The sequence below is a fragment of the Triticum aestivum genome, chromosome 5A (genome assembly GCF_018294505.1).
Source record: "Triticum aestivum cultivar Chinese Spring chromosome 5A, IWGSC CS RefSeq v2.1, whole genome shotgun sequence".
NCBI classification, from domain to species: domain Eukaryota; kingdom Viridiplantae; phylum Streptophyta; class Magnoliopsida; order Poales; family Poaceae; genus Triticum; species Triticum aestivum.
In genome coordinates this window covers 621,479,288-621,623,466 of record NC_057806.1, presented here as the reverse complement: position 1 = coordinate 621,623,466, position 144,179 = coordinate 621,479,288, and the positions used below count along the sequence as shown (strand labels likewise).

The 144,179-nt window shown below is 44.4% G+C and overlaps 7 protein-coding genes, 1 non-coding gene and 1 pseudogene across 8 annotated transcripts; 5 read left to right on the top strand and 4 right to left on the bottom strand.

Moving 5' to 3' along the window:
* Positions 1 to 7,288: 7,288 nt before the first annotated feature.
* On the top strand, positions 7,289 to 8,382 carry LOC123108026 (sigma intracellular receptor 2). The gene is made up of 2 exons (XM_044529892.1): positions 7,289 to 7,656; positions 7,974 to 8,382. Exons 1-2 carry the CDS (start codon positions 7,333 to 7,335, stop codon positions 8,136 to 8,138), a joined length of 489 nt encoding a protein of 162 aa, XP_044385827.1. The 5' UTR covers positions 7,289 to 7,332; the 3' UTR covers positions 8,139 to 8,382.
* Positions 8,383 to 36,337: 27,955 nt separating this feature from the next.
* On the bottom strand, positions 36,338 to 37,792 carry LOC123108025 (uncharacterized; annotated as a pseudogene).
* A 5,555-nt stretch (positions 37,793 to 43,347) lies between these two features.
* On the bottom strand, positions 43,348 to 47,330 carry LOC123105394 (uncharacterized). Its single transcript, XM_044527452.1, has 7 exons — positions 46,216 to 47,330; positions 45,829 to 46,021; positions 45,150 to 45,295; positions 44,805 to 44,924; positions 44,634 to 44,724; positions 43,993 to 44,218; positions 43,348 to 43,875 (listed from the first exon to the last, which is right to left on the bottom strand). Exons 1-7 carry the CDS (start codon positions 46,514 to 46,516, stop codon positions 43,600 to 43,602), a joined length of 1,353 nt encoding a protein of 450 aa, XP_044383387.1. The 5' UTR covers positions 46,517 to 47,330; the 3' UTR covers positions 43,348 to 43,599.
* A 19,863-nt stretch (positions 47,331 to 67,193) lies between these two features.
* Positions 67,194 to 68,411, top strand: LOC123105393 (sigma intracellular receptor 2). The gene is made up of 2 exons (XM_044527451.1): positions 67,194 to 67,656; positions 68,054 to 68,411. The coding sequence occupies exons 1-2, from the start codon at positions 67,333 to 67,335 to the stop codon at positions 68,216 to 68,218; spliced, it is 489 nt and encodes a 162-aa protein (XP_044383386.1). The 5' UTR covers positions 67,194 to 67,332; the 3' UTR covers positions 68,219 to 68,411.
* A 354-nt stretch (positions 68,412 to 68,765) lies between these two features.
* LOC123105389 (heat stress transcription factor A-2e) lies at positions 68,766 to 72,583 on the bottom strand. The gene is made up of 2 exons (XM_044527447.1): positions 72,028 to 72,583; positions 68,766 to 70,087 (listed from the first exon to the last, which is right to left on the bottom strand). The coding sequence occupies exons 1-2, from the start codon at positions 72,313 to 72,315 to the stop codon at positions 69,335 to 69,337; spliced, it is 1,041 nt and encodes a 346-aa protein (XP_044383382.1). The 5' UTR covers positions 72,316 to 72,583; the 3' UTR covers positions 68,766 to 69,334.
* Positions 72,584 to 72,925: 342 nt separating this feature from the next.
* Positions 72,926 to 76,751, top strand: LOC123105390 (protein LIFEGUARD 2). The gene is made up of 4 exons (XM_044527448.1): positions 72,926 to 73,333; positions 73,439 to 73,552; positions 76,040 to 76,197; positions 76,320 to 76,751. The coding sequence occupies exons 1-4, from the start codon at positions 73,078 to 73,080 to the stop codon at positions 76,524 to 76,526; spliced, it is 735 nt and encodes a 244-aa protein (XP_044383383.1). The 5' UTR covers positions 72,926 to 73,077; the 3' UTR covers positions 76,527 to 76,751.
* Positions 76,752 to 76,870: 119 nt separating this feature from the next.
* On the top strand, positions 76,871 to 78,959 carry LOC123105391 (protein LIFEGUARD 2-like). Its single transcript, XM_044527449.1, has 2 exons — positions 76,871 to 78,200; positions 78,280 to 78,959. Exons 1-2 carry the CDS (start codon positions 77,945 to 77,947, stop codon positions 78,753 to 78,755), a joined length of 732 nt encoding a protein of 243 aa, XP_044383384.1. The 5' UTR covers positions 76,871 to 77,944; the 3' UTR covers positions 78,756 to 78,959.
* Positions 78,960 to 78,984: 25 nt separating this feature from the next.
* On the bottom strand, positions 78,985 to 82,305 carry LOC123105392 (PITH domain-containing protein At3g04780). The gene is made up of 7 exons (XM_044527450.1): positions 81,992 to 82,305; positions 81,669 to 81,792; positions 80,144 to 80,192; positions 79,980 to 80,040; positions 79,796 to 79,842; positions 79,633 to 79,710; positions 78,985 to 79,244 (listed from the first exon to the last, which is right to left on the bottom strand). The coding sequence occupies exons 1-7, from the start codon at positions 82,166 to 82,168 to the stop codon at positions 79,196 to 79,198; spliced, it is 585 nt and encodes a 194-aa protein (XP_044383385.1). The 5' UTR covers positions 82,169 to 82,305; the 3' UTR covers positions 78,985 to 79,195.
* Positions 82,306 to 82,537: 232 nt separating this feature from the next.
* LOC123109111 (U2 spliceosomal RNA) lies at positions 82,538 to 82,734 on the top strand. The gene has a single exon (XR_006452405.1). It is a non-coding gene; the product is annotated as a U2 spliceosomal RNA (small nuclear RNA).
* The last annotated feature ends 61,445 nt before the right edge of the window (positions 82,735 to 144,179 follow it).

Sequence of the window (144,179 nt, the reverse complement as noted above, 5' to 3'; positions counted from 1 at the left end):
TCATAGTTGCTTGTGCCATGCTTGATTAGCTATGAGTTATAATGATTTACCTTGCGTGCCAACATGCTATTGAGATGGTTGTGATGTGGTATAGTGGGGTGGTATCCTCCTTTGAATAATTTAAGTGACTTGACTTGGCACATGTTCATGCATGTAGTTGAAATAAATCAACATAGCCTTCATGATATTTATGTTCATGGTGGATTATATCCTACTCATGCTTGCATCCAATGTTTATTAATTTTAATGCATGTACATGGCTATTATCGCTCTCTAGTTGGTCGCTTCCCAGTCTTTTGCTAGCCTTCACCTGTACTAAGTGGGAATACTGCTTGTGCATCCAATCCCTTAAACCCCAAAGTTATTCCCGATGAGTCCACTATACCTTCCTATATGCGGTATCTACCTGCCATTCCAAGTAAATTTGTATGTGCCAAACACTAAACCTTCAAATAAACATTCTGTTTTGTATGCTGGAATAGCTCATGTATCAACTAGCTCTGCCCTTATCTTCCATGTTAGGTGGGTTATTCTCAAGAGGAGTGGACTCCGCTCCTCATTCACGAGAAAATGGCTGGTCACCGGGATGCCTAGTCCCATGCTTTATGCAAACTAAATCAAAATTAATTGCAAACAAAACTCCCCCTGGGACCTGATGTTAGTTGGAGGCACTCGTTGTTTCGAGCAAGCCATGGATTGATGCTTGTTGGTGGAGGGGGAGTATAAACTTTACCATTCTGTTGGGGAACCGCCTATAATGTGTGTGACATGGAAGATATCGCCATCTCTTAGTTGCTATGTTGACAATGAAAGTATACCGCTCAAAATATTATTTATCTCTATTTCAAAACCGAGCTCTGGCACCTCTACAAATCCTTGCTTCCCTCTGCGAAGGGCCTATCTATTTACTTTTATGTTGAGTCATCACCCTCTTATTAAAAGCACTAGCTGGAGAGCACAGCTGTCATTTGCATTCATCACTGTTAATTTATATTGGGTGTGACTATGTTTGGATCTCTTTTACCATGAATTACAATGTCTAGTCAGTCCTTGATCTTTAAAGGTGCTCTGCATTTATGTTTTGCGGTCTAGAAAAGGGCTAGCGAGATACCATCTTGTTATATCATATTATGATTGTTTTGAGAAAGTGTTATCATCCGAGATTTATTATTATGGCTCACTGGTTGATTATGCTATTGATATGAGTAATTATGAGACCTGAGAATTACTGCAAATGTGGTTAGTTATAATCTTTGCTGAAAACTTGAATGCTGGCTTGACATATTTACAACAACAAGAGCAAACAGAGTTTGTAAAAGTCTTTCTTTTTCTCTTTCAGTTTGTCAACTGAATTGCTTGAGGACAAGCAAGGGTTTAAGCTTGGGGGAGTTGATACGTCTCCATCGTATCTACTTTTCCAAACACTTTTGCCCTTGTTTTGGACTCTAACTTGTATGATTTGAATGGAACTAACCCGCACTGACGCTGTTTTCAGCAGAATTGCCATGATGTTGTTTTATGTGCAGAAAACAAAAGTTCTCGGAATGACCTGAAACTCCACGGAATATCTTATAATAAATAATAATAAAATCCTCTCCAAAGATGAAGACCAGGGGGCCCACACCCTGTCCACAAGGGTGGGGGCGCGCCCCCTACCTCGTGGGCCCCTGGAGACCTTCCAACGCCAACTCCAACTCTATATATTTGCTTTCGGGGAGAAAAAAAATAGAGAAGAAGAAATCATCCCGTTTTACGATACGGAGCCGCCGCCAAGCCCTAAAACCTCTCGGGAGGGCTGATCTGGAGTCCGTTCGGGGCTCCCGAGAGGGGGATTCGTCGCCGTCGTCATCATCAACCATCCTCCATCACCAATTTCATGATGCTCACCGCCGTGCGTGAGTAATTCCATCATAGGCTTGCTGGACGGTGATGGGTTGGATGAGATTTATCATGTAATCGAGTTAGTTTTGTTAGGGTTTGATCCCTAGTATCCACTATGTTCTGAGATTGATGTTGCTATGACTTTGCTATGCTTAATGCTTGTCAGTAGGGCCCGAGTGCCATGATTTCAGATCTGAACCTATTATGTTTTCATGAATATATGTGAGTTCTTGATCCTATCTTGCAAGTCTATAGTCACCTACTATATGTTATGATCCGGCAACCCCGAAGTGACAATAATCGGGACCACTCCCGGTGATGACCATAGTTTGAGGAGTTCATGTATTCACTATGTGCTAATGCTTTGTTCCGGTTCTCTATTAAAAGGAGGCCTTAATATCCCTTAGTTTCCAATAGGACCCCGCTGCCATGGGAGGGTAGGACAAAATATGTCATGCAAGTTCTTTTCCATAAGCACGTATGACTATATTCGGAATACATGCCTACATTACATTGATGAATTAGAGCTAGTTCTGGGTCACCCTATGTTATGACTGTTACATGATGAACCGCATCCGGCATAATTATCCATCACTGATCCGATGCCTACGAGCTTTCCATATATTGGTTTACGCTTATTTACTTTCCCGTTTCTATTGTGACAATCACTACAAAATACCAAAAATATTACTTTGCTTTCATTACTCTTTTGTTACCGTTACCACCACTATCATATTACTGTGCTACTAAACACCTTGCTGCAGATACTAAGTTTCCAGATGTGGTTGAATTGACAACTCAGCTGCTAATACTTGAGAATATTCTTTGGCTCCCCTTGTGTCGAATCAATAAATTTGGGTTGAATACTCTACCCTCGAAAGCTGTTGCGATCCCCTATACTTGTGGGTTATCACAGTACAAGTCAAAGTGGCGAGCAGCCATCAAGTGATGATGATGATGAAGTTGGTAATGATGATGCCAACGAAAATCCACCTGATTCACCACCAGTGCAGCAGCAAAGAAGAAGTGAAAGAGGTCGCATTCCTTCTTCTAAATATCCACCACATCAATATGTGTTGATGACAGATGCAGGTGAGCCCTCATGCTATGAGGAGGCAATGTCTGATGAGAACAAACAAGAATGGTCAGAAGCCATGCAGGATGAGATGAATTCCCTGTATGAGAATGATACTTTTGAGTTGGTGAATCTGCCAAAGGGCAAGAAAGCACGCAAGAACAAGTGGGTGTACAGAGTGAAGACTAAAGAAAACACCTCACATCCAAGGTACAATGTCAGATTGGTTGTGAAAGGATTCAGTCAGAAAAAGGGCATTGATTATGGTGAGATATTCTCTCCAGTGGTCAAGATGTCTTCGATCCGATTTGTGCTTGGCATGGCTGCCACCATGGACTTGGAAATTGAACAACTTGATGTGAAGACAACATTCTTACATGGTGACCTAGAGGAGGAGATATACATGGAGTAGCCAGAGGGATTCATGGTTGCAGGCAAGGAGCACTTAGTTTGCAAATTGAAGAAGAGCTTGTATGGCTTGAAGCAATCTCCTCGACAGTGGTACAAGAAGTTTGAGTCTTTTATGACTGGGCTTGGTTACCATAAAACACAACCCGATCATTATGTCTTTATGAAGAGTTACGCCGAGGGTGACTTCATTATTCTCTTGTTGTATGTTGATGATAGGTTGATTGTTGGAAATGGCACAAAGAGGATTGCTCTCCTCAAGAAGGCATTGAGTAAATCATTTGCCATGAAGGATTTAGGACCAGCTAAGCAAATACTTGGCATGAAGATCTCCAGTGATAGATCAAAGAAGCTGCTTTGGCTCTCACAGGAAAGATACACGGAGAAGGTACTTGAAAGGTTCAATATGAAAGATGCAAAATCTGTTATCTCTCCACTTGCAGGCCATCACAAACTAAATTCAAAACAATGTCCTACAAGCAAGAAGGAGAAAGAAGAAATGAGGAAAGTACCTTACCAATCTGCTATGGGCAGTTTGATGTATGCCATGGTATGCACTAGGCCTGACATTGCCTATGCAGTTGTAGTTGTTAGCCGGTTCATGACAAATCCAGGTAAAGCTCACTGGGAAGCAGTGAACTGGATTCTTAGGTATCTCAAGGGTACTTCTACATCTTATTTATGCTTTGGAAGCGGTGATCCTGTATTGCAGGGCTATACATATGCCGATTGCGCAGGTGACAAGGATCGTAGGAAGTCCACATCTGGATACCTGATGCCTCCTCGCCCGCATTGTACTACACTGACGCCATCGTTGGTGTTGTTCCTCTCGGTCTCCTTGCGGCGTCCTACTACACTGGGGCCGTCCCCGGCGTCGTTTCTTTCGACCTCCTCTCCCTCATCCTACTATACTGATGATGTCATGGCGTTCGCACTACATTTTTTTCTCCTCTGTCATGCATCTGCCTCAGCACCCTTGTATTTGTCCCTCTGCGTGGACTTTCTCTGCGGCGACGACGCTAGCAACTAGTTCGTCGCCTCGCCGACGGATTCGCTCGCCCACGACTCCACGCTCGTCATGTTGCATGTGGCGCCGCGCCCACCGTCCACCGCAGTCATCGTGGTCTAATAGGCAACCTGTCGTATCATAGGAGGGCGACACTGGTCTTGGGCCCATGCACGAGAAGACCTTGCAGGCGGCGCTAGAGGGCCGACTGTAAACATGGGCAACTAGAAGGGGATGGAGGAAGGAGGGAGGGGGTGAGGGGGTTGCACCCGAGGAGGCGGGGAAGCATTGCTCTGGGTGGTGCGTGGGTTGGAGGGTTGGAGAGCAGCCGTTGTGGCGGCGATGGAAAACCCTAGCTAGCTCTAGTGTTGGAGTCGTTTCCACTAGCAGGGGGTGGTCAACCCGTCAAATAGAGAAAGAAGATGACTAACCATGACTAACGTCCGCCCGTCAACATTTTGTATCCCTTTCTTATGATGGTGATTTGCCATGTCAAAACGAGATTCAAATTTTGGTTAGTGTTTTTTTCCACTATCAATGATAGCGTTCGGTGTGTTCTGTCATATTTTGTAAAGTGGTGGTTTTACACAAATCATGACACGAATGTGATGGTTCTATGGATTTTACTCCCAGAAGTGGGAACCACCCATCCCATCAGGTAATATTGAAAGGGTTTATCCGTGAGATATTTTCGGCTCAAAAGTTTCTGCCAGATGCCATCAAAATTTTTAAGTTTTCAAAGTCATTTCACCAGCAAGGACTGATTCATGGCTTGCATATAAAACATTCAAATCCCACCACAATCCTTAGAGCATCTTTGATGGTTCCTGCATCCGTGAAATAATCGTCGTTTAGGGAAAGTTGGACAAAAAAAGTTCTCCAATAGTTCCCGTAACGCGCAAATTTCTTACGGGACCCCATAAATTCTCCAAAACTTCCCCTCAATCTAGGGGAAATGGCTCTACCTGTAAAAATGTTATGTCGGCTAACCGCCACCAAACCGCAACTAGAGTCCGCCACACTGCTGCCACACCCACAACACCGTAGCCGACCACCGCCACCAGAGTTCGCCGTTGCCTGCCAAAATCTACTTTTTGGGGAAGTTTCTATGCGAACTAGGAGAGTTATTTACCCAAACCCCACTGAAACTGTGTCTAATGCGAACGCAGATCACTGATGTTGGAATTTGGTCGCGAAAACAACAAAACCGATAGGTGGGTCCCGCCTGTTAGGCCAACGTGGCAAAAACTAATCCAAGTCAATGTTTGACCCGCTGAGGTGGACCGGGGACCCACCAGTCAGCCACTCATCGTCTTGCTCCTTTTATCTTCTTCTTCCTCCTCTCTTACTCTGCCCTGCGCCGTCTGGTCCGGAGCAAAGGCAAGCACACGGGCATGTTGATGAGAGATGGCCTTCGAAGGACAGGGAGGAGGCGTGGGAAGGGCCCGCCAGCGGTAAGGTGCTAGGGTGGCCAGTAGCGTTGACGTTGGTGAGCTGGGCGGTGGTAGAGCTCGGGCTTGCGCGAGCGCCGAGTTACAGCTTGCAAGTGAGCGAGCTAAGCCACTAGATGGCCTCAGGGAGCTCCAGGATCTCAATACAGTGCTCAGGTATGATCAATTCGTGCTCAAATGACGGTGGCTGAGATGCATGACGGCCGGAACTCTCGGGCATGGCGGAGGAATTAGTTGCAGAGCAAAATCGACAACGACAGAAAGGGTTAGAAGGAGAGGGGCTCATGGTGATTCAGTTGAGCGGGCCAGCGAGGTCGGGGGTGCTCTGAAGGTGGTGAATTCAACGGCGATGACCGCCAGCTCAAGGTTGAAGACGCGGTTAATTCGGTCGTTGTGCGGCCTCTCATCTCTTGTTCGTCGTTGAGGATGACCAGCGTGAGGAGGCAAAGCTCTGGGACACTGTGTCTCGGCGAAACTATGGCGATGGCCACGCTGGTGCGCAGCGGCGTCGACGACTATCTCTCGGACGGCAGCGGGGAAGGGACTGGAGGGTGGGAGCGAGCTCTAGACGAAGGGAAAAGGAAGAGGAAGATCTGGACGTCGAGCTAGGAGGCCTAGCTTGATCAAGGGCTCGGCTGCCATGGCCATGGACCTCTTAGTTCGCAAGGGCACGGCCGCTCACAAGCTGCTCGGCGCAATGCTCCATAAGAATAGAGATGGAATGAAGATGACCATGTAGTCAATGACCGGCGGGGCCCACATATCATCTACCACTTCAGCCGGTCAAAGCTTTTTTTGTGCTTGGTCTTTGCCACGTCGGACCGGCAGGTGAGACCCACCTATCGATTTTGCTATTTTCGCGACCAAATTCCAGCATCAATGCTCTGGTTACGCATTAGGCGTTCGGCGGTTTTTTGTGCCCTGGTTTAAATCTACTACTAAGTTGTTACCCCAATTATGGTGGTTTGGGGTAAATAACTCGAACTAGAAAAATAAACTTCCCCTAATTTTTACAAACAACCCTGTGAAAGCACTTTTACGAGAGTTTTTTTACAGTAGTTATTGGAGACAGTAGGCCAATTCATTTCAGCTTAATTCCACCACTTTTATTGACATTCTCCTGCCAAACCTAAAAATAAATAAAGTATTGCTGCAAAATACTTGTCCTTTTTCATGTACTCCCTCCGTTTTTATTTAGTCCGCATATTAGTTTTGGTCAAAGTCAAGCTTTGTAAATTTTGACTAAGTTTATTGAAAAATTATTAATATATACAATAAAAAATCAATACCACTAGATTCATTATTGAATGTACTTTCACATCATATAGATTTATTATGGTAAATGTTTATATATTGTTCTATAAATTTGGTCAAACTTTATAAAGTTTGACTTCGGTCAAACCTAATATGCAGACTAAATAAAAACAGAGGGAGCACAAGCGCCAAGCATATCTGATCCCCTCTCAAAGTCAACAAATCGACCTACACCACCTCAAGATCCCCGGCCAGCCATGGGCGTCCTCTCGGCGGTGGCGGACGCTGTAGTCGTCCTATTCTCGCTCACCATCGCAATGGCGGCCCCGCTGATCGGCGCGCAGTCCGTCCTCCCGCCACACCTATACCCGGCGCCGTTGCGGGACTTCAAGCGGTGGTACGCCGCCGAGTTCGACGACTACCTCATGGCCCAGCCGCCGGCCTTCCTCCTCGGCATCTTCTGGCTCGAGATCGCCTTCCTCTGGCCACTCTCCGTCGCCACCATCTACGGCGTCCTCGCCCGCCGCCGCTGGGGCGCCACCACCTCCCTCATGGCCGGCGTCTCCACCCTCACCTCCATGGTAACTTAAGCTCTCGCGCCCTCCCAGCTCTATCCTTTTCCCACGATTTACTGAGAATACGTGCGGCCTCTGCTTCGGGTCTGCAAGACGCAGAGGCCAACTCCGTGGATCCATCGATGCGTAACTCCTTTATCAACTTCAGTCAGTGAGTAGGGGATTACTTCTCAGTTCTCATTGAACATATCAACACCTCAAGTTATTTTGAGTGTCATCAACTTCAGTCACTAGCACACAATCACTCTTGTGGTGGTTAACCTTTATCTCCTTTCGACCGATTGTCTCGACTCTGTTTCTAACAGCGGTTGCAATTATTTCAGTCTGCAATACTTGGTGAGATGCTGGGCTCAGGAAGGGCAACGCCGAGGCTGCTTCAGCTGTATGCTCCATACCTTGTGTTTGCCGTCATTGCAATTTTGCGCGGCCTCTGCTCATGCTCGGCGCCGCCTTCCCCTGCATCTTCTGCTCGGAAGAAGAGGGTCTAGATTGAATTTGCATTTCCGATGCTTTCTGAAGATATTCAAGTGTCACAAGATGTACCAAGATATGTTGAACAGATGTACCGTCCAGCATATCATTCCAACGACTATGTTTAGTGTGATTATAACCCTAGATATCACTCTCACAATCTAACAGAGCTACTGCAGTTTCAGTATGCAGGCAATCTAGTCTAGTGACACTCAATGCCAACTCAATATTATTTTTCCAGTTGGACCTCAAAAGGCTGAAGCTAATCTGCGCCAGAACCGCAAATATTTTCTCAACTAAACTGGCAAACGTCTGACGAAGCACTTCAGGGATTCAGATCAACCAACAGATAAATTGATGAATTTGTAAAATTTCCTGGTACCATCATCAAGCAGCTCATAACTACTCCCTCCGTCCCATAATACAGGAGTAGATTTTTGTGTCCTAGCTGAAAATGGCAATGCGTTGCAAATACGATAAAGAAAGAACCATGTGATGGATTATGGATGGGCTTAGGCCCATATAAGACAATAATTCCTAGTTAATCTCTAAGGCCCATGCATGTGTACGGCAAGTGGTGGGAAGTGTGGGAAGTTTAGTCCCATACTGCTACAGTAAGAAGAGTGAGACCTTTTTATAAGGGCTGCTCTACCACTTGCTATTGGGAGCTTGGGAATAGGAGTTGTACACGCGCGCTCCTCTTCCGCCGCCGCCCGCCTCGCCTCTTCACGACGCGCGCGCGCTGCGGGTTGCGGGAATGAGCCGAGCCGAAGCTTATGGCTTTTCGCGGACTCGGTCGTGGGCCAGGCCCAGGCCCATCTACCTGACGGCCTATATAAGAAGGCGTTGGCCAGTCGAGTGAACCCTAACTCAGTTCAATCACTCCCTCTTGTACAACCCTAGCCGTCATCTACTGTTCCTCTCTCTGTGCTGCTTTCGGCGATCCCATCCCGGCGACCGTGTGCACGGTTGGTCGGGAGAGCAGGTGCCTCCGGAACCCTGTCGTTCGAGATCCTGCCCGGGAGAACGACAATAAGGTTTTTGGGGAGCGTCTCGACGCGACTGCTCCCGATCCGTCCCCAACTCCGTTCGCCTCTGCTTCCACTACTTCCTCTGCATCGACACCATGGCCGACGACGCCGCCGCTAAGAAGAAGGCCACGGACGACGCCGAGGCTGCTACTGCCGCCGCTGCGTTGGCCTGGCCAACCGGAGGATATGATCTGTTCATCCCTCCTTTACTCGTACTTATACTAGCCGTATATGTGCTGCTCACAGAAGGTTCGATTCTATGTTCTGTACGTGCTAGTATGCTTAGGTATTGCTATGGGATGCATACCTTTTATGCCATGCTTACTGTTTACTCATGGATTAGATTAGTTGGAAAAGTGCTAATATTTCCAACAATCCAAAAACCTTATTTTAGGCACTTTTCGACTCATGGCTTCGCCGCTACTCTGAAACCGGAAAAGTTTACTGGAACGCATTTTAAGCGTTGGCAGACGAGGACCACCTTGTGGCTCACAGCAATGAACGTGTTCTGGGTTAGTGGTGTGTCTCCCACGGTAGCGATTGCTCCTGAACAGAAGAATGCGTTTAGGGAGGCAACCACCATCTTTCTGGGAGCCGTTCTTACTATGATCGGAGACAAGCTTGTGGACGCATATCTCCATATGCGCGTTGCCAAGAATTTGTGGGATGCGCTCGAAGCTAAGTTCGGCGCAACCGATGCTGGAAGCGAGTTGTATGCTATGGAGCAGTTCCATGATTACAAAATGGTTGATAACCGTTCTGTATGGACCAGGCCCATGAGATACAATGCATCGCTAAGGAGCTAGAGCTCCTGAAGTGTGAGTTACCGCATAAGTTTGTCGCGGGTTGCATTATTGCAAAACTCCCTCCTGGATGGAGGAACTTTGCTACTTCTCTCAAGCACTTGAGACGTGAATTCTCTGTTGAGGATGTCATCGGTCATCTCAGTGTTGAGCAGAACTCGAGAGCAAAGAACTCACACGTGAAAGGGGCAGAGGGTTCTTCTAGCGCCAATGTGGTGCAGAAGTACTTCCACAAGTTCAAGGGAAAGAACTCTGTCCAGCAGAATACTACCTTTAAGAAGAAGGGTAAGAAGAAAGACAAAAAGAGAGATGGCTTCTTTACTTGTGGTTCAGATGAACATTGGGCAAACAAGTGCCCAAACAAGTATAAGAAGCCAGCACAGGACTCCAAGTCTGTGAATGTCACTCTGAGCAACAATGATGCGGCATCTGGGTATGCTAATCTGTTTACCATACTTTCAGTTTGCCAGTCCACCGATTGGTAGGTTGACACTAGGGCCAATATTCATGTGTGTGCTGATGTGTCTTTGTTTTCTTCCTACCAGGTCGCACGAGATTGTTCCGTCCTGATGGGGAATGGCTCGCATGCTTCTGTTCATGGTGTTGGCACGGTAGATCTGAAGTTTACTTCGGGAAAGATCGTGCAACTGAAGAATGTGCAGCATGTCCCCACCATAAAGAAGAATCTCGTTAGTGGTTCCCTTCTATGTAAAGAAGGGTTTAAGTTAGTATTTGAGTCTAACAAAGTAGTCGTATCTCGGTATGGACTATTTGTTGGAAAATGATATGATTGTGGTGGTTTGTTCCGCCTTTCCCTGGAGGATTTCTGTAATAAAGTCGTGAACCAAATTCATTCTAATGTGAACGAATCTGAGGTTTGGCATTCACGTCTTTGTCACATAAATTTCGGTTGTATATCGCGGCTAGCTAAGATGAATCTAATCCCGAGTTTCATCTTAGCCAAAGGCTCTAAGTGCCATGCGTGTGTGCAAGCAAAGCAACCTCATAAGCTTCACAAGCCTGCGAAGGAGAGACACTTGGCACCACTAGAGCTCATACATTCAGATCTCTGTGAGATGAATGGTGTGTTAACTAAATGTGGAAAGAAATACTTTATGACTTTGATTGATGATTCCACTAGATTCTGTTATGCGTATTTGTTAAACACAAAGGATGAGGCTCTACACTACTTTAAAATCTATAAGGCTGAAGTTGAGAACCAACTTGAGAAGAAAATTAAACGAGTCCGGTCTGATCGTGGTGGAGAGTACTTTTCTAGTGAGTTCGATTTATTCTGTGCGGAACATGGTATTATTCATGAGAGGACGCCTCCCTATTCACCCCAGTCAAATGGGATTGCCGAACGGAAAAACCGTACTCTAACAGATTTGGCTAACGCCATGTTAGATACATCGGGTTTATTCAAGGCATGGTGGAGGGAGGCTGTATTGACATCATGTCATGTCTTGAATAAAGTTCCTGCGAAGGATAATGAGACTACTCCCTATGAGCAATGGGAGAAGAAAATAACTACACTCTCTTACTTGCACACTTGGGGCTGTTTGGCGAAAGTCAACGTGCCGATAATCAAAAAGCGCAAGTTGGGACCAAAGACCGTGGACTGTGTTTTTCTTGGCTATGACAAGCATAGCGTTGGCTATAGATTTCTAGTGATGAAATCTGAGGTACCTGACCAAAAGGTCGGTACAATTATAGAGTCTAGGGATGCTACATTCTTTGAGGATATTTTTCCCATGAGAGATATGCAAAGCAATTCTAGACTGGAATCTGATGAGACTCCTGAACCTGCTATTCCGATGGAATATCATGAACATAAAAGTGATAAGAGTTCCACGGAGGATGACGAGGAAGCTCCTGTTAGGAGAAAGAGACAGAGGGCTGCAAAGTCCTTTGGTGATGATTTTCTCGTGTACCTCGTGGATGATGATACTCCCAGCTGAAAGGACATGCGGTGCCCCCATGTGTCGTTTTGGTAATTGATGACAATCTCTATGGACTAACGGTTACCTTGAGTTATATTTGAAGCATTTGTCCATAGGATTGTCTTGAAGTCCATGTGTTGGTTTCAAGGAGTTTATGAGATGGCCAAAGTGCTTTTCAAGGAATTATCCAAAGATTGGTCATGTGCGAGTTGAGATGGCCAAAGTGCTTTTCAAGGAATTATCCAAAGATTGGTCATGTGTGAGTTGAGCGTATTGCAAGCATGTCTTGAAGAATAAGATTGTGTGATCATTCATGTTTACCTTCAAGACATCATCCAAATGAAGAGAGTTGGAAAGATTCAATGTTGATCAAGACTAAGTCAAGAGTGAATCAAGTTGATCAACTCACAAACCGTAGAAGAAGTATCGAGAGGGATCAAGTGATCCCATGGTATGGTAAGCATTGTCCATTACGCTTTGTGTACTAACCCATGGTCTACGTGAGAGTTCTTTGTGGGGTTAGGTATGTTTCCATGGTCTTGCGTCAAGAGGAAGATCTCATACAACCCATGGAGGATGACATCAAGTGGTGATCGTCATCAAGTTTGCAGTGTGCAAGTTCAAGTGGAGCAACTCGAAGAGTGGCTCACCCATAATGGAGTATGGGGGAGCAATCAAGCTTGAAGCTTGCCGTCCATTGTGGTGTCAATGGAATTGTGAAGATGTGCCAAAGAGTGGCTCACCCATAGTGGAGTATGGGGGAGCAATCAACTAGTCTTCATCGAGCCAACACGATCAAGAAAGGTGGTCCAACTTGAGGAAGTCAAGATCGTCATCATCTAGCTCAAGTGGACTATGTGCAAGGCAAAGGTTTGCCCTTGATAGGTTTTCTATTTTACCGGTCTCATAGTGGTAGTTGGGAGACCGGGTTGTAGGATCGATTGTCGTACTATCAAGGGGGGCTCTCTAGGGAGTAGCTTGATCGTATCATTAGTCGAGAGCTCAAACCATTGCATCCTTGCATCATCTTTCTTGGTTCTTGTTTGGTTCCATTTGTGAGTCTTAGAGCTTATGGTCATCTTGATGACAAGCTTGAGTTCATCGAAAACGGAGTTCGCATGCATCTTCTATGATGTTTTCGGTGTTGGAGGTTTTACCGGTCTTTCCGAGGAAGGGTTCTCACCATTTTATTATGGTCCTTTTCTCATTTGCTTCTTATTGATATTTCTCTCTAGATTGTGTTAGCCCTTGTCATTAGCTTTCCAACAAACTTGGTTTCGTTGAATTCGGAGCTCGTATGCGAAAGTTGTGGCTGCTTTGATATTGCCTGTTTTACACAGAGAGGTTGTACCGCCCCATGGAGAGGTTGTACCGCTTGACCGGTACAATCGGTGTTTGGAGCGGTTGTACCGCTCCAGAATTGGTCCGGAGGTTGTACCGGTCATGTACTGCTCTACCACCGGACTGGTCTCTGTTGTGGTGCGGTTGTTGGGCGGTTGTGGGCCGGTTGTACCGCTTATTGCCTCTTACCGGTTGTACCGGTGCTCATAGAGGTTGTACCGCTCCTATGTTATTCTGTACATAACGGGCAGATTCGTGGGGACCTATTTAAGGGGGTCTTCTTCCCCAATGGTTCTCTATCTCTTGAGCTCGTTTTTGCCCCCATTGTTGACCTTCTTTGAGCTTGCTAACTCTTAATCCCTCCATGGATTCTTGCTAGTTTTTGAGGGAAAGGAGAGAGGAGATCTAGATCTACATTTTCACCAATCACTTTCTCCTCTATGTGAGGGGAACCCCTTGGATCTAGATCTTGGAGTTCTTGGTGTTCTCCTTCTTGTTCTTCCTCTCATTTTCCTCCCTAGCATTAGTTGCTCCGGTGGGAATCGAGAGAGAAGGACTTGTGCACTCCGTGTGCCCTTGCCATTGCATTTGGTGCATCGGTTTGAGTTCTCCACGGTGATACGTGGAAGTGAAGTTTGAGAAGCTTATTACTCTTGGGTGTTTGGGCACCCTAGAGCTTGTTCCTCTTGGGTGCCTTGGCGCCCTAGACGGTTGGTGTTGTTCGGAGCTCAATCATTGTGGTGTAAAGCTCCGGGCAAGCGTCGGGGTCTCCAATTAGGTTGTGGAGATCGCCCCGAGCAATTTGACGGGTACCGGTGACCGCCCCCTAGGGTTGCCAAAGTGTACGGGTTCGGTGACCGCCCCCAAGGGTTGCCATTTGTACGGGTTCGGTGACCGCCCTCAAGGGTCCCTTAGTGGAATCACGGCATCTTGCATTGTGCGAGGGCGTGAGGAGATTACGGTGGCCCTAGTGGCTTCTTGGGGAGCATTGTGTCTCCATACCGCTCCAAACGGAGATTAGCATCCACAAATGTGTGAACTTCGGGATACATCGTCGTCTTCGCGTGCCTCGGTTATCTCTTACCCGAGCTCTTTACTTATGCACTTTACTTTGTGATAGCCATATTGTTTCTTGTCATATATCTTGCTATCACCTAGTAGTTTATCTTGCTTAGCATAAGTTGTTGGTGCACATAGGTGAGCCTAGTTGTCGTAGGTTTTGTGCTTGACAAATTAACCGCTAGGTTTATTCCGCATTTGTTCAAGCCTAAACCGTAATTATTTTAAAACGCCTATTCACTCCCCCCCCCCCTCTAGGTGACATCCACGATCTTTCACCAGCTCCATTTCAGAAGCTTTTGCATCTCCGGATGCTGACTACTGGAAGGATGCGGTCCATAGTGAGATGGATTCCATCTTGGCTAACGGGACATGGGAGATCACTGATCGTCCTTATGGTTGTCGACCATTAGGATGTAAGTGGGTGTTCAAAAGGAAGCTTAGGCCCGAAGGTACTATTGAGAAGTACAAGGCTAGGCTTGTGGCCAAGGGTTATACCCAGAAAGAAGAAGAGGATTTCTTTGACACTTATTCACCTGTGGCTAGACTGACAACCATTCGAGTGTTACTTGCTTTGGCTGCCTCGCATGGTCTTCTCGTTCATCAGATGGACGTTAAGACGGCTTTCCTTAACGGAGAGCTAGATGAGGAAATTTCATGCAACAGCCAGATGGCTTTGTAGTAAATGGTCAGGAAAGAAAAGTGTGTATGTTGGGTAACGTAGTAATTTCAAAAAAATTCCTACGCACACGTAAGATCATGGTGATGCATAGCAACGAGAGGGGAGACTGTTGTCCACGTACCCTCATAGACCGAAAGCGAAAGCGTTATAACAACGCGGTTGATGTAGTCGTACGTCTTCATGGCCCGACCGATCAAGCACTGAAACTACGGCACCTCCGAGTTCTTGCACATGTTCAGCTCGATGACGATCCCCGGACTCCGATCCAACAAAGTGTCGGGGATGAGTTTCGTCAGCACGACAGCGTGGTGATGATCTTGATGTTCTACTGTTGCAGGGCTTCGCCTAAGCATCGCTACAATATTATCGAGGATTGTGGTGGAGGGGGCACCGCACACGGCTAAGAGATCAATGATCAATTGTTGTGTCTTTGGGGTGCCCCCTGCCCCCGTATATAAAGGAGCAAGGGGGGAGAGGCGGCCAAGGGGAGGAGGCGCGCCCAAGGGAGGCAATCCTACTCCAAGTAGGATTCCCCCCTCTTTCCTAGTCCAAGTAGGAGAGGGGAAGGAAGGGAAGGAGAAGGAGAAGGAAGGAGTGTTGGGTTTCGTAGTAATTTCAAAAAATTTCCTACGCACACGCAAGATCATGGTGATGCATAGCAACGAGAGGGGTGAGTGTTGTCTACGTACCCACGCAGACCGACTGCGGAAGCGTTGACGCAACGTAGAGGAAGTAGTCGTACGTCTTCACGATCCAAACGATCAAGCACCGAAACTACGGCACCTCCGAGTTCGAGCACACGTTCAGCTCGATGACGATCCCCGGACTCCGATCCAGCAAAGTGTCGGGGAAGAGTTCCGTCAGCACGACGGCGTGGTGACGATCTTGATGCACTACAGCAGCAGGGCTTCGCCTAAACTCTGCTACAGTATTATCGAGGAATATGGTGGCAGGGGGCACCGCACACGGCTAAGGAATAGATCACGTGGATCAACTTGTGTGTTCTAGGGTGCCTCTACCTCAGTATATAAAGGACTAGAGGGGGGAGGCTGGCCGGCCACGGGAGAGTCCTACTCCCTCTGGGAGTAGGATTCTCCCCCCCCCCCCAATCCTAGTTGGAATAGGATTCCTTGAGGGGGGAAAGAGAGAGGGGGGGCGGCCACCTCTCCTAGTCCTAATAGGACTAGGGGAAGGGGGGAGCCGCGCGGCCACCTTTGGGCTGCCCCTTTCTCCTTTCCACTAAGGCCCATCAAGGCCCATACGGTTCCCGGGGGGTTCCGGTAACCTCCCGGTACTCCGGTAAAATCCCGATTTCACCCGGAACACTTCCGATATCCAAACATAGGCTTCCAATATATCAATCTTTACGTCTCGACCATTTAGAGACTCCTCGTCATGTCCGCGATCACATCCGGGACTCCGAACAACCTTCGGTACATCAAAATGCATAAACTCATAATATAACTGTCATCGTAACCTTAAGCGTGCGGACCCTACGGGTTCGAGAACAATGTAGACATGACCGAGACACGTTTTCGGTCAATAACCAATAGCGGGACCTGGATGCCCATATTGGCTCCTACATATTCTACGAAGATCTTTATCGGTCAGACCGCATAACAACATACGTTATTCCCTTTGTCATCGGTATGTTACTTACCCGAGATTCGATCGTCGGTATCCAATACCTAGTTCAATCTCGTTACCGGCAAGTCTCTTTACTCGTTCCGTAATACATCATCTTGCAACTACCTTATTAGTTGCAATGCTTGCAAGGCTTATGTGATGTGCATTACCGAGAGGGCCCAGAGATACCTCTCCGACAATCGGAGTGACAAAACCTAATCTCGAAATACGCCAACCCAACATGTACCTTTGGAGACACCTGTAGTACTCTTTTATAATCACCCAGTTATGTTGTGACGTTTGGTAGTACCCAAAGTGTTCCTCCGGTAAACGGGAGTTGCATAATCTCATAGTTACAGGAACATGTATAAGTCATGAAGAAAAGCAATAGCAACATACTAAACGATCGGGTGCTAAGCTAATGGAATGGGTCATGTCAATCAGATCATTCAACTAATGATGTGACCTCGTTAATCAAATAACAACTCTTTGTTCATGGTTAGGAAACATAACCATCTTTGATTAACGAGCTAGTCAAGTAGAGGCATACTAGTGACACTCTGTTTGTCTATGTATTCACACATGTATTATGTTTCCGGTTAATACAATTCTAGCATGAATAATACACATTTATCATGATATAAGGAAATAAATAATAACTTTATTATTGCCTCTAGGGCATATTTCCTTCAGTCTCCCACTAGCACTAGAGTCAATAATCTAGATTACACTGTAATGATTCTAACACCCATGGAGCTTTGGTGCTGATCATGTTTTGCTCGTGGAAGAGGCTTAGTCAACGGGTCTGCAACATTCAGATCCCTATGTATCTTGCAAATCTCTATGTCTCCCACCTGGACTAGATCCCGGATGGAATTGAAGCGTCTCTTGATGTGTTTGGTCCTTTTGTGAAATCTGGATTCCTTTGCCAAGGCAATTGCACCAGTATTGTCACAAAAGATTTTCATTGGACCCGATGCACTAGGTATGACACCTAGATCGGACATGAACTCCTTCATCCAGACTCCTTCGTTCGCTGCTTCCGAAGCAGCTATGTACTCCGCTTCACATGTAGATCCCGCTACGACGCTTTGTTTAGAACTGCACCAACTGACAGCTCCACCGTTTAATGTAAACACGTATCCGGTTTGCGATTTAGAATCGTCTGGATCAGTGTCAAAGCTTGCATCAACGTAACCTTTTACAGTGAGCTCTTTGTCACCTCCATATACGAGAAACATATCCTTAGTCCTTTTCAGGTATTTCAGGATGTTCTTGACCGCTGTCCAGTGATCCACTCCTGGATTACTTTGGTACCTCCCTGCTAGACTTATAGCAAGGCACACATCAGGTCTGGTACACAGCATTGCATACATGATAGAGCCTATGGCTGAAGCATAGGGAACATCTTTCATTTTCTCTCTATCTTCTGCAGTGGTCGGGCATTGAGTCTGACTCAACTTCACACCTTGTAACACAGGCAAGAACCCTTTCTTTGCTTGATCCATTTTGAACTTCTTCAAAATCTTGTCAAGGTATGTGCTTTGTGAAAGTCCAATTAAGCGTCTTGATCTATCTCTATAGATCGTTATGCCTAATATGTAAGTAGCTTCACCGAGGTCTTTCATTGAAAAACTCTTATTCAAGTATCCCTTTATGCTATCCAGAAATTCTATATCATTTCCAATCAGCAATATGTCATCCACATATAATATCAGAAATGCTACAAAGCTCCCACTCACTTTCTTGTAAATACAGGCTTCTCCGAAAGTCTGTATAAAACCAAATGCTTTGATCACACTATCAAAATGTATATTCCAACTCCGAGAGGCTTGCACCAGTCCATAAATGGATCGCTGGAGCTTGCATACTTTGTTAGCTCCCTTTGGATCGACAAAACCTTCCGGTTGCATCATATACAACTCTTCTTCCAGAAATCCATTCAGGAATGCAGTTTTGACATCCATCTGCCAAATTTCATAATCATAAAATGCGGCAATTGCTAACATGATTCGGACAGACTTAAGCATCGCTACGGGTGAGAAGGTCTCATCGTAGTCAACCCCTTGAACTTGTCGAAAACCTTTTGCGACAAGTCGAGCTTTGTAGACAGTAACATTACCATCAGTGTCAGTCTTCTTCTTGAAGATCCATTTATTCTCAATTGCTTGCCGATCATCGGGCAAGTCAACCAAAGTCCATACTTTGTTCTCATACATGGATCCCATCTCAGATTTCATGGCTTCAAGCCACTATGCAGAATCTGGGCTCACCATCGCTTCTTCATAGTTCGTAGGTTCATCTTGATCTAGTAGCATGATTTCCAGAACAGGATTACCGTACCACTCTGGCGCGGATCTTACTCTGGTTGATCTACGAGGTTTAGTAGTATCTTGATCTGAAGTTTCATGATCATCATCATTAGCTTCCTCACTTATTGGTGTAGGTGTCGCAGAAACAGTTTTCTATGATGTACTACTTTCCAATAAAGGAGCAGGTACAATTACCTCGTCAAGTTCTACTTTCCTCCCACTCACTTCTTTCGAGAGAAACTCCTTCTCTAGAAAGGATCCATTCTTAGCAACGAATGTCTTGCCTTCGGATTTGTGATAGAAGGTGTACCCAACAGTCTCCTTTGGGTATCCTATGAAGACACATTTCTCCGATTTGGGTTCGAGCTTATCAGGTTGAAGTTTTTTTCACATAAGCATTGCAGCCCCAAACTTTAAGAAACGACAACTTTGGTTTCTTGCCAAACCACAGTTCATAAGGCGTCGTCTCAATGGATTTTGATGGTGCCCTATTTAACGTGAATGCGGCCGTCTCTAAAGCATAACCCCAAAATGATAGCGGTAAATCAGTAAGAGACATCATAGATCGCACCATATCTAGTAAAGTACGATTACGACGTTCGGACACACCATTACGCTGTGGTGTTCCGGGTGGCGTGAGTTGCGAAACTATTCCACAATTTTTCAAATGTACACCAAACTCGTAACTCAAATATTCTCCTCCACGATCAGATCGTAGAAACGTTATTTTCTTGTTACGATGATTTTCAACTTCACTCTGAAATTCTTTGAACTTTTCAAATGTTTCAGACTTATGTTTCATTAAGTAGATATACCCATATCTGCTTAAGTCATCTGTGAAGGTGAGAAAATAACGATATCCGCCACGAGCCTCAATATTCATCGGACCACATACATCGGTATGCATGATTTCCAACAAATCTGTTGCTCTCTCCATAGTACCGGAGAACGGTGTTTTAGTCATCTTGCCCATGAGGCACGGTTCGCAAGTACCAAGTGATTCATAATCAAGTGGTTCCAAAAGTCCATCAGTATGGAGTTTCTTCATGCGCTTTACACCGATATGACCTAAACGACAGTGCCACAAATAAGTTGCACTTTCATTATCAACTCTGCATCTTTTGGCTTCAACATTATGAATATGTGTATCACTACTATCGAGATTCATCAAAAATAGACCACTTTTCAAAGGTGCATGACCATAAAAGATATTACTCATATAAATAGAACAACCATTATTCTCTGATTTAAATGAATAACCGTCTCGCATCAAACAAGATCCAGATATAATGTTCATGCTCAACGCTGGCACCAAATAACAATTATTTAGGTCTAATATTAATCCCGAAGGTAGATGTAGAGGTAGTGTGCCGACCGCGATCACATCGACTTTGGAACCGTTTCCCACGCGCATCGTCACCTCGTCCTTTGCCAGTGCCCGCTTATTCCGCAGTCCCTGTTTCGAGTTGCAAATATTAGCAACAGAACCAGTATCAAATACCCAGGTGCTACTGCGAGCTCTAGTAAGGTACACATCAATAACATGTATATCACATATACCTTTGTTCACCTTGCCATCCTTCTTATCCGCCAAATACTTGGGGCAGTTCTGCTTCTAGTGACCCTGCTTGCAGTAGAAGCACTCAGTTTCAGGCTTAGGTCCAGACTTGGGTTTCTTCTCCTGAGCAGCAACTTGTTTGCTGTTCTTCTTGAAGTTCCCCTTCTTCTTCCCTTTGCCCTTTTTCTTGAAACTAGTGGTCTTGTTAACCATCAACACTTGATGCTCCTTCTTGATTTCTACCTCCGCAACTTTCAGCATTGCGAAGAGCTCGGGAATAGTCTTGTTCATCCCTTGCATATTATAGTTCGTCACGAAGCTCTTGTAGCTTGGTGGCAGTGATTGGAGAATTCTGTCAATGATGCAATCATCTGGAAGATTAACTCCCAATTGAATCAAGTGATTATTATACCCAGACATTTTGAGTATATGCTCACTGACAGAACTGTTCTCCTCCATCTTGCAGCTATAGAACTTATTGGAGACTTCATATCTCTCAATCCGGGCATTTGCTTGAAATATTAACTTCAACTCCTGAAACATCTCATATGCTCCATGACGTTCAAAACGTCGTTGAAGTCTCGATTCTAAGCCGTAAAGCATGGCACACTGAACTATCGATTAGCCATCAGCTTTTCTCTGCCAGACGTTCATAACATCCGGCGTTGCTCCTGCAGCAGGTCTGGCACCCAGCGGTGCTTCCAGGACGTAATTCTTCTGTGCAGCAATGAGGATAATCCTCAAGTTATGGACCCAGTCCATGTAATTGCTACCATCATCTTTCAACTTTGCTTTCTCAAGGAACGCATTAAAATTCAACGGAACAACAGCACGAGCCATCTATCTACAATCAACATAAACAAGCAAGATACTATCAGGGACTAAGTTCATGATAAATTTAAGTTCAATTAATCATATTACTTAAGAACTCCCACTTAGATAGACATCCCTCTAATCCTCTAAGTGATCACGTGATCCAAATCAACTAAACCATAACCGATCATCACGTGAGATGGAGTAGTTTTCAATGGTGAACATTGTTATGTTGATCATATCTTCTATATGATTCACGCTCGACCTTTCGGTCTCCGTGTTCCGAGGCCATATCTGCATATGCTAGGCTCGTCAAGTTTAACCTGAGTATTCTGCGTGTGCAAAAACTGGCTTGCACCCGTTGTAGATGGACGTAGAGCTTATCACACCCGATCATCACGTGGTGTCTGGGCACGACGAACTTTGGCAACGGTGCATACTCAGGGAGAACACTTCTTGATAATTTTAGTGAGAGATCATCTTATAATGCTACCGTCAATCAAAGCAAGATAAGATGCATAAAAGATAAACATCACATGCAATCAATATAAGTGATATGATATTATGGCCATCATCATCTTGTGCTTGTGATCTCCATCTTCGAAGCACCGTCATGATCACCATCGTCACCGGCGTGGCACCTTGATCTCCATCGTAGCATCGTTGTCGTCTCGCCAATCTTATGCTTCCACGACTATCACTACCGCTTAGTAATAAAGTAAAGCATTACATCGCGATTGCATTGCATACAATAAAACGACAACCATAAGGCTCCTGCCAGTTGCCGATAACTCGGTTACAAAACATGATCATCTCATACAATAAAATTTAGCATCATGCCTTGACCATATCACATCACAACATGCCCTGCAAAAACAAGTTAGATGTCCTCTACTTTGTTGTTGCAAGTTTTACGTGGCTGCTACGGGCTTAAGCAAGAACCAATCTCACCTACGCATCAAAACCACAATGATAGTTTGTCAAATAGACTCCGTTTTAACCTTCGCAAGGACCGGGCGTAGCCACACTTGGTTCAACTAAAGTTGGAGAGACAGTCGCCCGCAAGCCACCTGTGTGCAAAGCACGCCGGGGGAACCGGTCTCGCGTAAGCGTACGCGTAATGTTGGTCCGGGTCGTCTCGTCCAACAATACCGCCGAACCAAAGTATGACATGCTGGTAGGCAGTATGACTTATATCGCCCACAACTCACTTGTGTTCTACTCGTGCATATAACATCAACATAAATAACCTAGGCTCGGATGCCACTGTTGGGTTTCGTAGTAATTTCAAAAAAATTCCTACGCACACGCAAGATCATGGTGATGCATAGCAACGAGAGGGGAGAGTGTTGTCTACGTACCCACGCAGACCGACTGCGGAAGCGTTGACGCAACGTAGAGGAAGTAGTCGTACGTCTTCAAGATCCAACCGATCAAGCACCGAAACTACGGCACCTCCGAGTTCGAGCACACGTTCAGCTCGATGACGATCCCCGGACTCCGATCCAGCAAAGTGTCGGGGAAGAGTTCCGTCAGCACGACGGCATGGTGACGATCTTGATGCACTACAGCAGCAGGGCTTCGCCTAAACTCCGCTACAGTATTATCGAGGAATATGGTGGCAGGGGGCACCGCACATGGCTAAGGAATAGATCACGTGGATCAACTTGTGTGTTCTAGGGTGCCTCTACCTCAGTATATAAAGGACTAGAGGGGGGAGGCTGGCCGGCCACAGGAGGCGCGCCAGGAGAGTCCTACTCCCTCTGGGAGTAGGATTCCCCCCCCCCCCAATCCTAGTTGGAATAGGATTCCTTGAGGGGGGAAAGAGAGAGGGGGGGGGCGGCCACCTCTCCTAGTCCTAATAGGACAAGGGGAAGGGGGAGGCGCGCGGCCACCTTTGGGCTGCCCCTTTCTCCTTTCCACTAAGGCCCATCAAGGCCCATACGGTTCCCGGGGGGTTCCGGTAACCTCCCGGTACTCCGGTAAAATCCCGATTTCACCCGGAACACTTCCGATATCCAAACATAGGCTTACAATATATCAATCTTTACGTCTCGACCATTTCGAGACTCCTCGTCATGTCCGTGATCACATCCGGGACTCCGAACAACCTTCGGTACAACAAAATGCATAAACTCATAATATAACTATCATCGCAACCTTAAGCGTGCGGACCCTACGGGTTCGAGAACAATGTAGACATGACCGAGACACGTTTCCGTTCAATAACCAATAGCGGGACCTGGATGCCCATATTGGCTCCTACATATTCTACGAAGATCTTTATCGGTCAGACCGCATAACAACATATGTTATTCCCTTTGTCATCGGTATGTTACTTGCCCGAGATTCTATCGTCGGTATCCAATAACTAGTTCAATCTCGTTACCGGCAAGTCTCTTTACTCGTTCCGTAATACATCATCTTGCAACTACCTTATTAGTTGCAATGCTTGCAAGGCTTATGTGATGTGCATTACCGAGAGGGCCCAGAGATACCTCTCCGACAATCGGAGTGACAAAACCTAATCTCGAAATACGCCAACCCAACATGTACCTTTGGAGACACCTGTAGTACTCCTTTATAATCACCCAGTTATGTTGTGACGTTTGGTAGTACCCAAAGTGTTCCTCCGGTAAACGGGAGTTGCATAATCTCATAGTTACAGGAACATGTATAAGTCATGAAGAAAAGCAATAGCAACACACTAAACGATCGGGTGCTAAGCTAATGGAATGGGTCATGTCAATCAGATCATTCAACTAATGATGTGACCTCGTTAATCAAATAACAACTCTTTGTTCATGGTTAGGAAACATAACCATCTTTGATTAACGAGCTAGTCAAGTAGAGGCATACTAGTGACACTCTGTTTGTCTATGTATTCACACATGTATTATGTTTCCGGTTAATACAATTCTAGCATGAATAATAAACATTTATCATGATATAAGGAAATAAATAATAACTTTATTATTGCCTCTAGGGCATATTTCCTTCAAGGAGAGGGAGGAAAAGGAGGAAAGGGGAGCCGCCCCCCTAGTCCAATTCGGTTTGGGCTAGGGGGCCGCGCGCCCTGCCTCCTCTCTTCCACCACTTGGCCCATGAGGCTCATTACTTCTTCCTCGTATTCCCGTAACTCCCCGGTACCCCCGAAAATACCCGAATCACTCGGAACCTTTCCGATGTCCGAATATAGTCGTCCAATATATCGATCTTTACGTCTCGACCATTTCGAGACTTCTTGTCATGTCCCCGATCTCATCCGAGACTCCGAACTCCTTCGGTACACCAAAACTCATAAACTCATAATATAACTGTCATCGAAACCTTAAGCGTGCGGACCCTACGGGTTCAAGAACAATGTAGACATGACCGAGACACGTCTCTGGTCAATAACCAATAGCGGAACCTGGATGCTCATTTTGGCTCCCACATATTCTACGAAGATCTTTATCGGTCAGACCGCATAACAACATACGTTGTTCCCTTTGTCATCGGTATGTTACTTGCCCGAGATTCGATCGTCGGTATCTTAATACCTAGTTCAATCTCGTTACCGGCAAGTCTCTTCACTCGTTCCGTAATACATCATCTCACAACTAACTCATTAGTTGTAATGCTTGCAAGGCTTAAGTGATGTGCATTACCAAGAGGGCCCAGAGATACCTCTCCGACAATCGGAGTGACAAATCCTAATCTCGAAATATGCCAACCCAACATGTACCTTTGGAGACACCTGTAGAGATCCTTTATAATACCCAGTTACGTTGTGACGTTTGGTAGCACACAAAGTGTTCCTCCGGCAAACGGGAGTTGCATAATCTCATAGTCATAGGAACATGTATAAGTCATGAAGAAAGCAATAGCAACATACTAAACGATCAAGTGCTAAGCTAACGGAATGAGTCAAGTCAATCACATCATTCTCCTAATGATGTGATCCCGTTAATCAAATGACAACTCATGTCTATGGTTAGGAAACATAACCATCTTTGATCAACGAGCTAGTCAAGTAGAGGCATACTAGTGACATAATGTTTGTCTATGTATTCACACATGTATTATGTTTCCGGTTAATACAATTCTAGCATGAATAATAAACATTTATCATGATATAAGGAAATAAATAATAACTTTATTATTGCCTCTAGGGCATATTTCCTTCAGTCTCCCACTTGCACTAGAGTCAATAATCTAGTTCACATCACCATGTGATTTAATACCAATAGTTCACATCGTCATGTGACCAACACCCAAAGTTCACATCGTCATGTGACCAACACCCAAAGGGTTTACTAGAGTCAATAATCTAGTTCACATCGCTTATGTGATTAACACCCAAAGAGTACTAAGGTGTGATCATGTTTTGCTTGTGAGATAATTTTAGTCAACGGGTCTGTCACATACAGATCCGTAAGTATTTTGCGAATTCTATGTCTACAATGCTCTGAACAGAGCTACTCTAGCCAATTGCTCCCACTTTCAATATGTATCTAGATCGAGACTTAGAGTCATCCAGATCTGTGTCAAAACTTGCATCGACGTAACTTTTTACGACGAACCTTTTGTCACCTCCATAATCGAGAAATATTTCCTTATTCCACTAAGGATAATTTTGACCGCTGTCTAGTGATCTACTCTTAGATCACTATTGTACTCCCTTGCTTAACACAGTGTAGGGTATACAATAGATCTGGTACACAGCATGGCATACTTTATAGAACCCATGGCTGAGGCATAGGGAATGACTTCCATTCTCTTTCTATCTTCTGCCGTGGTCGGGCTTTGAGTCTTACTCAATTTCACACCTTGTAACACAGCCAAGAACTCTTTGTTTGACTGTTCCATTTTGAACTACTTCAAAATCTTGTCAAGGTATGTACTCATTGAAAAAACTTATCAAGCATCTTGATCTATCTCTATAGATCTTGATGCTTAATATGTAAGCAGCTTCACCGAGGTCTTTCTTTGAAAAACTTCTTTCAAACACTCCTTTATGCTTTGCAGAATAATTCTACATTATTTCCGATCAACAATATGCCATTCACATATATTTATCAGAAATGTTGTAGTGCTCCCACTAACTTTCTTGTAAATACAGGCTTCATCGCAAGTCTGTATAAAACTATATCCTTTGATCAACTTATCAAAGCATATATTCCAACTCCGAGATGCTTGCACCAGTCCATAGATGGATCGCTGGAGCTTTCACATTTTGTTAGCACCTTTAGGATTGACAAAACCTTCTTGTTGCATCATATACAACTCTTCTTTAATAAATCCATTAAGGAATGCAGTTTTGTTTATCCATTTGCTAGATTTCATAAAATGCGGCAATTGCTAACATGATTCGGACAGACTTAAGCATAGATACGAGTGAGAAAATCTCATCATAGTCAACACCTTGAACTTTGTCAAAAAACTTTTTCGACAAGTCTAGCTTTGTAGATAGTAACACTACTATCAGTGTATGTCTTCCTCTTGAAGATCCATTTATTTTCTATGAATTGCCGATCATCGGGCAATTCCACCAAAGTCCATACTTTGTTTTCATACATGGATCCTATCTCAGATTTCATGGCCTCAAGCCATTTCGCGAAATCTGGGCTCATCATCGCTTCCTCATAGTTCGTAGGTTCATCATGGTCAAGTAACATGACCTCCAGAACAGGATTACCGTACCACTCTGGTGCGGATCTCACTCTGGTTTACCTATGAGATTTGGTAGTAACTTGATCTAAAGTTACATGATCATCATCATTAGCTTCCTCACTAATTGGTGTAGTAGTCACAGGAACAGATTTCTGTGATGAACTACTTTCCAATAAGGGAGAAGGTACAATTACCTTATCAATTTATACTTTCCTCCCACTCACTTCTTTCGAGAGAAACTCCTTCTCTAGAAAGGATCCATTCTTAGCAACAAATGTCTTACCTTTGGATCTGTGATAGAAGGTGTACCCAACAGTCTCCTTTGGGTATCCTATGAAGACATATTTCTCCGATTTGGGGTTGAGCTTATCAGGATGAAACTTTTTCATATAAGCATCACAACCCCAAACTTTAAGAAATGACAACTTTGGTTTCTTGCCAAACCACAGTTTATACGGTGTCGTCTCAACGGATTTAGATGGTTCCCTATTTAACGTGAATGCAGCTGTCTCTAATGCATAACCCCAAAACGATAGTGGTAAATCGGTAAGAAACATCATAGATTGCACTATATCCAATAAAGTACGGTTATGACGTTCGGACACACCATTATACTGTGGTGTTCCAGGTGGCATGAGTTTGTGAAACTATTCCACATTGTTTTAATTGAAGGCCAAACTCGTAACTCAAATATTTTACTTCTGCGATCATGTCGTAGAAACTTTTATTTTCTTGTTACGATGATTCTCCACTTCACTCTGAAATTCTTTGAACGTTTCAAATGTTTCAGACTTGTGTTTCGTCAAGTAGATATACCCATATATGCTCAAATCATCTGTGAAGATTAGAAAATAACGATACTTGCCGTGAGCGTTAACACTCATCGGACCGCATACATCAGTATGTATTATTTCCAATAAGTCAGTTGCTCGCTCAATTTTTTTGGAGAACGGAGTCTTAATCATCTTGCCCATGAGGCATGGTTCGCAAGCATCAAGTGATTCATAATCAAGTGATTCCAAAAGTCCATCAGCATGGAGTTTCTTCATGCACTTTACACCAATATGACCTAAACGGCAGTGCCACAAATAAGTAGCACTTATCATTATTAACTTTGCATCTTTTGGCTTCAATATTATGAAAATGTGTATTACCACGATCGAGATCCAACAAACCATTTTCATTGGGTGTATGACCATAGAAGATTTTATTCATGTAAATAGAACAACAATTGTTCTCTAACTTAAATGAATAACCGTATTGCAATAAACATGATCAAATCATATTTATGCTCAACGCAGACACCAAATAACACTTATTTAGGTTCAACACTAATCCCGAAAATATAGGGAGTGAGCGATGATGATCATATCAATCTTGGAACCACTTCCAACACACATCGTCACTTCACCCTTAACTAGTCTCTGTTCATTCTGCAATTCCCGTTTCGAGTTACTACTCTTAGCAATTGAACCAGTATCAAATACCGAGGGGTTGCTATGAACACTAGTAAAATAAACATCAATAATTTGTATATCAAATATACCTTTGTTCACTTTGCCATCCTTCTTATCCGCCAAATACTTGGGGCAGTTCCACTTCTAGTGACCAGTCCCTTTGCAGTAGAAGCACTTAGTCTCAGGCTTAGGACCAGACTTGGGCTTCTTCACTTGAGCAGCAACTTGCTTGCCGTTCTTCTTGAAGTTCCCCTTCTTCCCTTTACCCTTTTTCTTGAAACTAGTGGTCTTGTCAACCATCAACACTTGATGCTTTTCTTGACTTCTACCTTCGTAGATTTCAGCATCAAGAAGAGCTTGGGAATTACTTTCGTCATCCCTTGCATATTATAGTTCATCACGAAGTTATACTAACTTGGTGATGGTGACTAGAGAATTCTGTCAATCACTATTTTATCTGGAAGATTAACTCCCACTTGTTTCAAGCGATTGTAGTACCCAGACAATCTGAGCACATGCTCACTGCTTGAGCGATTCTCCTCCATCTTTTAGCTATAGAACTCGTTGGAGACTTTATATCTCTCAACTCGGGTATTTGCTTGAAATATTAACTTCAACTCTGGAACATCTCATATGGTCCATGACGTTCAAAACGTCTTTGAAGTCCCGATTCTAAGCCGTTAAGCATGGTGCACTAAACTATCAAGTAGTCATCATATTGAGCTAACCAAACGTTCATAACGTCTGCATCTGCTCCTGTAATAGGTCTGTCACCTAGCGGTGCATCAAGGACATAATTCTTCTGTGCAGCAATGAGGATAGTCCTCAGATCACGGATCCACTCCGCATCATTGCTACTAACATCTTTCAACTCAGTTTTCTCTAGGAACATATCAAAAAATAAAACAGGGGAGCTAAACGCGAGCTATTGATCTACAACATAGATATGCTAATACTACCAGGACTAAGTTCATGATAAATTAAATTTCAATTAATCATATTACTTAAGAACTCCTACTTAGAAAGACATCTCTCTAATCCTCTAAGTGATCACGTGATCCAAATCAACTAAACCATAACCGATCATCACGTGAAATGGAGTAGCTTTCAATGGTGAACATCACTATGTTGATCATATCTACTATATGATTCACGCTCGACCTTTCGGTCTCAGTGTTCTGAGGCCATATCTGCATATTCTAGGCTCGTCAAGTTTAACCTGAGTATTCTGCATGTGCAAAACTGGCTTGCACCTGTTGTAGATGGACGTAGAGCTTATCACACCCGATCATCACGTGGTGTCTGGGCACGACGAACTTTGGCAACGGTGCATACTCAGGGAGAACACTTTTATCTTGAAATTTTGTGAGAGATCATCTTATAATGCTACCGTCAATCAAAGCAAGATAAGATGCATAAAAGATAAAGATCACATGCAATCAATATAAGTGATATGATATGGCCATTAGCATCTTGTGCTTGCGATCTCCATCTCCGAAGCACCGTCATGATCACCATCGTCACCGGCGCGACACCTTGATCTCCATCGTAGCATCGTTGTCGTCTCACCAAACTTATGCTTCTATGACTATCGCTACCGCTTAGTGATAAAGTAAAGCATTACAGGGCGATTGCATTGCATACAATAAAGCGACAACCATATTGCTCCTGCCAGTTGCCGATAACTCGGTTACAAAACATCATCACCTCATATAATAAAATTTAGCATCATGTCTTGACCATATCACATCACAACATGCCCTACAAAAACAAGTTAGACGTCCTCTACTTTGTTGTTGCAAGTTTTACGTGGCTGCTACGGGCTTAGCAAGAACCAATCTTACCTACGCATCAAAACCACAACGCTAGTTTGTCAAGTTGGTGTTGTTTTAACCTTCGCAAGGACCGGGCGTAGCCACACTCGGTTCAACTAAAGTTGGAGAAACTGACACCCGCCAGCCACCTGTGCGCAAAGCACGCGATAGAACCAGTCTCGCGTAAGCGTACGCGTAATGTCGGTCCGGGCCGCTTCATCCAACAATACCGCCGAACCAAAGTATGACATGCTGGTAAGCAGTATGACTTATATCGCCCACAACTCATTTGTGTTCTACTCGTGCATATAACATCAACACATAAAACCTAGGCTCGGATGCCACTCTTGGGTAACGTAGTAATTTCAAAAAAAATCCTACGCACATGTAAGATCATGGTGATGCATAGCAACGAGAGGGGAGAGTGTTGTCCATGTACCCTTGTAGACCGAAAGCGGAAGCGTTATAAAAACGCGGTTGATGTAGTCGTACGTCTTCACGGCCCGACCGATCAAGCACCGAAACTACGGCACCTCCGAGTTCTTGCACACGTTCAGCTCGATGACGATCCCTGGACTCCGATCCAGCAAAGTGTCGGGGATGAGTTCCGTCAGCACGACGGCGTGGTGACGATCTTGATGTTCTACTGTCGTAGGGCTTCGCCTAAGCACCGCTACAATATTATCGAGGATTATGGTGGAGGGGGGCACCGCACACGGCTAAGAGATCAATGATCAATTGTTGTGTCTTTGGGGTGCCCCCTGCCCCCGTATATAAAGGAGCAAGGGGGGAGAGGCGGCCAAGGGGAGGAGGCGCGCCCAAGGGGGGCAATCCTACTCTAAGTAGGATTCCCCCCTCTTTCCTAGTCCAAGTAGGAGAGGGGAAGGAAGCGAAGGAGAAAGAGAAGGAAGGAGAGGGAGGAAAAGGAGGAAAGGGGGGACGGCCCCCTAGTCCAATTCGGTTTGGGCTAGGGGGACGCACGCCCTGCCTCCTCTCTTCCACCACTTGGCCCATGAGGCCCATTACTTCTTCCTCGTATTCCCGTAACTCCCCGGTACCCCCGAAAATACCCGAATCACTCGAAACCTTTCCGATGTCCGAATATAGTCGTCCAATATATCGGTCTTTACGTCTCGACCATTTCGAGACTCCTCGTCATGTCCCCGATCTCATCCGGGACTCCGAACTCCTTCGGTACATCAAAACTCATAAACTCATAATATAATTGTCATCGAAACCTTAAGCGTGCGGACCCTACGGGTTCGAGAACAATGTAGACATGACCGAGACACGTCTCCGGTCAATAACCGATAGCGGAACCTGGATGCTCATTTTGGCTCCCACATATTCTACGAAGATCTTTATCGGTCAGACCGCATAACAACATACGTTGTTCCCTTCGTCATCGGTATGTTACTTGCCCGAGATTCGATCGTCGGTATCTTAATACCTAGTTCAATCTCGTTACCGGCAAGTCCCTTCACTCGTTCCGTAATACATCATCTCACAACTAACTCATTAGTTGTAATGCTTGCAAGGCTTAAGTGATGTGCATTACCAAGAGGGCCCAGAGATACCTCTCCGACAATCGGAGTGACAAATCCTAATCTCGAAATACGCCAACCCAACATGTACCTTTGGAGACACCTGTAGAGCTCCTTTATAATACCCAGTTATGTTGTGAGTTTGGTAGCACACAAAGTGTTCCTCCGGCAAACGGGAGTTGCATAATCTCATAGTCATAGGAACATGTATAAGTCATGAAGAAAGCAATAGCAACATACTAAACGATCAAGTGCTAAGCTAACGGAATGGGTCAAGTCAATCACATCATTCTCCTAATGATGTGATCCCGTTAATCAAATGACAACTCATGTCTATGGTTAGGAAACATAACCATCTTTGATCAACGAGCTAGTCAAGTAGAGGCATACTAGTGACATAATGTTTGTCTATGTATGATATAAGGAAATAAATAATAACTTTATTATTGCCTCTAGGGCATATTTCCTTCAGTCTCCCACTTGCACTAGAGTCAATAATCTAGTTCACATCACCATGTGATTTAATACCAATAGTTCACATCGTCATGTGACCGACACCCAAAGTTCACATCGTCATGTGACCAACACCCAAAGGGTTTACTAGAGTCAATAATCTAGTTCACATCACTTATGTGATTAACACCCAAAGAGTACTAAGGTGTGATCATGTTTTGCTTGTGAGATAATTTTAGTCAACGGGTCTGTCACATACAGATCCGTAAGTATTTTGCGAATTCTATGTCTACAATGCTCTGCACAGAGCTACTCTAGCTAATTGCTCCCACTTTCAATATGTATCTAGATCGAGACTTAGAGTCATCCAGATCTGTGTCAAAACGTGCATCGACGTAACTTTTTACGACGAACCTTTTGTCACCTCCATAATCGAGAAATATTTCCTTATTCCGCTAAGGATAATTTTGACCGCTGTCTAGTGATCTACTCTTAGATCACTATTGTACTCCCTTGCTTAACACAGTGTAGGGTATACAATAGATCTGGTACACAGCATGGCATACTTTATAGAACCCATGGCTGAGGCATAGGGAATGACTTTCATTCTCTTTCTATCTTCTGTCGTGGTCGGGCTTTGAGTCTTACTCAATTTCACACCTTGTAACACAGCCAAGAACTCTTTCTTTGACTGTTCCATTTTGAACTACTTCAAAATCTTGTCAAGGTATGACATACTGATATTTGGGGCCCACCTCAAGGTCATTGAGGAGGTCAAGTCTTTTCTATCTCACAACTTTGAGATGAAGGACCTGGGTGTGGCTGATGTTATCCTGAACATCAAGCTACTAAGAAATTCTGAGGGTGGAATTACACTTTTGCAATCCCACTATGTTGAGAAGATTTTGAGCTGTTTTGGATATTCGGACTGCAAACCTTCTGCAACACCATATGATCCTAGCGTGCGGATTCGAAAGTTCGAAGGCACGGCTGTAGATCAATTGAGATATTCTCAAGTGGTTGGTTCACTGATGTACCTAGCATGTGCTACTCGTCCTGACATCTCATTTGCTGTGTGCAAACTGAGCCGGTTTGTTTCCAATCCGGGAGATGTGCATTGGCATGTTGTTGAGCGAGTGATGCGTTATTTGCAAGGTACTGCGAACTATGGAATTCACTATTCTGGGTACCCGACGGTACTTGAGGGGTATAGTGATTCAAATTGGATATCTGATGCTGATGAGATGAAAGCCACAAGTGGACATGTCTTCACACTTGGTGGTGGTGCTGTTTCCTGGAAGTCTTGCAAGCAGACGATCTTAACGAGTTCGACTATGGAAGCAGAACTCACAACATTAGACACATCATGCGTCGAAGTAGAATGGCTTCGGGAGCTTTTGATGGATTTGCCAGTGGTTGATAAACTAGTCCCGGCTGTCCTTATGAACTATGACAATCAAACAGTGATTGCCAAGGCTAAGAGTTCAAAGGACAACATGAAATCCACAAAGCACATAAGAAGAAGATTGAAATCTGTCAGAAAATCAAGAAACTCCGGAGTAATAGCATTGGATTATATCCAGACGGCTAAGAATCTGGCAGACCCTTTTACGAAAGGGCTATCACGGATTGTGATAGAAAATGCATCGAGGGAGATGTGTATGAGACCCACGTAAGTTGCCATGGGGGTAACCCAACATATGTGATCGGAGATCCCGTGAATTAGGACTTGGGAAAACAATCCAGCGGTCAACTGAGGAAAGTATCCTTAATGAACCCACTCCGTTGGAGATGCACAATACTCTCAATTCTGTAAGGCAGGCTGACTTTTGTCTTAATGTGTTTCAAAGCTTATGTAAGCAAGATGCTAACCTACAGAGCATTCTTTGGAGGAACACACCTATGTGAGCCCGACTGCTGGTCACAGTCTATGAGATTGGGTGATCTCTAGGAAGCTCATGAGAAGGTACGGAGTATGACTAATAAGCTCCACCCGTGGGGTTTAGCCTTCGACAGCCAAGTATCAGCTGACAATAGGTGAAACTTCTACACGCCAAACTGACAATTCAAGGCATAGTCCATTGTTCAGTTGTGAAGAAGTCTAATCCTATTGCTCTACGTGGAAGTTCAACTTAACAGTCTCCACTGAAAATTCTGGTAACATTGTTTGGAACAGTTGACACACTTATGTGCCTCGAGATCTGGTGGGGGATTGATGGATTATGGATGGGCTTAGGCCCATATAAGACAATAATTCCTAGTTAATCTCTAAGGCCCATGCATGTGTACGGCAAATGGTGGGAAGTGTGGAAAGTTTAGTCTCATACTGCTACAGTAAGAAGAGTGAGACCTTTTTATAGGGCTACTCTACCACTTGCTATTGGGAGCTTGGGAATAGGAGTTGTACACGCGCGCTCCTCCTCCGCCGCCGCCTGCCTCGCCTCACCTCGCCTCGCCTCGTCATGACGCGCGCGCGCCGCGGGTTGTGGGAATGAGCCGAGCTGAATCTTATTTGCGCTGGCCAGTGGAGTGAACCCTGGCCTGGCCAACCGGAGGGTATGATCTGTTCATCCCTCGTTTACTCGTACTTATGCTAGCCGTATATGTGCTGCTCATAGAAGGTTCGATTCTATGTTCTGTACGTGCTAGTATCTTAGGTATTGCTATGAGATGCATACATTTTATGTCATGCTTACTGTTTACTCATAGATTAGATTAATCGGAAAAGTGCTAATATTTCCAACACCATGCACACATCTTCAGATTTTTTAAGATCTCACAGGGAGATGGCTGGCGACTGTAAATAAAACTTGAAAAGCATCATATCTCAAGAAGGAAATCTGTTATGGAGAGAACTTTTTGTTACAGGTTTTATAGGAGGGGAATAGCAGGGTGTAGAGTAGAGGACATACTATCAGCAGCAACAAAACCAAATGACTTTCTAAATTGGTAGGTCTGTTGTTGGATTATAAGGCTCGTAAAGATGTTAGGGCTTTACGATTTGTAAGTGCGAAGTCTAATCTCAGAAAAATACTCATCTAAAAATCTTTGGCACCTGCATTTTACCAAGGAATGTGCTAGTATCATTTGTTTCAACGGGCTTTTCCAGGAAGGTGCTAGCGTCACATGCAGACAGGCAAGCAGTAGGGCATGTCAGGAACATTGCACTTGACTTGAGCTAAACGAAATTTGACTACTGAAACCAGTCATACATGCCCAAGTGAAGAGCATGGTCTGCATTAAGCAGAACAAAAGGGGGCATGCGGCTGTTTGCTAAAAGGCTCCAGGAATAAGCTGCTAACAGATTTGGGGTAACGGAGCTGCACTCAACTCTGATACAGAGCTGTCGGTGTCAGCATCTGAGCTGTCGCTGCTATCATCGACGTTCCACAGAGACTAGCAAGAGCAGCAAAGATTTTATAGTTTTCCATAGTGCTGCCAGGACTCTTCTCAGATATTGTCCTTGCAACATGCAACATTTTCCAGGCCAGATCCAAATCTGACCAGAAATCTAGACCCTCACAAGGACGGCTTCAGTTTGCCTTCCGTTTCGTCACATCCAGACTAATCAACATACAAATGATGGTTTTTACCTTGCATATGCTCGGTCAAGCTCAACTGGGACAAGTATGCAAAGAGATAAAAAAACGATGCGATCAACCAAACGCGTGTGTAGAGACTCACAAGGACGGAGATGTGGGAGTCCAAGAAAAACTTGACGAGGGGTCAGGAGGGAGCCCAGTTCATTTTTCTTTTGGCATGCGCTCATTCTAAGGGCCTGTTCGGAGACTCTCTGCTCTCCAAGTCCATTCCGGGAGTTGGAGGAGCTGTAGTTAAAACTGACGGAGCAGGGTAAAAGGAGCTCCACAGATTCTGAGATTTTAGGGAGCTGGAGGACTGCCAAACAGCTCTTAACTCTGGCATCTGTGAATTAAGTTTCTTTGATCGAATTAAAGAAAGCTATGCTCAGGAAATTAAGGAACGGAAAGAAAGCGATCTAGTCGAAGCTACGGTCGGGATGTTGTATTGTTGTACGGGAAACAAGGACACGACAAATATGGAGATTAACTCTTCTTTTAGAAGGAGAATGGCTATATAAATTAATGATAAATTCAGTGTAAAAATTTAGGACCCAAAGTGTTGGGGAGTCGCACAATCTGTCTGCATATGCGTGCGATACGGTCCGAGTGTTCTGGATGCGTCAAATTCTTCTCCTAGCAAATCTGAGCAGACGATGTATTTTCAAATTTAAGCATTGGAACGGGCCCACTGGACCTTAGCATCAACAGCCCGAACAAGGCATCCGCCATTTCCTCCCCAACCGCCTCGACTATCTCAGCCCTCGTCACGTCCCGCGCCACGGCTTGGCCCTGACTCACATGCGCACCGGCACCCGCAAGCTTCTTTGATGGCACCGCCTTGGCCGGCGCCTGCCTCTTCGTCTTCTGGACCGGTCGCCTTTCTATCTCGCCGCCGCGGTGGACGTCGTCCCTGCTCTCGTCGTGATACACTCGGAAGAGAAACCCGAGGGTGCCGTCAGGGTGGCCCTCCAGACCCTCGACGTCGGGACCCTCGGGCTGCGCCTGCGCGGGCAACAACGGCGACCGGAACGCCCACAGCTCGATGACAAAGTGAAGGCCGTCGCTCACCGGCTCCAGCAGCTTGTTCTCGGCCACGAAGTCCTTCCAGCCGGGGCCGATGAAGCGGTACCCGCCGTTGGAGTCGAGGTACTTGAGCTTGAAGTTGAACTGCTTGTCGTGGTCGTCCATGACGCCCACGCTCAGCCCGTCGCCCCACTCATGCACGAAGTATGTCTCCTCCTCGGCCAGGAGCCAGGTGATGGGGTGGGCCTGGATGAACTCGCGCTTGCACGAGAAGAGCAGCCGGTTCTGGTTGCGCTCCACGTCGCTCTTCTGGAGGGTCTTCATGAAGACGAACTGCGGGGCCGTGGCGCCGAGCGACCTCAGGTGCTGCTGCTGCTCCATGCTGAGGCGCAGCGGCCTGTTGACCAGCGGGGCGGCGGCGCCCCGTGCCGGCCGCGGTCCCTTCTTTTTACCGCTATTCCTGTTCCTGTTCTTCTTCTTCGATCCTGCCGCCCCGGCCGTCGACGTGCCGGCTTCCTCGTCCTCCATGCTCGCGTACGCAACGTTGCACGCCGCCACTCGCCTAGGCCGGCTCTGAGCCGGGATCGCGTGGGTGCTGGTGCTGCCCTCGCCCCCGGTGTCCACCATCACCCGTCTCTTCTTCGGCGGGACCACGAACGGATCGCCGGCGCTGCTGCGGTCGCCACCGTCGCTCGTGGGCGCCGCCCTCTTCTTCAACGGCAAGAGGTATTTCTCGACGTGTGGTTGCGCGGCGTGTCGGAAGCCCGACGAGAAGGGATCTCCTGGGGCTTGCGCCATTGATTGGAGATGCGAGAGTTGGAAGACCTAGTAGTAGATGGTTTTGAGGAGGTTTTGCAATCGGAGATGACGGGTGTCTCAGGGGCAATATGACGGCCGAAAAAGGGAGGAAGAGATGGATCGGGACTACAACTCCGCTTCAGATACGTACCGTCGTCCGTGGCGTACGGGCCCTGTCTTGGAGAGACGATAACTGGGGGAGTTGCTGTGTAGGAATAGGACCTCGATTCCGCTTCAGATAAGTAACCGGCGCTGTCTTGGAGAACTGAGAGAGTCTTTGGAATAGGCCCTGGAATCCGTGCACCATACGAACTCTCTCTGTTCATATTTTCAAAAGAAATATTCTAAAATATTTCAGATACATATATACTCACTCTGTCACAGAAGTTTGTCTTAGATTTGTCTAGATACAGATGTATAGATACATAAATCTAAGACAAGCTTTTTGGGACGGGGTAATATATTATAAAGACATAAAATTACTTTAATGTTTAAAAAAATGTCAACACATTGTAAAAAACAGCTAGTGTACTTTTTAAAAATGTTGATAGCATTCAAAAAATGTTTCTGTAATTAAAAAAACAGATGTTTCCATAAAATGTGTGTGGCATTTTAAAAAATATATATACAATTTGAAAAAATGTTTGCTTAAGTAAAAATTTTTTGTATCATTACAAAATGTAAATTACATTTAAAGAAACCACGGAATCTAGAAAACATGCTATATACAATGTAAAAAATGTATAGTTTAAAGAAAGTTTCTTACAATTCAAAAAAATCAACGTGCATTATCAATAAAAATTACACCTATTCAGCAAATTTTCAAAGGAAAAATGTATACGGAAAAAGGTTAATCATGCGTTCGAAAAATTTTAAACATGTATAAAGAAAGTTTTAAATGTATACACTAAATGTACAGTGTGTATGGAAACGTATATATCAAAACATATATTTGAAAAAAATTATCATGTATTGTAAAAATATTAAACAAGTATAATTTTCCGAATGTATACGATGAGTGTACAATGTGTATGAATAATGTAGACATCTGTCGAACAATTTGATAAATTAAAATAAAAAGGGAAAAGAGAAAACAAAACAAAACCGGTGAAAAACAGGAGAAAGAAACAAAGGAAAACAAAATAATCCAAAAGAAGAAGAAAAAAACTATGCAAACGGTGAAAATGATAAGAAAACACATCAGAGAAAGAAAAAAAACTCAAGCTAGAGGCGCTACAGTACTATGCTGGCCCACTCCCCTGTGCCCAGTGGTGAGACCGAGTTATCTATCGGTACGGGTGATATTTAGTCGGTTTTGTTGGCATGCGACGATGGACTGGTCTAAGGCCCATATGCTTTTGGCCTTTTTCCTGGGTTACGCTCCAGATTATCCGCCACCCGCACGGAGAAAATCATATTCAACGACGGTCAGAGTAACCGAGCTCCAGGGGAGCGGTTACCTTCTGCCCTAAGGCGTGGTCAAATGCTGCTCGCCCCTGGTAGGGGATGAGATCTACTCAGCTTTGAGGATCCCAACTCCTCAGGAGGGTGAGCGGGTCATCTTTGTCTATCACCTCATTTGAGGTCTCGGGTTCCCAATCCATCTCTTTCTTCGGGGCCTATTATTCTTTTATGGGCTCCAATTCCATCACCTTGCGCCCAATTTCATCCTCCAAATAGCCACCTACATAACCTTCTGCGAGGCCTTCCTTCGCATAGAGCCCCACTTTGGGCTATGACTGAAGCTGTTTTGCATCAAACCGGGGACAACAAGAACAGGCGGGGATGTGCGGCGGCAGTGACGGCCAGGGGAGATGGAAGCGCGAACCGAAGCCGACGGAAATGCATTCGCGCCAAAGGAAAGGGGGCCGGCAAAATCGGATGAAATCCCGTAGATATGGAGGAAAAGGGCTCGCGGATTCAGGAACCCAAAAAAAATATTCAAGACAACGCGGTTATTATGCCGGATGGTCCAATTTGCGGGATCTGCGCTTGAGATGCTCTGATCCTTGCGTCTCTCTTCAGACTTCTTCCTCTCCAAGTTGTATCTCTCCTCTCTAATTCCCCGTTCCAAACCCTACAAGCTACTCCCTTCGTCCGAAAATACTTGTCATCAAAATGGATAAAAAGAGGTGTATCTAAAACTAAAATACATTTAGATACATCCCCTTTTATCCATTTTGATGACAAGTATTTCCGAACAGAGGGAGTACCTTGTATCCATGAATTCGTGCTATAGACTAGAGCGTGAGCAGAGAGTTCTGTACATCACACTCTGCGGCACCTTCTGGCTCGAGATTGCCTTGCTCTGGACACTCTGAGTGGCCACCCTCTACGGCGTCCTCGCCCGCCGCCGTTGGGCTGCCACCACCTCCCTCGTGGCCGGCGTCTCCACCCTCACCTCCATGGTAACCCTCATCTCTCGCAGCCTCCCCGCTCCGCTCTATTCTTTTTCCATGGGTTGAGAACATGCGCGGCCTCTGCTTCGGATCTGCTGATCTGCAGCATGCAGAGGCCAACTCCGTGGATACCAAGTTTTTCAGTGCCATCAGCTTCAGTGACTAGCACATAAATCACTCTGTGATGGTTGACCTGTATGCCCTTTCGACCGCATTGTCTTGATTCAGAACTTTCAGAGCTAGTGGAAGACCCTGCCCCCGCGTCGCTCCGGCCCCAGGGGCGGCACGGGCGGCGACCCCAGCCACCGAGGCGCTCGGCCCCTTGATCCCCTCCGCCCCCTCGCCGTCGCCGGTGCCTCCCGCGGGCAAAGCTCGTGCGGAGCGGGCGGCGGCGGGGTCTCCTCTCGCGCTGGCGGGCGCTGCAGGATGGGGATCTCGTGGCGTTGGGCAGCGGCTGGCGTCGGCGAGCAGCCTTGTGCCCTGGCGTGGAGGCGGTGGTCCTGCTGCGGCTTGGTGACCTGTAGTGGTTCGGCGGCTTGGCGGTGGCAGCGGGGCTCGGGCGACTCGATGGGGCGGCGGCCCCCGATCTGACGGAGTGGATCCGGATGGTGGAGGTGCTCTCGCGGCTCTTGGCAGCATGGATCCGGCGGTTGGGGCTGCGGCTGGAGGTTCCTGGCTCTTCGGCGGCGCCGCCCCTGCTGCTATTGTGGTTGTGGCAGATGTGCTCGGGTTTCGGCCTGGCAACTCTGCTCGGTGAGATGGGGTGGGGTGGCGGCCCCCCCTCCCTGCCTGGTGCTGCGGTGCTGGCCGGCTTGCTAGCCCAGCATGGCTGGCGGCGTGGTGGAGGCTGCCGGGGCGGCGGCCCCGGATTTGGTGGAAGCAGCTTCGGCTGGGGGGTGGTGCGCGCGTCTGGGCGTGGTGGGTCATGGGATCCCACGACCAGTGCGAGGTTGGCCTTGGCAGGATGGGGTTTGTTGGTTGCGTTGATGTGGGCAGGTGGTGGTTGAGCATCTTCGGGAGAAATCCTGTGTCCGGCCTTTGCCGGATCGGGCGACGGCGATGTCCGTGGGCGTCGTGCTCTTTCTTGGAAGCGTTGCTGTTGTGTGGTGCTCCTCCTCCCTCCCCGCGGCCTTGGCTTCGGAGGGAAACCTCAGATCTTCAGGATCGGGCGATGAAGGCGCCTTCACGTCTTCTTCCTCTTTGGGGGCATCGTCTCGGAGCCGGCCACAACCTGGAGACCAGTGGATGGCGGCATCTTCGCCGTGTGGGTTGCGGCATCTTCGCCGCGTGGTTTGCGGCATCTTCGCCGCGTAGTTTGCTGAGGCGGCCATTTCGGGGGCGTGGATTTCTGTTTGGCAACGATGATGGCTTCGAGAGGAGCTTTGGTCGCGGCTCGGGCTTCGGTAGTCGGATCTTCCCGACGTGTCCGAGGTGCTCTTCCGCTGGTTGCTTGGTTGCTTTGAAGTCGGAGCTGCGGTGGAGTGTGTCCAGGCGGTGACGATGACAGGCGCTCGGTGGTCGGTTTCGGAGGGCACGGGCGGCGCAAGTCCTGCATATTTCCCTTGTGATGATCATCGTCAAAGTCGGAGTTGTCGGTTGTTCACGCGTGTGGCCTTCTGTTGGCATGTGCCATCATGGTTTTCTGTGCAGCTGTTTGTAGCTCTATGATCCCATGTCGGTGGCCAGGTTGGCCGATGGTGCCCATGTTATGTGGGTTGAGTTGTATCGGTTTTAGCCCGGCTTTCAGTCAATTAACCGGGCAATTCTCTTTTTCTTAATCAATGAAAATGGCAAATTTTTTGCCTTGTTTCAAAAAAAAATTGTCTTGATTCCGTTCCTGATAGTGATTGCAAGTGTGTGTTTCAGTCCGCAATACTTGGTGAGATGTGGGCTCAGGAAGGGCAACGCCGAGGCTGCTTCAGCTGTATGCTCCGTACGTTGCGTTTGCCGTCATTGCGATGTTGCGCGGTATCTGCCCGTGCTCAGCGCCGCCATTGCCAGCATCTTCTGCTCGGAAGAAGAGGGTCTAGAGATACCCAAGTGTCGCAAGATGTAAGGTGCTCTCTTTTGACAGTTTGTCCAACAGTTGATGTACCGTCCAACATATCATTCCAACGAGTAATGCATTTGCGATGAAGTGGGAAGGCTCCAGCTTCCATAGATAGTACGTACTTAGGCCCTGTTCGGTACCACTCCGCTTGGTGGAGCTGCAATTTAAAATGGTGGAGCTGCACTTGCCCCGCTCCGCAGATTCTAGGAGCAGGTGACTTCCGAACAGGGCCTTAGTACCTAGAATTGCCAAGTGTGAGATTCCTGAACAAATATCTTCATCTCTAGCTTCCAGCTACTTACCAGAGTCGCCATGTCAAATACTCCTGGACAACAAGGACCATTCTTGACCATTGTACAGTCTTCTTCTAATTTGAAATGAACACTTCAGAGCATCAGGTCTGCACGATGCCAACTACGGCAGATAAGGTGATGCATATATATATTTGTTAAATCCTTCCAGATATCACTCTCACAATCTAACAGAGCTACTGCAGTTTCAGTCTGCGGGCAATGACACGCAATGCCAGCTCAGTTTTTATTTTCCAGTTGGACCTCAAAAGGCTGAAGCTAATCTGAACCAGAACAGTAAAAAGAATTCCAGTTGGACCTCAAATGGCCAACGAAGCACTTGAGAGAACCAGATCCACCAACAGATAAATTGATGAATTTGTAAATTTTCCTGGTATCATCATCAAGGAGCCCATAACTAGATTACTGTCTCTTACTCCCTCCGTTCCGAATTACTTGTCTTGGATTTGTCTAAATACGGATGTATCTAGACTCATTTTAGTGCTAGATACCTTCGTATCTAGACAAATCTAAGACAAGTAATTCGGAACGGAGGGAGTAGCTGACAACAGCAATTCGATGAAAACACGGTCAGAAAAGAACCACGCACACACGTTGAGATTAATCAAGATCTCACAGGGAGATGGCTGGCGACTGTAACTAAATACTCCCTCTGTAAGGAAATATAAGAGCGTTTAGATCACTCTTATATTTCTTTACAGAGGGAGTGCTTGAAAAGCATCAGATCACAAAAAGGAATTCTGTTATCGAGAGAACTTTTTGTTACAGGTTTTATAGGAGGGAAATAGCAGGGCCTATGAGTGGAGGACATACTACCAGCAGCAGCAAAACCAACTGACTCCTCTAAATTGGCAAATCTGCTGTTGGATTCTAAGGCTTTTGAAGATGTTAGGGCTTTAAGATCTGTAAGTGCAAAGTCTAATCTCAGAAAAATACTCATCAAAAAATCTTTAGCACCTGCATTCTAGTATCATGTTTCAACAGGCTTTTCCAGGAACGTGCTACAAGCAGTAGATCAATGTCAGGAATATTGGACTTGACTTCAGCTAAATAGAATTTGACTCCTGAAACCTGTCATAAATGCCGACATGAAGAGCATAGTCTGCATTAAGCAGAACAAAAAGGGGCATGTGGCTGTTTGCGTCTAACTAAAACGGGACCATAGTGCAAGATAAAAGGCTCCAGGAACAAGCTGCTAACAAATAGGGGTAAACGGAACAGTACTCTACTCTGAAACAGAGCCGTCGCTGTCGACATCTGAGCCGCCGCTATCGCCATCTGAGCCGTCGCTGTCGTCATCTGAGCCATAGCTGTCGCCATATGAGCCGCCGCTGTCAACATCTGAGCCATAGCTGTCGCCATATGAGCCGTCGCTGCCATCATCTTCTACAGAGGTTTGCTTGAGCTTAGCTCGTTTGAAGATCCAGCCTGCAGCCTCGAGGTCAGCTCCAGCACTTGCCTCTGAGACTCGGGTTGATATTGCTTGCTCCAGGTCTACAAGCTGATTTTATTTTTCAAAGATGTCATTGTTCTGAATGAGTTCTTCAACAGTACTACTGTACTCGGTTCATGACTAGAAACCAAGCAGGTAAACACAAACGAAATCTAACTTATTTACCTTCTCCTCCAATGCACTCAGTATTTTGTTAGTAAAAAACTCTATAACCTTGGCTGGAACGGAATTTTCTGAGCCAGCTTCAGTAGCAGATGCATCCCCGCCTTTATCAGCCAACAAAGCTTGACTGGCCTTTTTCAGGTTCTCTACACGTGACATGCACAATGAGATAGCCTTTGCATCTCCAGTCTTGGACTGCAACTCGAAGGCAAAACGTATGTGTAGGTTTCTTGGGTTGAATTAAGGAAACTGAAAAAGGAAGAACAACCAAAATCTGCAACATACCAGCATTATCAACAACAACAACAACAACAAAGCCTTTAGTCCCAAACAAGCATTACCAAACTGAATTATTCTTTGATGATCCAAGTTGACGATACCCAGTCACCACATATACACTTCTATGTGTCTTCAGGTAAGTAGAGATACCCGTGCAAGATTTCAGTCAGCAAACTAAATGAAAAGCATGAAAAGGAGTCCCTCAGGCTTTAGCCACCTAGCGTTCAAGTTAACTAACTAAGATCTACCCCTAACACCCCAGAGACACACGCAAGAGGATTCAAGTACTGTAGCAATTGGGTTACAGTTATGATGCTTTACTATGTGACAGACAATTTATACTGTTACTGCCAAAAGAAGGATACTGATTGATAATATGACGATGGTCAGGCTCAAGCAAATGCTCCATGTTGGCCAAAGCTTTGAAGCACGCAATCAGTGAGTAGTTTGTGTCTCCTGCAAATAAAATGTGAGGCCATAAGCATCGAGATCATTGAGAAATTAAATGCAGGTGTAACTAAGATGACTGAGGCTACCTCTTTCCACAGAGACTCTAGCAAGAGCAGCAAAGAGTTTATATTTCTCATTAGTGCTGCCAGGACTCTTCTCAGATATTGCCCTTGCAACATGTAGCATTTTCCAGGCCAGATCCAAATCTGATCAAAAATATTTTACTGAAAAATCAGAATCATCTTTCCATTTAAGTTTTGCTATAACCAATGGTTATCTCAGCATTTAGCATGAGAGGAAGAAATGCACTTCTTCAGCAGGTATGAACAGATAAAGAGACAAGGCCGTAAATCATAAAGTAAAATTATCAACTACATGTATAGAATAACAATGTTTTCAGTGTATAAGACTAAATGGGGAATGCGACATACCCTCTACTATTTCGCTTTCAGTATTACTTTGGGTGGTTGTATTCTTCACTGAATCATGATTTGATAGAGCTTTCTGTAGCAAAGCACATCCGTAATTGTGATATGCACTGCGACACTTTGGAGAAAGTTTACCATGATGTGCCACCCTGTGTGATAACAAAGGTGTAAGAAGGTAGTAAAGATAATATAATTTGAGGTAGAGCATGGGAATCAGAAGTAGCCGACACAATATTCCAGGGAGAAGGTACTAACTGTGTTCAATGTTGATTGCATTTTGTAAGTACAGTAGCTTAGTGCTTGTACAGATCATGGGAGTGCAAGTGTCAAGTAGCGTACAATAAGCTGCAGTCTGATGAAATATTTACATCCAGAGATACTCCAGTTTGAAGCTAATCACAATTCACACATCATAACATAAGAAGGCCAAGTCAGCTCCCAAGTACAGTTACATAACCACCCTGACCTGATCTGTATAACATTCTAACCCCAACTAAACTCATCTCCCAAAATACATAGGCCAATATTGCAGAGCAACAAATCACATACCAAACATCAAGATGAATCCATAAGAGAAACAAACTAATTGGAACATTGTATCCAACAATCCATATGTACGCACGCTTCAGCTAGGCTTTGGAGTAAGAGTGGCAGGTGCCAGGTAGAAAGGAAGAAGCCTAACCTGATCTCAAGGATCCTGCGTTTGCAGTCTTCAGCGCCGAAGAAGTCCTCATCCTTAAGGGCTTTGGACCCCTTGGTGAAAAGCTCCTGCACGGCTTTCTCTACCTGCTGCTCCACTTCCTCATCGGCCTCCTCCTCCTCCTTGTCGCCCACTTCCTCCCATCTGCCCTCCTGGGCCACCTCAACGGCTTGATCTGAAAAGAAAAGTGTATGCTGGATTACTATCTCCAACTTGACAGCTCTTTATTGAGAAAATGCACCATCACCCACACCTTCACATCACCAACAATAATACTTACATTCCTACTAAATGATCAACAAATTGCAGCAGAGATAATATATACGTACAATCTTAAACAGATTTGAAGATGGAAACAATTGCTAGCACCTGGAGTGTAGAAGCTTGTGTAGGGAACGATATTGGAATCGATGATGGACATCTTGTTGACTTGGCCTGACTTAAGATCAACCGTTGCGACACCATAGTCTGCCGTCAGATAATAGACACCAGCTCTATCCTCAAAGCCAATCACATGGAGGAATGAGTTAGAAGGGAGCAGCTTGTGGAGGTCGATGACCCTGCTTTCCATCCATGCCACGGCTCCGTCGGGACCAGCCTCCGTCGACCACAGGCAAAGCAGAGATCCCTCCATACTCGCGCATCCCAGCACGCCTTCCTCTGTTTTCATGAGGGCATGCTTATAGTGATGGATGGGTGGCCCGTCGAACTTTGATAGTTTCCGGCTGAAGAGGTCGAAGCACAGAATGAAACTCTCATCCGGGTGGTACTCGCAGATGAAGTAGACGGCATTCCCAATGAGGGGCTTGGGCTGGCCTCTCAGGATCTCGACATCAGGGTGGGGGCAAGAGACAACGGGGCTTCAGCTATTCGTCTCCGAAGAGAAGACGGAGGCGTGGGCGCTCCTGTAGTCGGTGCCCACGTAGCCCACGAGGAAGGGGCTGCCATGGCAGCCGAGGTGGTCGCAGTCGTCGGCGGCGCAGACCACCACCCCCACGTCGCAGAGGATGGTGCTGCCGAAATCCGGAGGGGGGAACGACTCCCACTGGCGGCGGCCTACGGGGTCCCACACGATGAGGCTCACGGCGTGGTCCTCCTCGGTGATTCGAATAGGGTTTCTGAGGAGGACGAGGCCGTGGCGGGAGTCGAGCACCTGGAGGCCGCGGCGGTCGGGGAAGAGCGGGGGGAAGGGGGAGGCGGCGGGGGACGAGGGCGCGAACCACGGCGTGACGGTGTCGTGGTTCTCGAAGAACCCGAGCAGGGGCGGGGTCCGGTGGACCTCGCGGTAGTGGCGGCCGAACTCGGGGCTGGTGAGGAGGGCGCGCCACGCGGTGCAGACGAGCGAGGCGCGGAAGAGGCACCCGGGGTCGTCCGGAGGGAGGCGGGTGAGGATGTCCACGAGGAGGTCGTGGCACAGCTCCGGCGGCGGCATGGTGGCCGCCGGTGGAATTTTGCGCTTCGGTGGGGAAATGTGGGGAGTCGGGATGGGGGCCTGAAAGAGGAGAGAGAGACACTCGATGGGTGGGAGGGATGGTCACGTGTGATAATAGGGCAACACTAAGAAATATTTTGACGTCCAGTTAGAAATTCAACTATATAAATCTAATGGGTCTCAACTAATAAATAAATAAATAAATAATTGCAAAAAGAACTAATAAAAATTTAAAATTAATTGAGCGATCTTTAGAATAAATAAAAAATGGCCCGGTATATAATATGGTATATTGTATTAATTTGAAAACCAACAACGTCTGACAAAATTAGAAAAATCAATAAAAAAACATATTTGTTACCGGGGTTTAAGCTACAAGGATCAAAATGTTCTCTTTTTTTGTGAAAAGGACCTTGGGATTATATTAAAAACTCATATGTAGCACAAAGCACCTTGTCGGTGTGAAATCCGGCAGACCTCAGGGTAGGGGGTCCCGAGCTGTGGATCTCGGATCGATGGTAACAGGAACAGGGGAGACAATGTTTACCTAGGTTTGGGCCCTCTTGATGGAGGTAAAACCCAACATCATGCTCTTGTTTATATTGATGAAGATGTATCAAGTACAGGGTTGATCTACCTCGAGATCGTGAGTTGTGTTTTACCTCTAGGGCTAGGCGGATGTGATTGTGATTCGGTCCCCTCTACGGGCTAAACCCCTTGGCTTATATACACGCCAGGTAGGGTATCTAGGGTTACATGGTCGATATCTAGGGAGATTGCATGAAGGCGGTAAGAGATTGTTGGGGAACATAGTAATTTCAAAAAAATTCCTACGCACACGCAGGATCATGGTGATGCATAGCAACGAGAGGGGAGAGTGTTGTCTACATACCCTCGTAGACCGTTCGCGGAAGCGTTATATCAACGCGGTTGATGTAGTCGTACGTCTTCACGATCCGACCGATCCAAGTACCGAAAGCACGGCACCTCCGAGTTCTGCACACATTCGGCTCGGGGACGTCCTCGCCTTCTCAATCCAGCAAGAGGGGCGAAGTAGTAGATGAGTTCCGGCAGCACGACGGCGTGGTGACGGTGTTGGTGAAGAACAATCTCCGCAGGGCTTCGCCTAAGCACTACGAAAACTATGACGAAGGATAAACTAGAGGGGACGGGATTGCCGGCACACGGCTTGGTGTTTCTTGATGTGTCTTGGGTGCTAGCCCCGCCCCTCTATTTATATGTTGATCCTTGGGGTCGAAACTTGGAGTAAAAGCCTCCACAAAGTCAGTTTCACCCGAAAGGCAAGAGTCCTTCTCGGACTCCAGGGCCAGACACCAGGGTTCCCGGCGTCTGGACCCAGACGCCAGGGGCCCCTGGACTCCGCAAAACTCATGTCTATGGTTAGGAAACATAACCATCTTTGATCAACGAGCTAGTCAAGTAGAGGCATACTAGTGACACTCTGTTTGTCTATGTATTCACACATGTATTATGTTTCCGGTTAATACAATTCTAGCATGAATAATAAACATTTATCATGAAATAAGGAAATAAATAATAATTTTATTATTGCCTCTAGGGCATATTTCCTTCAGTCTCCCACTTGCACTAGAGTCAATAATCCAGTTCACATCGCCATGTGATTTAACATCAATAGTTCACATCACCATATGATTAACACCCATAGTTCACATCGTCATGTGACCAACACCCAAAGGGTTTACTAGAGTCAGTAATCTAGTTCACATCGCTATGTGATTAACGCCCAAAGAGTACTAAGGTGTGATCATGTTTTGCTTGTGAGAGAAATTTAGTCAACGGGTCTGCCACATTCAGATCCGTAAGTATTTTGCAAATTTCTATGTCAACAATGCTCTGCACTAAGATACTCTAGCTAATTGCTCCCACTTTCAATATGTATCCAGATTGAGACTTTGAGTCATCTGGATCAGTGTCAAAACTTGCATCGATGTAACCTTTTACGATGAACCTTTTGTCACCTCCATAATCGAGAAACATATCCTTATTTCACTAAGGATAATTTTGACCGATGTCCAGTGATCTACTCCTAGATCACTATTGTACTCCCTTGCCAAACTCAGAGCAGGGTATACAATAGGTCTGGTACACAGCATGGCATACTTTATAGAACATATGGCTGAGGCATAGGGAATGACTTTCATTCTCTCTCTATCTTCTGCCGTGGTCGGGTTTTGAGTCTTACTCAACTTCACACCTTTGTAACACAGGCAAGAACTCCTTCTTTGACTGTTCCATTTTGAACTACTTCAAAATCTTGTCAAGGTATGTACTCATTGAAAAACTTATCAAGCGTCTTGATCTATCTCTATAGATCTTGATGCTCAATATGTAAGCAGCTTCACTGAGGTCTTTCTTTGAAAAACTCCTTTCAAACACTCCTTTATGCTTTGCAAAATAATTCTACATTATCTTCGATCAACAATATGTCATTCACATATACTTATCAGAAATGTTGTAGTGCTCCCACTCACTTTCTTGTAAATACAGGCTTCACCGCAAGTCTGTATAAAACTATATGCTTTCATCAACTTATCAAAGCGTATATTCCAACTCCGAGATGCTTGCACCAGTCCATAGATGGATCGCTGGAGCTTGCATATTTTGTTAGCACCTTTAGGATTGACAAAACTTTCTTGTTGCATCATATACAACTCTTCTTTAATAAATCCATTAAGGAATGTAATTTTGTTTATCCATTTGCTAGATTTCATAAAATGTGGCAATTGCTAACATGATTTGGACAGACTTAAGCATAGATACGAGTGAGAAACTCTCATCGTAGTCAACACCTTGAACTTGTCGAAAACCTTTTTGCGACAATTCTAGCTTTGTAGATAGTAACACTACTATAAGTGTCCGTCTTCCTCTTGAAGATCCATTTAATCTCAATGGCTCGCCAATCAATGGGCAAGTCAACCAAAGTCCACACTTTGTTCTCATACATGGATCCCATCTCAGATTTCATGGCCTCAAGCCATTTTGCGGAATCTGGGCTCACCATCGCTTCTTCATAGTTCGTAGGTTCGTCATGGTCTAGTAACATAACTTCCAGAACAGGATTACCGTACCACTCTGGTGCGGATCTCACTCTGGTTTACCTACGAGGTTCGGTAGTAACTTGATCTGAAGTTACATGATCATCATCATTAGCTTCCTCACTAATTGGTGTAGTAGTCACAGGAACAGATTTCTGTGATGAACTACTTTCCAATAAGGGAGCAGGTACAGTTACCTCATCAAGTTCTACTTTCCTCCCACTCACTTCTTTCGAGAGAAACTCCTTCTCTAGAAAGGATCCATTCTCAGCAACGAATATATTGCCTTCGGATCTGTGATAGAATGTGTACCCAACATTTTCTTTTGGGTATCCTATGAAGACGCACTTCTCCGATTTGGGTTTGAGCTTATCAGGTTGAAACTTTTTCACATAAGCATTGCAACCTCAAACTTTAAGAAATGACAGCTTAGGTTTCTTGCCAAACCATAGTTCATATGGTGTCGTCTCAACGGATTTAGATGGTGCCCTATTTAACGTGAATGCAGCTGTCTCTAATGCATAACCCCAAAACAATAGTGGTAGATCGATAAGAGACATCATAGATCGCACCATATCTAATAAAGTATGGTTATGACGTTCGGACACACCATTACACTGTGGTGTTCCAGGTGGCGTGAGTAGTGAAACTATTTCACATTGTTTTAACTGAAGGCAAACTCTTAACTCAAATATTTTACCTCTGCGATCATATCGTAGAAACTTTTATTTTCTTGTTATGATGATTCTCCACTTCACTCTGAAGTTCTTTGAACTTTTCAAATGTTTCAGACTTGTGTTTCATCAAGTAGATATACACATATCTGCTCAAATCATCTGTGAAGATCAGAAAATAACGATACTTGTTGTGAGCCTTAACACTCATCGGACCGCATACATCAGTATGTATTATTTCCAATAAGTCAGTTGCTCGCTCCATTGTTCCGGAGAACGAAGTCTTAGTCATCTTGCCCATGAGGCATGGTTCGCAAGCATCAAGTGATTCCAAAAGTCCATAAGCATGGAGTTTCTTCATGCACTTTACACCAATATGACCTAAACGGTAGTGCCACAAATAAGTTGCACTATCATTATTAACTTTGCATCTTTTGGTTTCAATATTATGAATATGTGTATCACTACGATCGAGATTCAACGAACCATTTTCATTGGGTGTGTAACCATATAAGGTTTTATTCATGTAAACAGAACAACAATTTATTCTCTTACTTAAATGAATAACCGTATTGCAATAAACATGATCAAATCATATTCATGCTCAATGCAAACACCAAATAACACTTATTTAGGTTCAACACTAACCCCGAAAGTATAGGGAGTGTGCGATGATGATCATATCAATCTTGGAACCACTTCCAACACACATCGTCACTTCACCCTTAACTAGTCTCTATTCATTCTGCAACTCCCGTTTCGAGTTACTACTCTTAGCAACTGAACCAGTATCAAATACTGAGGGGTTTCTACGAACACTAGTAAAATACACATCAATAACATGTATATCAAATATGGATTTGTTCACTTTGCCATCCTTCTTATCCACCAAATACTTGGGTTAGTTCCGCTTCTAGTGACCAGTCCCTTTGCAGTAGAAGCACTTAGTCTCAGGCTTAGGTCCAAACTTGGGTTTCTTCACTTGAGCAGCAACTTGTTTGCCGTTCTTCTTGAAGTTCCCCTTCTTCCCTTTGCCCTTTCTCTTGAAACTAGTGGTCTTGTCAACCATCAACACTTGATGTTTTTCTTGATTTCTACCTTCGCCGATTTTTTGCATCGCGAAGAGCTTGGGAATTGTTTTCGTCATCCCTTGCATATTATAGTTCATCACTAAGTTCTACTAACTTGGTGATGGTGACTAGAGAATTCTGTCAATCACTATTTTATCTGGAGGATTAACTCCCAATTGATTCAAGCGATTGTAGTACCCAGACAATTTGAGCACATGCTCACTGCTTGAGCTATTCTCCTCCATCTTTTAGCTATAGAACTTGTTGGAGACTTCATATCTCTCAAGTCGGGTATTTGCTTGAAATATTAACTTCAACTCCTGGAACATCTCATATGGTCCATGACATTCACAACGTCTTTGAAGTCCCGATTCTAAGCCGTTTAAGCATGGTGCACTAAACTATCAAGTAGTCATCATATTGAGCTAGCCAAACGTTCATAACATTTGTATCTACTCCTGCAATAGGTCTGTCACCTAGCGGTGCATCAAGGACATAATTCTTCTGTGCAGCAATGAGGATAAACCTCAGATCACGGACCCAGTCCGCATCATTGCTACTATCATCTTTCAACTTAGTTTTCTCTAGGAACATATCAAAACATACGGAAGCAATAACGCGAGCTATTGATCTACAACATAGATATGCAAATACTATCAGGACTAAGTTCATGATAAATTAAAGTTCAATTAATCATATTACTTAAGAACTCCCACTTAGATAGACATCCCTCTAATCATCTAAGTGATCACGTGATCCATATCAACTAAACCATAACCGATCATCACGTGAAATGGAGTAGTTTTCAATGGTGAACATCATTATGTTGATCATATCTACTATATGATTCACGCTCGACCTTTCAGTCTCCAGTGTTCCGAGGCCATATCTGCATATGCTAGGCTCGTCAAGTTTAACCTGAGTATTCTGCGTGTGCAAAACTGGCTTGCACCCGTTGTAGATGGACGTAAAGGTTATCACACCCGATCATCACGTGGTGTCTGGGCACGACGAACTTTGGCAACGGTGCATACTCAGGGAGAACACTTTTATCTTGAAATTTAGTGAGAGATCATCTTATAATGCTACCGTCAATCAAAGCAAGATAAGATGCATAAAAGATAAACATCACATGCAATCAAAATATGTGACATGATATGGACATCATCATCTTGTGTCTTTGATCTCCATCTCCAAAGCATCGTAAAGATTTCCATCGTCACCGGCATGACACCATGATCTCCATCATCTTGATCTATATCAATGTGTCGTCACATGGTCGTCTTGCCAACTATTGCTCTTGCAACTATTGCTATCGCATAGCTATAAAGTAAAGCAATTATTTGGCGCTTGCATCTTATGCAATAAAAAGACAACCATAAGGCTTTTGCCAGTTGCCGATAACTTCAACAAAACATGATCATCTCATACAACAACTTATATCTCATCACGGCTTGACCATATCACATCACAACATGCCCTGCAAAAACAAGTTAGACGTCCTCTACTTTGTTGTTGCAAGTTTTACGTGGCTGCTACTGGGCTTAGCAAGAACCGTTCTTACCTACGCATCAAAACCACAACGATATTTCGTCAAGTTGGTGTTGTTTTAACCTTCGCAAGGACTGGGCGTAGCCACACTCGGTTCAACTAAAGTTGGAGAAACTGACACCCGCTAGTCACCTGTGTGCATAGCACGACGGTAAAACCAGTCCCGCGTAAGCGTACGCGTAATGTCGGTCCGGGCCGCTTCATCCAACAATACCGCCGAACCAAAGTGTGACATGCTGGTAAGCAATATGACTTATATCGCCCACAACCCACTTGTGTTCTACTCGTGCATATTACATCAACGTATAAAACCTGGCTCGGATGCCACTGTTGGGGAACGTAGTAATTTCAAAAAAAATCCTACGCACACGCAGGATCATGGTGATGCATAGCAATGAGATGGGAGAGTGTTGTCTACGTACCCTCGTAGACCGTTCACGGAAGCGTTATATCAACGTGGTTGATGTAGTCGTACGTCTTCACGATCCGACCGATCCAAGTACCGAAAGCACGACACCTCCGAGTTCTGCACACGTTCGGCTCGGTGATGTTCTCGCCTTCTTGATCCAGCAAGAGGGGCGAAGTAGTAGATGAGTTCCGGTAGCATGACGGCGTGGTGACGGTGTTGGTGAAGAAAATTCTCTGCAGGGCTTTGCCTAAGCACTACGAAAACTATGACGGAGGATAAACTAGAGGGGACGGGGTTGCCGGCACATGGCTTGGTGTTTCTTGATGTGTCTTGGGTGCTAGCCCTGCCCCTCTATTTATATGTTGAGCCTTGGGGTCGAAACTTGGAGTAAAAGCCTCCACAAAGTCAGTTTCACCCAAAAGGCAAGAGTCCTTCTCGGACTCCAGGGCCAGACGCCAGGGTGCCCGGCGTCTGGACTCAGACGCCAGGGACCCTGGCGTCTGGCCCCTGGACTCTGCAAAACTTCCTTTTGTGCTTTCCAAAAACCTTGTGGGCTTTCCCCTTTGGCCCAAATAAAGTGTTCTCGTACCCAAACATTTCGGGAAACATCCGAAACCCCTTCCGGTGAATTCCGGACCCCTTCCGGTGACCAAACACTATTATCACATATATCAAACTTTATCTCCGGATGATTCCGGAGTTCCTCGTCATGTCCGTGATCTCATCCCGGACTCCGAACAACATTCGGTCACCAATATACATAACTCATATAGTACTATATCCTCAACAAACGTTTAAGCGTGCGGACCCTACGGGTTCGAGAACTATGTAGACATGACCGAGACACCTCTCTGGTCAATAACCAATAGCGGGACCTGGATGCCCATATTGGCTCCTACATATTCTACGAAGATCTTTATCGGTCAGACCGCATAACAACATACGTTGTTCCCTTTGTCATCGGTATGTTACTTGCCCGAGATTCGATCGTCGGTATCTCAATACCTAGTTCAATCTCGTTATCGGCAAGTCTCTTTACTCGTTCCGTAATACATCATCCCGCAACTAACTCATTAGTTGCAATGCTTGCAAGGCTTATAGTGATGTGCATTACCGAGTGGGCCCAGAGATACCTCTCCGACAATCGGAGTGACAAATCCTAATCTCGAAATACGCCAACCCAACAAGTACCTTCGGAGACACCTATAGAGCACCTTTATAATCACCCAGTTACGTTGTGACGTTTGGTAGCACACAAAGTGTTCCTCCGGTAAACGGGAGTTGCATAATCTCATAGTTATAGGAACATGTATAAGTCATGAAGAAAGCAATAGCAACAAACTAAACGATCAAGTGCTAAGCTAACGGAATGTGTCAAGTCAATCACATCATTCTCCTAATGATGTGATCCCGTTAATCAAATGACAACTCATGTCTATGGTTAGGAAACATAACCATCTTTGATCAACGAGCTAGTCAAGTAGAGGCATACTAGTGACACTCTGTTTGTCTATGCATTCACACATGTATTATGTTTCCGGTTAATAGAATTCTAGCATGAATAATAAACATTTATCATGAAATAAGGAAATAAATAATAAGTTTATTATTGCCTCTAGGGCATATTTCCTTCAGAGATGTCTTGGAGTATACGTCAAATCTTCGGCAGAGGCAGCCTCAATCATGCTTAGGCTCACAACTTCTGGACTCCAACTTGAGGAGAACGAGGGCCTATCGGCCCATCCGAGGACCACGGGCCTGACTGGATATTACCCCCATATCTAGGACACCGTCACACCTCGAAAGCAAAAAAACAACAAGGTCTACAGACTGCCTGGTGAAGACCACACACGCTAGAGCAGGTTGAGGGCGTGCCGCCGTTGCCGCCACTCCTCCCGGAGTCAGCATCCTTGTGTGGACAACCATGACAGACGAGAAGTCTTCAACAGAGAACCAGTACACTTGAGACACATCCATCATCTCTGGTACTGATATAATAGGGGAAAACACTTTAATTCGTCCAAACGATTCCTACAAGAAATCAGCCTGGTCGTCTGTGCGCCACGCGTCTGTGGCCCACCCAATTTGATGCATCTCGTGCTCGGTCAGCTACCCCAGTCCCAGCCTCACATCCCGCAGCTCTTTTCATTTTTCTGGAAATCGCTCAGGGACCGCACCCCTTTCTTCCTTATCCTCCCACACGCGACCCTGATGAATCTTGCTGGAATTTCTTTCTCCGCCACATCCGGCGAGCGGCGCTGGAGGTTTGCGGCGGCCCCTTTCCAATTGCAGCCACTGATAACCAACAAGTATAGGGGATCGCAACAGTTTTAGAGGGTAGAGTATTCAACCCAAATTTATAGATTCGACACAAAGGGAGTCAAAGAATATTTGAAGGTATTTGCAGCTGAGTTGTCAATTCAATCACACCTGGAGATTAATTATCTGCAACAAGTAATCAGTAGCAAAGTAGTTTGATAGTTTTGATAGTAGTGACAGCAAAAATAGTAGCAGTAACAATGACAACAGTAATTTTGTAGCAAGCATAATAGTGATGATAGCAGTAGTAACTTAGCAGAAACAATATAAGATAAATTCGTAGGCATTGGATCGGTGACTTGTTGGATGATATTCATCATGTGACATTTATAACTTAGGGCTATTCGGTACTAGCTCCAGTTCATCATTATAATGTAGGCATGTATTCCGTAAATAGTCATACGTGCTTTATTAAAAGAACTTGCATGGCATCTTTTGTCCTACCCTCCCGTGGCAGCGGGGTCCATATTGGAAACTAAGGGATATATTAAGGTCTTCTTTTAATAGAGAACCGAAACAAAGCATTAACACATAGTGAATACATGAACTCCTCAAACTACGGTAATCACCGGAAGAAGTCCTGGTTATTGTCACTCCGGGGTTACCGGATCATAACACGTAGTAGGTGACTATAACTTGCAAGATCGGATCTAGAACATGGATATAATGATGATAACATAAACGGTTCAGATCTGAAATCATGGCACCCGGGCCCAAAGTGACAAGCATTAAGCATGGCAAAGTCATAGTAACATCAATCTAAGAACATAGTGGATACTAGGGATCAAGCCCTAACAAAACTAACTCAATTACATGATGAATCTCATCCAACTCCTCACCGACCAGTGAGCCTACGAAGGAATTACTCACTCCCGGTGGGGAGCATCATGGAATTGGCGATGGAGAAAGGTTGGTGATGACGAAGAACGAAGATCCACCTCTCCGGAGCCCCAAATGGACTCCGGATCTGCCCTCTCGAGGAAGAACAAGGCTTGGCGGCGGCTCTGTCTCGTGGATCGCGATAATTCTTTCTACCCAATTTTTTTCTTCAAAAATAGGATTTTATAGCATTGGTTTCAGGGTCAGCGGGGCCACCAGGTGGGGACAACCCACCTGGGCGCGCCAGGAGAGGGGGGCGCGCCTTGGTGGGTTGTGCCCACCCAGGTGCCCCTCTCCTGCTGGTCTTGGCTCCAGAAATTCTTATTATTGATATAAAAAAATCCTTGCAAAGTTTCGTTCCATTCTGAGAACTTTTATTTCTGCACAAAAACAACACCATGGTAGTTCTGCTGAAAACAGCGTCAGTCTGATGTTAGTTTCATTCAAATCATGCAAATTAGAGTCCAAAACAAGAGGAAAAGCATTAGGAAAAGTAGATACGTTGGGGACGTATCAACTCCCCCAAGTTTAAACCTTTGCTTGTCCTCAAGCAATTCAGTTGATAAACTGAAAGTGAAAAAGAAAAACTTTTACAAACTCTTTTGCTCTTGTTTGCATAAATAAGCTTAAACAACATCCAAGTTTTCAGCCAACATTATAACTAACCATGTCTACAATAACTCTTAAAGATTATAATGACAAATATCAATGACATAATCAGCTAGCGAGCAATAATAAGATATCTCAAACAGCAACACATTGTCAAAACAACCATGATATAATATGACAATAGTGGTATCTCGCTAGCCCTTTCTAAGACCGCAAAACATAAATGCAAAGCACCTCCAAAGTTCAAGCAGCGACTAAACATTGTAATTCATGGTAGAAAAGATCCAGTCATGATGCACCCAACATTAGCTACACACAATGCATAAATCATGACAACTGTGCTCTACTCAGTTTCCAGCGTTTATTTTAGAAGGTGATGACACAACATAAAGGTAAATAGACAATCCCTCCGCATAGGGAAGTAGTGATTTGCAGAGGTGACAGAGCTCAAGTTTTTTTTTAAAAGATAAATGATATTTTGAGGCATGCATCCTTCTCATTTACTTCACGACTATCAATTATCAATATCTCCCATGCTAAACGAGCTAGTGGCGGTTCCCAAGCGATAAAAAGTAAAGGTTTTGACTCCATTGGGAGTTTTTGTTTGATTATTCAAGCGATCAAATCTTTTTGTATTTTGTAGTTTGGGATTGGGCATTCCTATTAGCGCCCTTTTGTCGTGCGATGGCGAGTGAATAAACACTCGACCTGAGAATAACTCACTTAGCATGGAAGATACCGAGTACCTCCTGTCATTCCATGAAGGATCCAGGCACACAAAACGGAATTTTTTTAGAAGTTTTTAGAGATGGCACATGCAAATTTACTTAGGATGGCAGGGTAATACCGCATATAGGTAGATATGATGGACTCATCTGGAATAACTTTGGGTTCAAGGTTTTTGATGTACAAGCAGAATCCCCACTTAGTACAGGTGAAGGCTAGCGATTTAGATTGAGAAGCGGCCAGCTAGAGAGCAACAACGATCATAACCATGCATTATGTATGTAACATTGGACACTAGCATAAGTAGGATATCAACACCATGAACATAAATATCATAGAGGCTATGTGGGTTTTGATTCAACTACATGCATGAACATGTACCAAGTCAAGCCACTTGAACATTTAGAGGAGGATACAATATCATCATACTACATCACAATCATTTTAACGCTATGTTGATATCCAAGATAAATCATTGTCAACTCCCAGCTACTTATGCATGGCATGAGAAACTATGTTCTCTAATTGTCATTGCAAACATGTTTAATCATAATGAGCTGAATCATGGATACTAAGTTAAACATATTTACACAGACAAAACAAGTCGAGTTCATATCAGCCTCTCCGCCACAGCCAGTTCATCAAATGTCATCATTACTGCCTTTCACTTGCACGATCGAATGATATGAAAATAATAATAGTGCAAGAGTACCATGGACTAAGCTGGAATCTGCAAACATTTTATTCAACAGGAGAAGACAAGGTAAAATGTGCTCTTTATTAGTTCAACAATTATTCATATGAGAGCCACTCAACATTTTCATCGTGGTCTTCTCCTTGGTACAACTCGAATAAAAAGAAAAGAAATTTAGAGAAACACACTGAAATATTTTTGGAGTTTTTGGTTTTCTTGAACAAGCAAATAAGGGGAAAACAAAAACGAGAAAAACTATTTACACGGGAAAGCTCCCACCAAGGAAAAGAAGAACAAGGAAATCTTTTGGGGTTTTCTATTTAGTATTACTATTAAGCATGCATAGAAAGTAAACTAGCTACAACTAATTTTTTGGTTCTTTCAAAAGTCTTTCAAGCACACAAGAAGAAAGCAATAAAATAAATCTAAGCATGGATGATACAATGAAAAAGTGTGGACACTGACAAATGGAATAAGTGAACATGAATGTAAAGTCGGTGGAAACATGTACTCCCCCAAGCTTAGGCTTTTAGCCTAACTTGGTAGTCGATCAGTAGCCTGGAGGGTAGTGTAGTCGGCGTGGTAGCTCACGAAGGCTCTAGGTGCGGACGCCTCGTCCCGCCGTGCTGCCTCTACTGCTATGTTGTGAGCCCGGGCCTCACTCTCCAGAACAAAATATCTTTCCTTGCTATGATAATAAAAAAGAGCAGACGCATGCATGCAAATATGTTTGCACGGGAGTGTTGGGGAACGTAATAATTTCAAAAAAATTCTACATACACGCAAGATCATGGTGACGTATAGCAACGAGAGGGGAGAGTGTCATCCACGTATCCTCGTAGACTGTTAAGCGGAAGCGTTCTGACAACGCGATTGATGTAGTCGTACGTCTTCATGATCGACCGATCCTCAGTATCGAACGTACAACACCTCCGCGTTCAGCACACGTTTAGCTCGATGATGTCCCGCGAAATCAAGATACAGTAGAGCTCGAGGGAGAGTTTCATCAGCACGACAGCATGGTGACGATGTTGATGAAGCTACCGTCGCAGGGCTTCGCCTAAGCACCGCTACGATATGACCGAGGTGGATTATGGTGCAGGGGGGCACCGCACACGGCTGGGAGAGATCAATGATCAACTTGTGTCTCCTAGGGTGCCCCCCGCCCCCGTATATAAAGGAGCTAGGGGGGAGGCGGCCGGCCAAGGAGGAGGACGCGCCAAGGGGGGAGTCCTACTCCCACCGGGAGTAGGACTCCTCCTTTCGTAGTAGGAGTAGGAGAAGGGGGGAGGAAGAGTGAGGGGAAGGAAAGGGGGCGCCTCCCCTTCTTGTCCAATTTGGACTAGAGAGGGAGGGGCGCGCGGCCTGCCCTGGCCGCCCCTCCTCTTGTCCACTAAGGCCCATTAGGCCCAATATACTCCTCGGGGGGTTCCGGTAACCCCCCGGTACTCCGGTATATGCCCGAAAATCTCCCGAAACACTTCCGGTGTCCGAACATAGTCATCCAATATATCAATCTTTACGTCTCGACCATTTCAAGACTCCTCGTCATGTCCGTGATCATATCCGGGACTCCAAACTACCTTCGGTACATCAAAACATATAAACTCATAATACCGATCGTCACAGAACTTTAAGCGTGCGGACCCTACGGGTTCAAGAACTATGTAGACATGACCGAGACACGTCTCCGGTTAATAACCAATAGCGGAACCTGGGTGCTCATATTGGTTCCTACATATTCTATGAAGATCTTTATCGGTCAAACCGCATAACAACATATGTTGTTCCCTTTGTCATCGATATGTTACTTGCCCGAGATTCGATCGTCGGTATCTCAATACCTAGATCAATCTCGTTACCGGCAAGTCTCTTTACTCGTTTCATAATGCATCATCCCGCAACTAACTCATTAGTCACATTGCTTGCAAGGCTTATAGTGATGTGCATTGCCGGGAGGGCCCAGAGATACCTCTCCGACAATCGGAGTGACAAAATTCTAATCTCGATCTATGCCAACTCAACAAGTACCATCGGAGACACCTGTAGAGCACCTTTATAATCACCCAATTACGTTGTGACGTTTGGTAGCACACAAAGTGTTCCTCCGGTAATCGGGAGTTGCATAATCTCATAGTCATAGGAACATGTATAAGTCATGAAGAAAGCAATAGCAGTAAACTAAACGATCAAGTGCTAAGCTAATGGAATGGGTCAAGTAAATCACATCATTCTCCTAATGATGTGATCCCATTAATCAAATGACAACTCATGTCTATGGCTAGGAAACTCAACCGTCTTTGATTAACGAGCTAGTCAAGTAGAGGCATACTAGTGACACTATGTTTGTCTATGTATTCACACATGTATTATGTTTCCAGTTAATACAATTCTAGCATGAATAATAAACATTTATCATGATATGAGGAAATAAACAATATCTTTATTATTGCCTCTAGGGCATATTTCCTTCAGGGAGATGTTTGGTTAAACAAAAGACTATAAGTGAAGTTATCGGCCTTTCCCTTGAGAATCTTATGGTCTTTTAAGGTGTTAAAATCTAAATACTACGTGGGTAGAATCGGATCAAAGGGCAGAGGTGAAGCACATAGCCCTCGTGCTAAACGCGTGGCATAAATTCCACCATAGAACCAACCACTATTAGCGTTGTGTTGAAGTTCGCGTGCAACGATGGCTGCAAGGTTATAATCCCTTTCACCGGTGAGAGCAGTACGTATGAGGCTCCAGTCTGGAGCACAAAGTGTGCTACTGTCTTGCTTGCCTACTATACGTTTTCCGTTAAATAATGCAAAATACTAAATTGCGGGAAAATGAATGCTCTTTATTCTACCTTGAGTCACTCCCCTCCTTTCACCGTTACAAAGGCTCGTCAAGAATGTTTCAGACTCAGCCTTTGGTGGTTCGTCAAATGAACCCCAAAATGGAAGCTTATAGTGATAAGCAAAATTTTCTAGTGATATGGTAAATGGACTATCATAAAGCATAAAATGACACCCTAGACTCACGTGGAAAATATTTAAATCCCTTGACAAATGATTCAGTGAGAAGTTGGTGTTGTTCACACTTATCTGAGAGGTAGGGACCGAGACCAGCATTGTGAACATATTGCTCAAATTCCTCCTTAATGCCCACACGAACCATATACTCATCGCAAGGCCATAAGCATGTTTTGGTGGCGGCATCTCGTGTAGAACTTTCACTTGGTTCAACATAAGACCGGCGAGCATAACTGTCACTGGAAGATGCCCCCGAGGATCGTCTCCTCGAAGAATTCCTTCCAAATAAGTTCATCATGTCCGCGTACAATTTTCTGAAAAATAAAAAAAATTGGGTGACAAAAGTTTGTCAACAAAACTTTATAAGATTGATAGCAACTACTCATAGGGATACATAGAGGCCAAAGCAAGCATTCAAACTACTTAAAACACTAAGAATTCAACAAGCAAGCACATCTACAGCAGCACCAAGAGTAGCTAATTATTTAAAACATAAACCACTAAAGCAAAAAATAATTGGACAAACAGTGGAGTCATATACCAAGCAACAATCCCCCGAAACAATTTCAGAAACGGAGCTTCGAGCAAAAAGATCGAAATCTGTGGGTTTGAGCTCAAGAACATGGGAGAGAGAGCAATGGAGGTTTTTTTCCGGGGGCACGTAATGATGTGGAATGAAGAGATAAGTGAGGGGGCCCACGTGGGGCCCATAACCCACCAGGGCACGCCTGGGGGTCCTGGCGTGCCCAGGTGGGTTGTGCCCACATAGTGCACCTCCCTCTGGTATTTATTGCACCAAAAATTCAAAAATATTCGGAAAAAATCATGTAAAATTTTCAGGGCATTCTGAGAACTTTTATTTTTGGGTCATCTTTTTATTGCACTGGAAATTTAGAAAACAGATAAAACATGGCATTTTATTTTATTTAACTAATAAAAATAGAAAACAAAAGGTAAGGATAGAAGGTAGTGCTTACTAAATTCATCAACTTCATACCGTTCAAAAATGATCCATTAATAAGGTTGATCAAGTCTTATTAACAACCACTTTCAATTAGCATGAAACCGAAGAACTTTCATAAATCACTAGGTTACCTCAATGGGGATATGCATTTCCCCGACAATAAGCATTTCGTATTTCTTTTTGATAGTAGGTAGAGGTATTTGAAAACTTCCAATAGTGATTGTCGGAGATTTTTCAATAACATTAATACCATTCACTTGGAATTGTTTCTTCGGAAAGTACACCATATGCTCATTGCCATTAATATAAAAAGTGGCCTTGCTTTTATTGCAATCAATAACAGCCCCTGCAGTATTCAAGAAGGGTCTACCAAGGATAATCGACATGTTGTCGTCCTCGGGCATCTCAACTATAACAAAGTCAGTCAAAATAGTAACATTAGCAACAACACCGGGCACATCCTCACAGATATCGATAGGTATGGCAGTTGATTTGTCAGCCATTTGCAAAGATATTTCAGTAGGTGTGAGTTTATTCAAGTCAAGTCTTTTATATAAAGAGAAAGACATAACACTAACACCAGCTCCTAAATCACACAAAGCAGTAGAGATGATGGTTCTTCATGACGATCTCTAGGGTTGTGTCATGTTTTCGTGTAAGTCGAACAACAGTTCAACAAAGGTGATATCGATTCTTCGCAGAAGAAAATTTTGGTTTATAGTGTAGCCCCGAAGGTTCTTCATTGCGACCCCTTGTGTGGTGGTTTACGTGTCCAAGTAGGTGGGATTTTGGTTCTCGCAAAAAATGATGTTGGTTACTCTTAAAAAGTATTTCAATTCAGAGTGTAACCATGACGGTTCTTCACGTACACTTCCGAGTAGTATGGATGTCGGTTTCTCATAAAGAATGTTTTGATAGGTAGTACGTCAATTCTTTGACAAATATAATTCCAGTTCCCAATGTAGTTTTGATTGTTCTTAACGGCATCACCAAGTGACATGTCGTATGCTTCCGAGTAGGTCGGATTTTGATTCCTCATAAAGATTTTTCGGTTCCATGTAGGTGGTATGTCGGTTCTTCGCAAATCTAATTTTAGTTCCTAATCCAGTTTTGACGGTTCTTTACGACATGACCCAGTGACGTGTCGTACGCTTCCAAATAGGTTGGATGTTGGTTCCTTATAAAGAGCGTCTCAGTTTCATGTAGGCATGACGTCAATTCTTTGCAAATTTAATTTCAGTTCACAATGTAGTTTTGACGGTTCTTCGTATGCTTCCGAGTAGGTTGGATTTTGGTTCCTCATAAAGATTTTTTAGGTTCCGCGTAGGCGGTCTGTCGGTTCTTCGCAAACCTAACTTTGGTTCCTAGTGTAGTTTTCATAGTTCTTAACGACATCACCAACTGATGTGTCGTACGCTTCCGAATAGGTTGGATGTCCGTTCCTCATAAAGAACGTCCCGGTTCCATGTAGGCGGTACGTCGGCTCGTCACAAATCTAATTTCAGTTCCCAATGTAGTTTTGACGGTTCTTCACGGCATCACCAAGTGACGTGTCACATGCTCCCGAGTAGTTTGGATTTTGGTTCGTCATAAAGAATTTTGGTGACAATAGCAGGGGCAAGGTATTGAGATTAGGCAAGGTGGTAATCTCTAGCGATTCATCACTAACGAAATATCAATCTTGTTCAATCCCTTCCCTATAATTTATTTTCAACTATTCAATTGGCACGTTCCGGTTATGATTCATGTTTCGTTGAATTCCTTGTGACCATCTTTAAGAGGAGCGATCTCAAAGCGGTCTTTGACGGGCATGTTGAAAACAGTCTTTACGTGGTTGATTTCTTAAAAGAGAAAACTCATAATGCAACATGCCTAAATGGCCAAGGCCGACGTGGGGTGGCCATGGCACCAACGGCTAGCCCACGTTGGCATGATACATTTAGAATCTCTCTTAAAGGGGGAGCACATTCTTGGACTAACCAATGTGTCTTTTGTCAAAGATCATCCTTGTAGTGCTTGCATTGCCGGAAAGCTACATGAAAAGGAACATAAGGTGAAGACTATCATTACCACGACGAGGCTCCTTGAGCTCCTTCACTTGGATCTCTTTGGACCTCCATCTTATGATAGCTTGGGGGAGGAGGTATTGCCTTGTCATTGTCGATGATTATACAAGATTTGCCTTCTCGGTGAGCGCCTTCATCATCTCCGTCGGCTTTCTCGTGCGCTTGTCAACGACAGGAGCAAGGGAAGGCCGACATGCCATCATCGCGGCCGCCGCGACCTTGCCACTGGTCGTTGTAGACGGCACGCCGGTCTGGAACATGTTTTTTATTTATCCCCAACCTCTTTCTTGGCGGGCAAGGAGGGAGGAGGGGGTCCATTCCGATGCCGTCACACCCGACGGGGTAGCAGAGGAGCCTTCCGGTTCTATTCCAGCTGGAATCGGGGGTTGTGGTGGTGCCTCGGGCGGTTGTGGAGACGACCGAAAATTATCCTGAGAAGTGACACCGTTCGAGTATATTTGAGAGACTCGAGCTGCTTTTGGAGGCCAACACTTATTTATCTTTTATAACTTCTTTAACCGTTTAAGAGATTGGCTAAGTGCGTTAGTCTCTCATATATATTTCATTAGAAGCTTTTAAGGGATTGGTTAGAGGTGAACTTATAAGAGAGAATTCCTTATTTAACACTAGCTTAAAATTTTGTGCCTTATTTAACACTGGTAAAAATTTCTTCCTTATCTAACACCAATTCTAAAAATTGTTCCCTTTCTAACACTTCCATCCATTTTGAGTACTAACGGTGTTAAATGACACGTGAGAAGACGATTTTACCCCTGGCGCAGATTATGACCAAAATTGTTCACATACTAAAAAGCAATAACTTTTTTCTGTTGTTAAATGCAAGATTAGGCAGAACCTCCCATGTAAACATGCAAAATTCCATATCTGGATTTAAATTATTTTGATATTTAGTTCAAAAATTGGGCACAACCTCCTCTGTAATTTGATGCATATCCGATCACACAATTCACATATACATATTTTGCAACATTAACAGAAATAAAGTAAAGCAATAATCTTGTTGTGATCACAGCCAAGCAAACTAACTCCTCCATTACAAACATTGCTAGACAATTTGATCATTACTAACAGATCATTAACTAGATGGTCAGTAGCTACTACTAACACTGCGTTCAAATGAGCCTCTGTATTGCTACTACTAACATTGCATTCCCAGGAGTGCCATTTAGCCACCTGAACAAGCCCATGTGGCTGCGCCCGGCCTGAAGCTATTGCCGATGCCAACCCGGGGACACCCTGACAGGAACTTCCAGCCACGCCGACGGCCGACCCAACAGTGCCCTGGCCAGTAGCTGCGCCCTGGCCTGATGCCGCTGCAGCCGAGGCACTGCCTTTGCCAGGCGCTGGTCGACCGCACCGCAGCCCGACGCTGGCCCGACCCCACCGCTGCCCCGCCGTCGTCATCGGTCAACGCTGGATCCATAGCCGCGCCAAGGCCTGAGCCGTCCGCAGTCGCGCCTTGCCCGTCGTCCGCGGCGCCATCTCCCTCCGCACTCCGCAGCACCGCCGCCGCCAGGCCTGGGAGGTTTGCTGCCGCCGCCGCCTCCTCTAGGGTTGGGGAGAAAGGGGAAGAGAAGAGCTCTGTTTTTCTATTTTCTCATTCTTATGGACAAGGGCAATTTCGTCCAACTATAAAAAACTGGCATCAGTTAAAATCGATTTTAACAGTGTAGGCTAACGGAACTGACGGAAGTGTTAGAAAGGGAAAGAAATTTAAGGTTGGTGTTATATAAGGAAGAACTTTTTTTGCAGTGTTAAATAAGGAAACAACATTTAAAATAATGTTATATAGGGAATTTTCTCAACTTATAAGAGGCTTTCACATGCTCTTCTTCTCCCACCTTTGGTGTGTTTCTGCCCAGGCTCGTGAAATAACCCTGCAGGCGAAACAAAAACAAAGCCATTTCATCAGATATTCAGATCCCAGCCAAGTACATCACGCACCCACGACCAGGACCAGGCACGCACGGCAGAAGCGATGGGCGTCGTCTCGGCGGTGGCGGACGCGGTGGTCGTCCTCTTCTCCCTCACCATCACGGTGGCGGTCCCGCTCATCGACGCGCAGACCGTCCTCCCGCCCGACCTCTACCCGGCGCCGCTGCGGGACCTCAAGCGGTGGTACGCCGCCGAGTTCGACGACTACCTCATGGCCCACCCGCCGGCCTTCCTCCACGGCCTCTTCTGCCTCGAGCTCGCCTTCCTCTGGCCGCTCTCCGTCGCCACCATCTACGGCGTCCTCGCCCGCCGCCGATGGGCCGCCACCACCTCCCTCATGGCCGGCGTCACCACCCTCACCTCCATGGTAACCCCGTCTCTCTCGGCCTCCTCGCTAATATTTTTTTCCATGATTTACTGAGAGCATGTTGGTCTGAGATTAAATGTGCCGCCTATTCCTCGGATCTGTAAAATCAGAGGTCAACTCCACAGTAACTCAATTACTTCACGTCTCGGTAGAGAAATTTCTATAGATGACAACGATGTGGATCTGCCTAATTTTTGTGTATGCTCTGATCCAATCCGATGCAGCGATTTACGAGTCATTTTGATCAGAAATAAATAGGCAACCAGTCTGGACTGAGAAGATTTAATTTCCACTTAGATTGGCCAGATAGGCCTTCTTACTTGGCAGTTGAATAGAGCACATCACTCTGGGGATTATCCTGATTTCATTCCTAATAGTGATCTCGCAACTGTTTCAGTCTGCGATACTTGGTGAGATGCTGGGCTCAGGAAAGGCAACGCCGAAGCTGCTTCAGCTGTATGTTCCATACGTCGTGTTCTCCGTCGTTGCCATTCTGCGCGGTCTCTGCTCATGCTCCGCGCCGCCCTCGCCTGCATCTTCTGCTCGGAAGAAGAGGGTCTAGATTTGATTTGCATTTCTGACATTTCATGGAGAAAGTATTCAATTTTGTTCAACGGTTGTACTGCCCAATCTATCATTCAACACCCAGTGGAATGTAAATGTCCATACTGCCAAAGTTATTGTTCACATTTTGAAGAAGATTGTACTGCATCTGTTCTATGATAGACCATGTTCAACGCAGCATTGGTTTGCCATATCTTTTGTTTATTTATTTATTTATTTTATTATAGCTACATATATATACCTGGCGACTGGCTGTGGAATTTCAAGTAATATTTAGTTTGGCTATATCAGAAGATAAACAACGAGGACATACATCAACTCTTCATTAGCTGCTATATGGTAAGCAATGTATAAGCTGTTAGGTTTGTGAAGTGATTTATCTTGCAACCTAGTTTATGGAAGTAAGCATTTTGTTCCAAAACCAAGCAAATAAATTTTAACTCGCACAAATAAAGCAATGTGAGAGAAAACAATAGAAAATTGTGACATACTCCGTGATAAACTTACAGCTCTAATGCAATGCATCAGGGTTTACAAGTCAGGAATTAATGCTTTTTACTTCTGATAAACTTTCTTAATGTGAGCAACTTTAGATACCAATTCCTTAGTGAGGAATACAGGATACAGTACAAAGCCTCCCTAAGGAAGCAACAAGCACAGTTGCCTAAAAGAAGATGGTAGCAGGCACATTACACATAGGCACAACATGATACTACTGTACATCGATATCATCCAGATACAATCACTGCACATATACGTGCTATATACTGGGTACTATCATATTTATTCTCATATGGATGACATTAGCTATCAGAAAACTAGGCATACAGCCCAATCCGACTAAAATCTTTGCACAGCAGACAGTGGCAAGCAACCCAACTAGAATCCTCCCAGAAGTTGAACTAAACACGGCATTGACGAAAATAAGATCGACAATAAGATAATAGGGTGGCATCATCACCAAAGGCAGCAGTGATCTACTCGACTGACTGATCATGGCCGAAGCAGACATATATACATATATAACAACAGGCATTCTGGTAAGGATTCTCAGGGCTGCTCGGCAATAGAATGCGATGGATTATTGTCCGGAATTCGCGTCCTTTGAGTCGAGCTAGTCCAGCTTCTCAGCCAACAAGTTCATGTCATCTGGAACCACCAGGTTGCTGGCCTCCTCGCCGAGCCCCCCTTCATGCAGCAGGTCCTCCCAGAAATCATCATTTAGCTCTCCACTGGGCCTGCCTCTCAGTTGCTCCGAACGGCTGGAAGCGACACTCTGCTGCACCTCAGCTCCCTTTGTATCGACGGACGAGCTTTCAAGATCGGATATGACACCGTTCACGAGCGAGTCCACTGGCTCCTGCTGCTCAAACATTACCTGTGACCCTTGCTCCAGGGTAGAGCCAGTGCCCATGCTATCGACAGCTTCAGGTCCCTGGTCGATGCGGCGCCGTCTTTTATTTGAGATGGCATCTTCGAGCTCCTTCCGCATCTCACTCTGGGAGAGCAGATGGTGTATGAACATGGGGTTCTGCATGACTCGCGCCAAGAATGACATCATCTGCTGTTGCTTCTGCTCAGTTCCTTGCAGCCTCTTTTCCATGGCTTGCAGATCTGACCTTGTGTTCTGTTGCTCCTGCCTGAGCTTCACCACTTCAGCCATCAAGAGCTGCCTGTCTCTTTTCAAATGATCTATCTCCACATCATGTCCAAAGTTCCCCACCTCAAGGTAGGAGCCAAGAGATTGCTGATTCTGAGACCCATGTGTAGGTTTCCGGCGCTTAATATTTCTGAGAAGGTGCCTCTGCCCTCGCAAGAATCCCTCATTTGCAAATTCCCACCTGTCAGGATCCACCTTTCTGAAGCCCTGCCAAAGGTGATAACAACCATGTCGGAAATCGGATAATTAAATAAGGCAAAAAGAAGGTTTACCCAACAGAAAATTAACCATTCAGAAATTTAGATAAACAACAGTAACAAAAAGAGAGAGGGTGTGGAGAGGATGAGCCTGTAAGAATATCTAATTTACCTCTTTATGACAAGTTTCAGTTCTCATGATACATTTTTCAGTTTGCTGATTTCAGTTCTTCACTTAATTTGTCAACTTTCCTCTTCATCTTCATCCTTTAATATTGTATGAACTGGAAGCTTACTCAAGGCAAGATATCAATTGGAAGATTTTACTCACTTGATACATTTTTCAGTTAGCTGATTTCAGTTCTTCACTTTATTTGTCAACTTTCCTCTTCATCTTCATCCTTTAATATTGTATGAACTGGAAGCTTACTCAAGGCAGAATGGAGTATCAATTGGAAGACTTTATTTGTCAACTTTCCTCTTCATCTTCATCCTTTAATATTGTATGAACTGGGAGCTTACTCAAGACAAAATGAAGTATCAATTGGAGGATTTTACTCAAGGCAAACAAATGAAGTATCGACTGGAAGATTTTACTGAAAAGATCAGGTGATAGCCTAACTAGAATTGGAAGATTTTACTCAAGGCAAACAAATGAAGTTTCGACTGGAAGATTTTACTGAAAAGATCAGGTGATAGCCTAACTAGAATGTGTGACACCTACTCGGAGCTAACATCATCATATGAAAGCATCCAGTTGGCGGCTGCGCACATGCTCTCAAAGATTTATAAGGTCAATACAACTACCACCCACGGATTAAATCATAGCTCAAATCTCGTAAAATCTGAAGGTTCTCCTGGAAATGCAACAATCATCCTGTAAAATCTGGTCTTCCAACATCCGCAAGTTTCTACGGTAAGAGAATAATGATAAAAGAATAGCCCTCAGTCCCACACTATCAGCAATGCTAACACAGACAGTAGTATAACAAACTTCCTCTTTTACTCTTTCTGCTCTTTTGGCCAAAATGTCAAGGCTTAAAATTTTGTCCATCTTCTCAAGTTCTGAACACACCCATCACCTTCTTTATCTTTCAATTTTACTATGTGCTTGTAAATTCCAAATTGCACTCAACTAATTCTGTAGGTTTGGGATTTGATTCAAGCACTTGCAACTTTGGTTAATTCAATGGTTTTTATGAACCACTACCTAAAAAGAAAAGCAGCACACGAACTACCAGCTGGCTTGAAGATTATCACATGCTCGTAAATTCCAAGTTGATATCAATTGACTCTGTAGGCTTGAAAATTTTACTCACAACTTACAATTTTGGTTGCCATAATTCGAGGATATTTTTTTTACTGAATCGTTGCATAAAACGAAAACATGACACGAACCACCAAGTATCGGCTACCATCCTACAGGTTATTTCTTCTTGGGCACTTAGGTGGACACCTATGTTATATCTTGCAGCATAACTTGAGTGAAGTTAAAACAGCATCGGTAAGGATGGATGTAAGTAGGGAGTATTTGTCTATACGAGTACTTTGATGTTAATGGAAGCGAAAGTTTGAACTGCAGTGGACCTCCTTTTCACCCCCCCCAAAGTCCCCAAGCCGCAGCAATGCCACTGTGACCTCCCAAACCTATACGGATGTCCTGTCAATCACCCCCTAATTAGCTTGATCTATTTATCTGTAGCTGTTCCCCTGCCACAGCTTGTGAACTACAGCCAACAACTGGCGGCATCGGAGTCGTCAGGACTGTGTGAACACGAGGCAAAACTGGATGAATCAAAATTTCAGTAATCCCAGGGTGAGCAAATACTCCAGTACTTTGAGTAATCCCATCAAGCTCCACTCATTCCTAACCCTTGCAATTGGCATCAACGAATCGATTTTGGGGCACAAAGGGCCAAGCAAAGCAGCGAGGAGAGGTCTGATACTTACATAGGTGTTGAGCTGTCGGACGAAGCTGGAGAAGTTGCCGTGCTTGAAGTACCTCGGCAGCAGCACGGTGGCGAAGAGGTGCGGGTCCCAGACGACGAAGCTGTTGTTGGTGGCGCTCCAGGAGACGACGGCGTCGGTGGCGGGGTCGTCCACCATGTCGTAGGTCTTGGCGAGGAACGGCGTGGGCCCGGCGTCGCCCAGCCCGTCCATCGGCCTCGGCGCGCCTCCGCCGCCGGCCCGCCCATCGCCCTCCACCTTCACCGGATTCATCATCATCCGGTGGCTCATGGCCGCGGCAGGACCCACCAACAGAGGGCCGCGCCTTCTGGCACCGGAGATGGGATGGGGTTTTTCGCCCGTGCAAGCCTTGATGTGGCGCAAGTGGGCACGGCTTGCGCGTGACAAAAGGGCGGGGGAATGGGCGCGCGGGGGGCCTAGACCCGTGACGAGGCACGCCTAGCACCAGCAGCGGCGGCAGCGCTGGAGGAGAGACTTGTAGCCGTAGCAGCGGCCGCCACTTGGCTTGGCTTGGCTTGGCTTGGCTTGGGGGGTGGAAGGTTCTGGAAGCGGTGCGCGTGGGAATATGCGACCCCGCGGAAGCGGTGGACATGTTTTTTTTTTTTTTTTTGAGGAAGCGGTGGACATGTGTGGCGTGGGGATTATCCTCTCCGATCAGAGAGGACAGAGACGCGACGCGTGCGTCCACCGGGGAGGTACATGGGCCGGGCCATGGTGGGCCAACATAGACCACGGATAAATGGGCCGGTCCGGGCCGGGCCTTGGTGGGCCAACATAGACCACAGATAACGGGCCGGAGCCGGTCTTGGCGAAAGTCAGTCGCGTGCGTTCCCATCCCACCCCACCAGCCTTCAAGGGTCAAGGCCAAGGCACGAACCCCGACCTGACCCGGCAGTTCGGTCTTCTTCTACTCCCCGTCCGCCCCACGAGGAGACGATTACGAAGCGTGCCCAGCTCCATCTGCTTTCCTTTTCCTCCCCCTCCCCGTCTCCCTCCGACCCCCGGCCGAAACCCTAGCGAGCGAGAGGCGCGATGTTCGGCTACCGGAAGGCGCCGGACCTCGACCTCGAGGCGGGCGGCTCCGCGGCGCTCTACCCGGGGATGACGGAGGACGTGGAGCTGCGCTGGGCCTTCATCCGCAAGATCTACGTCATCCTCTCCGTGCAGCTCGCCATGACCGCCGCCGTCGCGGGCTTCGTCGTCAAGGTCCCCGCCGTCTCGGAGTTCTTCGTCTCCTCCAACGCCGGCCTCGGCCTCTACATCTTCCTCCTCGTCCTGCCCCTCATCGGTAATTATTACGTCGAGCCTCCCCCGCCCAGACCCCCGCCCCTGCCTCTCTGAATTCGGGTTCGTGCGTTGACTCATGGAATTGCTTGCTTCGTTCGTGCTCCAGTGCTGTGCCCGCTGCGTTACTACCACCAGAAGCACCCCGTCAACCTCATCCTGCTCGGCATCTTCACCGTCTCCATCAGCTTCGCCGTCGGCATGACATGCGCCTTCACCAGCGGTAATAAATAACAACATCTGTAATAGATTGCCCCTCAGTCCACAATTCCTTCTGAATCATTGCTAATAGATTGCCCCTTTATGTGTGTTAATTGTCACGGATGGAACCCTTTACACTCTTGCACCGCTCACTAAAATCATTGTTCGTTATGCGTGTGCTACTTGATTTTTGTAATTGAACTTAGTTTGCATTCAAATCAGTTGTGTCAGGTTATGATTATGATTGAGCACTAATGCCACACGATGGTTTTGTTTGTTCCTTGCGTTAGCCTCTGATTTCTTGCTCATCTCCTTGAATGATTGCTAGATTCTGTGAATGGAGTTTTCATTTGGTCTTGTTTGAGTATCTGCAACAGCTATGCATGATATAATAGATTAGTAGTGAATGCAAACCAATTCTAACATTGAGAATCTGTCCTTTTGTCTTCCATACAAGCATTGGCTCATACTGATGGTGTTTTCATAAGTAGAACACTTTACTCATATAAATTTTGGATTCCTACTTAGGATGCAAAGCAGGAGTATGTGTATGCATGTGCCTCTTTGGTGCTACAGGAAACAATTGAATGCAGTGATTCGTTGATCCATCTGTTGATTACATGATCCTATTGTTTGAGTTTTCTCTGGGTCCACAGCTTTTACATATATAGGTTCCTGATGTATTACTATGCCAATCTTGTTTGTATACTATACTTAAGGTCGGTCAGCCAAGTTTTGCAAATGCAGTTCTAGTTGCTCCTTCCCATTATATTCTGATAATTCCAAATGTTAGTATGAGTCGATACTTCTTCAGTTTTCTTCTTGTTGCCTCGAAAGGTTGTCTTGTTTGTTTAGAAGTGGAACCCCTTGCCTTTTTTCTTCCAGTTCATACATTTATTCCTGTTGCAGTTTTAAGGGCGACTCTATTGACATTTTCAAAGAGCTAGAGAGTTCTCCTGTGTGTGTTTTCTTTCTTCATGTTTCTTAATGTGCACGTCAATAGAATGCAGTGATTCGCTCGATCCATCTGTTGATTACATGATCCTATTTGTTTGTATTGGCAGCAAGTTTGAGTTTTCTCTGGGTCCACAGCTTTTACATATATATGTTCCTGATGTATTACTATGCCAATCTTGTTTGTGCTATACTTCAGGCTGTCCAGCAAAGTTTTGCAAATGTCGTTCTAGTTGCTCCCTCCCATTATGTTGTGATAATTCATAATTCCAAATGTTAGTAGAATCGATAGATAGTTCTTCAGTTTTCTTCCTGTTCCCTCGAAAGGTTGTCTTGTTTATTTAGTAGTGGAACCTCTTGCCTTTGTTCTTCCCATTCACACATTTATGATTTATCCCTGTTGCAGTTTTAGGGGCGGCTCTATTAACATTTTCAAAGTGCTAGAGAGTTCTCATGTGTGTATTTTCTGCCTTCATATTTTTGTAATGTGCATGTCAAAATAAATAAATCCTACCATCGGTATTTACTTCCATAATGCAACCACCTGAGGTCTATATTATCAGATGTACTCTAAATTTCCAGTGAGGTTCTAGAATCCGAATGACCTGTCCAGAGCTACACAATGCATCAATTCTTATCAGCAAATGCCATTCTAGTTCCTCCCATTTTGTTGTGATAATTCCAAGTCTCTTGTGACTGTGCTACCACTAGGGGCAAGGTTTTGAGGTGTCAGAAAATCTATAATGCACTTACCAATACAAAAGCATTTACCATATCACCACTTCTGTTGAGTCGATCCTTCTTCAGTTTTCTTGTTGTTCCCTTGTTGAGACTATAAAGGTTGTCTTGTTTGTTTAGTATCGAACCCTTTGTCCTTTTTCTCCCCTTCATAGATTTATTATCCCTGCCGCAGTTTTAATTTTTTGGAACCCAAGGCATGATTTGATTGACCTTTTGAAGAGCTAGAATGTCATCCAGTGTGTGTTTTTTGCCTTAATATTTCTTAATGTGCATGCCATAAAGTTCGTACCGTCGACATCAACTTTTGATAATGCAACCACTTAAGGTCTATATATATGATGTACTCTAAATTTTCAGTGAAAAAAAATAGCACAACTTTATTGAGCGTTTTCTCCAGGGGTCTAGAATTGCTCTGAATGGCATGTTTCAGATCTACACAATGCATAGATTCTTATTTAGTTTAGGAATACTATGTTAACTTGTTTCTGTTGAACATTTCCGCTAAGCACTTGAGGCATCACTGCATGTTTGGATGTTGTAAGTTACCTCTTTTGGATTTGATGCTGAGACATGGTTGTTGACAATGAGGGCTTTGGCATTACTCTCTTCTTATGATCTTTTAATTTGCTTTTGATCAACATCGCTAAAGTTTGGACTAGAAATAACAAATTGTTTCAGCTATCATGATGCATGTTCTTCTGTCTTCACTTCATTTATGTCATGAGTTGTCATACTCTCCGCAGGAGTTGTGCGCATCAACTCTATAGGGCAGGGCCTCTACTGTGAATTGATTATGGTATTGTTGTGTGCACAGGAAAAATCATCTTGGAAGCTGCAATTCTCACAGCAGTGGTGGTGATCAGCTTGACTGCCTACACTTTCTGGGCTGCAAAGAGAGGCCATGACTTCAACTTCCTGGGCCCCTTCCTGTTTGGAGCTCTTATGGTGCTGATGGTGTTCTCACTTATCCAGGTTGGGCAGCTGCACCTTATGTTCCCTTGTACAGTATATTTCTTCAGATGGATATTGCTAAACTAGTTTCGATCATGTTGGTTCATGCATCATATACTGAAAACTAACACTGGTGCTGGCAGATCTTTTTCCCACTGGGCAAGATCTCCACCATGATATATGGGGCCGTGGCGTCGATCATCTTCTGTGGCTACATCATCTTTGACACGGACAACATCATCAAGCGCCACACGTACGACGAGTACATCTGGGCTGCTGTGTCCCTCTACCTCGACATCATCAACCTGTTCCTGAATCTGATGCAAATTCTGCGGGCAGCCGATAGCTGAGCGCACCTGAGCCCTGCTCGCCTTGATTTAAGTCCACTAGCTTGTGCATATCAGAAAATTCATGAATGCCCGCGGATACCTGTAGGCATGTGCAATCGTTATCAGTAAATTCTGCCGTCCTAGACTCCATGACATGTCTTGTTTCCTAGCTTCCTGGAGTATGCAATGTGTGATTGAACTAAGCTGCACGATGAAAATATATTCGCTGGTGCTTTTTGACTGCAAGACTCTTGAATTTAATTCCTTGCTACGGAATGTTTCATTCTAATTCCTCTGAATGTTGCATATTGGCATGAATGCAAAATCCTGGATGTTTTGATCTTGTGATGTGATAGATATCCTCTACTCGAGAGGGAAAGGAGAATCACACACCTCCATCACCCCCCTATTGTGATGGGTCTGACAGCCAGGTCTGGGTCCGGATTGGCGATGATAGCGGCATCAATGCCTTTTTTGAGGAGCAGGCAGGAGATCTGATTTCATTTAGAAAGGAAAAATCACTAAGTCGGTTGCTTTATAAGAAAAACTAGGCCGAAAACCCTTATAAACAAGTGAAAAAGAAGAACTGTGGAAGCCACCCCAAACATACATCAACCTCCAAACGCCACTTCCCTTCCGACCGACCATAATTCAGTGGGAGGAAATACTCTTCGACAATGCCCTCCAAGGAACATCACCGGCAACGACCCCCGTGAAGAACAAGGCTTTCGCTCATTTCCGCCTCGCCACCTCTGACTCAGGGTAGGAGCCCCGCTCGAATTTCGTAGCGCGAACCGGACTGGAGGAAAAGGACCCCACGGTCACATCATCACCATGGTGTACTACTTGTGTTGACGCCGGCACCAGCACAAACCACTGCAACAGGGCTCCGGAAGCCACAACGTCGCACCACTCACCGCCATTGCTGCCCGCACGGCCCAGAGCAGCCAGCGCCACTGCTAGACAATCGCACCATGCCAACGGTCTGCACAAAACGGATCCGGGCGATAGCACCCACTGTGTTTCTCTATTGGAAGCATTGTTTTTTTTTTGAAGGGTATTGGAAGCATTGTTTTGGAGACATGGCTTGGAGGTTTTTTTTGCGTTCCTTTGGTGCTCGCCGCTATTCTGGGTTGTTCATCAAGGGTGCTATGTGGTCCCTGTCAGTCCTAGCTTGTGTATTCCGTTATTATCAGCAACGTGATGGAATTATTTGGATGGTGAAGAAAGAGGCACAGGGAAGCAGATTTTGAAGCGACCGCGCCCAGAATAGATGCCTCCAGCCATGACCTCCAAATGACTTGACGCCCATGGCTAGCGGAAGCTATTGAGACACCATTCCTTGGCCGGGACACGACCGTCGACCAACCTGCCCGTCCGTGCGTCCGTCCGTCGTCCTCTACCTGCTGGCAAGGAAAGGCAGGCGCCGATCCAAGGCCATGGGGAAGCACGATCACCACCACTACGACGTGGAGGCGTGCTACCCGTCGGGGCCCGACGGGTACATGATCGAGAGCCCGGAGCTGCGCTGGGCATTCATCCGCAAGGTGTACGTGATCGTCTCCATCCAGATGCTCGTCACCGTGGCCGTCGCCGCCGCCATGAACCTCACCGTCTGCGTCCGCAACTTCCTCCTCTCCCGCACCCTCGCCGCCCTCGTCGCCTTCATCCTCATCCTCATCTCCCCCCTCCTCGGTCGGCATCTCTGCTTCGCTTTTCATTCATGCCTAATTTCTCCATGCGTTGCTGATGGACGCAGTGGCTGCAAGCGCAGTGATGCTGCCCATGGTCTACTACCGGAAGAAGCACCCGGTGAACATGGTGTTCCTGGGCATCTTCACCGTGTGCGTCAGCCTGTCGGTGGGGCTGGGGTGCCTCACCAAGCGCGGGCCCATCATCTTCGAGGCGGCGGGCATGACGCTCGTCGTCGTCGTCTCCCTCACCGCCTACACCTTCTGGGCGGGCAGGCGCGGCCACGACTTCGAGTTCCTGGGGCCCTTCCTCTTCGCCGCCTGCGTCATCCTCATGCTCTACGCCATCGTCATCATCCTCTTCCCCATGGGCAAGACGGCCGTGCTCGTCTACGGCTGCATCGCCGCCCTCATCTTCTCCGCCTTCATCATCTACGACACCGACAACCTCATCAAGCGCTACACCTACGACGAGTACGTCGCCGCCTCCATCACCCTCTACCTCGACATCATCAACCTCTTCAGGGCCATCCTCATGGCCCTCGAGGCCGCCGACTGATCTTGATCGTAGCAAACCAGCCAGACCTAACATGACGATGCCTGCCTGGCGCATGTATGTATGCTAAACTAGATACCGTATGTAGATTACCATGTATGGAAAGTCATTACGTGCTCTCAACAAGATTAACAGAAATGTAGTATTGCCAATCTCCAATCAACATTTTTCATCGGGACAAACATGAAGCGATCATCAACAAGCCAGGGCAAGCATCATCAACACCAAACTCTCAAGGAAAAAGGGATAGGGATATGAATTTTCTCAGCAAGGAACATCGTTTCGTTTGTCAAACAAGCCCGCACGCAGAAATTGCAGCCTACAGGAGGCTAACTGGGCTCTTAAATACCTCATGTGTAAAATAGGGGCACAAAGTTGCCAGCATCAAGCACAACAGTTAACTGTTTACACCCACTGGAACACACCATCTTAGATGGGTCTGCTTAATGTTCTTCTATCTTCTTCAGGTCCTTCATATTTGTAGTGTCCACACTGGCAAAAGAACAAAAAAAATAAAATCAAGTGTTCAGGAGATGAATCACAAGTAATGATGATTTTCATCAGATGTATACATGGGAAAAGAGAAATTCAGTCTGCAATATCTATTAAGTGATTTTTTAATCTATGATAAAGGAAATAAGAACTTAAACTTTGTTATTGCCTCGATACAATAATGACTCTTGCACATTCAGTTCTGATTTGCTAAAATAATGACTCTTTCACCCTTCAGTTATCTTTCCAAAATACTCTGTTACTAAGAATATAATGGTTGGATTGTTGTGCAACTTTAGGAACTAAGGATGCTGATGGCACAACTAATCACAGATCACCCACAATCTGAGCAGTACAGCTAACAGAACCAAGTGCTAACAGAACTTACGTGGTTCCATAAAGCGCAATCTTCTGAATTTTTGTGATGTCAGCTCCGCTTTGATTGTCTTCGATAAACATAGTCAGGCTGGGATGACAAAAAAAGGGGTTATAAGAATCAGGTAACACTGCAAAATGCCTGTTACAAACGTGCTAGAGAGAGATGCACATACCTACGAACATTCTGGAACTTCACATACTTCAGCGTCACAGGCTTACCCTGCAGAGAAGAATAGCCAAGGCTCATCAATTTGAGGTAATGCATAAGCCAAGACAGGACGAATAACTGATGATGCTACATGGGCATCAAGAAAAAGAGTATCAAAGCAGACTTAGATTTTTAGGATAAGAACGTACTTCCAGTAAATGGCTGGATGATAGGTCAACACTGTCACTTGGAGGAAAGTCATTGACATTGCTGCCAACCAATACAGAAACTTATGTCAGGCTTAAGGGAAAACCCAAAACGTTTTCAGAAGTCAGTATCAATGAGCTTCAAGTTAAACTAAAAGGAAGTATACCTGAAACCCATATGCTCTCTGTTGGAGAAGAGTTTAACTGTCTTTGGGCCTGTGTTCAAAGAAAATTGCATTAAGTATTTGAGGAAGCATCAACACCCAAGCGAAATACTGAAAGTGGTTTAAGAAAGGGCCTACTACTTACAAACTAAATACATAACTCCAAGGTAGAGAAAAAGAAGCATGAACACAAAAAGGTCGTAAGAGAGAAGCAGCATGCAGCTTAGCATGCGAAGTCATTCTTGCCAATATCAAGCAATATATTGATGTAAACCGTTGAAAGAGAAAAAACTCTTGAGCTTTCCAGCATTAAACAAAACTAAAATATGTAAATGATACATGAGTAATGTTTTCTATGTTATTTACCACTAGTGTAACAATAATTTCAAATACCAGCCATCAATTTACTTATGTCCAATGATGGAGAAGTGGCAAATCTGAGCGTCATAGGCCATTGGATCAAATCCTAGGTTGCATTGGATTATGCCGTGTTTTTCCCGAAAAGGAGGGAGCCCTATCCTCTGCATTGACACACAGCCTATACTGTCAACAGCACCATAAGTAACCCCATCCATTTTATGTAGCATGAAAAACTAGACGATAGGTCAGATGGTCACCACATAGGTCCCACCAAATAACATTTGATCATAAATTAACAGAAATAACAGAGCTTGCACCCTCTACTAGCATTTGCAGACCTATAACAGACTAAATAGTCCACTAGTTCCAAAGGCGACAAGTGCTCCTTGACATCAGAAAAGAGTGTTCTAGCCCACTAGTGTATCAATAACTCCAGATATTAGCTGTAAATTATCAATTTTATTTATATACAACACCCAAGAAGTGGCAAATCCAAGCGTACTAGGCCACTAGATCATGCCATGTTATTTTTCCAAAAAGGAAGGAGCCCCAGGCTCTGCATTGATTAATGCACACACCCATGTTGTACCTCTAGAATTTTCTATACTTGTTGTACCTCTAGAATTTTCTATACTTGTTGTACCTCTAGAATTTTCTATACTTGTTGTACCTCTAGAATTTTCTATACTTGTTATACCTCTAGAATTTTCTATATTGTCCGTAGCACCATAAATAATAATCTCTTCTATTAAGCATTAAACACTAGACGACAGGTCATAGCAAAGTTCAAAAAAGCGCGCAAGCGTCGGCCAAACATAGCGCTTTGGCCCTGCGCGCTCGGAAAAGAGCAAGGTGTGCATACGCGTAGCGCCTTTTCCATTTGGGCGCGCATACGGAGTGGCAAACTAGGCGCAAATAGGTCCCTAAATGCATAATTAACGCCCAGCGCCTTTTTGAACTTTGGGCCAGACACACATAAGGTCCAAACAACTTGCTTATCATGCATTTACAAAAACTTGTGTTCAACCGTCTATTAGCATTCACAACAGACTAAATCGAGCCCCCTAGTTCGAACATAGACAAGTTCCTCCCTGAGCTCAGAAAAGAGGCTTAACTCTTAAGTAGTCAATGTATGCAGCAACCTAGCATTTTGAGTGACAAATCTCACCTTCTTCCTCAGGGCCTTTGAAGAGCGCGGAATGCAGCTTGATGACCTGCATGAAGGGGATGTAGATCAGCAGCTGCTCGTCGGAGTCGCTGGCGAGGTGCAGCCCCTCATCCTCCCTGTAACCCTGATAAAAACCAACAATCGTCAGAAACATAATCCCATCTAAACTAAAATCCGAAGAAGGGTTAACACAGCACACACACGCCCGTGACACGACGCTAATCTACGAAACCCTAGGGGGGAGTGCCCCCGGCGAAAATCGAACGGGCCGCCGCCAGATCGGCGCCGGGGATCGCGTCTGGCCGCGGGAGTAGACGCGGTACCTGCTTGAGGGCGTTGGCGATGGCATGGGCGGGGTCCTGGTTGAGGCAATCGACGCCGGTCCAGTCGATGAAGTCGACCAGATCCACCTGCCCGCGCGGCACCGACGCGGACGGGGCGGCCGCGGCGGCGGCGGCGGGCGCGGGGGCGGCTGCGGTCGGCGCGGGCGCGGTGGCCATGGATGGCTCCCGGAAGCTTCTGGAAGGTCGGAGCAGGGGCGGACGCGAGAGAGACGGCGGGCTCGCGCTCGAGCGACTTGGACCTCGACTCGTCTCGTCTCGTGCGATGACGACTTGCGTTGCGTGCGAGCGAGCTGCGGCCGGGGTAGCACCCGATGCCTTTTCTTTTCCTCTCGGTCGCGCAGTCGGGCCCGTTCGAGCTGAAGCCCATCGGGCCGGCGGAAATCAGAGCCCACGCGGCTAGCACAACTGCTGGTGCGTGAGGGGAGCGGAGGCTGGTGGTTTCGTTTAGTCCCACATCGCGCGGCGAGGTAGGGCGAGGGGCTCGGCGAGGCTATAACAAGGAGGGGCTGGCGCGGCTGGTAACTCATACCTTTCTCGGCCTTTTGGCTAAGATCAAGTGTAGTATCTGTTCTTATCAGTTTAATATCTGATACGTGGGTCATGTGCTTATAATGATATTAAATTTATTTTTTGTGGGGAAGGGCCCACCACAGTGGCTTGTCACTGGGTCCCTTGCGTGTCGCCCAGGCGTTGCACTGCTGCCTGGGCCCGGCCCACCCCAACCAAATCGAATCCAAAAGTTTGTTTGAAATGAGTGGACTCTGTATCGCTTTGCTCCTACAGCTTTGGAATAAGGCCAAAGGTCAGGTTTAGACTCTCCCTCACTTCTTTCTTCTGCTCCGCGCCATGGCTGAAAAATAGCCAGCAGCTGGAGCAGATCCAACGATATTTCCTTCCACAAGAGTGAATGTGCTTGAAGTTCTTTGCCTAGCAGTGGATGCGGTGTTAATTAAAATAGGATTCCCCTTCATTCATGCTCTGATTTTGTAGCCATGCGGCACCAGACCTCCTTTGCAACGGGGCATCTCAAGATTGGGTGTTCAGCTGATTCGAGTATCTGATCACAAACATGAATGGTGTGATCGAAAGTTTGGTTGTGCCATTCAGTAGATTTGGTTCGGGCTGAGATAAGATGCTCGGAATTCACCGAAAGCTCTAGCATGGTTGAGCCACAAATGAGCTACGCCGCGGTTATACGTAGAAAGAAAGCGGTTAAACCGTTCCAAAATTACTCGAGAACAGGTGGCGCATTGATTCTAGCTAGTTAGTTCTTTACAGGAAACACATTTAAGCAGCTCATTCGTATGCCTCTTGCTCGAGTTGTCTTTGTTCGTAATTTTTTTCATAGAGAACAACCAGATGGCACCTACTCCAGCCATCGGATTGAAAATTCAACACCAGAGGAGGAATCTATCACTACCTACCCTAGCTGCACGATCAGTTCAGCACAATTAGAGAGCACCCAACACCACCTAACGACATCCAACAAAGAATTCTAATTGCCACAAGCCAAGTCGAACCAGCACCCACTCACCCCGCTCGTTCATAAAGACTCTTTAACAACTTTTTCAAAAGCGCACTTCCATGTGCTATGCGGCTGACTCAAGCTTCCAATAACAACTATCATAACGAAAGTTTTTCAAATTCTCATCGACTCTAGCCATCGGTCTCAAACTCAAGACCAGAGAAGAAGATATCCATCACTAGCCCAACCAACTCTAACTTTGAAATTTCCCTTCTGTCTGCTGCGTGTCTCTGTCCCATGAGCTATTTTGAGTGGTGCCTTGATAGTTTTGCTGGGATGCAGGGCGCAAAATTTACCTAGATAGCTAAAACCGTAAGATGTTGTTAAATGAGTTCTTATGAATCATAAGTTCCACGTGAGAATGACCGAAACTCTTGTTCAGAATGAAGGACTCCGAACCATAGCAAATTTGGAAGGTCAAGATTTCGGTTTACCTTCAAAAAAGGGTCTTCTCGAATCAGACCAGATAATCATAGTCCTTAGTTGCAAATGCAAAAGGTCACATTTATCTTGATGGACATTCTTTATGTACAAGAGCACAATTAAAAGTGAAGCCCCGGCCGAACTCAATTGCCAAGACCTTTTTAACTTGCTCCTGCTGAATAGGAGAAGCTTCTTCCTTTATGACTTTGAACACATTGTCTGGATCTGGCATCAACTACTTACTAGTTTGATGGGTTTTCTAATGGAATTCCTCCCGACGCCCTCCATTCTTAAAATTATCAAAATTGGTATTGATAGCAAGCCCATACATACACCCAACATACATGAATCCAATCTTTCTTGGTCTCTTAAGTTTTAATAACTCAACTATCTATGTTCTTAGTATCATGATCGACACCACCTATATGTCGAGACTAAGATTGTAGTGCATACTATGGACTTCAAGTCATGTCCATGTAAGGGGTGGTGAAAGAGATGTATATGTTATTGGAATGGGTTGGCCCAGTTAGCGCTTTAAGTTTAGTAGGTAGGTGGGTTCCATGAGCCACATGTTGGAAGACTGAGAGCATGTGCAAGAAAAACATTACAGTGAGCAAAACATACACAATCTAAAAAAAATGCATGTTTCATTTTTTACGTGGGCCCAAGCCCAAAGTAATTTATTTATTAGGGAAGGGTTGACGCTTCAGTGCCACCTAGGGAGTAGCATGGGGGCCAGTTCCTTGGGGGAGGGGGATTTCTAGGTGTGTTGGCTGACAATGGGGCCCACGCTAATGCTATTTGACTTCGGAAGCTCCACTACCGCACTCTAGTCTCTCATGGTTGGCTTCGGCGAGGGCGACGACGATGGTAAATAAAAGCACTCCAAATCATCTCACGATGCGGTGTTATGCTATGTGGTTGGTGGTGGTTCTTGGTGGCTATCAGTTCAAGAAGGGGTAGTATGATAGCGGCGGCATCCCTGTAGTGGACATGTGCCCTCGGGCTCCGCAGATGCGACAACATTTGCTCCAGTGTTGGCATGGAGCTTGGGAGGTAGTCCAGGAGTGGATCCAGATAGTGGGTTGTGTTGGCGGCATTTAGAAGATGGCGGATAGTATGTTGGGATCGTGGTTGGTGGTTGGCAGATATGGTTTCCTCCGAAGACGACTTCGTCGAGCGGGAGTGCCAGATCTGGAGTTTGATAGCGTGTCTGAGGTGTTGCAAAGTCTGATTCGTTCAATGGCAATGACTTCGCCTTTGGCGAGCCACTTTGGAGGCCCGCAAAGCCGCATATCAATGATGGAGCTGCGTTGAGCTCGGGTGAGGAGGTGATCTGTCATATTTTCCTTTGGTGGTTGTTGTGGCGGTGTCGGAGGCATGTGACAGATGTTGGTGTCGAGCTAAAGGGATTCTTCAGTCTTGATTGTAATTTGCCTTCTTGGATGGTGGTCCTTCATGCAAAGGTTAGCGTTATGCTGTCTTTTCAGTTTTATCATATCGGTGTCTATGTGGCTTATACTATGATCTTTATGATATGAATGGGACACATATAACCATGCAAAAAAGCACGTTTGGCAAGTGTTCGCAGATCTACTAAATAGTGTGATCCTGATACATTGTGAGATACGATGAAATATTGTGTAACTGTGCACAACATGATTGTGGAGAGCGAGGGGGATGGTGTACGTGGTGTATCCGTGTATGTTTGGACCGGGTGCTCCTATCAAACTTACACACAACACACAGTTGAGTTTGAGAACTTCCTTGAGATGCATCGACGGATTCGTTGTCAAGAAGTGCATACACAACTTCTCAATCATTTAGTGAAGCATATGTGAGTGCATCATGGAAACCAATAGAACATGAGTGAATGAATAGAATTGATTTAAATTTGAGCTAGTAATTTGGAAACTTTACATTTGAGTTACTATTGCTTCAGTATTTATATTTTAATTATTTCAATGGCAAGTGCAAAAATGAGTCTGAGAAGATAAAAGAGAGAAGGAGGTGGGGGAGCTGACAAGTAGCGAAAAATTGAGGGACGTCGTTGGGTACCTCGTCAGCCGCAGACAAGCAGGGGGTGTCCACGAAACAAGTAGGGGAGGACATTGGGTGAATATCTTTTGAGATGCGCTTAGTTTTGTGTTGTAGCCAGCCTATTGATGGCACAAAGTCATAGATTCTTAGGTAGCAAAATTAGTGCTCACTAAGAAGAATTGAATGACCCATCACTCAGCAAGGTCTAGGATTGATCATCGGCATACCAGCTGAGTCACGTGCTTCATCTTGAACCTCGACATTTATGTGCAGTCAAGATACCAAGAGTATCTATGCTTTTGAGATGTAATGAATTTCCGTGCAAGTAGCTTGAGCAACTTCAAAATAAAGATCATGCCCTCGCACGTCCAAGTTGGTCGCAGCGTGGTTTGAAGGCTTGAGTGTGATAATTCCTCCATATATCATCCGTTCTTAAACTCACCACTAAACCCATGCATACATACTCATCAACAACAAGAAATTAATCTTGCTCTTCTAACCTATCATCTTTCTATTTTTGTGTATCATTCAATGGACAACACTAGTATTTTTTTCATATGTAAACACTAGTGCATGAACTGGAGTACTTGAAGTTGGATACAAGGTGCTAAAAAGCAGCTTGTCCATGTAGAAGTGAAGATACAAATATATAATAGTAGCAACGTGCCTGTGCGTCGCAACGGATCCGGAATAGAATAGTACTTGTTCACAAACTTGAAAGAAAACACTCTTGTTTTTATATACATATACCACTAAAAATATATTTGGTTTCACTCAAAATATATTTCTCAAGTTGTTTTGATGAGGTGAGGGAGGGATGTGATTGCTTTCAAGATAATAAGGGGTTTTCTGCAAATTGGAGCAGAGAAGTGGCCTATTATTGCAAGAATGCCACAACTTACCTCACAACCATTAGGTGCAGATCTAATGATCGAAAATGACGGATGCTAGACACACCGTCATCACCAACTAAGTCTTTATAGGAGTAGAGATATGGGTTGGGGTTGCTTAGTTATTACCGTATGCGGGTTGATGAACCAAGAGGTACTCCCTCCGTCCTTGAAAGAGTGTACTTCTAACTTTGTTGGAAAGTTAATTTTTTTATGTTTGACCGTATTTATATAATAATACACCAACATTTATGCCCTCAAATTAGTAACATTATATTCATGATAAAATATATTTTCATCGTATACCTATTTGGTTTCATAAACATTGATATATTTTTGCACAAACTCGATGAAACTTTTAGATAGTTTGATCCTCCAACAAAGTTGGAAGTATACTCTTTCAATCACAGAGGGAGTAGTTGGTTAGTGAGCCCCACAACGGTCTCATCTTCAGAGACTAAGAGTGGGTGCAAGAAAAGCCTCAGAACTTTATGAGAAGATAGAACACGAGCGCATGCACATACATGTGGTACTGCATTCATATGCCGGCGTTCCTTAGAAAGTGGGAATTGTTTTTAGGAAAATTCACAAGAACACCCATGAGGTGGTAATTAGAAGGAACATGTCTAGTATTTGGGCTCAATTCCACATCACAACGAAAGCCATGCAATACTCTCTCCTCGAAGTGTTAGGCACACTATTATACGTGCAGTCAAGATTTAAAAACCTTGAACACTAACCTGAGAACAAAACATATATATGAATTGAAGTCATAAGAAAAACTGTCATTAATCTTTGGAGTAATTCATGTTCGCAAGGAAGTGGCTTAGTTAGGTCATTAACTGTATCATATTGCACAATATTTCTCCGCTACAAGAAACATATTCCATTAATTTTGATGAATGACTCAAATTAATCATCGGATACCACACACATGGAAAAAAGTAACTGTTAGCGTAAGGCGGTGGAATGCATGCAGAGTCGCATTCTTTTGAGAGCGGCTAGATAGAATCAAGTCTCCATGTGCAAACACAGAAAAGTGCAATGTGGACCATTAGATCTTTGATGGATATTACATGTCTTGTGAGATGGATATAGTAGAAGGACTTGTTTTTTATGTAAGTGTTAGTCAGAGGGTTATCATGAAATGTACATCAAGGTCCACCAAAGCAGAATCTCTGACATCAATCATAAAACAGACGACACACATTGCTTTTTTCTATTTTTGCACATGAAAAGTTGATTCTATCCTAGTCACCTCCGTTCTTCTTTACACCCGTGAGAATAGTGTTGGTGTGTAACACTGCTCTTGTCGTGTGTTGATGGCCTGGGCGCGGCGTTTCCTCGCGGCATTGCTTTTCACTGTCACGACAAATATCGACTGCATGTAGGACTCACTCGATTATGCATTCATGATATGTCCATTTTGCATCATACTTTTTATATTGATATTTATTGTATTATGGGCTGTTGCTACACATTATGTCATAATACTTATGCCTATTCTCTCTTATTTTACAAGGTTTACATAAAGAGGGAGAATGCCGACAGCTGGGATTCTGGGCTAGAAAAGGAGCAAATATTAGAGACCTATTCTGCACACCTCCAAAAATTCTAAAACTGAGGACGTGGGCATAGCCCAGTGGTTGGGGGCGCATGATTGTAAACCCAACGACCAGAGTTCGATCCACGTCGGGGACGAATTTTTGGAATTCTCATGAGGGATGCTTCTTCTATATCAATAAACCGTGGGTGCTAGTGCCCATGGAGTTTCATTTTTTTTTAAAAAAATTCTAAAACTTCACGGAAGTTATTTCCAGAATATATAAAAAATACTGAGCGCAAGAAGTACCAGAGGGGGGCCACTCACCAGCCACGAGGGTGGGGGGCGCGCCTTACCCCCCCTGCCTCGTGGCCCCCTGGTGGCCCTCCGATGCCCATATTCTGCTATATGGAGTCTTCCGTTGAGGAAAAAATCATAAGCAAGCTTTCGGGACGAGACTCCGCTGCCACGAGGCGGAACCTTGGCGAAACCAATCTAGGGCTCTGGCGGAGCTGTTCTGCCGGGGACACTTCCCTCCGGGAGGGGGAAATCATCGCCATCGTCATCACCAACACTCCTCTCATCGGGAGGGGTCCAATCTCCATCAACATCTTCACCAGCACCATCTCCTCTCAAACCCTAGTTCATCTCTTGTATCCAATTCTTGTCTCTAGGTCTGGGATTGGTACCTGTAGGTTGCTAGTAGTGTTGATTACTCCTAGTAGTTGATGCTAGTCGGTTTATTGGTGGAAAATCATATGTTCAGATCCTATATGCATATTAATACCCCTAAAATTATGAACATGAATATGCTTTGTGAGTAGTTACGTTTGTTCCTGAGGACATGGGAGAAGTCTTGCTATTAGTAGTCATGTGAATTTGGTATTCGTTTGATATTTTGATGAGATGTATGTTGTCTCTCCTCTAGTGGTGTTATGTGAACGTCGACTACATGACACTTCACCATTATTTGGGCCTAGAGGAAGGCATTGTGAAGTAATAAGTAGATGATGGGTTGCTAGAGTGACAGAAGCTTAAACCCTAGTTTATGCGTTGCTTCGTAAGGGGCTGATTTGGATCCATATGTTTCATGCTATGGTTAGGTTTACCTTAATACTTCTTTTGTAGTTGCAGATGCTTGCAATAGGAGTTAATCATAAGTGGGATGCTTGTCCAAGTAAGGACAGCACCCAAGCACCGGTCCACCCACATATCAAATTATCAAAGTACCGAACGCGAATCATATGAACGTGATGAAAACTAGCTTGACGGTAATTCCCATGTGTCCTCGGGAGCACTTTCTTCTATATAAGAGTTTGTCCAGGCTGTCCTTTGCTACAAAAAGGATTGGGCCACCTTTCTGCACTTTATTTACTTTTGTTACTTGTTGCTCGTTACAAATTATCTTATCACAAAACTATCTATTACCTCTAATTTCAGTGCTTGCAGAGAATACCTTGCTGAAAACCGCTTATCATTTCCTTCTGCTCCTTGTTGGGTTTGACACTCTTACTTATCGAAAGGACTACGATAGATCCCCTATACTTGTGGGTCATCAAGACTCTTTTCTGGCGCCGTTGCCGGGGAGTGAAGCGCCTTTGGTAGGTGGAATTTGGTAAGGAAAAATTTATATAGTGTGCTGAAATTTACTGTCACTTGTTACTATGGAAAGTAATCCTCTGAGGGGCTTGTTCGGCGTATCTTCATCCCGATCAGTAGAGCAAAGAGTTGCTCTTCAACCTACTGAACCTACTGAAAATGAAAATGTCTGCTTTGAAATTCCTTCGGGTATGATAGAAAAACTGCTAGCTAATCCTTTTGCAGGAGATGGAACATTACATCCTGATGAGCACCTAATATATGTGGATGAAGTTTGTGGATTATTTAAGCTTGCAGGTATGCCCGATGATGTTATCAAGAATAAGGTCTTCCCTTTATCTTTGAAGGGAGATGCATTTACATGGTATAGGCTATGTGATGATATGGGATCATGGAACTACACACGATTGAAATTGGAATTTCATCGGAAGTTTTATCCTATGCATCTTGTTCATCGTGATATATATAATTTTTGTCCTCGCGAAGAAGAAAGCATCGCTCAAGCTTGGGGGAGGCTTAAATCAATGTTATATTCATGCCCCAATCATGAGCTCTCAAGAGAAATGATTATTCAAAATTTTTATGCTCGGCTTTCTGACAACAATCGCACCATGCTCGATACTTCTTGTGCTGGCTCTTTTATGATGAAGACTATTGAATTCAAATGGGATTTATTGGAAAGAATTAAATGCAACTCTAAATATTGGGATCTCGGCGAAGGTAAGGAGTCATGTATGACACCTAAGTTTGATTGTGTTAAATCTTTTATGGATACCAATGTTTTCCGTAAATTTAGCACTAAATATGGACTTGACTCTGAGATAGTAGCTTCTTTCTGTGAATCTTTTGCTACTCATGTTGATCTCCCTAAGGAGAAGTGGTTTAAATATCATCCTCCCATAGCAGTAAAAGTAGCTGCACCTATTAAAGTTGAAGAAAAGACTATCACTTATAATGATCCTATTATTCCTACTGCTTATGTTGAGAAACCACCTTTTCCTGTTAGGATAAAAGATCATGCTAAAGCTTCAACTGTGGTTCGTAAAAGCAATATTAGAACCTATACACCTCCTGAGCAAGTTAAAGTTGAACCTAATATTGCTATTGTTAAGGATCTCTTTGTCACACCCTCGATGCGACTATAGCTCCCACGTGTCGAGGCACGACTTAGAGACATAATCACATTGAAGGCATATGTCGCAAGTTAGGTAATCTTCACAACATCCCATGTAAATATAATAATAAAAGGGGAGATAACATAGTTGACTTACACTCGCCACGTCAATTAAGTACATAAATAACATTACATCATCCAAACACTCATGGCCCGACTACGGCGCCAAAATAAAAGAGAACCCAACATGCGACACGGTCCCAATCACCCCCAACTAGGCACCACTACTGATCATCGGGAAAGGAAACGTAGTATCGTTGAGAGTCTTCGTCAAACTCCCACTTGAGCTCATACGCGTCTCCTGGAGCGGAATCATCGGGCCCTGCATCTGGTGTAATAATAATCTGTGAGCCACAGGGACTCAGCAATCTCGCACCCTCACGATCAAGACTATTTAAGCTTATAGGTATGGCAAGGTAAAATATGAGTGGATCTGCAGCAAGCGACTAGCAAGTATGGTGGCTAACTTATTCGCAAAGGAGAGCGAGAAGAGGAGGCAAAGCGCGGGCGAGAAACTAGAGAGCAACCTGCGCAAACATTACTCCAACACCGTGTCCACTTCCCGGACCCCGCCGAGAAGAGGCCATCACGGCAACACACTCAGTTGATTCATTTTAATTAATTAAGGTTCAAGTCATCTACAACCGGACATTAACAAATTCCCATCTGCCCATAACCGCGGGCACGGCTTTCGAAAGTTCAAACCCTACAGGGGAGTCCCAACTTAGCCCATGACAAGCTCTCACGGTCAACGAAGGAATAGACCTCCTCCCAAGACGTTCCAATCAGACTTGGTATCTCGGTAATTCAAGACACTTCGACAGGTTAAAACAAGACCAGCAACACCGCTCGAATGTGCCGACAAATCCCGATAGGAGCTGCACATATCTCTTTCTCAGGGCACACTCAGATGAGCCAGACGTCGGGTAGGCCAGCCCAGAGTTGCCCCTGGTAGCCCCGGACATCGCTCAATTGGACCAACACTCAGAGGAGCACTGGCCCGGGGGGGGGGGGGTTAAAAAAGATGACCCTTGAGTCTGCAGAACCCAAGGAAAAGAAAAGGCTAGGTGGCGAATGGTAAAACCAATGTTGGGCATTGCTGGAAAAGCTTTAATCAAGGCGAACTATCAAGGGGTTCCCATTATAACCCAACCGCGTAAGGAACGCAAAAATTCGGGAACATAACACCGATATGACGGAAACTAGGGCGACAAGAGTGGAAACACTAGGCGAGAGGCCGAGCCTTCCACCCTTTACCAAGTATATAGATGCATTAAGATAACATAGCAATATAATGATATCCCAACAAGTAAATAAAAGATGTTCCAACAAGGAACGGCCTCCAATCTTCACCTGCAACTAGCAACGCTATAAGAGGGGCTGAGCAAAGCGGTAACATAGCCAATAAACGGTTTGCTAGGACAATGGTGGGTTAGAGGTTTGACATGGAAATTTAGGAGGCTTTCAAGCAAGTGGTAGGCATCGTAGCAATGGCATAGCAAAAGAGCGAGCAAACCAGCATAGCAAAGATAGTAGTGATTTCGAGGGTATGATCATCTTGCCTGCACAGTTGTCAGAGTTGACTGGATCCTCAAAAGCAATCTCAACGGGCTCCTCGTTAGCGAACTCGTCTCCCGGATCTACCCAAACAAGACAAACAAGCAACAAGGATACAATCAACCACGTGCAATCTCAATCAACACGATGCAAAGAGGATATGCTATGCGAGATGCGATGCGGGATGCAAAATGCAAGATATGATAGAAAATGCATGAACCTGGCTTCAACTTGGTATTCCAAGTGTGCCACTGGAAAGATGAGATGAAATCGCTTGAAAATGATATAAAGAACGCCGGAATCGGAGTTACGGTTTGGAAATGGCGAGCGATTCAAAAATGACACCGGTCTGCGATTTACAGCAAGTAGGCATATAAATGCAATGAGATGAGCATGCTACAACACCCAAACATGACATCAAAATACATGGCATGGATGCACACAAGATGCTTAACAAAAGTCTAGCACTGAGCTACGGCCAATTCATCCATTAACAGGTTCAAACAAGTATGGAAAAAACGCAAATGGTAAAACAGATCTCAGACTTAGTGAAATTAACACTTGTCTGGAATTTCAGATCATATAGCCCTCTTCGGAGCAACAAAACAACATGCTACAGGACCTGAACATGACAAAGAAAGACATGTCATGGAGCTACTCAACAAGCTTAACAAAAGTCCCTTAGTGACCTTGAGCCAAAAGGGATCACAAAATATACTAACAAGCACACGAACATAGTAAAAACATAATCAATTTTCAGACTTAGTGAAAACTGGGACATGCTGAAACATAACTCACGAAGGCATGTTTACGAGCTCGATGCACTCACTACGGTGCAAGTCATGGCAAGACAAGCATACATCCCTAAAGAAGGAACAAAATACAAGCTAGACAGGGCAAGAACAATGGCATAACATGCACGGGTCAACTACAATACCATCGGCAAAATCGCAAACAAGTTGACGATCTGCCCAGATTCACAACGAAGCGAAAGTAGAGCTTGATTGATTCAAGCTAGGGTGCTCCATAATTGCAAACAAAGACATGGATGGATAGAGCACTACAAGGTTAACAAAACTCCCTTACTGATCATCCTCGAAAGAGGCACAGATCAATAGGAAACAACACGAACATATGGCATCGTGAGATAAACAATCCCAGGACTTAGTGAAATTACTAAGTCCCTGAAAACAGAATTAGCAAGTGCACCATTTTGCAACCTTGCACAAGTCACCATACACATCCTAAAAATACATGGGTTGCACCTCTGGATAGATGACAAAACCCTTAACAAAACATATGAAGAAGTCACGGGCATAGCATGCACACATTAATCATGGCAAAAATGACAAAAGTGCTAAACGGAGTAACAGATATGACAATTAACTCAAGTAGCCCTCTGACAGATCTGACACGTCCGGAGCGGCAGATCTGGGAATTTTTAGGGTTAGGGGGGAGAGGAACCGCGAATTAGGAATGGGAGGGTGTATATATAGGCATATGGGGAGCTAGGAGAGTCCAAATGAGGTGCGGTTTTCGGCCACGCGATCATGATCGAACGCTCTAGGACATGGAGCAGAGTTTGGTGGGTTTTGGGCCAAAATGGAGGGGTGTTGGGCTGCGACACACACGAGGCCTTTTCGGTCCCTCGGTTAACCGTTGGAGTATCTAACGAAGTCCAAATGGTACGAAACTTGATAGGCGGTCTACCGGTAGTAAACCAAGGCCGCTTGGCAAGTCTCGGTCCAATCCGGAAATGTTTAATCCCCACACACAAAAGAAAGCTAGAAATGACCACCGGAGGAGAACGGAGCGCCGGAATGCAAAACGGACAACGGGGAAAATGCTCGAATGCAAGAGACGAACACGTATGCAAATGCAATGCACATGATGACATGATATGAGATGCATGGCAAAGACAACAACACACGGAGACAAAAACCCGAACCCAAGAAAATAAGATAACTTAACGCCGGAAACGGAAGAGTTGGAGTACAAATAGGGAAAGTTACATCCGGGGTGTTACAACACTCCACCACTACGAAAGGATCTCGTCCCGAGATCTAGGACTGAAAGAACGCCGGGTACTCAGAACGGAGGTGATCCTCGCGTTCCCAGGTAGCTTCACGGTCGGAATGGTGTGACCACTTGACTTTGAGAAATTTGATTGACTTGTTGCGAGTCTTGCGTTCAGTCTCTTCAAGAATAGCAACTGGGTGCTCACAATAAGAGAGATCTTCTTGGAGCTCAATGTCCTCGAAGTTGACGGTGCGGTCAGGAGTCTTGAAGCACTTTCGAAGCTGAGAGACATGGAACACGTCATGAACATTTGCAAAGTTTGAAGGAAGCTCGAGTTGATAGGCGAGGTCGCCTCTCTTGCTGACAATCTTGAAAGGTCCCACGTATCTGGGGCAAGCTTCCCTTTGATACCGAAGCAACGAGTACCTTTCATAGGAGAGACACGGAGGTAATCATGATCTCCGATCTCAAAAGCCAAATCACGGTGCTTACTATCATAGTAGCTCTTCTGGAGGGATTGGGCTGCTTTGAGGTTATCACGAATGACTTTGCACATTTCTTCTGCTTCTGTGATTAAGTCATTACCCAAAAGCTGACGTTCACCGGTTTCTGACCAGTTGAGAGGGGTACGACACTTCCTGCCATACAGAATTTCAAAAGGGGCCTTGCCCGAACTTGCTTGAAAACTGTTGTTGTAGGAGAATTCAGCATAAGGAAGACAATCCTCCCACTTCATGCCGAAGGAGATCACACAAGCCCTGAGCATATCTTCAAGAATCTGGTTGACACGCTCGACTTGACCGCTAGTTTAAGGATGGAAAGCTGTGCTGAAGCGGATGTTCATGCCCATGGCCTTCTGGAAAGAATCCCAAAACTTCAAGGTAAAGATGCTGCCACGATCTGAAGAGATCACTTGAGGAATACCATGCAAAGAGATAATACGAGAGGTATAGAGTTCCGCCAATTGAGCTGTAGTGATCAACTCTTTGATAGGCAGAAAGTGAGCCACTTTGGTGAGTTTGTCGATGACAACGAATATAGCATCATTGCCATGCTTGGACTTTGGAAACCCAGTCATGAAGTCCATTTCAATGTGGTCAAACTTCCATTCTGGAATGGCAAGAGGTTGGAGGAGACAAGCTGGCCTTTGGTGTTCTGCCTTCACTCTTCTGCAGACATCACATTCATTCACGAATTGAGCGATCTCGCGCTTCATTCGAGTCCACCAATAAGCTTGCTTAAGGTCCTGATACATCTTCATGCTCCCAGGGTGGATGGAGAGGAGAGAATTGTGAGCCTCGTTCATGATCACTTTACGGAGGTCACCTTTGGGCACAACAATACGATCCTCAAAGAAGAGAGTGTCCTTGTCATCAAGGCGGTAGCACTTGTACTTGGACTGACTCTTGGCAATCCCAATCTTCACCTTTTTCACCATAGCATCAAGAAGCTGGGCTTGGCGAATCTGGTCTTCTAAGGTAGGAGAAACTTGAAGGTTGGCGAGGAAACCTTGAGGAACAACTTGCAGATTAAGTTTGCGGAAAGCTGCACAAAGCTCGGATTGATAAGGCTTGAGAATCAGACTGTTGCAGTAAGCCTTTCTGCTCAAAGCGTCAGCAATCACATTGGCCTTGCCTGGAGTATACTCAATACTCGGATTATACTCTTGAATCATTTCGACCCATCGAGTTTGCCTGAGGTTGAGATTAGGCTGAGTGAAGATGTACTTGAGACTCTTGTGATCAGTGAAAATGTCCACTTTTCTTCCCAATAGAAGATGTCTCCAAGTCAAAAGAGCATGCACAACTGCCGCCAACTCGAGATCATGAGGTGGGTAGTTCTTCTCATTAGGCTTCAACTGGCGAGATGTATAAGCAACAACTTTCTTCTCTTGCATTAATACTGCGCCAAGACCTTGGAGAGAGGCATCACAAAAGACCTCGTACGGCTTGGATTCATCAGGCGGAGTCAGAACTGGAGCAGTGATCAACTTCTCTTTCAAAGTGTTGAAAGCAATATCACACTCCGGAGACCAAACGTACTTGACGTGCTTCTGGAGAAGATTTGAGAGAGGCTTCGCGATCTTAGAAAAGTTTTCAACGAATCTTCGGCAATAGCTTGCGAGACCGAGAAAACTGCGGAGTTGCTTCACGTTCTGAGGAGGTTCCCAATTCACAATTGCAGACACCTTCTCAGGATTCACGGCAATGCCCTTGGCAGAGATGATATGACCAAGATAAAGAACCTCATCAAGCCAAAATTCACACTTGGAGAACTTGGCGTAGAACTGATGTTCTCTGAGCTTATCAAGAACCAAATGCAAGTGCTTGGCATGATCTTCCTTGTTCTTCGAGAAAACCAGAATGTCGTCGAGATAGACCAAAACGAAGTCATTGGTGTAGGCGTTGAAGATGAAGTTCATCATGCGAGAGAACGTTGGAGGAGCGTTGGCGAGGCCAAAAGACATGACAGTGTATTCATATGAACCAAAGCTTGTTCTGAATGCTGTCTTGGGAATATCTTCTTCACGAATGCGAATCTGGTGATAACCCATACGGAGATCAAGCTTGGAGAATACTTGAGCACCTTTGAGTTGTTCGAACAGCTCATTGATGTTGGGAAGTGGGTATTTGTTCTTGATGGTCTTCTTGTTCACTGGACAGTAATCAACACAAAGTCGGTCCGTTCCATCCTTCTTCTTCACAAAAAGAACACCACAACCCCACGGAGAAGAACTAGGCCGGATGAGACCCATTTTCTCTTGCATATCGAGTTGCTTCTTCAGCTCTTTCAACTCTTCAGGTCCGAGCTTGTAAGGACGCTTGCACACAGGTTCCGTACCAGGCTCAAGATCAATAACGAATTCAACTGGCCGGTGCGGAGGCATTCCTGGGAGCTCTTCTAGAAAGACGTCTTGATATTCGCAAACGACTGGAATTTGAGAGATGGCATCCAATTCACCCTTCTCATTGAGAGAAAACAAACGAATTGTATCATCACGAGCGGCAAAGACAATTACATCCTCAGACGAATGAGTCAATTGAATCTGTCTGGCTGCACAATCAAGCTGAGCCTTGTGCTTAGAAAGCCAATCCATTCCGAGAATAAGATCAATATCCGAGTTACCAAGAACCACCAGAGAAGAGAGAAACTTGTAATCACCCAATGTGATAGAAACATCTGGGGCAAAAGCGCTTGCATTCATGAATTTACCCGGAGAAACAACATATAACTGTCTAGGCAAATCTTGCAAAGGCAACTCATGCTTAAAAACAAATGGCCTTGAAATGAAACAATGCGAAGCACCCGTGTCAAAAAGAACTTTTGCAGGAATATCATTAACAGGAAGGTTACCCATGATCACATCTAACGAGTCCTCTGCCTGAGCTGCATTCATCAAGTTGACCTTGTTGGACTTGGGGTTATGCTTGACCATAGCTGTACTTGTCGATCTGACAGGAGGAGGAGGAGGAAGACGCCTCTGGTTGAAACACTTGTTGGCATAGTGACCCTTCTGTTGGCACTTGTTGCACGTGACCTCTGAAAGCGGATGGTGATACGGAGCACTCGATCTTGGAGCTTGAGACGAAGTCTTGTTCTGAAAGCCAGGGTTGGGTGGGTGGGAAGAACCACTGCCACCTTTGCTCTTCTGCTGATACGGCTGACGGAACGGAGGAGGAGGAAGCCAAAACTTCTGCTGCTTGGCCACTTGAGTAGAGGAAGAAGGAGCAACATCTCTGACTCGCTTCTTGGAAGCATCATACCTCAACTGAGCAGCCTCTTGGTTCAGTGCCATGTTGTAGAACTCATCGTATCTCAAGGGCTCAAAGAGGACAAGAGCTAGCTGAATTTCTTCTCTAAGACCACCCCTGAACTGATATATCATGCTCTTCTCATCAGGGACGTCCTGCTTGGCAAAGCGGGCGAGCTTCTAAAACAACTTGTTGTAGTCATAGACAGACAAAGAGCCTTGCTTTAGATTGCGGAATTCCTCACGCTTGCTTTCAACCACGCTCTGGGGAATATGATGAGCTCGGAAATCTCGATGGAAATCATCCCAAGTAATAACACGTCCACCTCTGGAGTCCTTGTACTGCTGGAACCATTCTGCAGCTTGATCTTTGAGTTGGAAGGAAGCGAACTTGACAAAGTCCTCAGGCCTGACGTTACTGCACTCGAAATGCTTACATAGATCCACAAGCCAATCGTCAGCATCGGTTGCCTCAACACAATTGCTGAAAGTCTTTGGCCCATTAGCAAGGAACTGGTTGAGTGTAGCAAAGTGACTCAGATTGCTGCCTTGATTCCCTTGACTGCCTTGATTGCGCTCTTGAAGAATTTGCATGATCAACTGTGTGTTTGCATTGGTTGCGGCCATCACAGCTTGCCATGCCTCTGGAGGAGGTGGAGGTGGTGGCGGATCAGGATTTGGAGTCGTGCGCGTTGGAGGAGCCATCCTAAAGAGGTTGACCACCATTAGCACATTGACAGATAAATATTGAAGCTGAATCCAACGGAATGAAAATTGCAACATATAGTCTTCACATCCGAACAAAATGAACGAATGCATTCCTCTTGAAATGGTCACATATCCATAAATTGAGAAGCCACGTAGAATTAAGGTAGAGAAATAAATCAACAAGGTACGGATCAAGAACGAATAATCGGTAAGAAATCCCAATCTCAAACCAATATCCGTGGAAGAAAAACTAGAGCTACTAGAATTCCCACCTATGAAACTCCCGAACCTTTCCGGTTATGCAATCAGGTGTTGGGGATACAGGGGAAGCATAATATCTCACCCAAACTAGCAAATCCTACATCCAGCTGTATCCATCCTTAAACACATAACCAAGAAAAACTTCGGAAACAATCTACCTCAACCTTCTAAAAGCATCCGTTATACAAGTTATGGCGATACTCCCGAACTCCCGCCCCAGTACTGGGTGGCGTCGAGGTTATCTCACCAACGAACTGCATAAAAGAGATTTTCGATGTCGGCATACTAAACTCAGGTATTCCAGAACTGCAACGATAAAATTATGATGACAACACCTCAGAGCACAACTCCCCGAGACACTTCCACTAAACCCCTGACAGGAGGCACCAAGTCAATGTTCTCATCATAAAACCATCGGAACGATTCCAAGATACCCGCGTGATCCTAATTTTTTTAGTGAAATTTGAGAAGAGAAGTCAAAACTCTACGTCAGGATGCCTTACCAGAGCGATGAGGAGACTGGGAAGTAAAAAGAATTCCTAAACTCTCTGATATATAATTCCTAAAGACTCAAAACATTTTTCTAGACACAACTCGGCTGCTAAAAACGATCAAGCAATGGGGCTCCTAAGGTCGGGGAAGGCTCTGATACCAACTTGTCACACCCTCGATGCGACTATAGCTCCCACGTGTCGAGGCATGACTTAGAGACATAATCGCATTGAAGGCATATGTCGCAAGTTAGGCAATCTTCACAACATCCCATGTAAATATAATAATAAAAGGGGAGATAACATAGTTGGCTTACACTCGCCACGTCAATCAAGTACATAAATAACATTACGTCATCCAAACACTCATGGCCCGACTACGACGCCAAAATAAAAGAGAACCCAACATGCGACACGGTCCCAATCACCCCCAACTGGGCACCACTACTGATCATCGGGAAAGGAAACGTAGTATCGTTGAGAGTCTTCGTCGAACTCCCACTTGAGCTCATACGCGTCTCCTGGAGCGGAATCATCGGGCCCTGCATCTGGTGTAATAGTAATCTGTGAGCCACAGGGACTCAGCAATCTCGCACCCTCGCGATCAAGACTATTTAAGCTTATAGGTATGGCAAGGTAAAATATGAGTGGAGCTGCAGCAAGCGACTAGCAAGTATGGTGGCTAACTTATTCGCAAAGGAGAGCGAGAAGAGGAGGCAAAGCGCGGGCGAGAAACTAGAGAGCAACCTGCGCAAACATTACTCCAACACCGTGTCCACTTCTCGGACCCCGCCGAGAAGAGGCCATCACGGTAACACACTTAGTTGATTCATTTTAATTAATTAAGGTTCAAGTCATCTACAACCGAACATTAACAAATTCCCATCTGCCCATAACCGCGGGCACGGCTTTCGAAAGTTCAAACCCTGCAGGGGAGTCCCAACTTAGCCCATGACAAGCTCTCACGATCAACGAAGGAATATACCTCCTCCCAAGACGTTCTGATCAGACTCGGTATCTCGGTAATCCAAGACACTTCGACAGGTTAAAACAAGACCGGCAACACCGCCCGAATGTGCCGACAAATCCCGATAGGAGCTGCACATATCTCTTTCTCAGGGCACACTCAGATGAGCCAGACGTCGGGTAGGCCAGCCCAGAGTTGCCCCTGGTAGCCCCGGACATCGCTCAGTTGGACCAACACTCAGAGGAGCACTGGCCCGGGGGGGGGGGGGGGTTAAAAAAAGATGACCCTTGAGTCTGCAGAACCCAAGGGAAAGAAAAGGCTAGGTGGCGAATGGTAAAACCAATGTTGGGCATTGCTGGAAAAGCTTTAATCAAGGCGAACTATCAAGGGGTTCCCATTATAACCCAACCGCGTAAGGAACGCAAAAATCCGGGAACATAACACCGATATGACGGAAACTAGGGCGGCAAGAGTGGAACAAAACACTAGGCGAGAGGCCGAGCCTTCCACCCTTTACCAAGTATATAGATGCATTAAGATAACATAGCAATATAATGATATCCCAACAAGTAAATAAAAGATGTTCCAACAAGGAACGGCCTCCAATCTTCACCTACAACTAGCAACGCTATAAGAGGGGCTGAGCAAAGCGGTAACATAGCCAATCAACGGTTTGCTAGGACAATGGTGGGTTAGAGGTTTGACATGGAAATTTAGGAGGCTTTCAAGCAAGTGGTAGGTATTGTAGCAATGGCATAGCAAAAGAGTGAGCAAACTAGCATAGAAAAGATAGTAGTGATTTCGAGGGTATGATCATCTTGCCTGCACAGTTGTCAGAGTTGACTAGATCCTCAAAAGCAATCTCAACGGGCTCCTCGTTAGCGAACTCATTTCCTGGCTCTACCCAAACAAGACAAACAAGCAACAAGGATACAATCAACCACGTGCAATCTCAATCAACATGATGCAAAGAGGATATGCTATGCGGGATGCGATGCGGGATGCAAAATGCAAGATATGACAGGAAATGCATGAACCTGGCTTCAACTTGGTATTCCAAGTGTGCCACTGGAAAGATGAGATGAAATCGCTTGAAAACGATATAAAGAATGCCGGAATCGGAGTTACGGTTTGGAAATAGCAAGCGATTCAAAAATGACACCGGTCTGCGATTTACAGCAAGTAGGCATCTAAATGCAATGAGATAAGCATGCTACAACACCCAAACATGACATCAAAATACATGGCAGGGATGCACACAAGATGCTTAACAAAAGTCTAGCACTGAGCTACAGCCAATTCATCCATTAACAGGTTCAAACAAGCATGGTAAAACAGATCTCAGACTTAGTGAAATTAACACTTGTCTGGAATTTCAGATCATATAGCCCTCTTTGGAGCAACAAAACAACATGCTACAGGACCTGAACATGACAAAGAAAGACATGGCATGGAGATACTCAACAAGCTTAACAAAAGTCCCTTAGTGACCTTGAGCCAAAAGGGATCACAAAATATACTAACAAGCACACGAACATAGCAAAAACATAATCAGTTTTCAGACTTAGTGAAAACTGGGACATGCTGAAACATAACTCACGAAGGCATGTTTACGAGCTCGATGCACTCACTACGGTGCAAGTCATGGAAAGACAAGCATACATCCCTAAATAAGGCACAAAATACAAGCTAGACATGGCAAGAACAATGGCATAGCATGCACGGGTCAACTACAATACCATCGGCAAAATCGCAAACAAGTTGACGATCTGCCCAGATTCACAACGAAGCGAAAGTAGAGCTCGATTGACTCAAGCTAGTGTGCTCCATAATTTCAAACAAAGACACGGATGGATAGAGCACTACAAGGTTAACAAAACTCCCTTACTGATCATCCTCGAAAGAGGCACACATCAATAGGAAACAACACGAACATATGGCATCGTGAGATAAACAATCCCAGGACTTAGTGAAATTACTAAGTCCCTGAAAACAGAATTAGCAAGTGCACCACTTTGCAAGCTTGCACAAGTCACCACACACATCCTAAAAATACATGGGTTGCACCTCTGGATAGATGACAAAACCCTTAACAAAACATATGAAGAAGTCACGGGCATATCATGCACACATTAATCATGGCAAAAATGACAAAAGTGCTAAACGGAGTAACAGATCTGATAATTAACTCAAGTAGCCCTCTTTTAACAGCATTTCGGGCATCAAGATGAGCTCAAATGAAAATGATGTAATGGAGTGAAATGATTTACTCTCTGAGTTGAACATTTTGATATGCTATATGCCCAAATCAGAGCTACGGATGCAAAGTTACGGTGCCCCGAACAGAGGCACTTGGATCTACAGATTTCAGGACTTAGAAAAAAATGACCTAGATCTAGGGTTACTGTAGCTGCGAACCGGATCGGATCTCGCGCACTGTTCACCGGCGGATCCGGCGCTCGCCGGCAGGCTGGCGTGGAGGAGGCGGCCGGGGTGGGCGCCGGCGGCGGGCGGCGCGTCCGGGAGGCGGCGGCGGGCGGCGGGGCCGGGAGGCGGCGGCGGGCGGCGGGCGGCGCGGCCGGCTCGGCCTGGGGCGGCGCGGCGGGCTCGGCCGGCGATGGCGGCGCGGCGAGCTCGGCCGGCGAGGGCGAGCTGCGGCGGCGCGGCGCCGGGCTGGAGGAGGGAGGCGGCGCGGGGCGCGGCCCGGGAGGCGGCTCGGGAGGGCCGGCCTTGGGCCCCTGCGGGCCACGGCGGCGGCGGGCGCCGGGCGCCACGTGGCGCGTCCCGGTTGGGCGGCGGTGGCGGCGGACGTTGTCTGGCTCCGCCCGGACACGTCCGGAGCGGCGGATCTGGGAATTTTTAGGGTTAGGGGGGAGAGGAACCGCGAATTAGGAATGGGGGGGGGGTGTATATATAGGCATAGGGGGAGCTAGGAGAGTCCAAATGAGGTGCGGTTTTCGGCCACGTGATCGTGATCGAACGCTCTAGGACATGGAGCCGAGTTTGGTGGGTTTTGGGCCAAAATGGAGGGGTGTTGGGCTGCGACACACATGAGGCCTTTTCGGTCCCTCGGTTAACCGTTGGAGTATCAAACGAAGTCCAAATGGTACGAAACTTGACAGGCGGTCTACCGGTAGTAAACCAAGGCCGCTTGGCAAGTCTCGGTCCAATCCGGAAATGTTTAATCCCCACACACGAAAGAAAGCTAGAAATGACCACCGGAGGAGAACGGAGCGCCGGAATGCAAAACAGACAACGGGGAAAATGCTCGAATGCAAGAGACGAACACGTATGCAAATGCAATGCACATGATGACATGATATGAGATGCATGACAAAGACAACAACACACAGAGACAAAAACCCAAACCCGAGAAAATAAGATAACTTAACGCCGGAAACGGCAAGAGTTGGAGTACAAATAGGGAAAGTTACATCCGAGGTGTTACACTCTTGGCTGATAATATTGATGGGCATGTTATTTATTTCTGTGATGAAACTGCTAGAATTACTAAACCTTGTGCTAAAGATAAACATAAACCTGTGGTAGGCATGCCTGTTATTTCTGTTAAAATAGGAGATCATTATTATCATGGCTTGTGTGATATGGGTGCTAGTGCTAATGCAATACCTATTGACTTATACAAAGAAATTATGCATGATATTGCACCTGCTGAGTTAGAAGATATTGATGTCATAATTAAACTTGCCAATAGAGATACTATTTCACCAATTGGGATTGTTAGAGATGTTGAAGTCTTGTGTGGAAAAACAAAATATCCTGCTGATTTTCTTGTTCTTGGTTCCCCACAAGATAGCTTTTGTCCCATTATATTTGTTAGACCCTTCTTAAACACTGTTAATGCTAGGATAGACTGCGAAAAGGATGTTGTTACTATTGGTTTAGGTGATATGTCTCATCAGTTCAACTTTTCTAAATTTCGTAGACAACACCGTGAAGAGGAATTGCCTAGTAAAGATTAAATTATTGGTCTTGCTTCTATTGATGTACCTCCTAGTGATCCTTTAGAACAATATTTGCTAGACCATGAAAATGATATGTTTATGAATGAAAGAAGGGAAATAGATGAAGTGTTCTTTAAACAGGGACCTATTCTGAAACACAACTTGCCTATTGAAATCTTAGGGGATCCTCCTCCACCCAAGGGTGATCCCGTGTTTGAGCTTAAACCATTGCCTGATACTCTTAAATATGCTTATCTTGATGAAAAGAAGATATATTCTATTATTGTTAGTGCTAACCTTTCAGAGAAGGAGGAAGAAAATTTATTGAAAACTCTGAAGAAGCACCGTGCTGCTATTGGATATACTCTTGATGATCTTAAGGGCATTAGTCCCACTCTATGTCAACACAAAATAAATTTGGAGAAAGATGCCAAACCAGTTGTTGATCATCAACGACGGCTAAATCCTAAGATGAAAGAAGTGGTAATAAAAAAATACTAAATCTCTTTGAGGCAGGTATAATTTATCCTGTTGCTGATAGTCAGTGGGTAAGTCCTGTCCATTGTGTTCCTAAGAAGGGAGGTATTACTGTCCTTCCTAATGATAAAGATGAATTGATTCCGCAAAGAATTTATTACAGGTTATAGGATGGTAATTGATTTCCACAAATTAAATAAGGCTACTAAAAAGATCATTACCCCTTACCTTTTATCGATCAAATGCTAGAAAGATTATCCAAACATACACATTTTTGCTTTCTAGATGGTTATTCTGGTTTCTCTCAAATACCTGTGTCAGCTGATGATCAAGCTAAGACCACTTTTACTTGCCCTTTCGGTACTTTTGCTTATAGACGTATGCCTTTTGGTTTATGTAATGCACCTGCTACCTTTCACAGATGCATGATGTCTATATTCTCTGACTTCTGTGAAAAGATTTGTGAGGTTTTCATGGACGATTTCTCTGTTTATGGATCCTCTTTTGATGATTTCTTAAGCAACATTGATCAAGTTTTGCAGAGATGTGAAGAAACTAACCTTTTCTTGAATTGGGAGAAGTGCCACTTTATGGTTAATGAAGGTATTGTCTTGGGGCACAAAATTTCTGAAAGGGGCATTGAAGTTGATAAAGCTAAAGTTGATGCTATTGAAAAGATGCCGTGTCCCAAGGACTTCAAAGGTATAAGAAGTTTCCTTGGTCATGCCGGCTTTTATAGGAGGTTCATTAAGGACTTCTCAAAAATCTCTCGGCCTCTGACTAATTTATTAGAAAAAGATATACCATTCGTCTTTGATGATGATTGTGCAGAAGCATTTGAAACACTTAAGAAAGCATTGATCTCTGCACCTATTGTTCAGCCACCTGATTGGAATTTACCTTTTGAAATTATGTGTGATGCTAGTGATTATGATGTAGGTGCTGTTCTAGGGCAAAGAGTTGATAAGGAATTAAATGTTATTCAATATGCTAGTAAAACTCTAGACAATGCCCAGAGAAATTATGCTACTACTGAAAAAGAATTCTTAGCAGTTGTATTTGGTTGTGATAAGTTCAGACCTTATATTGTTGATTCTAAAGTAACTATTCACATGGATCATGCTGCTATTAAATATCTTATGGAAAAGAAAGATATTAAACCTTGACTTATTAGATGGGTTCTCTTGCTACAAGAATTTGATTTGCATATTATCGATAGAAATGGAGCTGAGAACCCCGTTGCAGATAACTTGTCTAGGTTAGAAAATGTTCTTGATGACCCACTACCTATTGATGATAGCTTTCCTGATGAACAATTAAATGTCATAAACGCTTCTCATACTGCTCCATGGTATGCTGATTATGCTAATTACATTGTTGCTAAAATTAAACCACCTAGTTTCACATACCAGCAAAAGAAAAGGTTTTTCTATGATTTAAGACATTACTTTTGGGATGACCCACATCTTTATAAAGAAGGAGTAGATGGTGTTATTAGACGTTGTGTACCTGAGCATGAACAGGAACAGATCCTACGCAAGTGCCACTCCGAAGCTTATGGAGGACACCACACTGGAGATAGAACTGCACATAAGGTATTGCAATCCGGTTTTTATTGGCCTACTCTCTTCAAGGATGCCCGTAAGTTTGTCTTATCTTGTGATGAATGTCAAAGAATTGGTAATATTATTAGACGTCAAGAAATGCCTATGAATTATTCACTTGTTATTGAACCGTTTGATGTTTGGGGCTTTGATTATATGGGACCTTTTCCTGCCTCTAATGGGCATACACATATTTTAGTTGCTGTTGATTACGTTACTAAGTGGGTAGAAGCTATTCCAACTAGTAGTGCTGATCATAACACCTCTATTAAGATGCCTAAAGAAGTTATTTTTCCGAGGTTTGGGGTCCCTAGATATTTAATGACTGATGGTGGTTCACATTTTATTCATGGCGCTTTCCGTAAAATGCTTGCTAAGTATGATGTTAATCATAGAATTGCATCTCCTTATCACCCACAGTCTAGTGGTCAAGTAGAATTGAGTAATAGAGAACTCAAATTAATTTTGCAAAAGACTATTAATAGATCTAGAAAGAATTGGTCCAAGAAACTTGAAGATGCATTATGGGCCTATAGAAATGCATATAAAAATCCTATGGGCATGTCTCCGTATAAAATGGTTTATGGAAAAGCATGTCACTTACCTCTCGAACTAGAACATAAGGCTTATTGGGCTATTAAAGAGCTCAATTATGATTTCAAACTTGCTGGTGAGAAAAGGTTACTTGACATTAGCTCACTTGATGAATGGAGAACCCAGGCCTATGAGAATGCCAAGTTGTTTAAAGAAAAAGTTAAAAGATGGCATGACAAAAGGATACAAAAGTGCGAGTTCAATGTAGGTGATTATGTATTGCTATACAACTCTCGTTTAAGATTTTTTGCAGGAAAGCTTCTCTCTGAATGGGAAGGTCCTTACGTTATCGAGGAGGTCTATTGTTCCGGTGCCACAAAAATCATCAACTTTGAAGGAACAAATCCGAAGGTGGTGAACGGTCAAAGAATCAAACATTATATCTCAAGTAATCCTATAAATGTTGAAACCAATGTTATTGAAACCGTAACCCTGGAGGAATACATAAGGGACACTTTCCGGAATGTTTCAGACTCCGAAAAGGAATAGGTATGTGATGCCCCACAAGTATAGGGGATCTATTGTTGTCCTTTTGATAAGTAAGAGTGTCGAACCCAACGAGGAGCAGAAGGAAATGATAAGCGGTTTTCAGCAAGGTATTCTCTGCAAGCACTGAAATTATAGGTGATAGATAGTTTTGTGATAAGATAATTTGTAACGAGCAACAAGTAACAAAAGTAAATAAAGTGCAGCAAAGTGGCCCAATCCTTTTTGTAGCAAAGGACAAGCCCGGACAAATTCTTATATAGAGAAAAGCGCTCCCGAGGACACATGGGAATTATCGTCAAGCTAGTCTTCATCACGTTCATACGATTCGCGTTCGCTACTTTGATAATTTGGTATGTGGATGGACCGGTGCTTGGGTACTGCCCTTACTTAGACAATCATCCCACTTATGATTAACCTCTATTGCAAGCATCTGCAACTGCAACAAAAGTATTAAGGTAAACCTAACCATAGCATGAAACATATGGATCCAAATCAGCCCCTTACGAAGGAACGCATAAACTAGGGTTTAAGCTTCTGTCACTCTAGCAACCCATCATCTACTTATTACTTCCCAATACCTTCCTCTAGGTCCAAATAATGGTGAAGTGTCATGTAGTCGAGGTTCACATAACACCACTAGAGGAGAGACAACATACATCTCATCAAAATATCGAACGAATACCAAATTCACATGACTACCAATAGCAAGACTTCTCCCATGTCCTCGGGAACAAACGTAACTACTCACAAAGCATATTCATGTTCATAATCAGAGGAGTATTAATATCCATATAGGATCTGAACATATGATCTTCCACCAAATAAACCAACTAGCATCAACTACAAGGAGTAATCAACACTACTAGCAACCTACAGGTACCAATCCCGGACTTAGAGACAAGAATTGGATACAAGAGATGAACTAGGGTTTGAGAGGAGATGGTGCTGGTGAAGATGTGATGGAGATTGACCCCCTCCCGATGAGAGGACCATTGGTGATGACGATGGCGATGATTTCCCCCTCCCGGAGGGAAGTTTCCCCGGTAGAACAGCTCCGCCGGAGCCCAAGATTGATTCCGCCAACGTTCCGCCTCGTGGCGGCGGAGTCTCGTCCCGAAAGCTGGCTTATGATTTTTTCCTCATCGAAAGACTCCATATAGCAGAAGATGGGTATCGGAGGGTCAACAGGGGGCCCACGAGGTAGGGGGCGCGCCCAGGGGGGTAGGGCGCGCCCCCACCCTTGCGGGCAGGGTGTGGCCCCCCTCCGGTACTTCTTGCGCTCAGTATTTTTTATATATTCTGAGAATGACTTCCGTGAAGTTTCAGGACTTTTGGAGCTGTGCAGAATAGGTCTCTAATATTTGCTCCTTTTCCAGCCCAGAATCCCAGCTGCCGGCATTCACCCTCTTTATGTAAACCTTGTAAAATAAGAGAGAATAGGCATAAGTATTGTGACATAATGTGTAATAACATCCCATAATGCTATAAATATCGATATAAATGCATGATGCAAAATGGACGTATCAACTCCCCCAAGCTTAGACCTCGCTTGTCCTCAAGCGAAAGCCGAAATCGAAAAATATGTCCACATGTTTAAAGATAGAGGTGTCGATAAAAATAAAATACAGACATGAGGGCATCATGATCATTATTAGAACAACAGCTTGTATAATTATTGTCATATGATCTCTTATGCTAGAGTAATAATTCAATCACAATTTCAAGTATGAATCATAAACTTCATTGAAAACTAACAAACTACAATCTCAGTCATTGGAGCAATTGCAATTTATCATAACATAGGAAAGAGTCAATATAAGAGCTTTTCAGCAAGTCCACATACTCAACTATCATATAGTCTTTCACAATTGTTAACACTCACGCAATACTTATGGGTATGGAGTTTTAATCGAACACAGAGAAAGATATGGGCTTATAGTTTTGCCTCCCAATGTTTTACCTCAAGGGTAATGTCAACAATAATAGTTCATGAAAATTCACATCCAATTAGCCATATATACCAGGATCTTTCCAACATATTGTGCTTGCCAAAAGATAAAATGTAAAAAGGAAAGGTGAGGATCACCATGACTCTTATGTAAGGTAGGAAATAAAAGTAAAAGATAGGCCCTTCGCAGAGGGAAGCAGGGGTTGTCATGCGCTTTTATGGTTGGATGCACAAAATCTTAATGAAGAACGTCACTTTATATTGCCACTTGTGATATGGACCTTTATTATGCAGTTCGTCGCTTTTATTTCTTCCATATCACATGATCGTATAAAGCTTATTTTCTCCCACACTAATAAGTCATACACAATTAGAGAGCAATTTTTATTGCTTGCACTGATGACAACTTACTTGGAGGATCTTACTCAATCCATAGGTAGGTATGGTGGACTCTCATGGCAAAACTGGTTTAAGGGTGTTTGGAAGCACAAGTAGTATCTCTACTTGGTGCAAAGAATTTGGCTAGCATGAGGGGGAAAGGCAAGCTCAATCATGTTGGATGATCCATGACAATATAATTTATCTCAGATGTAAGAAAACATAACCCATTATGTTGTCTTCCTTGTCCAACGTCAACTCTTTAGCATGTCATATTTTAATGAGTGCTCACAATCATAAAAGATGTCCAAGATAGTATATTTATATGTGAAGACCTCTCTTTCTTTATTACTTCCTATTAATTGCAATGATGACCAAAACTATGTTTGTCAACTCTCAACAACTTTTATTCATCATACTTTTTATATGTGAGCTCATTACTCTCCATAGGATCTATATGATCTCTTTTATTTCCTTTTTATTCTTTCTCTTTTCTTTTATTCACTCAAGATTGTGGCAAAATAATCAAGCCCTTGACTCAACACTAATCTTTATTATATATAGCTCACAGACTCGATTACATAGAAGGATCATAAAGCAAAACTCACAACTAGATCATACTAAAACTTTATTCTACTAGATCAAGATATTATCAAAAGGATCGAACTAAGAGAAAACGGTAAAGATAGAAGTGATGGTGATACGATACCGGGGCACTCCCCCAAGCTTGGCAACTGCCAAGAGGAGTGCCCATACCCATGTGATTATATCTCTTTTGCCGGTGAAGGGGTTGATGGTTTTGTTGATGGCGTAGGCTTGTTGTCCCTCTTCCAAGGCATAGGCTCACCATCATAGAAGGATGATCGAGTCTCCTGAAACCTCAAATCTGCATCCAAACTCATCCTCTTGAATCTATATTCATACTCACAGTTTTGATTTGGCAGGTCATAGATCTGGGCTTGGAGGTGCTCGATTTTCTCATGAAGCTTGAAGATGGCCTCCCCAATGTCCTTGACGTCCAGCTTGTGGTTGTTGGTGAAGTCCGTGATCATAATGTGATTGGAATCGAGTCCACGCTCCACCATCTCCTGACACTTGAAAACTTGTTGCTCCAATGCCTCGAGCCTTGCCTCCATGCTTCCGGTCTTCCTTGGTCCCTCAACATCGCGGATGTGCAACAACCCCTCACGCATCTCGATGGTTTGAGGGTGTTGCAGCACTTCCGCGAGGTAGGGGTTGATGACCTTCTCGAAGAACTGGTCCTTGGGGGCACTTGAAGACGACATGACGACCTAGATCTGTCAGAAAAACAGCTCGAAACAAAGACAGAGGATATTTGTGTGATACGGGAGTTAAAACCTTCAGGAGATTATATAATGAATTTTTACCCACCAAAATACGTAACGTGCAAGAAAACGGAGTCCGGAGAGCACACGAGGTGCCCACGAGGTAGGGGGCGTGCCCAGGGGGGCAGGGCGCGCCCTCCACCCTCATGGAGCCCTCGTGTCCTTCCCGGACTGCTTCTTATTTTTCTATTTTTCTAAATATTCCAAAACGGAGAAAATTGCCATTAGAACTGTTTTGGAGTCGGTTTACTTACCGTACCACACACCTATTCCTTTTCAGAGTCTGAAACATTCCAGAAGGTGTCCCTTATGTATTCCTCCGGGGTTACGGTTTCAATAACATTGGTTTCAACATTTATAGGATTACCTGAGATATAATGTTTGATTCTTTGACCGTTCACCACCTTCGGATTTGTGTCGTCAAAGTTATTGATTTTTATGGCACCGGAACGATAGACCTCCTCGATAACGTAAGGACCTTCCCATTTAGAGAGAAGTTTTCCTGCAAAAAATCTTAAACAAGAGTTGTATAGAAATACATAATCACCTACATTAAACTCACGCTTTTGTATCCTTTTGTCATGCCATCTTTTAACCTTTTCTTTAAATAATTTGGCATTCTCATAGGCTTGGGTTCTCTATTCATCAAGTGAGCTAATATCAAATAACCTCTTCTCACCGGCAAGTTTGAAATCATAATTGAGTTCTTTAATAGCCAAATAAGCCTTATGTTCTAGTTCGAGAGGTAAGTGACATGCTTTTCCATAAACCATTTTATACGATGACATACCCATAGGATTTTTATATGCAGTTCTATAGGCCCATAATGCATCATCAAGTTTCTTGGACCATTCTTTCTAGATCTATTAACAGTCTTTTGCAAAATTAATTTGAGTTCTATATTGCTCAATTCTACTTGACCACTAGACTGTGGGTGATAAGTAGATGCAATTCTATGATTAACATCATATTTAGCAAGCATTTTATGAAAAGCACCATGAATAAAATGTGAACCACCATCAGTCATTAAATATCTAGGGACTCCAAACCTTGGAAAAATAACTTCTTTAAGCATCTTAATAGAGGTGTTATGATCAGCACTACTAGTTGGAATAGCTTCTACCCACTTAGTAACGTAATCAACAACAACTAAAATATGTGTATATCCATTAGAGGCAGGAAAAGGTCCCATATAATCAAAGCCCCAAACATCAAATGGTTCAATAACAAGTGAATAATTCATAGGCATTTCTTGACGTCTACTAATATTACCAATTCTTTGACATTCATCACAAGATACAACAAACTTACGTGCATCCTTGAAGAGAGTAGGCCAATAAAAACCGGATTGCAATACCTTATGTGCAGTTCTATCTCCAGCGTGGTGTCCTCCATAAGCTTCGGAGTGACACTTGCGTAGGATTTGTTCCTGTTCATGCTCAGGTACACAACGTCTAATAACACCATCTACTCCTTCTTTATAAAGATGTGGGTCATTCCCAAAGTAATGTCTCAAATCATAGAAGAACTTTTTCTTTTGCTGGTATGTAAAGCTAGGTGGTATAAATTTAGCAACAATGTAATTAGCATAATCAGCATACCATGGAGCAGTATGAGAAGCATTTATGACATTTAATTGTTCATCAGGAAAGTTATCATCAATAGGTAGTGGGTCATCAAGAACATTTTCTAACCTAGACAAGTTGTCTGCAACGGGGTTCTCAGGTCCCTTTCTATCAATAATATGCAGATAAAATTCTTGTAGGAGGAGAACCCATATAATAAGTCTAGGTTTAGTATCTTTCTTTTCCATAAGATATTTAATAGCAGCATGATCCGTGTGAATAGTTACTTTAGAATCAACAATATAAGGTCTGAACTTATCACAAGCAAATACAACTGCTAAGAATTCTTTTTCAGTTGTAGCATAATTTCTCTATGCATTGTCTAGAGTTTTACTAGAATATTGAACAACATTTAATTTCTTATCAACTCTTTGTCCTAGAACAACACCTACAGCATAATCACTAGCATCACACATAATTTCAAAGGGTAAATTCCAATCAGGTGGCTGAACAATAGGTGCAGAGATCAATGCTTTCTTAAGTATTTCAAATGCTTCCACGCAATCATCATAAAAAACAAATGGTATATCTTTTTGTAATAAATTAGTCAGAGGCCGAGAAATTTTTGAGAAGTCCTTAATGAACCTCCTATAAAAACCGGCGTGACCAAGGAAACATAATATACCTTTAATGTCCTTGGGACATGGCATCTTTCCAATATCATCAACCTTAGCTTTATCAACTTCAATACCTATTTCAGAAATTTTATGCCCCAAGACAATACCTTCATTAACCATAAAGTGGCACTTCTCCCAATTCAAGACAAGGTTAGTGTCTTCACATCTCTGCAGAACTCGATCAAGGTTGCTTAAGCAATCATCAAAAGAGGATCCATAGACGGAGAAATCATCCATGAAAACCTCACAAATCTTTTCATAAAAGTCAGAGAATATAGCCATCATGCATCTTTGGAAGGTATCAGGTGCATTACATAAACCAAAAGGCATGCGTCTATAAGCAAAAGTACCGAACGGGCAAGTAAAAGTGGTCTTAGATTGATCATCAGCTGACACAGGTATTTGAGAGAAACCAGAATAACCATCTAGAAAGCAAAAATGTGTATGTTTGGATAATCTTTCTAGTATTTGATCAATAAAAGGTAAGGCGTAATGATCTTTTTTAGTAGCCTTATTTAATTTGCGGAAATCAATTACCATCCTATAACCTGTAATAATTCTTTGCGGAATCAATTCATCTTTAGCATTAGGAACGGTAGTAATACCTCCCTTTTTAGGGACACAATGGACATGACTTACCCACTGCTACCTTTTGAGATTGCGTTGGTTTTCCCCGAAGAGGAAGGGATGATGCAGTAGAGTAGCGTAAGTATTTCCCTTAGTTTTTGAGAACCAAGGTATCAATCCAGTAGGAGGCCACGCTGAAGTCCATCGTACCTGCAAAAAAGATAGCTACTCCCAACCAACGCGATTAGGGGTTGTCAATCCCTTCAGGGTCACTTACGAGAGTGAGATCTGATAGATATAATATTTTTGGTATTTTTGGTATAAAGATGCAAAGTAAAAAGTAAAAGAAAAGTAAAAAGCAAAGCAAGATTAAAGTGATGGAGATTGATATGATGAGAATAGACACGGGGGCCATAGGTTTCACTAGTGGCTTCTCTCAAGAGCATAAGTATTCTACGGTGGGTGAACAAATTACTGTTGAGCAATTGACAGAATTGAGCATAGTTATGAGAATATCTAGGCATGATCATGTATATAGGCATCACGTCCGTGACAAGTAGACCGAAACGATTCTGCATCTACTACTATTATTCCACTCATCGACAACTATCCAGCATGCATCTAGAGTATTAAGTTAAAAACAGAGTAACGCTTTAAGCAGGATGACATGATGTAGAGAGATAAATTCATGCAATATGAAATAAACCCCATCTTGTTATCCTCGATGGCAACGATGCAATACGTGCCTTGCTGCCCCTTCTGTAACTAGGAAAGGACACCGCAAGATCGAACCCAAAGCTAAGCACTTCTCCCATGGCAAGAACTACCAATCTAGTTGGCCAAACCAAACGGATAATTCGAAGAGACTTGCAAACATAACCAATCATACATAAAATAATTTAGAGAAGATTCAAATATTATTCATAGATAGACTTGATCATAAACCCACAATTCATCGGTCTCAACAAACACACCGCAAAAAGAAGATTACATCGAATAGATCTCCACAAGAGAGGGGGAGAACTTTGTATTGAGGTCCAAAAATAGAGAAGAAGCCATCTAGCTACTAACTATGGACCCGAAGGTCTGAGGTAAACTACTCACACTTCATTGAAGAGGCTATGATGATGTAGAAGCCCTCCGTGATGACGACCCTCTCCGGTGGAGCTCCGGAACAGGCCCCAAGATGGGATATCGTGGATACAGAAAGTTGCAATGGTGGAATTAGGTTTTTGGCTCCTGTTCTGATCGTTTGGGGGTACGTATGTATATATAGGAGGAAGAAGTACGTTGGTGGAGCATCGAGGGGCCCACGAGGCAGGGGGTGCACCCTAGGGGGGGGTGCACCCACCCTCGTGACCGCCTCTCTAATGCCTTGGCGTAGGGTCCAAGTCTCCTGGATCACGTTCGGTGAGAAAATCACGTTCCCGAAGGTTTTATTCCGTTTGGAATCCGTTTGATATTCTGTTTCTCCGAAACATTGAAATAGGCAAAAAACAACAATTCTGGGCTGGGCCTCCGGTTAATAGGTTAGTCCCAAAAATAATATAAAAGTGGAAAATAAAGCCCAATATAGTCCAAAACAGTAGATAATATAGCATGGAGCAATCAAAAATTATAGATACGTTGGAGACGTATCATGCATCCCCAAGCTTATTTCCTGCTCGTCCTCGAGTAGGTAAATGATAAAAAGAGAATTTTTGATGCGGAGTGCTACTTGGCATAATTTCAATGCAAATCTTCTTAATTGTGATATGAATATTCAGATTTGAAAGATTCAAGACAAAAGTTTATATTGACATAAAAATAATAATACTTCAAGCATACTAACAAAGCAATTATGTCTTCTCAAAATAACATGGCCAAAGAAAGTTATCCCTACAAAATCATATAGTCTGGCTATGCTCTATCTTCACCACACAAAGTATTTAAATCATGAACAACCCCGATGACAATCCAAGCAATTGTTTCATACTCTAACTTTTTCAAAACTTTTTCAATCTTCACGCAATACATGAGCGTGAGCCATGGATATAGCACTATAGGTGGAATAGAATGGTGGTTGTGGAGAAGACAAAAAGGAGAAGATAGTCTCACATCAACTAGGCGTATCAACGGGCTATGGAGATGCCCATCAATATATATCAATGTAAGTGAGTAGGGATTGCCATGCAATGGATGCACTAGAGCTATAAGTATATGAAAGCTCAAAAAGAAACTAAGTGGGTGTGCATCCAACTTGCTTGGTCATGAAGACCTAGGGCAATTTGAGGAAGCCCATCATTGGAATATACAAGCCAAGTTCTATAATGTAAAATTCCCACTAGTATATGAAAGTGATAACATGAGAGACTCTCTACTATGAAGATCATGGTGCTACTTTGAAGCACAAGTGTGGTAAAAGGATAGTAACATTGTCCCTTCTCTCTTTTTTCTCTCATTTTTTTATTTGGGCATTTTCTCTTTTTTTATGTCCTCTTTTTATTTGGGCTTCTTTGGCCTCTTTTTTTATTTATTTTATTTTTCGTCCGGAGTCTCATCCCAACTTATGGGGGAATCATAGTCTCCATCAGTCTTTCCTCACTGGGACAATGCTCTAATAATGATGACCATCACACTTTTATTTTTCTTACAACTCAACAATTACAACTCAATACTTAGAACAAAATATGATTCTATATGAATGCCTCCGGCGGTGTACCGGAATATGCAATATGACAATGATGGAGTGTGTCATAATAAACTGAACGGTGAAAAGTTGCATGGCAATATATCTCGGAATGGCTATGATAATGCCATAATAGGTAGGTATAGTGGCTGTTTTGAGGAAGGTATATGGTGGGTGTATGATACCGGCGAGAAGTGCACGGTATTAGAGAGGCTAGCAAAGGTGGAAGGGTGAGAGTGCGTATAATCCATGGACTCAACATTAGTCATAAAGAACTCATATACTTATTGCAAAAATCTAGAAGTTATGAAAGCAAAGTATTATGCGCATGCTCCTAGGGGGATAGATTGGTAGGAAAATACCATCGATCGTCCCCGACCGCCACTCATAAGGAAGACAATCAATAAATAAATCATGCTCTGACTTCATCACATAACGGTTCACCATATGTGCATGCTACGGGAATCACAAACTTTAACACAAGTATTCTTTAAATTCACAACTACTCAACTAGCATGACTTTAATGTTATCACCCCCATATATCAAAACAATTATCATGTTTCAATCTTTTCTTGGTATTCAACACACTCAAAAGAAAGTTTCACAAATCTTGAATACCAAGCATATTATTATTAAGCAAATTACCATGCTATTAAGAGACTCTCAAAATAATTTAAGTGAAGCATGAGAGATCAATAGTTTCTTTAAAACAAATCCACCACCGTGCTCTAAAAGATCTAAGTGAAGCACATAGAGCAAAATTATAACGCTCAAAAGATATAAGTAAAGTACATAGAGCAAAACTATAACGCTCAAAAGATATAAGTGAAGCACATAGAGTATTCTATCAAATTTTAATTCATGTATGGCTCTCTCAAAAGGTGTTTACAATAAGGCTGATTGTTGCATACTAAGACAGAAAGACACAAATAATACAAGACGCTCCAAGCAAAACACATATCATGTTAGTGAATAAACATATAGCTCCAAGTAAATTACCGATGGAAGTGGACGGAAGAGGGGATGCCTTCCGGGGCATCCCCAAGCTTTGACTTTATGGTGTCCTTGGATTATCTTGGGGGTTCCATGGGCATCCCCAATCTTAGGCTCTTGCCACTCCTTGTTCCATAATCCATCAAAAGAATTCACCCAAAACTTGAAAACTTCACAACACAAAACTCAAAATAGAAAACTCGTGAGCTCCGTTAGCGAAAGAAAACAAAAGAACACTTCAAGGTACTGTAATGAACTCATTATTTATTTATATTGGTGTTAAACCTACTGTATTCCAACTTTTCTATGGACTATAAACTATTTTACTAACCATAGATTCATCAAAATAAGCAAACAACACACGAAAAACAGAATCTGTCAAAAACAGAACAGTCTGTAGTAATCTGTAGCTAGAGCAAGATATGGAACCCCAAAAATTCTAAAATAAATTGCTGGACGTGAGGAATTTATCTATTAATCATCTGCAAAAAGAATTAACTAAATATAACTCTTCAAATAAAAATGACAGCAGTTCTCGTGAGCGCTAAAGTTTCTGTTTTTTACAGCAAGTTCAACAAGACTTTCCCCAAGTCTTCCCAACGGTTCTACTTGGCACAAACACTAATTGAACACAAAAAACACAACCAAAACAGAGGCTAAATAATTTATTTATTACTAAACAGGAGCAAAAAGCAAGGAATAAAAATAAAATTGGGTTGCCTCCCAACAAGCGCTATCGTTTAACGCCCCTAGCTAGGCATAAAAGCGAGGATAGATCTAGGTATTGCCATCTTTGGTGGGCAATCCATAAGTGGCTCTCATGATAGTTTCATATGGCAATTTTATTTTCTTTCTTGGAAAGTGCATGACCTTTTTTAATGGAAATTGAAATCTAATATTCCCTTCCTTCATATCAATAATCGCACCAACCGTTCGAAGGAAAGGTCTACCAAGAATAATAGGGCAAGAAGGATTGCAATCTATATCAAGAACAATGAAATCTACGGGCAAATAATTTATATTTGCAACAATAAGAACATCATTAATCCTTCCCATAGATTTCTTAATAGTAGAATCCGCAAGATGCAAGTTTAGAGAGCAATCATCAAAATCGTGGAAATCTAGCAAATCACACAAAGTTTTGGGGATAGTGGAAACACTAGCACCCAAATCACACAAAGCATAAAACTCATGATCTTTAATTTTAATTTTAATAGTTGGTTCCTGTCGTGGAATTGTCACGACAGATGTCCTAGGTGTCAGGACTTAGTTGCGAGGCCAACGCATCTATGTGGTAGCTTGAGAGGGGTTGAGCGGGACGAGAGACGCGATGTTTTACCCAGGTTTGGCCCCTCACGGTGGAGGTAAAAGCCTACATCCTGCTTCATTGATATTGATGATGATGATGATCACGGTTACAAGAGTGCTCTATCTCGAGAGCTATTGTCTAAACCTAACTTGTCCAACTTGTGGAACTTGTCAATCTTGTCTCTTTTGGGGAGCCCTGCCCCTCCTTATATATGTTGGAGGGGCGGGTTACATGTAGAGTCCTATTAGGATTAGGACTAGTCTATCTCTAATACAAACCGGATACAAGTCCAGGTCTTAACTCCTTGTAAGATAAATGTTCCTCCTGCCTTTCCTCTTAAACCGGCCCACCATTAACATAAACCGGCCTGCTGGGCCTTGGGCCTTGTCATCCATCTAGAACACGCGCCGAGTCACCAATGAGTCTTCAGGCTCGTGAATCGTCATACCAGTGAACCGCCAGACACGTGAACCGCCAGACATTTAAACCGCCAATCACGTAAACCGCCAATCCTCTGGCGGTTTACCAATGAAACACCTAGTCCGGCCGGGTTATACTTTCGGCCGGTTTACGCCGCGGGGTATATCCCCGACATTAGCCCCCAAGTTTAGCTTGGATTTATCCATGGTAAACTTATGCTGCAAAAATAAACACAAGAACAAATTTGACAGGTTATGCTCCGGGTTAAGAATTCTTGTAAACCGGTACTTGATCACCCTTAAGTCCTTGTTATTTCCTCCTTCTGGGAAGTCCGGGTCAACAGACCTGCTTCATAATCAATTTGCCGACATTGGTTTGTCACAGAAATATTGTGAAGAATAACTCCTTTGATTCAGCTCCCAAAGCGCCGGTTTAAGAAATATGGGTCTTGAAATACTTATCTGATATTCAGCCGGTTTGAAGATGTAAAACTTGCCGGTTTAATAGTACCAAAATGACCGGTTTATAAATATTGATGGCACCGGGTCATAATTGTTGTTGACACCGGGTCATAATTGTTGTTGACACCGGGTCATGTAATTGATCTTCCTGATTTGCTCAAAACTGATAAAATGAAGATGTTCCTCCTTTATATGCATAATACCTGTAGCCCCCAAGTCTTAAGAGGAGAACATAGTGATAACTTAAGACTTGCTCCAATAAGTGTTTCAACCTTGAAGAAACCCGGTTTGTTCATCTAAAAACTGAATACTCTATATATGTAGCCCCCAAGTGCCGGGTTGTCATGCTTGTAGCGACCTTGGACTTGTAATTGCTTATAAAAACTTCAATCAGTGTAACCCCCAAGGGCCGGGTCATTATGCAATAATGAGCAGGAACTTTGTAAATATAATTATGTAGATTTTAGCAGTGATGTGTAGCCCCCAAGGGCCGGCTTAGTAAGATAGTACTGAACCGGGACTTGATATATACTTCAACATCTTATAATGTAGCTTCCATCGTAGGGCTTGAACCCACATCCACAAGGTTAAGAGCTTTGTGCTTTACCAACTGAGCAATGGATCCTTCAATATTATGGACGAAAACTTGTGTACCTTGAATTGTTGACAGGAGAAATTGGTAGCCCCCGAGGGCTGGCTCGTTATAATATGATGAGTCGGGTCTTCAATAAGACTAGTAAAAATGACTTTGCATTAGCCCCCAAGTGTCATGATGCATGCTTGCAGCGACATGAGACTTGCATGTAATCTCGATTTGAATAATGTAGCCCCCAAGTGCCGGGTTGTAAGCCTGCAGCGACTCGGGACTATTCCTTCCATTGTAGAATAAATCATATCCTTTGATAAAATAATAGCCATTGCGCTAAAGCGAATTTGAAAACCTTAATCATAATATTGGTTATTAATAACCATAATAAAAATCCAGCCATGTTGGCCATTCAAGATAATATAATCCGGTGAAAACCTTATTCATTCAATATCATAATGAAAATTCAGCCAAGTTTGGCTATTTGAATAATATAACCCAATGATTTATAAGCGCATGATTCCAATGGCGCAATCCAAATATATATATACTGGCGACTTATAGTCCAAAGCCAGGCCGGTTTAACAAACCTGTTTCTGCATACAACAAGTTTAAAGTGTCTTGGTGGTTTACCACCGGACGGGTCATAATGCCCAACATATAACCCGGGTTTATAACCAAGGCTGCACTTAAGAATAATAATATATGAAATATATCATACCTGTGACATTGAATCACATTGTTGGTTTTACCAACTTTTTGTAGTAAGGGTGATAACCCAAATCTTGAGTACTGATAACTCCTTCCATATTGTGCCAGTTTATGATAAAACCGTACCAGGTTGTGATAAACACCAGTTTAACCATATATAATACTGGCGACTCGTAGTCAAACCAGACCGGGCTGATAGTCTTCGGGTTATAATTTGATCGTGTACTGACAACTTGTAGTTGAAAGCCGAGCCGGGTTGATAAACACCGGTTTACTCCATAATAGGATGGTAACTTAAAACCAAACCGGGCAGATAGTCTTCGGATTTAAGATTTGACCGTGTTCCGACAATTTGATAGTCGAACCGGTTTGAGAATTTGTCGGTTTAAAAATGCAACAGAAGTAAAAGGAAATATTTATCAAAGCAAATTTCAAGCAAAGGGAACGATAAAACCATTTGCAAAAAGAGGCTATTGAGCCGATCAAATGGCGTTACCATGGTCGGACACAACCAAGCCCCCGATAGGCGTAGCTATGGTTCAAGTCAGCCAGGTCCCCAAATGAAATAATGGCATTATGCCGATCAAAAGGCGTGGCAATGGTTCGGGTTCGACCAAGCCCCCAAGTGATTCTGTGGCCTTAGGCCGATCAAGAGGCGTGACTATGGTTCAGACGTGACCACAAGTGGTGATGCATTGGCATTACGCCGATCAAGAGGTGTAGCGATGGTTCGGGTTCGACCAAAGCCCCCAAGTGATGCTGTGGCACTAGGCCGATCAAGAGGCGTGACTATGGTTCAGACGTGACCACAAGTCCCCAAGTGATGTTGTGGCTTTCCGCCTACCAAATGGCGTTGCTATGGTTCGGACGCGACCAAGCCCCCAAGTGATATTGTGGCATTGCACCGATCAAGAGGTGTGACTATGGTTCGGATACGACCAAAGCCCCCAAGTGATCAAGAATATGATAAGCCAATAAGGCATGATACCCATGTTTGAACCGCGCATCATGGCAGCAGGTCCTCTTTGGCACCCTTTTAACTTTTTGCAAGAGATAAATACTTCTTGAACCGGATGTTAAACCGGATACTAAGAGCTTCAAAGCTTCATGGAAGACATCTTTCCCTTGAACCGGATTGTAAACCAGAATACTTTCTGATGACCCGGAAATTTTCTGACGGCCTTTAAACTCGAACTTGCGAGAAGTTAATTCCTTTTTGAACAAAAAATTCTTAAACCGGATTTGAAAGCTTCTAGCCTTGTGAGGGACAAATTTACCTTGAGCCGGTTTTTGAACCGGATTTGAGAGCTTCAGAGCTTCGTGGGAGAACAGATTTCCCTTGAACCGGATTTTGAACCGGAATCTTTCTTGATAACCCGGAATTCTTCTATTGAACCGGAACTTTATGAGTGTCAATCACTTTTTTTAAACCGGAAGTTTTTCCGGCCGGCCTTCAAATTTTCTCCAATAATGGCAGTAGCCTCCAGGGCCGGGTTATTTTTTCCCTCCAATGACCCGGAGTTTCATGAATTTGTAATAATACCATTGAGCCATCTGACGGAAGTTGATAATATATTATGATCCGCTCCAGGTTTGTTAGAACAGCCCGGACCACAGGTCAACGGCTTGCACACATCCGTTGGACAACTTGTATGAGCAGGCATGGCTCTGATTTGTTGATATATGTGCAAGAGTCGGCCGGTAACCCGCCACGAACAAGAGAATCGGCCGCGCGGGCGTTGTAGGCCGGCGCGGACGACAGAGTCGGCCGCGGGAGTTGTAAACCGGCGCGGACGGAGAGCCGCCCATGGGTATTGTGAACCGGTGCGGACGGGGAGTCGCCTGCGGGCATTGTAAACCGGCGCAGACGGAAAAGTCGGCCGCAGGCGTTGTAAGCCGGCGCAGATGGAGAAACGGCCGCGTGTTGATGTAAACTGGACCACAGGCGGTTTGCGCGCGTCCGTTGAGCAATGCGGAATGGTCAAAAGCCAGTATATAATGACGCCAGTGCACGCTCCATATGTATGGTGTAACACCAATGTTGTGGCGAATAATTGTCCTGCATATAAAAATATGCAAAACCAACGTAATTGTTCTTTTTACAAAAACAATATATGTCAAAAACAGACTTAGATAGATGTCACCTGATGTTTCAGAAACCGGTGAGCCATGGCAGCGGCTTTGGCGTGGTCCTTGGTGGCTCAAGATGGCCGCAACGTCGACGGTTCAACGTCGATGGCTGCATCGGAAATCTTGGTCTTGGCGACTTGGTGATTTGACGGCTCGATCGACGGTGGCCGTTTCAAAGCGGTATGCGAGGCAGCAGGGGTGGTTCAGGAGCGACGAGACTCGACGTACGACAGGGTCGCGAAGCGGCCACCTCGGCAACTTGTGCGGGCAGGGAGGCAGAGGCATCAAGTCCGCGGTGCCCCTTCTGCTTCACGAACACGGACGTCGGTACACCTCTTGACGTGTGTAGTATAACGAGTGAGCTGTAGCATCAGGACGACGACGGAGAGAGGTGGGTCATCACGGCAGGGCCGGCTCACCAACAGCGGAGGTGACTCACAGCAAGGTTTAGCTCAAACGCGACTGCTCGCACCTGTTATCTGCGGCTTGGCAGAAGAAGAACAAGGCCGCGGTGCCTCGGAGGCCGTAACAACTGCAGCAGTTGAACAACGACAAGTAGTTCAAGGGCGGAGCCAATGAAAAAACAGGCCCACAAGTCAGAACAGCGTAAGGCGGCTGAGGTAGCGGGCGTCTCAAAGCCCGGCACAGTCATGAGCACGGAGGCAGCAGGGCCGGCGACTCAGCAGCGTGGCGACAAGGCCGACTTGGAGCAGAAGAGGTGACAACGACTCGGAGTCAATCCAAGTAGAGGTGAGCCGAGACAGGCCATTACGGTAGTGATAGCAGCTCGGAGCAACAGAGGCAGAAAATCGATCTGCAGATCTGGCACGGAGGAGCAGCAGAACCGAAGGTGGAGCTGCAGGGCGGAACCGACTCGAAGTGGCGAAGGCAAGTCCGAGCAGGGGCGGCGAAGGCGAATCCGAGCGGGTTCAGTTTGAAGGCGGCTTAGTAGTGAGGCCACTCCGGCGAGGGTTGCGCCTAGAGGCGAGGCGGCTCCATCGCAAGGACGGAGTGACCAGACGGGGCGAATCGATCCATCGTGGGCGGTTGACCAGTCCACGTCCACATCCTCAAGACGTGGCCACCCCTTTCTTTTTTCTTTTTTCTTTTGGACTGCTAGAGACATCGCGACGGTCGCGTGTGACCCGGCGCCGTAGCCTTGCCTTGTAGTTTTGGAAACCGGAGATCAATCCGATCATGCATCGATTAATCATGCGAAAGAAAATTCCTCCTTCGACTTTCACTAGAGATTGATGCCTCGACTCATCGGACATTGAAGACCGTACTCAGTATATATATGCCTTGATTGATCTGATGCTTTAATCAATGAAATATCAGCACGTCTCCTGTCGGAATCACAATCATTGCTGATGACAGAATTTGCGCACGCCAAAAACGGATGAACTGGCCGGATACAATCTTGCTGAAGTTGAAGTCGATGAAGCCCTGACTCCGGCGTGTAAACGTCTCACGGATGACCCAATTTTTTTTCTTTTCCTGATCTCAACTGACGAACTAAGACGATGTAGATCCTTTCCAATCTGCTCTTCATCTGAAAATTACAAACTTCTCGAACCCTAAAAAAGATCCCTCCAAGAACTCAACACCACCGTGCGCGAGCCCCACGGTGGGCGCCAACTGTCGTGGAATTGTCACGGCAGATGTCCTAGGTGTCAGGACTTAGTCGCGAGGCCAACGCATCTATGTGGTAGCTTGAGAGGGGTTGAGCGGGACAAGAGACGCGATGTTTTACCCAGGTTCGGCCCCTCACGGTGGAGGTAAAAGCCTACATCCTGCTTCATTGATATTGATGATGATGATGATCACGGTTACAAGAGTGCTCTATCTCAAGAGCTATTGTCTAAACCTAACTTGTCCAACTTGTGGAACTTGTCAATCTTGTCTCTTTTGGGGAGCCCTGCCCCTCCTTATATATGTTGGAGGGGCGGGTTACATGTAGAGTCCTATTAGGATTAGGACTAGTCTATCTCTAATACAAACCGGATACAAGTCCAGGTCTTAACTCCTTGTAAGATAAATGTTCCTCATGCCTTTCCTCTTAAACCGGCCCACCATTAACATAAACCGGCCTGCTGGGCCTTGGGCCTTGTCATCCATCTGGAACACGCGCCGAGTCACCAATGAGTCTTCAGGCTCGTGAATCGTCATACCAGTGAACCGCCAGACACGTGAACCGCCAGACATTTAAACCGCCAATCACGTAAACCGCCAATCCTCTGGCAGTTTACCAATGAAACGCCTAGTCCGGCCGGGTTATACTTCCGGCCGGTTTACGCCGCGGGGTATATCCCCGACAGTTTCCACTCATCATAGAGTTTTCTAGGGATAGAAACTTTCAACTCAAGTTTTTCTTCATAAGATTGCATCAAGACATCAACAATATGTTCGGTGAAGGCTTTATTTTGACTATAAGCATGTGGAGAATTTAGCACGGATTGCAACAAGGAAATACAATCAATTAAAGAGCAACTTTCATAATTAAATTCCTTGAAATCCAATATAGTGGGTTTAGCAACATCTAGATTTTTATTTCTTTCAATCCCACTTTCATCAATTTCATCGTAAAGATCTAAATACTCCGAATTTTTAGAACGCCTTCTAGGTAAAGGAAGATCATATTCAGTTTCATCAAGATTTATATTGCAAAATAAATATTTAATAGGGGACACATCAATAACTTTTAGATCTTCATCTTGATTTTCATAGGAATTAGAAGAACACGCTTTAATAAAGGCATCTTTGGAAGCACGCATCCTAGCGGTTCTTTCCTTGCACTCATCAATGGAAATTCTCATGGCTTTGAGAGACTCATTGATATCATGCTTAGGAGGAATAGATCTAATCTTTAAAGAATCGATCTCAAGAGAAATTCTATCAACGTTTCTAGCCAAATCATCAACTTTAAGCAATTTCTCTTCAAGCAAAGCATTAAAATTCTTTTGTGAATTCATAAAATCTTTAACACTATTCTCAAATTCAGAGGGCATCTTATTATAGTTTCCATAAGAGCTGTTGTAGGAATTCCCATAATTATTAGAAGGATTACTAGGATATGGCCTAGGATTAAAATTCCCTCTACAAGCGTTGTTACCAAAATTATTCCTACCAACAAAATTCACATCCATAGATTCATTGTTATTCTCAATCAAAGTAGAAAAATGCATATCATTAGGATCAGAAGAAACACTCTTAGTAGAAAATAATTTCATAAGTTCATCCATCTTTCCACTCAAAACATTGATTTCTTCTATCGCAGGCACTTTTTTATTAGAAGATCTTTCAGTATGCCATTGAGAATAATTAACCATAATATTATCTAGGAGTTTAGTAGCATATCCTAAAGTGATTTCCGTAAAAGTGCTTCCCGCGGCCGAATCTAAAAGATTTCTAGAAGCAAAATTCAATCCGACATAAAAATTTTGTATGATCATCCACAAATTCAAACCATGAGTAGGGCAATTACGTATCATTAATTTCATTCTCTCCCAAGCTTGTGCAACATGTTCATGATCAAGTTGCTTAAAGTTCATAATATCGTTTCTAAGAGAGATGATCTTAGCGGGAGGGAAATACTTAGAGATAAAAGCATCTTTGCACTTGTTCCAAGAATCAATACTATTTTTAGGCAAAGATGAAACCAAGCTTTAGCACGATCTCTAAGCGAAAAAGGAAATAACTTCAATTTAACGACATCTTTATCGACATCTTTTTTCTTTTGCATATCACATACATCAACGAAGCTATTCAGATGAGTAGCGACATCTGCACTAGGAAGGCCGGCGAATTGATCTTTCATAACAAGATTCAACAAAGCAGTATTGATTTCACAAGATTCAACATCGGTAAGAGGAGCAATCAGAGTGCTAAGGAAATCATTATTATTGGTATTGGTGAAGTCACACAATTTAGTATTATCTTGAGCCATCGCGACAAACAAGCAATCTAACACACGAGCAAACAAGAGAAAATGGGCAAAAGAGGCAAATAGAGAGGAAGGCTAGAGAGAGAGAGGGCGAATAAAACGGCAAAGGTGAAGTGGGGGAGAGGAAAACGAGAGGCAAATGGCAGATAATGTAATGCGAGAGATAGGGATTGTGATGGGTACTTGATATGTTGACTTTTTGCGTAGACTCCCCGGCAACGGCGCCATAAATCCTTCTTGCTACCTCTTGAGCTTGCGTTGGTTTTCCCCGAAGAGGAAGAGATGATGCAGGAGAGTAGCATAAGTATTTCCCTCAGTTTTTGAGAGCCAAGGTATCAATCCAGTCGGAGGCCACACTCAAGTCCCTCGTACCTGCACAAAATGATAGCTACTCGCAACCAACACGATTAGGGGTTGTCAATCCCTTCACAGTCACTTACGAGAGTGAGATCTGATAGATATAATATTTTTGGTATTTTTGGTATAAATATGCAAAGTAAAAAGTAAAAGCAAAGTAAAAAGCAAAGCAAGATTAAAGTGATGGAGATTGATATGATGAGAATAGACCCGGGGGCCATAGGTTTCACTAGTGGCTTCTCTCAAGAGCATAAGTATTCTATGGTGGGTGAACAAATTACTGTTGAGCAATTGACAGAATTGAGCATAGTTATGAGAATATCTAGGCATGATCATGTATATAGGCATCACGTCCGTGACAAGTAGACCGAAACGATTCTGCATCTACTACTATTACTCCACTCATCAACCGCTATCCAGCATGCATATAGAGCTAAGCACTTCTCCCATGGCAAGAACTACCAATCTAGTTGGCCAAACCAAACGGATAATTCGAAGAGACTTGCAAAGATAACCAATCATACATAAAAGAATTCAGAGAAGATTCAAATATTATTCATAGATAGACTTGATCATAAACCCACAATTCATCGGTCTCAACAAACACACCACAAAAAGAAGAAGATTACATCGAATAGATCTCCACAAGAGAGGGGGAGAACTTTGTATTGAGATCCAAAAATAGAGAAGAAGCCATCTAGTTACTAACTATGGACCCGAAGGTCTGAGGTAAACTAATCACACTTCATCGGAGAGGCCATGATGATGTAGAAGCCCTCCGTGATGACGGCCCTCTCCGGCGGAGCTCCGGAACAGGCCCGAAGATGGGATCTCGTGGATACAGAAAGTTGCGGCGGTGGAATTAGGTTTTTGGCTCCTGTTCTGATCATTTGGGGGTACGTATGTATATATAGGAGGAAGAAGTACGTCGGTAGAGCATCGAGGGGCCCACGAGGCAGGGGGGTGCACCCTAGGGGGGGGTGCACCCACCCTCGTGACCGCCTCTCTGATGCCTTGGCGTAGGGTCCAAGTCTCCTGGATCATGTTCGGTGAGAAAATCATGTTCCCAAAGGTTTTATTCCGTTTGGACTCCGTTTGATATTCTGTTACTCCGAAACACTAAAATAGGCAAAAACAACAATTCTAGGCTGGGCCTCTGGTTAATAGGTTAGTCCCAAAAATAATATAAAAAGTGGAAAATAAAGCCCAATATAGTCCAAAACAGTAGATAATATAGCATGGAGCAATCAAAAATTATAGATACGTTGGAGACGTATCACCCACTGACTATCAGCAACGGGATAAATTATACCTACCTCAAGGAGCTTTAGTATTTCCTTTCTTATCACTTCTTTCATCTTAGGATTCAGCCGTCGTTGGTGATCACGAACTGGTTTGGCATCTTTCTCCAAATTTATTTTGTGTTGACATAGTGTGGGACTAATGCCCTTAAGATCATCGAGAGTATATCCAATAGCAACACGGTGCTTCTTCAGAGTTTTCAATAATCTCTCTTCTTCATGCTCTGAAAGGTTAGCACTAATAATAACATGATATATCTTTTTCTCATCAAGATAAGCGTATTTAAGAGTATCAGGTAACGGTTTGAGCTCAAACACGGGATCACCCTTGGGTGGAGGAGGATCCCCTAGGATTTCGACAGGAAAATTGTGTTTCAGGATGGGTTCCTGTTTAAAGAATACTTCATCTATTTCCCTTCTTTCATTCATAAACATATCATTTTCATGGTTTAGCAAATACTGTTCTAAAGGATCACTAGGAGGCACGGCAATAGAAGCAAGACCAATAATTTCATCTTTACTAGGCAATTCCTCTTCACGGTGTTATCTACGAAATTTAGAGAAATTAAATTCATGAGACATATCACCTAAACCAATAGTAACAACATCCTTTTCACAATCTATCTTAGCATTAACTGTGTTCAAGAAGGGCTAACAAATATAATGGGACAAAATCTATCTTGTGGGGAACCAAGAACAAGAAAATCAGCAGGATATTTTGTTTTCCCAAACAAGACTTCAACATCTCTAACAATTCCAATGGGTGATATGGTATCTCTATTGGCAAGCTTAATGGTAACATCAATATATTCTATCTTAGTAGGTGCAATATCATGCATAATTTCTTTATATAAGTCATGAGGTATAGCACTAGCACAGGCACCCATATCACATAAGCCATGATAACAATGATCTCTTATTTTAATAGAAATAACATGCATGCCTACCGCGGGTCTATGTTTATCTTTAGCACAAGGTTTAGCAATTCTAGCAGTCTCATCACAGAAATGAATAACATGCCCATCAATATTATCAGACAAGAGATCTTTAACAATAGCAATATTAGGTTCAACTTAAATTTGCTCAGGAGGTGTATAGGTTCTAATATTGCTTTTCCGAACCACGGCTGAAGCTTTAGCATGATCTTTTATCCTAACAGGAAAAGGTGGTTTCTCAACATAAGCAGTAGGAACAATAGGATCATTATAAGTGACAGTCTTTTCTTCAACTTTAATAGGTGCATCTACTTTTACTTCTATGGGAGGATGAAATTTAAACCACTTCTCCATAGGGAGATCAACATGAGTAGCAAAAGATTCACAGAAAGAAGCTAGTATTTCAGAGTCAAGTCCATATTTAGTGCTAAATTTACAGAAAACATCGGTATCCATAAAAGATTAAACACAATGAAACTTAGGTGTCATACCTGACTTCTTACCTTCGTCGAGGTCCCAATCTTCAGAGTTGCGTTTAATTCTTTCCAATAATAAATCCCATTTGAATTCAATAGTCTTCATCATAAAAGAGCCAATACAAGAAGTATCGAGCATGGTGCGATTGTTATCAGAAAGCCGAGCATATAAATTTTGAATAATTATTTCTCTTGGAAGCTCATGATTGGGGCATGAATATAACATTGATTTAAGCCTCCCCCAAGTCTGAGTGATGCTTTCTCCTTCACGAGGCCAAAAATTATATATATAATTGCGATCATGATGAACAAGATGCATAGGATAAAACTTCTAATGAAATTCCAATTTCAATCGTTTGTAGTTCCATGATACCATATCACCACATAGCCTATACCATGTCAATGCATCTCCCTTCAAACATAAAGGGAAGACCTTCTTATTAATAACATCATCGGGCACACCTGCAAGCTTAAATAATCCACAAACTTCATCCAGATATATTAGGTGCTCATCAGGATGCATTGTTTCGTCTCCCGCAAAAGGATTAGCTAGCAGTTTTTCTATCATACCCGAAGGAATCTCAAAGTAGACATTTTCATTTTCAGTAGGTTCAATAGGTTGAGGAGCAACTCTTTGCTCTACTGGTCGGGGTGAAGATACCCTGAACAAGCCCCTCAGAGGATTACTTTCCATAGTAACAAGTGACAGTAAATTTCAGCACACTATATACATTTTTCCTTACCAAATTCCACCTACCAAAGGAGCTTCACTCCCCGGCAACGGCGCCAGAAAAGAGTCTTGATGACCCACAAGTATAGGGGATCTATCGTAGTCCTTTCGGTAAGTAAGAGTGTCGAACCCAACGAGGAGCAGAAGGAAATGATAAGCAGTTTTCAGCAAGGTATTCTCTGCAAGCACTGAAATTATAGGTGACAAATAGTTTTACGATAAGATAATTTGTAACGAGCAACAAGTAAAAAAAGTAAGTAAAGTGCAGCAAGGTGACCCAATCCTTCCTCTAGGCCCAAATAATGGTGAAGTGTCATGTAGTCGACGTTCACATAACACCACTAGAGGAGAGACAACATACATATCATCAAAATATCGAACGAATACCAAATTCACATGACTACTAATAGCAAGACTTCTCCCATGTCCTCAGGAACAAACGTAACTACTCACAAAGCATATTCATGTTCATAATCAGAGGAGTATTAATATGCATATAGGATCTGAACATATGATCTTCCACCAAATAAACCAACTAGCATCAACTACAAGGAGTAATCAACACTACTAGCAACCTACAGGTACCAATCCCGGACTTAGAGATAGGAATTGGATACAAGAGATGAACTAGGGTTTGATAGGAGATGGTACTGGTGAAGTTGTTGATGGGGATTGACCCCCTCCCGACGAGAGTATCGTTGGTGATGACGATGGTGATGATTTCCCCCTCCTGGAGGGAAGTTTCCCCGGCAGAACAGCTCTGCCGGAGCCCTAGATTGATTCCGCCAAGGTTCCGCCTCATGGCGGCGGAGTCTCGTCTCGAAAGCTGGCTTATGATTTTTTCCTCATCGAAAGACTCCATATAATAGAAGATGGGCATTAGAGGGCCACCAGGGGGCCCGCGAGGCAGGGGGCACGCCCAGGGGGCAGGGCGCGCCCCCCACCCTCGTGGGCAGGGTGTGGCCCCCCTCCGGAACTTCTTGCGCTCAGTATTTTATATATATTCTGAAAATGACTTCCGTGAAGTTTCAGGACTTTTGGAGCTGTGCAGAATAGGTCTCTAATATTTGCTCCTTTTCCAGCCCAGAATCCCATCTGCCGGCATTCTCTCTCTTTATGTAAACCTGGTAAAATAAGAGAGAATAGGCATAAGTATTGTGACATAATCTGTAATAACAGCCCATAATGCAATAAATATCGATATAAAAGCATGATGCAAAATGGACGTATCAGTATGTGGTATGGTAAGTAAACCGACTCCAAAACAGTTCTAATGGAAATTTTTCTCCGTTTTGGAATATTTAGAAAATTAGAAAAATAAGAAGCAGCCCGGGAAGGACACGAGGGCTCCATGAGGGTGGAGGGCGCGCCCCTTGCCTCGTGGGCACCTCGTGCGCTCTCCGGACTCCGTTTTCTTGCATGTTACGTATTTTGGTCGGTAAAAATTCATTATATAATCTCCCGAAGGTTTTGACTCCTGTATCACGCAATTGTCCTCTCTTTGTGTTTCGAGTTGTTGCTGCTGCAGATTAGAGCAAGATGTCCTCTCAAGAGTCAGTCGGGGAGAGCCGGGCGTCTCATCCGACACTGAGATCAAGGACAAACAGCGATGCTGACCACTTTGGGCCAGCAACGGAGGAAGAGATGGAGGCTGATTTGAAGATGATAGATGCCATGGAGGAGGATCAAGAAGTCACTTCTCGCTTCCGAGCTGGATTCACGATGGGGGAACTACAGAGCTCGACTATTCCAAACTCGGTTATCCCTTCTAATGTTAGATTTCTTTCTTATGAAAATATGAAGAGGAGTGTCACTTGTTCTCCCGCAGCTATGCAACACCCTTGGGTGCAAGGAGCTTTAGCCATCACAGGAAAGCTTCGTAAGGAAATAATGGACCTCAAGCAGCAAGTCAATAAGCTCGAGGAGGAGAATCGTATCCTGAGGGGCATCATGTAACGCCCCGAGACCGATGTGCCAGGTGTCCTCCAGTTATTCACTGTTGTTGCTTTGTCATTGCTTGCATGTCATGCATCTCATATCATGTCATCATGTGCATTGCATTTGCATACATGTTCATCTCATGCATCCGAGCATTTTCCCCGTTGTCCGTTTTGCAATCCGGCGCTCCTATGTCACTCGGTGTCCCTTTCGACCTCTTTTTGTGTGCGGGTGTTAAACATTTTCGTATTGGACCGAGACTTGTCATGCGGCCTTGGTTTACTACTGGTAGACCGCCTGTCAAGTTTCGTGCCATTTGGACTTCGTTTGATACTCCAACGGTTAACCGAGGGACCAAAAAGGCCTCGTGTGTGTTTCAGCCGAACACCCTTCCAAAGTGGCCCAAAACCCACATAAACCTCCTCCATCATCTCGGTCGTTCGATCACGATCGCGTGGCCGAAAACCGCACCTCATTTGGACTCCCCTAGCTCCCTCTACCTATATATATGTGGCTCTCCCCAAAAAATTCGCGGTACAAACCCTAAAGTCCTTCCCCTCGCGCCGCCGGACGCGTCCACGCGCCGCCTGGACATGTCCGCTCCGCCGGCCACCTCACCTCCACCAATCAGGGGCCGCCACATCAGCCCTGCCGCATCTCCCCTCCAATCCTACCTTGCTACATGGCACGCCGACGTCCCACCGCCGCCGCGGCCCGCAGAGCCCATCCGGGGCCCGCGCGAGCCCGGATCCGCCGCTACTGCTCCGTCGCCCGCATCCTCGCCGCTGGATCCCCACCGCCATGCGCCCTGCTCACCGGCATCCGTTGCCGCCGCCTTGCACCTCGCCGACTGGACCTCCCCGCCTCCATGCCGCTGCTCCGCTTCCGACGTCATGCGCCTCCCCGCACCATCACGAACCGCATCACCGCGCCTCCATGCCGCTGCTCCCTCGCCGGCATAGTGCCTGCCTCCGCCGCTAGTGAGCGTCCCCTCCTAAGCCTCGCCTAGGCGTCATTTAGTTATCTCACGCGCGTCTATTTTTCTCTCTCTTCAAATCGACTAAGTCCCGGATCTGTGTAATTTTTATGCTATATTCATCGCATCGTATCTCTGCATCCATGGCTCCTATTCGTGCATGTAGCATATAAAAATGTTCGCCTCGACGAGTACATCATTTCATCTCATTGCATCATTTTCATTTGAGCTCATCTTGATGCCCGAAATGCTGTTGGAAGAGGGCTATGTGATGATTATGTCAGATCTGTTTCAGCAAATGACCTTTTGTCATTTTTACCATGATTAATGTGTGCATGCTATGATCCTGAGCTCTACATGTGTTTTGTAGAATGCCATGCCATCTTTACAGGGGTGTATGCCATGTATTTTTGTGATCTATGTGATGACTAGCACAAGCATGCAAAGTAGCTTACTCTATGATGCTGATTTCAGGGACTTAGAATTTCACTAAGTCCTTGTCCTGCTGTAATTTTTATGCCATATGTTCATGTTATTTCCTAGTGATCCGTGCCTCTTTTGAGCATGATCAGTAAGGATGTTTTGTTAATATTGTGGTGATCTATCCATCCATGTCTTTGTTTGCAATTATGGAGCACCCTAGCTTGAGTCAATCGAGCTCTACTTTTGCTATAAAATGTTCCTGGCAGATTGTTAACATGTTTAGCGATTTTGCCGAGGTTGTTGCTATTGATCCGTGCATGCTATGTTATTGTTCTTGCCATGTCTAGCTTCTATGCCATGTCTATTTGCTGGGTGTATGCTTAGTTTGTCATGCAATGCCTCGTAGTGAGTGCATCGAGCTCGTAAACATGCCTACTTGTTAATCTGTTTTGCATGCTCCAGTTTTTCACCAAGTCTGAATCTGTTTATGTTTTTGCTATGTTCCATGCTTACAATTGTATTTTCTGATTCATTTTGGCTCAAGGTGGCTAAGGGACTTTTGTTATGTGCTTTGAGTAGCTTCATGCCATGCCTTGCTTTGCCATGATATGTTCCTGTAGCATGTAGTTATCATGCTCTAAACATTGCTTCCTGATGATAAATTCCTGATATCCTGTTAATTTCGCTAAGTCTGATACCTGTTATGTTTTGCACTTTTGCCATGCTTGTTTGAACCTGTTATTGAGTGAATTAGCCGTAGCTCAGTGTTCATCTTTTGTCAAGCATCATGAGTGGATCCCTGCCATGTATTTTGTTGTTATGTTTGAGTGTTGTAGCATATTTATCTTGATGCATTTAGTTGGTCACTTGCTGATTATCACAGACCGGTGCCATATTTGTTTTGCTTGCCATTTTCAAACCATGCATCCGATTTCGGTGATCTTTATATCAATTTGAACCAAAATCAACACCCCTTTCCAGTGGCACTATTGGTTTTCCAAGTCGAGGTCAGGTTCTATCATTCCTTTCCAAATCATGCATATGCACCGCATACTGCATCCCGCATATCATACCATGTTCATGTGTTGGTTGTTTACTTTGTTGTGTGCTTCTTTCTGGTGTTGCTTATTCGGGTTGGTTCCGAGAACATCGCGTTTGTGAGAAACCATTCGACTACGTCCGTTTGTCTTCTTCATGGACTCGTTCTTCTTCCTTGTGGGATTTCAGGCAAGATGATCATACCCTCGAAATCACTTCTATCTTTGCTTGCTAGTTGCTCGCTCTTTTGCTATGCCTATGTCGCGATACCTACCACTTTCTTATCATGCCTCCCATATTGTTGAACCAAGCCTCTAACCCACCTTGTCCTAGCAAACCGTTGTTTGGCTATGTTACCGCTTTGCTCAACCCCTCTTATAGCGTTGCTAGTTGTAGGTGAAGATTGGAGTTTGTTCCTTGTTGGAACATGGATTTTTGTTGGGATATCACAATATCTCTTATTTATTTAATGCATCTATATACTTGGTAAAGGGTGGAAGGCTCGGCCTTATGCTTGGTGTTTTGTTCCACTCTTGCCGCCCTAGTTTCCGTCATATTGGTGTTATGTTCCCGAATTTTGCGTTCCTTACACGGTTGGGTTATAATGGGAACCCCTTGACAGTTCGCCTTGAATAAAACTCCTCCAGCAAGGCCCAACATTGGTTTTACCATTCGCCACCTAGCCTTTTCTTTCCCCTGGGTTCTGCAGACTCAAGGGTCATCATTATTTTAACCCCCCCGGGCCAGTGCTCCTCTGAGTGTTGGTCCAACCTGTCAGCCGCTGGTGGCCACCAGGGGCAACTCTGGGCTGGCCTACCGGAAGTTTGGACAATCTGAGTGTGCCCTGAGAACGAGATATGTGCAGCTCCTATCAGGATTTGTCGGCACATTCAGGCGGTTTTGCTGGACTTGTTTTACCATTGTCGAGGATGTCTTGTAACCGGGATGCCGAGTCTGATCGGATTGTCTTGGGAGAAGGAATATCCTTCGTTGACCGTGAGAGCTTGTGATGGGCTAAGTTGGGACACCCCTGCTGGGATTGAAATTTCGAAAGCCCTGCCCGCGGTTATGGGCAGATGGGAATTTGTTAATGTCCGGTTGTAGAAAACCTGAAGTTGATCTTAAATAAAATACATCAACCGCATGTGTAACCGTGATGGTCTCTTCTCGGCGGAGTCCGGGAAGTGAACATGGTGTTGGAGTAATGTTTGACGTAGGTTGTTCTAGGATCACTTCTTGATCATAGTTTTCTCGACCGTGCTTTGCCTTCTCTTCTCGCTCTCATTTGCGTATGTTAGCCACCATATATGCTAGTCGCTTGCTGCATCTCCACTTCATACCCTTACCCTTCCTATAAGCTTAAATAGTCTTGATCGCGAGGGTGTGAGATTGCTGAGTCCCTGTGACTCACAGATACTTTCAAAACCAGCTTGCAGGTGTCGTTGAACCATGCAGATGAAGCAACCAAGCTCAAGGAGGAGCTCTATAAAGATCGTGTTCATTATGTTGTTCCGTTTCCAGTTGATCAGTAGAGGAGCCTAGTTGGGGTCGATCGGGGATCTGTGTAGCATTTGGGGTAGTCTTCTTTTATTTTGGTTCCATAGTCGGACCTTGAGTGTATCTAGTTGATGTAATGCTTTATTCATGTAATTGTGTGAAGTGGCGATTGTAAGCCAACTATGTGTCTCTTTCCCTTATGTATTACATGGGTTGTGTGAAGATTACCTCACTTGCGACATTGCTTTCAATGCGGTTATGCCTCTAAGTCGTGCTTCGACACGTGGGAGATATAGCCGCATCGAGGGCGTTACAAGTTGGTATCAGAGCCTTCCCCGACCTTAGGAGCCCCCTGCTTGATCGAATTGCTGGCGTTGTTGAGTCTAGAAAAATGTTTTGAGTCATTTAGGATTATATATCGGAGAGTAGGATTCTTTTTACTCCTGAGTCCCTTCGTCTCTCTGGTGAGACATCCTGACGTAGAGTTTTGACTCTTTTCTTCTCAAATTTCACTAATTTTTTTTAGGATCACGCGGGTATCTTGGAATCGTTCCGATGGTTTTGTGATGAGAACATTGTTCTTGGTGCCTCCTGACATTTAGGGGTTGTGGCAGTGTCCCGGGGAGTTGAGCTCCGAGGTGTTGTCATCACAATTTTATCGTTGCAGTTCTGGAATACCTGAGTTCGCCGACATCGAAAATCTCTTTTATGCAGTTGTTGGTGAGATAACCTCGACGCCACCCAGTACTGGGGCGGGAGTTCGGGAGTATTGCCATAACTCATATAACGGATGCTTTTCGAAGGTTGAGGTAAACGATTTCCGAAGGTTTCTTGGTTATGTGTTGAAGGATGGATACAGCTGGATGTAGGATTTGCTAGCTTTGGGTGAGATATTATGCTTCCCCTGTATCCCCAACACCTGATTGCCCGAAAAATTTCGGGAGTTTATAAGCGGGAATTCAAGTAGTTCTTAGGATATCTTTCCGATAGATGTATGATATGAAATTGGGGTTCGACGTCTAGTGGTCCGCCTATCCACAGTTGGTTTTACAGTGGTCTCGTTGTGTCTTAAAGAGTCCTTGGCTATGCCGACTCGGGGACGCTTCGTATGTCATGTGCACTGCCTTGTACATGATGGTGATGTACGATCAAGCCCGTGTAGGCCCCACCACGAAAACTTCGGACGAAATCTCTATCATATGTTTGTTTTGGCTTATTCTGCAAGCCAATCCTTGGTTTTGTTTTGAGTTGTGGTATTCGAGTTGCTTCGAAGTCAAATGTTGATTCCATACCTTTCCTAAGCGGTGTTCTCATATTTCTATGGAAATACTAATCTTTCTTGTTCATTGAGATTGTCATGTTAATCCTTTTCAACCGGTGTGTTTCTCTTCAAGTGGATCCGATCTTTTCAACATCCACAAGATCCAATTATAGTTCTTCTCAATGGTGTTTGCTTCATCCGTTCCAAGTTGTCTTTGTTTTCCCACCCTCCCACCCTTTCTTTTCTTCAAGGACTCGGATTTCTTAATCAAGTAACCTTTTATGGATGTAAAGTCTCTTCATTCTTTTCAATCAATGTTCTTATCTGGTGATTCTCATGATGATTCTAATGGAGCTTCAAGTTCATCATCCTTCATTCTTTTTCTTCTCCGGTGGAACCAATTCAAGCTTTGTTGTTCATATCCTTTCCTCGTTTCAAATGCCTTCCCATATCGGTGCACCTCTTAATCATTCACCTCTCGCTATTCTGTTGTTCCGGAGTGCTGCAAATATCTCGGATGATTCGTTTCCATTCTCAATCCGTTCAAGATATTTCGAGGATGTTATCTCATTCAAGCCTTTTAATTCAACCGGCGCAACCTCTCTTTAAATCATTTCAACAGTGTTCGTTTTGAGTGGGCCCTAACCCACAGGTCTTTTCCCAGGATCTTACCTAACTCTTCTAAATTTTCCCGGAGTTACTCTCAAATTCATTTCAAAGTTTGACGTAAGAATGAATTATCATCAGTCTAATGCCTTTCTCCAAGATCGGTTAAATTCTTCTCATTGTTGGCTCATCTTCCCATTTTTCATCCCGGAGTATCTCAACAATTTTGTGGTGTTTCTCATCACCATTCTCTGCATTTGAAGACCGAAGAAGAGTTTTACCTTCATATCTTGCTCCATTCTCTTCAAGATTCATGGATCTAGCTTCGTGCCATCTTCTCATAATTGTTTTCGATTTTGAGTATTATTTCCACCTATCTGGAGAAATTCAAGAGTCTTCTCAGTTTAATTATCCGGAGTCCATCATTTCAGGTTTATTCATTCTTAGCTTTCAGTCATCATCCTCCAATTCTTACCGGTGCATCGTTCAAGTGATCTTTAATCAGTCGTCATCCCTTCGTTCTCATGTATCTAGATTGTCTCAAGTATCTTCGTTCTTTTCACAATTCTTACCCGGTGATTCATCCCTTTACTTCGTTCATTTTCAATTCTTACCGGTGGCTCGTTCAAGATTTCTCTTCCTTTGTTATTGTATCAATTCATTCATTTTTTCAATCCCACCGATGGTTCGTTGAAGACCTTCCCAAGTTTGCGCTATATCTCGCTTAATCCTTTCTACGAGAATAAGTAGTGTGCCAAATCCATTGCTTGTCATCAATTTAATTGATGAAGGATACGCATAATGTAATTCTTATTCTTGTTTAATCAGGTAAATTCAATACCTTACTCCGGAGTTTCATCATATCACATTCTCAATTCGAGATGCTTCATCTTTCTTTTTCGGAGTTCCTAGCTTTTCCGCATTATCTCGTCGCGAAGCTCCTTCTAAATCTTTACAAGGTTTCACCTTGAGTTTTCAACTTCTCTTTCTTTTCGTTATCCTCTTGTTTACCGGAGTTCTTCATGGAGGTTCTACATGGTGGTTCTTCAAGGATCTAATTCCTTCTCCAAGTTTTCATCAACATTCTTTTCTAAGGAGCTCAAGTATTCTTCTTCGTGCAATCCGGAGTGCAATTCTTTTTACTGTATCATTTGAGGTGGTGCTATGTCATTCTTCATAATTTGAGTTCATGTTTCATGATTCACATGTTGTTAAGAATGAGATAGTTAAACCCATCAATCTCTTCTATCATGAGCTCTTCTCAATCCATCAATCTCTTCTTTGGAATTATATTGGGTTTATATTTTACCTAAAGCCCTCCCTAAGGATTGTTGCTATTTATGGTGCTCTTAAAGGACCCAAGTTCTTCTTTATCCTTCCGGTGAAAAAGTTCCTCGTCTTCTTGTTCTTATCAATCCAATCTTGTTTTCGTTAGTGGCAGAGTTTCACCTTAAGTTTTGAGATTTTCTCCATAAGCCCACTACAAGCTTATCTTTTCGTTGTTGGTTTTCCAACAACTCTGTTCGAATTTTCTCCTAAAGATGCTTTTGCAAGCTCATTCAAGGTAGAAGATGTTGTTTTCTCCTCCATTCATTCCATTCCTTTTCTCTTTTTCCTTCCGGAGGCTTTGTGTTGTTGCTCTCTTCAACCCATCTTCTTGTTTTGTCAGGATCGTGTTCTTTTCTTGTTTTATCCATTTAACCGGAGTGTTGTGTCCCCTTGCTCAAGCTCTTTCATTGTATCAAGTCTTTCATCTCTTTTCAACCGAAGTGTTACAGAATCGGTTCTTTCTTAACGGAGTGCTTTCTTAACCTCGCAAGGTTCCTTGGTTTCACTCATTGGTCAAAGAAGCAACTTAGTTTTACCTCTTATCTTTCTCTTTCGTTGTCCCTCCGGTGCCATTCTAGATCTCGGGACGAGATCCTCTCGTAGTGGTGGAGTGTTGTAACGCCCCGAGACCGATGTGACAGGTGTCCTCCAGTTATTCGCTGTTGTTGCTTTGTCATTGCTTGCGTGTCATGCATCTCATATCATGTCATCATGTGCATTGCATTTGCATACATGTTCACCTCATGCATCCGAGCATTTTCCCCGTTGTCCGTTCTGCAATCCGGCGCTCCTATGTCACCAGGTGTCCCTTTCTACCTCTTTTCGTGTGCGGGTGTTAAACATCTTCGGATTGGACCGAGACTTGTGATGCGGCCTTGATTTACTACCAGTAGACCGCCTGTCAAGTTTCGTGCCATTTGGACTTCGTTTGATACTCCAACGGTTAACTGAGGGACCGAAAAGGCCTTGTGTGTGTTGCAGCCCAACACCCTTCCAAAGTGGCCCAAAACCCACCTAAACCTCCTCCATCATCTCGGTCGTTCAATCACGATCGCGTGGCCGAAAACCGCACCTCATTTGGACTCCCCTAGCTCCCTCTACCTATATATATGTGGCTCTCCCCAAAAAATTCGTGGTACAAACCCTAAAGTCCTTCCCCTCGCGTCGCCGGACGCGTCCATGCGCCGCCCGGACATGTCCGCTCCGCCGGCCACCTCACCTCCACCAATCAGGGGCCGCCACATCAGCCCTACCGCATCTCCCCTCCAATCCCACCTCGCCACATCGCATGCCGACGTCCCACCGCCGCCGCGGCCCGCGGAGCCCATCCGGGGCCCACGCGAGCTCGGATCCGCCGCCATCGCTCCGTCGCCCGTGTCCTCGCCACTGGATCCCCGCCGGCGTCCGTCGCTGCCGCCTTGCACCTCGCCGACCGGACCTCCCCGCCTCCATGCCGCTGCTCCGCCGCCGACGTCATGCACCTCCCCACGTAGTCGCGAACCGCATCGCCGCCTTCGCCGCGCCTCCATGCCGCTGCTCCCTCGCCGGCACAGCGCCCGCCTCCGCCGCCTCGCCTCGTCGACAGGAACCACCGTCGCCGCCGCCCTGCCTCCCGGTCCCGATCGGGATCGAGGGAGACGCCGCAGCGCCCCGCCTGCCCGTGTGGGCCTCCCCCCCCCCCCGCATTGGCCCAGTCCGCCTCTCCTTCCCCTCTGGCCCAACGGCCCGCTGGTGAGCCTCCCCGCCTAAGCCTCGCCTATGCATCATTTAGTTATCTCGCGCGCGTCTATTTTTCTCTCTTCAAATCGACAAGTCCCGGATCTATGTAGTTTTTATGCCATATTCATCGCATCGTATCTCTGCATCCATGGCTCTGATTCGTGCATGTAGCATATAAAAATGTTCGTCTCGACGAGTACATCATTTCATCTCATTGCATCATTTTCATTTGAGCTCACCTTGATGCCCGAAATGCTGTTGGAAGAGGGCTATGTGATGATTATGTCAGATCTGTTTCAGCAAATGACCTTTTGTCATTTTTGCCATGATTAATGTGTGCATGCTATGATCCTGAGCTCTACATGTGTTTTGTAGAATGCCATGCCATCTTTACAGGGGTGTATGCCATGTATTTTTGTGATCTATGTGATGACTAGCACAAGCATGCAAAGTAGCTTACTCGATGATGCTGATTTCAGGGACTTAGAATTTCACTAAGTCCTCGTCCTGCTGTAATTTTTATGCCATATGTTCATGTTGTTTCCTAGTGATCCGTGCCTCTTTTGAGCATGATCAATAAGGATGTTTTGTTAATATTGTGGTGATCTATCCATCCATGTCTTTGTTTGCAATTATGGAGCACCCTAGCTTGAGTCAATCGAGCTCTACTTTTGCTATAAAATGTTCCTGGCAGATTATTAACATGTTTAGCGATTTTGCCGAGGTTGTTGCTATTGATCCGTGCATGCTATGTTGTTGTTCTTGCCATGTCTAGCTTCTATGCCATGTCTATTTGCTGGGTGTATGCTTAGTTTGTCATGCAATGCCTCGTAGTGAGTGCATCGAGCTCGTAAATATGCCTACTTGTTAATCTGTTTTGCATGCTCCAGTTTTTCACCAAGTCTGAATCTGTTTATATTTTTGCTATGTTCACATGCTTGCAATTGTATTTTTTGATCCCTTCTGGCTCAAGGTGATTAAGGGACTTTTGTTATGTGCTTTGAGTAGCTTCATGCCATGCCTTGCTTTGCCATGATATGTTCCTGTAGCATGTAGTTATCATGCTCTAAACATTGCTTCCTGATGATAAATTCCTGACATCCTGTTAATTTCGCTAAGTCTGATACCTGTTATCTTTTGCACTTTTGCCATGCTTGTTTGAACCTGTTATTAAGTGAATTAGCCGTAGCTCAGTGTTCATCTTTTGTCAAGCATCATGAGTGGATCCCTGCCATGTATTTTGTTGTTATGTTTGAGTGCTGTAGCATATTTATCTTGATGCATTTAGTTGGTCACTTGCTGATTATCGCAGATCGGTGCCATATTTGTTTTGCTTGCCATTTTCAAACCGTGCATCCGATTCTGGTGATCTTTATATCGATTTCAACCAAAATCAACTCCCCTTTCCAGTGGCACTATTGGTTTTCCAAGTTGAGGTCAGGTTCTATCATTCCTTTCCAAATCATGCATATGCACCGCATACCGCATCCCGCATATCATACCATGTTTATGTGTTGGTTGTTTACTTTGTTGTGTGCTTCTTTCCGGTGTTGCTTATTCGGGTTGGTTCCGATAACATCGCGTTTGTGAGAAACCATTCGACTACGTCCGTTTGTCTTCTTCATGGACTCGTTCTTCTTCCTTGCGGGATTTCAGGCAAGATGACCATACCCTCGAAATCACTTCTATCTTTGCTTGCTAGTTGCTCGCTCTTTTGCTATGCCTATGCCGCGATACCTACCACTTGCTTATCATGCCTCCCATATTGTTAAACCAAGTCTCTAACCCACCTTGTCCTAGC

What these genes read in the sequence shown, in the direction of transcription:
- LOC123108026 (XM_044529892.1), top strand. Translation starts at nt 7,333, where the DNA reads ATGGGCGTCCTCTCGGCGGTGGCGGACGCTGTAGTCGTCCTATTCTCG. An exon ending in TCTCCACCCTCACCTCCATG is followed by an intron (nt 7,657 to 7,973) that starts GTAACTTAAGCT and finishes CAATTATTTCAG; the next exon opens with TCTGCAATACTTGGTGAGAT.
- LOC123105394 (XM_044527452.1), bottom strand. Translation starts at nt 46,516, where the DNA reads ATGAAAACAGAGGAAGGCGTGCTGGGATGCGCGAGTATGGAGGGATCT. An exon ending in TAGAGTCTCTGTGGAAAGAG is followed by an intron (nt 44,725 to 44,804) that starts GTAGCCTCAGTC and finishes TTTTATTTGCAG; the next exon opens with GAGACACAAACTACTCACTG. An exon ending in TGAGTGCATTGGAGGAGAAG is followed by an intron (nt 43,876 to 43,992) that starts GTAAATAAGTTA and finishes AAATAAAATCAG; the next exon opens with CTTGTAGACCTGGAGCAAGC.
- LOC123105393 (XM_044527451.1), top strand. Translation starts at nt 67,333, where the DNA reads ATGGGCGTCGTCTCGGCGGTGGCGGACGCGGTGGTCGTCCTCTTCTCC. An exon ending in TCACCACCCTCACCTCCATG is followed by an intron (nt 67,657 to 68,053) that starts GTAACCCCGTCT and finishes CAACTGTTTCAG; the next exon opens with TCTGCGATACTTGGTGAGAT.
- LOC123105389 (XM_044527447.1), bottom strand. Translation starts at nt 72,315, where the DNA reads ATGAGCCACCGGATGATGATGAATCCGGTGAAGGTGGAGGGCGATGGG. An exon ending in TCCGACAGCTCAACACCTAT is followed by an intron (nt 70,088 to 72,027) that starts GTAAGTATCAGA and finishes CACCTTTGGCAG; the next exon opens with GGCTTCAGAAAGGTGGATCC.
- LOC123105390 (XM_044527448.1), top strand. Translation starts at nt 73,078, where the DNA reads ATGTTCGGCTACCGGAAGGCGCCGGACCTCGACCTCGAGGCGGGCGGC. An exon ending in CCTCGTCCTGCCCCTCATCG is followed by an intron (nt 73,334 to 73,438) that starts GTAATTATTACG and finishes TTCGTGCTCCAG; the next exon opens with TGCTGTGCCCGCTGCGTTAC. An exon ending in TGGTGTTCTCACTTATCCAG is followed by an intron (nt 76,198 to 76,319) that starts GTTGGGCAGCTG and finishes TGGTGCTGGCAG; the next exon opens with ATCTTTTTCCCACTGGGCAA.
- LOC123105391 (XM_044527449.1), top strand. Translation starts at nt 77,945, where the DNA reads ATGGGGAAGCACGATCACCACCACTACGACGTGGAGGCGTGCTACCCG. An exon ending in CCTCATCTCCCCCCTCCTCG is followed by an intron (nt 78,201 to 78,279) that starts GTCGGCATCTCT and finishes CTGCAAGCGCAG; the next exon opens with TGATGCTGCCCATGGTCTAC.
- LOC123105392 (XM_044527450.1), bottom strand. Translation starts at nt 82,168, where the DNA reads ATGGCCACCGCGCCCGCGCCGACCGCAGCCGCCCCCGCGCCCGCCGCC. An exon ending in CATCCAGCCATTTACTGGAA is followed by an intron (nt 79,843 to 79,979) that starts GTACGTTCTTAT and finishes TCTTCTCTGCAG; the next exon opens with GGTAAGCCTGTGACGCTGAA. An exon ending in AAGTTCCAGAATGTTCGTAG is followed by an intron (nt 79,711 to 79,795) that starts GTATGTGCATCT and finishes TTGTCATCCCAG; the next exon opens with CCTGACTATGTTTATCGAAG.